General features: G+C 41.6%; 1 non-coding gene across 1 annotated transcript; it reads left to right on the top strand.

Annotated features, from left to right (window-relative positions):
- Window positions 1–99,786: 99,786 nt before the first annotated feature.
- Window positions 99,787–99,859, top strand: Trnak-cuu. Its single transcript has one exon. It is a non-coding gene; the product is annotated as a tRNA-Lys (tRNA).
- Window positions 99,860–144,179: the final 44,320 nt, after the last annotated feature.

Genomic DNA, 144,179 nt, shown 5'->3' with positions numbered 1-144,179 from the left:
CAGTTTTCTTTGTAAAATAACAGTTTTTGGGGCCATTTTTCCTTAATGTTGTGTAGCAATGATGTTGTGTTGGGTAATTTACAAAAATTTTCTAGTAAAGGAGTCGATTTGTTAAATTTTGCTGTACCATCAAGATTTATCTGAAAAGTTTTCTACAGTTCTGTATTGACATTTTGGTACATAGTGCAACTTGTAACAGTTTTTCTGTAAGTTTCTATTTATAGGATATTTTGTTAAAATTTTTCTGTATTTTGGCAATGTATGTGGCAATTTGTTACAATTTTGTTCTAAAACAGCAATTTATGAGACTATATGCTACAGAGTTGGTTAAAAATGTTGATGTGAGGGCCTATTTATTTCAAGTTTGTTGTAACAGGTTCAGTTTTAAAATTTTTTCATATCGTCATGACGTATAGGCACAACTTTTAACACTTTTCCTAGAACATGGTCGTATATAGGGACATTTGTTACCAATCTGATAAAATTTGGTAATATATTCGGTAATTCTTCACAATTTTGCTCCAACATGACGATATGTGGATTAATGTATCGCAGTTTGGCTGTAAAATAGTGGCAACCGTTATAGAGTATGTGAAAATTCGTTACAACTTTGATACAATAGATCGATGTCTATAAGGAATTGTCATTTTTGCTGTAACAGGGGAAATTTCTTAGAAATTTCCTATAACATAGGACAATTGTTACATTAGTGCTGTAACATGGGACATTGTGTTACACTTCTGCTGTAACTCTTGGAAAATAGTTAAAGTCCAACTGCAAATTGGTGTAGTATGGGGCAATTTCTTCCTGTTTTCTAGTAACTTCATAATGCGTGTGGCAGTTTGTTACAATTTTGCTGTAACATGATGATGTATGGAACAATATATATTACAATCTGCGTAATATGGTGATATGTAAGTCAATTTGTGGATTTTTTATTGTTAGTGGAGCCAGTTAGATGTATCTTTACTGTAAGTGTGCTAGCAGAAGATGACAATCATTTATACTGTTAGATAAAGTTAAACCTTGACTGCCAGCGCCGATTTTCACAATGCAAATGCCGCATGACGCACTTTGTACACATGTAAGCTCTTTAAATTAACAGTGCTTTGGGACTACAATGTAAGTTAGTTTATCATTATTGAATTAAAGATGAAACTGTGATTTTGCTCTTATATGTTTATCTTGTATCAAAAAGACAGCTAAAATATCTCATGGTGTTCTGTCTCCTATAGCGCTGGCCCAAGCCATCTGCTAGTCCCTGGAACGCTCCTGTCTCACAATGTTTTTCGTGATGCATGTGATGCATTTCAGCTTCTTCTTCTGTCAGTAAGTTAATCATACTTCGACTGTCCAATTGCACAGCTTGTTGGTAGCAAACACAGTTGTTTCGTCCATTGTCTTCCCATATTTTATGAAGTTCGGTGCTGCTGGAGAGAGAAGAGAGTAGAGAACGCATCACACAGCTTTAGTTTCTTCTAATCCCAACAGCAACTGGTATACTTCAGCTTATAAAGTCTTAACCTGCCTACTTAATGCCTCATGTTTGTGATCGTACGTTTATACTCGCTCTGTTAAAGTAGCAACCGTTCCAACCGCAGTAGCACCATATGTTTCTACCATTTCGCAGATTCTACAATTTCCATTACAGTGATAAATACACCGGAAACACTACAACATTACACACAACAAAAGAATCAGGTTCTGTGCTCATAATTGAGGTTGAGAACAATCCTTTGCTAAATGGTCAGACTGTCTACAGATGTAATGCATAGCTGGTACTGACTTGGTGCATGGCAAATTCTGCAGTGATAAATTGAAAAAAAAAGTTTTCAAGTTCGACTATGCCCGCATCATACTAAACAGAGTACCAAACGAATCACGCTGAATATTCTTGAAGGACTGGATATATACAATCACCGCATATGTAGACAGTCTCACCTATGTTGTACTCGCAGTTTTCTTGAGAGTTTGAGAATAGCAGCGAAACCAAAACACTTCTCGTATGGTATACTAAACATATAGCAGCTGCTCAGAAACTTTCATTAAAAATATGCACCACATTGGTGTTGCATACATTTTCCTGGTACTTCCCTTGATCAGTGGCAATTCTGGAGGTCCCTGCAGTTTAACAGACACAGTTTTTACAGCCCCATTAATATCCCTGTGTTTCGACATTATCACACGCAATAAACACAAATAGGAAAGTCACTAGAAAGATGCTCACTCAGCTGACCGGATTATGCCACCTCCCCAACATAATAAGACAATGGACGCTGTTCACAGTGCAAGTCGGGGAACACAGTGTTCAGTGTGCCTCCTGGATACAGCGACAGCTTCACGGCATGTCAAACACTATCAGTTCAGCTACAAGCTAGCCTCAGGAAGAAAAACCCAAGACTTCACATCAGAAGATGCGAAGCCCAACATACACGGGCCATGGCGCTTACGTCTCAGCACGTGGCACTGCCTGTCTTACGAATACCAGAAGCCGTCTCCAGCGGGAGTGAGTAACTATATCATACGAGTTTAATAAGTCTTGACTGCCTATTTAAATGCGTGCAAGCTCTTGATAACACATGATAAAGTTAAGACCTTTAGTGGGTATCTTTTCAATCACATATTGATTTCCTGTGCGCCCTGTATGGAGCCAAGCGTTCGCGATTTGTGGTGGACAAGCTGAGAAGTGTGACGCCCCAAGTTTCTTACAGGGCCAGTATATTTTCTCTTGAGATGTTGGCGGCTCACAGCGACTAGGTTCGGCAGAACAGGCAGAGAGCAATTACGAAGCTACAAGTCATCAAGCGGTGGTAGGCAGCATGTCGCCGGTTTTGCTGCATTGCTGGCTCACTGTTTCAGAACAGCATGTGGGCTTGGAAGCCTGGATATTTATTGCTGTCCGTCTGAGGCATATATGTAACCTGTTTTTCAGGCTCATAAGCGTTCTTCGCCGTGCCTCGCCTTCACAACAGTGGCTTTTTAAACCTTCAGCTTGGTGCTTTCCCGCCTTGCTAGCAGACTGACAGGTGATCAAGGCTGATCTATTGAAATTGCGTTCTGAAGTGAGAATTACATTATGATCCAACTTCAGTGAGGTCATATTGCTGATTTAATGAATCAGACTTTTCGCTCGACCAAGGTGAAGGATTAAATTCCGGGATATGTCATATTATTTACAGTATCTCCTCTCCCCCTGTTCGGCATTCTAATTGCTGCACGATACGCTGGCCTGGTTTGACTTAGCTTAGCGGTGGCTATAGAAAACTTCAAGAAAATTTTGCGTTTGCCCATGGTATCTTTATGCGTGGTTTCAACACACTTGGTACTTCATATAAGTCTCTGGACACTTTATTTTCCATGTTTTATACAGTTTTATTGACTTCATACTTTGTGGTTGGTAGTAACATCATAGTAGTTAGTGCATAACTGTTTAAAGTTGTTGCGTTTGTTTTTGTGAATTACTGTTGTCATTGTCCTGCAATAGCTGATAAAGGCCCGTTCACGTGGCTTGATGACTGGTGTGGATCATTTATTATTTTGTCCTCCTCCAATAATGGTGTGTCATTACCCTTTTATCTGGCCAACCCTCTTTTATTTTTATTTACTTATCACAGTTCTTTGCTTTTACTCTCTGCACTGAATATTATTTTGTCATTAAATGACTATTTGCAACATTCAGCACCTTCCTGTAACTATTATTGTACGTATGACATAAATTTAAGAACTCTACCTAAGTATCACTCTCTTTCATGAAACAGGTACTCGCCGCCCTTCGCCAGGTGTGAAGTGCCAGTTTCTTGCTTCCGTAAAAGATAACTTGTTTAGATAGCAATAAAGGTTAGTTCAGTACAGATTAGTCAGTAAATATGTGTGCTAGTGTGTTACTAAAGTTTACTATTACATTTTTCACTTTTCTTTACCTGTTATCCCAGAAAACGTAAAAATATCGTGAAATTTCGTTGTAGTCTTAATTTGTTTTTACGTTTTGGTGCAGCGAACTTAAAGAATCTCCCTTAATTATGCTTTTTTTCTTTCCTTCAATTAGCGTGTATTGTATCCTGTCATAATGTCGTTCGTATTTTCGGAAGATACTTTAAATTTTAAATTGTTCTATTTCGAAACATTCCACTAGTAGTTTCCTTAGATACAGTTGTACATAAGTAAAGTTAGTGTAAACGCGTTTCCATGTTTATTGCAAACTCAAACTTACTATTACTAAAGTATTATTTTATCATGAGTGGAAAATGTGTGAGTTTCAGTAAAAGTGGTATGGTACGATGCGTGTGATACCGATTTAAAAATATTGCCTACTTCACTGGGCAGTGTTCAACTAATGCACCGTCGCATTAACGCTAAATTAAATTAGTAGCAAGTTCAATAAATATGCAGATTCCGTTCTGTGGTGAAACAATATTCATTTACCTTTCCAATTAAATGTTTTCAGGAGCTGCAGCGATAACAAACGATATATCCTTTCACGTTTTTCACTATAGATTTTTATTAACCTAGTATTTCCCAATGTGAGAACCTAAATAATTTGACTAGCATCAAGTATTCGCTTAACGTTTCGAAGGTCCACGAAAAATATTCAAAGTACTGCAGAACACTTTTAATTTGAAGTTCTCTGATTGCGCACCAACGATATTTCTAGTTGCAGATCATAATATAAGTTACCTACAGAAGAATTCGTAGAAGCTTAGACTAAGTTCCATAACCGGAAATATTCGGAGTGCTCACTCTGAAAAATATCTTTCAAAGTCTTTGTAATCGCCACATGCAACCAAACATTTCACATGATACAAATTTTTCTAAGTCGACACAAGCTAAAAATGTTTCAGAGTGTCTCGCAAGCGTCTCACAGGAAATTTTCAAATGTCCATGGGAAATACTGAGAAACTGTATCTAATGCACACACGTGGGGACCTCTAGTTGGGCACATGTCCTATCCGTTTGTGAAATCTGCTCCAATAAACTGCCAAAATCAAACACACCGTGCGAAAATGGCAACTGTTACTTATACACTCCTGGAAATGGAAAAAAGAACACTTGGACACCGGTGTGTCAGACCCACCATACTTGCTCCGGACCCTGCGAGAGGGCTGTACAAGCAATGATCACACGCACGGCACAGCGGACACACCAGGAACCGCGGTGTTGGCCGTCGAATGGCGCTAGCTGCGCAGCATTTGTGCACCGCCGCCGTCAGTGTCAGCCAGTTTGCCGTGGCATACGGAGCTCCATCGCAGTCTTTAACACTGGTAGCATGCCGCGACAGTGTGGACGTGAACCGTATGTACAGTTGACGGACTTTGAGCGAGGGCGTATAGTGGGCATGCGGGAGGCCGGGTGGACGTACCGCCGAATTGCTCAACACGTGGGGCGTGAGGTCTCCACAGTACATCGATGTTGTCGCCAGTGGTCGGCGGAAGGGGCACGTGCCCGTCGACCTGGGACCGGACCGCAGCGACGCACGGATGCACGCCAAGACCGTAGGATCCTACGCAGTGCCGTAGGGGACCGCACCGCCACTTCCCAGCAAATTAGGGACACTGTTGCTCCTGGGGTATCGGCGAGGACCATTCGCAACCGTCTCCATGAAGCTGGGCTACGGTCCCGCACACCGTTAGGCCGTCTTCCGCTCACGCCCCAACATCGTGCAGCCCGCCTCCAGTGGTGTCGCGACAGGCGTGAATGGAGGGACGAATGGAGACGTGTCGTCTTCAGCGATGAGAGTCGCTTCTGCCTTGGTGCCAATGATGGTCGTATGCGTGTTTGGCGCCGTGCAGGTGAGCGCCACAATCAGGACTGCATACGACCGAGGCACACAGGGCCAACACCCGGCATCATGGTGTGGGGAGCGATCTCCTACACTGGCCGTACACCACTGGTGATCGTCGAGGGGACACTGAATAGTGCACGGTACATCCAAACCGTCATTGAACCATTCCTAGACCGGCAAGGGAACTTGCTGTTCCAACAGGACAATGCACGTCCGCATGTATCCCGTGCCACCCAACGTGCTCTAGAAGGTGTAAGTCAACTACCCTGGCCAGCAAGATCTCCGGATCTGTCCCCCATTGAGCATGTTTGGGACTGGATGAAGCGTCGTCTCACGCGGTCTGCACGTCCAGCACGAACGCTGGTCCAACTGAGGCGCCAGGTGGAAATGGCATGGCAAGCCGTTCCACAGGACTACATCCAGCATCTCTACGATCGTCTCCATGGGAGAATAGCAGCCTGCATTGCAGCGAAAGGTGGATATACACTGTACTAGTGCCGACAATGTGCATGCTCTGTTGCCTGTGTCTATGTGCCTGTGGTTCTGTCAGTGTGATCATGTGATGTATCTGACCCCAGGAGTGTGTCAATAAAGTTTCCCCTTCCTGGGACAATGAATTCACGGTGTTCTTATTTCAATTTCCAGGAGTGTATCTTCATATTGACGTGATATCATATGGGCGCTATTTTGCGTCGTTATTTCAGTAGTAAGTACTATGCAGTTAAATTAATTACAATGATACATCTCTAATTACCTCTATTTATTAATGATGCACAAACGTTCCCTATTTGATTTTTATTTACTAGAAAGTTCAACTTCTCACGCGCAGAATATACATTTAGCTCTGTACTCTAAAATACTTAATATTCACAGGAAACTTATTACAAAAGTTGGGTGACACTTACTGAGACTTATCCATTGACACCATATTTGTGTGAACCCCTTCAGTCGTTAGTGATTCATGAATTATTAATGATCATTTAATACACGAAAAATTTTACATGTAATAACCTGTAGACTAAACCTCGTAGTGAGGCTGTACCTCCACTCATGTTTTTAACACCATGTGACAGTCTTCTCTGCCATTGGTGTAGAGTTTCCGTTATTTCACATTTCCTTTATTCAGGTTGTTCGGCTACCCTCCCAAGTTCATTGATACTCTCGGGTTTTTCTCACCACACGTCTTATGTCTCTGGCTAGCTGACCTGTAGTCAGGGTTTCTCATACTTCGAGCTCTGCCAGTCATGGTTTATTAAAAGTGTCACCACCTACTGACACAACCACAAGGATCTTCCAGCTCGTCATGGTCCACTCAAGTGTCAAAACACTCTCTCTTGGGCGTCATAACTTTAGTCGATAGGGCAGCTAACGCAAGGCCGGGTCTGTTGTTTAAGTTTCTTGTAGGCATTTCTGGGATATACCGTCTCACGGATACTATACTTTTTTCTGTTTAGGATCTCTTAATGCAGTGAGAATTAAGCAACTGAACTGACGCCTCAGAGGCATTGTACCTTCTGCAGTGGTGATAGGATGCTAGTGAATGGGAGGGGCAAGTATCAGCCCTTCAGGCTGAATTAGGCATGGCTACGAAAGAAGGTTAAGCCGGGAGAAAGGCAAACAGAGGTGGGTTGTAGCAACAAGTAATAGGCTGAATAGGCTTAAACCCTCCTGTGATAGATTTACGGTGAATTTTAGAAATATGTGTGACGTATTGCTTCAGTTACAAAATTATGAGTCTCAGTAAGATCTAGATGTAGATAGCGTTTAAGAAACTTTCGTCAGGAGTAAATTGAAAAGTTAGGATTTATGAAAGGTAGCAAAGAGAAAGAAAGTTGTGATGATGTAAAATTTGTAATGCTAGAAATCTAGGACAATTTTTGTGGGATAAACTGTGACCACTACACCAGGCCCTAAACTTTTGTAAATTTAGTGCTAGCCAAACACAAGTCACAGAGCATTTAGTACCACTTTGTAGAGACTTTTCCAAGAGAGACACCGTGGTTATCGTGGGTGGACTGGGAAAGAGAGCTGGCGTAAATCCTGAGAACAATACGCAGAGTGACTAGTTAAGGATTGCGTCAGCACTGAGACATACCAGTACTGAATTTGAATCTAATATGTCATGACTCATCTGTCAGGAGAGTTAATTTGTTCGAACAGCTGCTTATGTCAGGCGCTGCTCCTCATATTTGCCTGGTTTCTGTCGATTCTGACAGCAGATGGGATTACACTAGGCATGGCCTTCGTTTCAACAGTAAATGAAAGGGTGACCTGACTAAGCTAGTGACAAAATATTTACAGGAGGGGGAGGGGTAAAATACCGATGGCTACAGATGTGGGAGCAACGCCTTCCTGGGATATGAAAAACAGAAGGAAATTAACTTTTAAGGGAGATTATTGAAACAAATTGTCAACTTCAAAAAAAAAAAGTAAAGAACGTAATTCTGCTACATTACAGCATCACAAACAGCCATTGGTTAAAAACTTTCAAAGATCAGCACAAATTTTGTTCCCACCAAATATTAACAGTCAATGTAAAATGCCCCCTATCTTTATTGCATCAAAGTAATTCATGGCTAAGAAATAACATTAACTATTAAATTATCTACGTTGTTGAATTATAATTATTAAACACTGTGGACATATCCACCTTCCTGAAAGCCATGTGACCTCTGGTCTAGATGATTTTAATGTTACAGAATTTAGGTTAGCGTGTCACTCTCATACAGCAGAAGTGGAGAAAGGAGGAGTTGTTACAATCATCAGGAATTGTTACTAGTTTTTGTACCCATTTAAAAATCTTTCCTACAGCAGGATACGAAATCGTGTGTGTGAGAGAAATAGAATTTAATAGTAATTCCTTCATAACAGTAGGCATATTTCGAGCACCTGCAGGAAATTCTGTGCGATTAACATTTAAGATCTAGGGAAACGAAATCATGTGTGACAGAAGTAGAATCTCATAGCAAATCCTTCATAATGATAGGCATAATTGGAGCACATGCAGCTAATTGTAAGCGATAACCCTTGAAGCTGTACTGGAATATTAAACGGTAATAGAGACAGAAATAGTGGTTATTGGTGTTTTAAGGTAGATTTTCCCAAAAACTTTTCCATTAACTGTTTATGACAATCAATGACACTGTCATTCAACTGCTCTCTAATGTAACCTTCCCAAGTACGGAAGCTAATTGCAGACAAACAGCCATTGATGTTATTTTTATAGAAAGGTCTAATTAGCATAATTATACTAATAAACCGATGATCTATGACCGCAGACCATGAAAAGCAGTTTCGTTTGGTAAATGGTGGTAGTGAATTGGATATAAAGTGTACTGTATATGAGTGATAGATGGTAGTTACTAAGTCACAGCGTGATTATATTAGGACATACTTGAAATACATGAACTGAAGTTATGTGTAGCACGCTCAGGGCATGAATTAAAAATACAGGAGTTTCTTTCATAAAGCCATTAACTTATCTGAATAACGTTTTCCCACAAAACTAATTCAGACTAGGCCAAATGAACACTCAAGGAACAAAGTTATCTCATAAAGCAGAAAAGATACATTATCTGTCAGCCAGAAACTGCTCTGATATTGATGCTATAGGTCATTGAAAGACACACTGAAAATATTAAAGATAGTAACTGGGACATCTAAGGAAATGCATTATGAGCAAACGGTAATCACATGAGATAACAAAATATTGACAGTATATTACATAATGAAGAAGGACACTGGTAGACCCAGACGAGGAACGGACCAGATATCGTTAACAATTATACATTGGTAACATATGTGTGAAGTGTTTCAAACGTTTCTAACACGCATTTCATAATGCTTACTGAAAAAACTGGAGTTTTCTGGTTCAATAAATGTGACCATGGAAGTCTCAGACCAGTAGTTAAAAATAACATCAGTAATAAGGAATATCACTCTATTAGATCAGTCAAACTAATGCACACTATAAAATCTCATAAATGAAGAAAATTCATTTTTATAACAGAATATTGTGAAGTATTGTTTGAGCTGTTCACTGTTCAGCATACACTAAGTCCGATCTGTGGTGACCGTCAGGAAGCGGAAACTCCCTAAAATATAACACAAATTTGTGTAACAACCATGTCTCCGAAAAGTAAAGTCTTAATGAAGGAAATATACTGTAATGGGTTGTAGGTAAGATGGCGGTTGAGTGGAGAGTCTCGCTCAGAGAGAGAGAGAGGGAGAACACTTGCGACGTCGCCAATTTGCCCTTTCAGTGATGTACTATCACACGTCATATGAGTAGACTGCTAAGCGGTCGCACTCCTGTTAGTGTTGTTATTCGTAAGTTCTTCACCATTTCAATGGATATGTCATGCACCTAGGAGAGAATATCCTCTACAGTCCCAAGGAAAATTTTCTATTTTTCCAAATATTTTATTATAAGAGGATTGCATATGGGTACCATGAATGAGCACTGTAAAGGTAATTTTTTGTTACTTTTCATCCAGGGAGAGTTTTTCCTATGTCCAGCCAGCTGGACAATGGGACTCAAAGTAAGTATTGGTGATACATGGGCATCCAAGGAAGAAGAAATGATTTATATTATTTATTTATCATTAAGAAACATTACTTACAGAGTGTTACAAAATTACGACACAAGGGAAACAGTTTTACTACAGGTATTTCTGAAATAATGGTAGTACATCATAATTTATTTTATTTCTGAAAGTCAAAGGAACATTTTCTGTCACTAGTTATACACAAATATACTTGGCATTCTGAGTGTATGAACTTGGTTTTAGCTTTGCAGCCCTTGTTTCGGCTTCTCGTCCATTTATTTTGGTCTGTAATTGGGCAAAAGAAGTAAATGTTTTCTCTCACTTTTCCTAACATCTTTGTTTGGAATTTGAACTACACTCCTGGAAATGGAAAAAAGAAACATTAACTCCGGTGTGTCAGACCCACCATACTTGCTCCGGACACTGCGAGAGGGCTGTACAAGCAATGATCACACGCACGGCACAGCGGACACACCAGGAACCGCGGTGTTGGCCGTCGAATGGCGCTAGCTGCGCAGCATTTGTGCACCGCCGCCGTCAGTGTCAGCCAGTTTGCCGTGGCATACGGAGCTCCATCGCAGTCTTTAACACTGGTAGCATGCCGCGACAGCGTGGACGTGAACTGTATGTGCAGTTGACGGACTTTGAGCGAGGGCGTATAGTGGGCATGCGGGAGGCCGGGTGGGCGTACCGCCGAATTGCTCAACACGTGGGGCGTGAGGTCTCCACAGTACATAGATGTTGTCGCCAGTGGTCGGTGGAAGGTGCACGTGCCCGTCGACCTGGGACCGGACCGCAGCGACGCACGGATGCACGCCAAGACCGTAGGATCCTACGCAGGGCCGTAGGGGACCGCACCGCCACTTCCCAGCAAATTACGGACACTGTTGCTCCTGGGGTATCGGCGAGGACCATTCGCAACCGTCTCCATGAAGCTGGGCTACGGACCCGCACACCGTTAGGCCGTCTTCCGCTCACGCCCCAACATCGTGCAGCCCGCCTCCAGTGGTGTCGCGACAGGCGTGAATGGAGGGACGAATGGAGACGTGTCGTCTTCAGCGATGAGAGTCGCTTCTGCCTTGGTGCCAATGATGGTCGTATGCGTGTTTGGCGCCGTGCAGGTGAGCGCCACAATCAGGACTGCATACGACCGAGGCACACAGGGCCAACACCCGGCATCATGGTGTGGGGAGCGATCTCCTACACTGACCGTACACCACTGGTGATCGTCGAGGGGACACTGAATAGTGCACGGTACATCCAAACCGTCATCGAACCCATCGTTCTACCATTCCTAGACCGGCAAGGGAACTTGCTGTTCCAACAGGACAATGCACGTCCGCATGTATCCCGTGCCACCCAACGTGCTCTAGAAGGTGTAAGTCAACTACCCTGGCCAGCAAGATCTCCGGATCTGTCCCCCATTGAGCATGTTTGGGACTGCATGAAGCGTCGTCTCACGCGGTCTGCACGTCCAGCACGAACGCTGGTCCAACTGAGGCGCCAGGTGGAAATGGCATGGCAAGCCGTTCCACGGGACTACATCCAGCATCTCTACGATCGACTCCATGGGAGAATAGCAGCCTGTATTGCTGCGAAAGGTGGATATACACTGTACTAGTGCCGACATTGTGCATGCTCTGTTGCCTGTGTCTATGTGCCTGTGGTTCTGTCAGTGTGATCATGCGATGTATCTGACCCCAGGAATGTGTCAATAAAGTTTCCCCTTCCTGGGACAATGAATTCACGGTGTTCTTATTTCAATTTCCAGGAGTGTATTTTTGCAAGTTTTGTAGGAGCCATTTCACGAAATTCAGATTCAGAGTCTGATGAATAAATGTGCTGTCTCGTAGCAGTTGCAACCGAACTCAGTGATTCACCAATGTAAATCTTGAAATCCAGTAAATACAACACCAACAGTAAATCTTTCCAACACCTAGTGCCTGCTGATCCTTTTTGTACTGAATCCACATGTTCACAATTGCCATGTCAATGAAATGGAAGAAGACTCTTAGAGGCCACTTCTTCGTGTGTGTGGAGATTTGGTAGTAGGAAATCATTGTGTCACAAAGATCCATACCTCCCATTGACTTGTTATACTCACTGATACATTTGGGTCCGCAGCTCGTGGTCGTGCGGTAGCGTTCTCGCTTCCCGCGCCCGGGTTCCCGGGTTCGATTCCCGGCGGGGTCAGGGATTTTCTCTGCCTCGTGATGACTGGGTGTTGTGTGATGTCCTTAGGTTAGTTAGGTTTAAGTAGTTCTAAGTTCTAGGGGATTGATGACCATAGATGTTAAGTCCCATAGTGCTCAGAGCCATTTGAACAATTTGATACATTTGGGTTGAGGTACTTCAGTGAACTCTTTTGCTTTTCTGTCCAATCTTCTCACTACATTAGTAGGAGAAGTAGCAGAGAATGTATATGCTACTGTTACAGAACGATTATCGATCCATTTCAAAACAGAAATTTTTCCATCTCCTCTGACGAACTCTTCGAAGGAACCTCTCCCTCTCTTCATCAATTCCTTGTCTGCAGTGAGTTTCGATATGAGAGCAGATGAGATACGGCTGACTAAAATCGTTCCTACTGCATGTATTTTTCTTTCCATCAGGTGCTATAATAGTGTAATTTGCCCAGAATGCCAAGTGCTTGCTCCTTGCTAAATGAAAAAGTCAAGTACCAGCCCATCAGAAGTTGTCAGAACAAAATTCTTCAGACCGACAGGATTCAGCTTGTTCTTGACATACTGCCTAAGAGATCTTTTGCCATGGAAGGGAGCCATTCATTCATCTATCGAAAAGTGGCCAAAAACTGGCAGTGAGAGACATTTTCTCCTAATACTGTCAAGGACTGTCTGCACTTTCCATAGTTTGTTATTTCTCTTGAGATCGTCTGGAACACTCAGATTATTTACAAAGTGCAAGTAGCTCCTCAATTTCAACATACGATTCCTTGGAACTGCAGTTACTGCAGGGACCCTCAATCTACTGCGATAATACATTCTCAGTCCTGATAGTTTCATACAACCTGTTATTATGTGTGAACCCACGAACTTCTTAATTTCTGTAGCTGCTGCAATTAACAGGACTTGGTTACCCTGAAGCCTCTTTATGATTGTCTGCTCAGCCATTAGACGCCACAAGTCATTTCGAAAATACAGTTCAAAATATCTTAGTGGTGTCCATAGTTCCCAGTCATCCACTCACCACTCCTTCTTGGTAATATTGGCTGAGTGACCAATAATAGATCCATCTTCCAAAAAATTTGTCTAGGTTCTACTTTTGATTTTCCAGCAGCCCCTTTTCTCGCAGTTGAACTGCTTGGGCGTAGATTTCTATTTTCAGTTTCATTCTGAAAGAAAGAACGAAAAATACGGTTTTCCGACAAATAATTGAAAATGTTTTCCCATCTTCAGTACTTTTTGAGAAAGTATCTCAGAATAAAACTATTCTTGAAAATAAAATTAATAATGGAAGGTTTACCGTGTCTGATGAACTGTCACTTTCGGTTTCAGGAACATACAAGTCAGTATTTGTTTCAATATCAAGGTCTTCATCATCTGAGAATTCCCCTACGTCACTCAAATCACTGCCCTCTTCTATTACTCTTAGCAGTTCTCTTTCGAATTCAGCATCTGTGAATTGTTCATTCTCACCTGAAATAGGCGAGAGGCAAAATAGCTGTGGATCTTTAAAGTTAATTAAAAAATAGTAATTATGAAAGAATTATGCTCAGTTAATTTCATGCATCTAAGTAATGAGAATCATAGGCATCTGATAGAGTAGATACTGCACTCAGAGATATTAGTCAATTAACAACTACAGTAAGAGAAAAGCTGGAACCATCTGTCGCTGTCCGACTGCAACGAATATGACTCATGGGGTCTTACAACAAAATGCTCCATAATACAGTGCGTACTAATTTCTTGTTGATAGTCCTCAGCCTGTAATTTTTCTGCGTGTCTTATGCACTCCTCTCATGCAGAAATCGTAACACTCTCGATCACTGTATGCATAATACTCTCAACATTTGCTATTTCAAAGGTATTCTGAAATGTTAAAGATATTTGAGTCGTAGGCTTTCAACTGCACCCGTATCTTCAGGATGTGATTGTAATGGCGGTTGTACGGTGGTAATCTAATTACTTGTTGCCCTTGCTGGTTAGCGATGACATTCATCTCATAAGTACGGTAACATGGCTTATTTGCGTTGACAAGAAGCATCAGCTCCACTCATCGAGACAGATTGTGGAGGATAAAAAAAAAACAATGAGCGTATGGCATTGTTGGCCTGGAGGCCTTATTCAGAGAAGTTCAGCGACTGAGTGCAAGTCTTATTCCAGTCGACGCCATATTAGGAAACTTGCATGCCGTTTATCTGGAAGAAATGATGACGAGGACAACACAACACAAGGTCCACGAGAGGAGAAAATGTCCAATCAGGCCATGAATCAAACCAGGGTCCGCTGCGTGGGAGGCAAGCACATAACCACCCAGCTTAACAGATGGGCAGTAGTGGAACCACCTTCGTATGAGCACATTTTCTTAGTGTGTGTTGCCTACATCAGCGGCAGGTATGCACACAGGGAAAAACGTATTGTTCTCCTTTGATTGACAGATACTTAACCTATTGTTAACAAAGGAGGTGGCTTACAAAACACTCGTTCGACCTATACTTGAGTATTGCTCATCAGTGTGGGATCCGTACCAGATCGGGTTGACGGAGGAGATAGAGAAGATCCAAAGAAGAGCGGCGCGTTTCGTCACAGGGTTGTTTGGTAACCGTGATAGCGTTACGGAGATGTTTAACAAACTCAAGTGGCAGACTCTGCAAGAGAGGCGCTCTGCATTGCGGTGTAGCTTGCTCGCCAGGTTTCGAGAGGGTGCGTTTCTGGATGAGGTATCGAATATATTGCTTCCACCTACTTATACCTCCCGAGGAGATCACGAATGTAAAATTAGAGAGATTTGAGCCCGCACGGAGGCTTTCAGACAGTCGTTCTTCCCGCGAACCATACGCGACTGGAACAGGAAAGGGAGGTAACGACAGTGGCACGTAAAGTGCCCTCCGCCACACACCGTTGGGTGGCTTGCGGAGTATAAATGTAGATGTAGATGTATTGTTCTGTTAAGTGGTTTTCAATGCCACCCCTATTTCTTTTGATTGACAGGCACTTATTCTATTTTCCCCCCAGCCCCTCCTCCTCCCCAAACCCCCTCCCCCTCACTGCAACAGGTACACTTTCTTATCTGAGTTATTTGAATAGCTCCTCTCACTCTTACCAATTTCATTGACTATATTATTAAATTGATCAATTATTTAACCTCTCATCCACTGGTAGACCCCCCCTCATCCCCACCCCCCCACCCCCCCAGAAAATCGAGGTAAGTTCTAATACTATCAGGACAATGCAATACACCACGGCTACCTCTACTAACCTAAGAAAATGGCAGGAAAGAAAGGGCAGTGGGGCTTCCTCCACTAACCTAAGTCATTCGACCCCCACCTCATCCTAGGAAATGGTGGTACGAGGATTCGACCTGTGCTGGACATAAGTCGTTATTTTCAGTCTTCATTTAAACAATTAGAGGTGGTACAAACATCAAGTGTGTTCACCCCAAGATGCAGAGTCCAACTGACCTACTACACAGTACTGCCATCAGAGGGTGCTGTCGTCGTTCCTGTGATGTAAACAAAGATGTCGGTCTGATAGTGGTGGAGATGAAGCATCTCATAGCAATAAATTCTGGGGTATATTGTTTATTTATAAAAAAATCAGTGTGTGAGGTAGTATTTCTCTTGCTCATCATTCTCTGCTGTTTGTAAACATCTAGGTCTTGTAAGAAGCAATTACATGGGGTAAACAAGTTGCATAACCTAATGTTTGGCACTGTACTCTGGATGTCTTAACCTAATGTTTGTCCCTTTGTCAGCACTTAACCTATTGTTCTGTTAAGTAGTTTTCCGTAAAACACCCATTTCCTTAAACTATTGTACCGCCTTTGATACAAAATTAAGTAATTAGTTTTTCCTCCCACCATTTTCTGGTATATTTTTCCAATTTGACATGCTTTTGAACCACATTTGCCGGCCGAAGTGGCCGTGCAGTTAAAGGCGCTGCAGTCTGGAACCGCAAGACCGCTACGGTCGCAGGTTCGAATCCTGCCTCGGGCATGGATGTTTGTGATGTCCTTAGGTTAGTTAGGTTTAACTAGTTCTAAGTTCTAGGGGACTAATAACCTCAGCAGTTGAGTCCCATAGTGCTCAGAGCCATTTAAACCATTTTTGAACCCCATTTCTGGTGCATTCTTCCCTGTCACCTACCCCTTAAACTATTGTACTGCATTTTTCCTAGCAAGCACCAGGGGACAACACGTTCATCACTGAATATACCCATCAAACTGCTGCTGCTGCCGGTGTGGGAGCACTATCTGCCCTTTTTTCTGCGGAAGAGACTTTTAGTGGCAAAAAATATTTTCTACACAGTGCCATATCGCACTGGCAGTTAAACTCCATTAAACTTGTCTACAGATTATCAAATACGTATAAGACTCACAAGAATATTGGGAGCCAGGAACATATCTACCAGTATAACTACAATTAAAATTTACAATTGCTGCTGCAGTCTGACACCGATGGTATAATATTATGGCAAAATTTTTGAAAATACATGTGTTCTTGTAATCCCAGAGTCTTGAGACAGGTGTAAAAAAGCAAGCAAGCAGGAAAGCAGGTCCGGACGAGAAACAGTAACGCATTTGTGCCAAGGGGGAAATGAGGCCGAATTTGTAGAACAGTTCTGAGAGTAACTTCAATCCACTGAGGTTGCTCTGGTCATGCATTGGGGTGGATGCCCCCCCAAACTCACGGGAAATATCTAGTGCCAAGAATATACTTAAGCTGCTGTCTGTCTTTGCGGTATATGTAAGAATGATGTAAAAAGGGTGACTGTGTGGTGAAGGATACGAATTGTATGTTTACATGAGTGACATGGTATGCAGTGATATATTGCTGGGTCAGAGATCGGTTTCAGATTCTAATATTAAAACTCCTGTCCTCGGTGTGAGAGCAGAGTAACTGAGTAAGAGTCTTTCCATAACTTACGATATGTAGGGTAGTTTATAAGGTTTAACTGTTGGTGAAATATGGCGATCTGTGTAAAATAATTTTTTGCCACTCAAAGCCTCGTCTACAGAAAGTAAAAAAATGGCAGAAGGTGCTTCCTCAGCAGTGGCATCAGTAATTTGGCGGGTAAATTCTAAAAGCGCCATTCATTCACAAGACATCCTTCATGCTGGGACGTAGTGGTGAGAATGTATCTTTATGTGGAATGTAGGAAGGGTAACGTGTGATGGGCGGGGTGCCACGTTAGGGCCACGAGGAAGAATGAAATCGCATCTTCCTCGTTCTGTCAGTAGTGATGTTGATTACAGTACACTGACCCCCATCGGTGATGTGTTTCCAAGCATTATGTCTGAAGGTTTGAGAGAATCTTGGCAGGATGTAGCACCTTCCGGAAGCACTGATTCGAAGACTGTTAGATAATATCCTAAGATTGAGGAGAATCGACACATATAGCCGGTGTGATTCTGAGGGCATACCATAATTTTGTCGGGCAATGTACAGATATAAAAGATAACTGCACTGTTAGTGTAAAATGTGCATATATTGCAGTGTAATGTTACTGTGGCTTATGTTGTGGCATGACCGGAGAAAATGAGTGTGTCCTATCGTGAGGGACGTATAGATTCAGCACATCAATAACTGTGAGAGTAAGACAGGAGATTTTTACGTGGAAAATTATGTGTCCTATAGACACTGAGATTCGTCCCAGAACCACAGCCGTCAAGAGGAGACATTACCTGTGCATCGATTGGTGTCAGACTGCAGCAGCAATCGTAATATTTAATTGTAGGTACACTGGTAATTCTGGGAAGCATTGCAGCATCTCTCAGCACTGGGCCTACACCTCAGCTATGCATCATCACACCAGCAACGATGCCTAGGTGAACACGTATTTCCCCCAGGAACCTCTCAGGTGTCAAGTATGAAAGGGATGCCGCCACCTCATGCTTGTGGGTACCAAACTGACACCTGTGCATGGCTTGGCAGCTGACGGCCGCATTGCCACTTTTCGGGGCCCGCCAATGCACCCCGACTCCGGCGTCAGCATTGGGCATCGGGTTGCCGGATGTGTTTTTATTAGCAATCTTTCGTTTAAACTATAATCCATCGATTTCATTGACCTATAGGATTACGTGAATTAAGAAAAACTACCGCATACATGTGAAGAATACTGATTTAATTAATTTGCATAACTTTTTTATATCAACGTGGTGTCAGCAGTACAATAGTTAAGGGGAGTGTATGTGTGAGCGGGTGACACGGAGCAGAACAGCAGGTTAAGTGCAGAACAATACGTTAATTTGCATAATTTTTATGTAAAACACAGTCCAATAGTTTAAGGGGGTGGGTGACAAGGAAGAATGCACCAGAATTGGCGTTCAAAAGCATGTGAAAATCGAAAAGTGTACCAGAAAATGGTGGGAGGAGAAAACTAATTACTTAATTTAGTGTAAAAGGTGGTACAATAGTTTAAGGAAAAGGGGGTTATATGGAAAACTACGTAACAGAACAATAGGTTAAGTGCTGACAAAGGCCCAAACATTAGGTTAAGACATCCAGAGTACAGTGCCAAACATTAGGTTATGCAACATGTTTGCCTCATGTAACTGCTCTTACAAGACCTACATGTTTCCAAAAGAGCAGAGAACGATGAGCAAGAGAAATCCAACTCCTAATACTGATCTTTTAATAAATAAACAATACACCCTTGAATTTCCTGTTACGAGATCCTTCCTCTCCTCCACCACCAGACCGCCATCTTGGATTACGTCACGGAAGCGACAACAGCGCCCTCTGGCTGCAGTACTGTGTATTAGGTCAGTTGGACTCTAGACCTTGGGGTGAACACACTTGAAGGTGGTACCAACTCTAATTGTTTAAATAAAGGCTGAAAATAAAGACAAGTCCAGCACAGGTCGAGTCCTCCTCCTGGCATTTCCTAGGTAGAGATGGCGGTAGTCATGATGTGTTGCATTATCCTGATGGAATTTGAACTTATCGCCATTATCTAGGGGGGGGGGGGGGCGGGGGGTGGAAGGGAAGTGCTTTACCAATGGGTGAGAGGCTAAATACTTGATAAATTTAATTATGTAGTCTATCAAATTGGTAAGAGTGAGCGGAGTTATTCCAATAACTCAGATCTGAATGTGTACATGTAGCAGCGATGGTGTGGGGGGGGGGGGGGGGGGCTTGTTGGAGGTAGAGGGGTGAGGGGGACAATAGGATAAGTACCCTTCAATCAAGAAGAGACGGGGGTGATATGGATAACCCTGTAAGAGAACAATAGGTTAAGTACCCGCCAATCAAAGCAGAACAATAGGTTTGCCTCTGATTGCTACCTGCCCCAGATGTAGGTAACCACCACTAACAAAATGTGCTGGTATGAAGGTAGTCCCAAGACTGCGGACATGTTGGGGACGTTATTACTGGATAACAAAGCCATAATATTTGATTTTCTGATATGGGTAGAAGGTACTTTATTGAGTTTGACTGAGTGGACACTTGCGTTGTCCATCACAGTTACTGAATTTGGTTGGAGCTTTAGCAAGAATTATTTGTAAACTATTGTTTAAATACACTGTACGTCTTCTCGCTATGGTAGTCCTCAGAGCTCTTTAATTTTGAAGCCTTAAATATTAATAACTACTTCTCCCACTGTCCCTTCGTGTATGATAATAAGTCGATTATCAATACCTACAGGAACTTACGCAGTGTGGAACCGCGCGACCGCTACGGTCGCAGGTTCGAATCCTGCCTCTGGCATTGATGTGTGTGATGTCCTTAGGTTAGGTAGGTTTAAGTACTTCTAAGTTCTAGGGGACTGATGACCTCAGATATTAAGTCCCATAGTGCTCAGAGCCATTCAGGAACTTACGGCCACCAAATCCATCACTCAGTTTCCACATTATGTGGTTTTGGTTCACATACATTTGTTAGTATAAAAAGTACAAGATGTCCTACAGACTTGAATCTCCTACATTCGTATTAAAAGTAATGTCCATTCGCCTGCAATATCACTTCTCTCCATAAGGTGTTTTCCTTCGTTCATCCTACCATATCGGAAGCTGTGTTCCAATAATACCATGGTATTGTCCATCGACTGCCGTTAAAATTTAATTTCTCTTTCATTCGGGAAACTAAATTGTCTATAGCTAGGTATTCTCCTGTCTAGTGCATGTCAAATGTAGTCAGACATGAAACGCTCTTTGAGAAATAATCCAGATCGCCTACTTCCCTCTTCGCTTCTCTGGCCTTTTAAAAGGTGCCGACCCACTGGTGGTAACAGACGCATTTGCTTCGCTGTGCAAAAGCTTCACAGTTCACGGGTCCCACACCGCACGCCGCAGATGCTTCCATCAGGCTGTGGGCAATGTTGGCGCGAGCACCACATGACTGAGGGTCGTCTGCTTTAGTTTCTCTTTTGAAGAGGTTGTACACGCCGAATATTACAGTTCTTGCTTCCTTCTGCAGCTCTTGGCGCTTTTCTGATCTGTCAGCCATAACGAACATTTCGCTAACAACACAATCGTCCACAAATGTTTATTGGAGATGAAATCACCACTACACGTTTGAAGCACACAGATGAACGCGCGAAACAGAATGAAGTGGCGGAATGACGCTATTGACCGGCGGGGTGTCACGTGGTACACTATCCCTTGCTACTACACATCGCTGCACTACCATATTGGCTGCATACAGCTATAGGGGTGACCGAATTAAGCAATATAGCATGGGTAGACGCCACACAATAATGCGTTATTCAAGGAGCTCATCTAGTTTTAGTGAAACTAAACTTCTATAAGTTGTAGTTTATAGGTCCCCTAACGGTGACTTCAGAGCATTTCTGTTCAACTTAGAGAGGAATCTTGATTCACTTTATAGGAAGTACCAGAAATTAGTTACATATGGTGACTTCAACACAACCTAAGACCAGCTTACACACAGAAGTGATGACACTTTCTGCAGGATATGACCCTCATTTTGCAGAATAATGTTCAAGCACAAACAGTGCAAGCTGTTACTGATTTGTTTGACTGATGGTGGTGCTAAGTGCTATACCACCTACTGCTCTCCCCTGACTTAAGCCCTCGTGAGTTCAACTCGATTTCTAAACAGAAGGAAACAGTTCACGGCATTCGCTTCAGAACTGCAACAAATTCGTCAGGCAATACACCATGCCGCTCGAACTGACAACTGCTAAGAGTATCCTACGACTTCCACATCGCTGGCAACGGGTAATACACAATGCTGGTGACTACTTTGAAGGTCAGTAAAACTTCTAAACACGTATCTGTTTTGTACGAGTTGTAAATAAATACTTGCCACTATTAAAGTTCCTGCCCTCGTATTTGGGGTAATTCTTTCCATTCTAAACGGATATTTTTGGCTCAGAAACCGGCGGTTCGGGCAATAAGTGGTGTGAGATCACGAACCTCTTGTTAACCCCTGTTCACGAGTCTGGGTATTTTGACATTGGCCTCTCAATATATACATTCCTTACTGTCAGCAGAAATCAAACCTACATATGGATTGGACTTCGTTAACCCTTGTGCAGAAAGTTGTGCAGCATACTGATGCATCCATTTTGAATAAGCTACCACTCGAATTCAAAAATCTTCGCACTAATCCACGCGCTTTCCAAACGAAACTGAAGAGTTTCCTCATAGGTCACTCCTTCTATTCTTTCGAGGAGTTCCTTGAAAAATTAAGCTGATTCTTGTTGTACTGTTGATTGCATTTATTTAAACTTATGGACTGACTTTTTTCGGGTTCATAAACATTTACTTTTATCTGTTATTACTTGTATGTTGTAATTTCATGTACTGACACGTTCCACGACCTTGGAGATTTGCTCCTTAATTTGGTCCTAGGGATCTTGATGAGTAAATAAATAAATAAAATAAATCTAACTACAAAACAGACAACTGATGGCTACTACAATTTACTTTACTACCAGCAAACACACACAAAAAATTACCCATGGAATTAGGAATGTAAATGTTTAACAAACGGACAAAAGGTCTGTAATTGTGAAACTCAGGGCACTTATGATTAAGGTTAACTTTTCGAAACACTGGTCACAATGACGTAAAATTGCAACGGAATAACATTGGAGAAGGCGGAAAACGTATGGCAGAAGAAGAAAAAATAGGGTGAAAACTGATCAATTGATCGAGCAGTATCTGCCAGAATACGTAAATGAAAACACCTGTCATGCGCACATCCCACTGAAGTTGGTACAAGTACGCGGGGTACACTGCTATTCTCTCCTTTCGCGTCTGCGACGTTCGTCATGACTGTCTCAATGTAGGACCCAGCGAGATGGCGCAGTGCTTAACACACTGGAGTCGCACTCAGGAGGACGACAGTTCAAACCCGTCTCCGGCCATCCTGATCTACGTTTTCCGTGATTTCCTTAAATTGTTTCAGGCAAATGCCTGGATGGTTCCTTTGAAAGTGCATGGCCCATTTCCTTCCCCTTCCTTCCCTAATCGGAGCTTGTGCTACGTCTCTAATGACCACGTTGTCGATGGGACGTTAAACACTAATCTCCTCCTACTCCTCAACGCAGGATCGCGCTGTGCTTGTAAAGCTGTGTTACAAGAATGAAGACTCACTCAGTCCACTGAAAGGTTTGAGAAAAAGACGTTGGTCCGATGACAGCCGTGGGTCTGGAGAAAATGATTCGGAAATTCGAAAAGACGGGTTCTTTGGTGTGCAACCTGGTAGAGGGAGGAATCGAATTGATTCGACGTCAGTGGAAGCAGTGACCACAGCAATGCAGGAAAAGACGAGTGGTGGTGTGCAAACGTGTAGTGCACGGAGAATTGCCCGAAAATTCGACATACCCGTGAGCACGGTGCATTAAATTCTACGAAACATCCTTCTTTGCGATCCATTCAAAATTATCCATGTGCACGAGTTGCTTACTGTTGACCTGCCAACAGGAGAGATCTGTGCCTTAGAATTTCTTTCTCGCATGGAAGTGGACAACGATACGCAGTCAAAGATTTTGTGGACAGCCGAAGCCCACTTCCGTCTGACAAGATACGTCAATGCATAGAACAGTCTAATATGGGCAACTGAAAATCCACACGCAAATCAACCAGTACCACTTCATCCTGAAAAGGTCACTGTGTGGTGCGCATTGATGGCATCATTTATGATAGGGCCACATTTTTTCGAAGAGACAGGTGCTTCCCGTCCTCTTAGCTGTACGGTCACTGGTAAGCGCTATGAGTGTCTTTTGCGCAACCACGTCATTCCAGCTCTCCAACAGTGTGGATGTGTGGATGGGATCATTTCTATGCAAGATGGTGCACCTCCGCACTTTGCAAATCCAAGTATGCAGATGCTGAAGCGCCATTTCGAAAATTCTAGAATTATCAGCCGCCATTTCCCTACAGCCTGGCCGTCCCGATCACCTGATATTAATCCGTGTGACTTCTGTCTGTGGGACTATCTGAAAGATGTTGTGTTCAGTGCACCGACTGCAAACTTAGCTGCACTGAAGGCACGTATTGCGCAACACATTCTGATCGTGAACCTGGAAACACTTCGATCACTTGTGGACCATGCTGTTTCTCGATTTCAACTTGTTGGACAGGATACTGAACATGTTTTACACCAGTCACACGGAAATGAATAATCCGATTTGACTTTCACTGGTGCTGTTTATGCGGGTTTTGGCGTCAAAACAATGAAAAACCGATGTGATAGATGCTTTGTATGCGGGTTTTGGCCTCGGCACAATTAAAAATCGATTTTTCCCATGCGATGTGATATGACCTTGCCGTGGTGAATGGGCTTACGTAACTAACAGTATCACAAGTGTACATCTATGCACAGTGAGAAGTACAGTTTGTTTAACATCAAAACTACACCTTAGGCATTGTTGTATGATTCATTTGTCTTTTGTAGTAAACCACTATTAAATTATGATGCTTACAGTGCCATCTACTGCTACACTTTCTAACTATTTATTTTTCTTCTGCTATACGTTTTTACCCTTCTCCGATATTATTCCGTTGCAATTAAACGTAATTTTGAAAGCGGTGTTATTTCTACAGTGGTTTGAAAGTTTAACTTCAATTATAATCACCCTGTATATCCTTGGCACAGGTTGATGGGTACGTGAAACTGAAAATGTATCGAGGATGTGGTGAATGACTGTGACAAGCGTTAGAAGGGTAATCCAGAAAAAAAACTGCAGACACCAGCAGAATGGACAAATTGCATATGGAATCTCCTAACTGGCTGCAAACGTTAAAACTGTGCAATTAAACAGTTATTTATAGTAACTTGTGGATTGTATAGCTGGCTCATCCTTATCGCTACTAAATAGCGCGCATGCTGAAGACGGTGACGGTAACGGCTCTCAGTCCAGCTCAACCTCTGTACTCAGCTTTAACATAGATCCATCCTTCTACACGACAGCTTGGCAGAAAGAAACTACTCCTTAACGCTCTAGTAGAAAGCGTGTACTCATCCATCTCTAGGAAGAAAGTATCCTCTGACTTAACTCTTCATATCCTGTCTGGAACTCCCAGTAGAGGAACCTCGCTGGACAAAAGCAACAGACCTTGGTAGTTCCAACCTATAATAATTTCATAAATAAGTTTAAGTAACTCCTGCTCGCAAGGGTATTTATACACCAATCGTCTGGCGCAGGGGGGAAGCCAAATAATCTCTCCCGCTATGTGACAGGTTTCTAGCCCCACCCAACCAAAAAGCTTGCATATAGACACGTGTGGAAAAATGCACCTTCTCCATAAATAATTAATGTAAGCCATTCAGAGTCTGTGTTACCAGAATTATAAACGAATTTTCTGTTGCGGCTTGGCCACAGAATAGCGGCTTGTCTCACACTGTTCTTTTGTATTGGCTGCACGTGGACGTTAGTTTCTTTCTTTTCTAACAAGAAATGTCCTAGTATCTCATGCAAAGCAGTTTTACGGCGTGTGCCTGCTGTGTGGAAATGGGTCACAGCGATTTCTTCGTCCTCTAGTCTGCTCGGCAGGCTTTCAGCTCTGAAAAGCTTTATCACTCTGTGGTCCTCCTAAGCTACATTTCATATCCAGAGAAAGCTAGGAAGGGTTCCCAATGCTGCAGAAAATACTATATCCCCCTCTCTGTAAACAAAGAGAAGGATCAGAAGAAATCATTGGCAGTGTGATTATAAACTGCTAATAAATCACCCCCTCCGCGTCTTGGAAGCGTTTTCCAATGAAATTGTGATGAGACTAATCTGTTGCACATGTTCACCTAAGCCATGTTTGCTCGACTACGTGTGCTGTTTTTTTTGTTTTTTTTATTTTTATTTTTTTTTACGTGCTTCTAACTTGATGAGTTTCATGCCATGTTAACCAGGTGCCAAGGTGACAACATGTAACATCGTATCGTAAGAACACTGTTTCGCAAACTGCCACTCGACATATATAATATTATAATAAGCACAGCCAAATAGTTATTGTAGATGATCCTTTAACACTGCATAATAACTGCCTACAGTATTCCGTACAGCTCATCCAAGTAACTGATGGTATACCTCGATCGCAGTTAATGAGCTGGCTACCGTAAATGACTTGTCTGTAACCACCTTGTGATGAGAATTGGTTTCTTCTCACATTACATCCAGTGACCATCATATCGAAGTTCACAACGTCCCAGCTTTAATGTCTGACCATTCTTCAGTTAGTTATTCAGCAACAGTAACTTGACGCTGGGGACGGTGTCATGATAGCATTCATTCTCAAAGGCAAGCAACGTAGTCAACTTCAGATTAATGTATGTGAATCACATGGCTCGATGTTGAATAGGGTAATCACACAAGAATTCGTGACATTGACAAATAAATATTGTTTACACATTTAGAATGACCTACTAGGGAGCACAATAGTGAGTACATAATGTAAAGGATAATCGAACAATTTAAAATCAAATATGGTAAAATAGTATCTTTTTTGAGAGACAATTTTACCATCTTTGAAAAACAGCGACTGAATAAATAGAGTATTTTTCAATCTCTGATTTTATGTTGTTTCATTGTCCTTCACATTATGTACTCATGTTAGGCCTCTCCTCTCTTATACTGTACCGACGTCTCGAGCTGTGGTTTAATTTACATTACCTTCATTCTATCATACATGGATTATCACGTCCAGTCCGGGCTCGTCTTTTGACAGTCTTTCTGAGATGTAATACTGATCGTGCATGGTTTGAATCGGATGCCATCCTGCCTTTTCATCCAAAGTTTTACCGAGGAATGACAGGTTTTAATGCACAGTTGCACCTTGGAACTCGTGGCTAATTCTGTGAATACAGAGCTTTACTGACCGCTTTGTTCGGTGGGTTATGTTGATTATTAACGCTTTTACATTTGTAGTTTCATTCTATATGCAGATAGGATCTGAAGATATGCCTCCAGGCTATGAAACCGGTCGTCAACACAGTGAAAAGACAAAAACAGTTATAGTGGATTTGGACTTCCACTCAGTTTAATACAGACTATTTTACCAGCTCTGATTTTAAATTGTTTGATTGAGCTTCACATGATGTAGAAGGTTTTTTAGTCGTGGTTCCCAGACCTGTAAGTTTATTAGTAGTACAATAATAGGTTCATAGACACTTATTGGCGTCTCGCTAAACCTGTCAACGTCTGACGTCTCATGGCGAAACACCGGCGCTCTCGTGCTAATATACAAAAGGCTGAGGCGACAACCAACCCACCGGCGGTGTTTTGCCACGTGGCGTCGGCGCCTGACGGCTTTAGCGACGCGCCAGTAACTATCTACGAACTCACAGACTGTCAGATTCACTTGGAAAAGTGTAGAAACTGTGAACTCCTACCGATTGTAACTCAAGTGTTAGTCTGTTGCAATGTGCTCCGCTGAAGAAGAGCGAAGACTTAAACGTTTGATCTATGAGTCAGACTACTGGAGAAGGAACTCTGGCTGCAGAAGCGTTCCTTGCGTGTTCTCCTCAAACGCAATGGGTATTCCAACGACTTGCATTTGTTTGTGGGCTTATTTACCTGGTTTTTTTTTTGTTTTGATAAATCGTATGGCAAGGACCCCACGTCGAGCAGACCGTTCGCCGAGTGCCGGTATTTCAATATGACGCCACTTCGGCGACCAGCAGTCGATGAGGACGATAAGATGATGCTGAGGATACCACCACCCAGTCCCTGGGCGGAGAAAATTTCCCGACCCAGACGGGAATCGAACCTGGCCCAGAGGATAGACAATCCGTCACACTGACCATTCAGCTACTGGAGGCGGACATTTCCCTGTTAGGATACAGCAACAAAATTGGTTATTTGTTTTTGGCAGTCAACGAAGTCATTTGTGTTGAATTTATTGTGTTCATGAATACAGAGGATGAACAACGTTCTGTGTGTTTCTCGTAGAAATGTTTCAAGTTAGAGATACTTCAGTTGGCGATGAGGATTTCAACGAACTTTCTATAGAACCTTCGGAGGTAGTCCATGTGTTCAGAAAACCTTAACCGTGGCCTCTGCACACACCTCTGGTGGCTAATAATAATATAACTGCTTGGTCTGTTCCATTTCCTCCGAGTTTATTCTCGTGGCTATTAATATGTTTGTAGACAGCCATGCGGAGGCAGCGTTAACGATACACACGTCGACTAGACATAGTGCTTCAATGAATCTTTCGCTGATAGAGATGACATCGCCTACAAGACTTGGCACTGTGGTATTGATCCGAATATCCAAAGTAGACCTAGCTATGTTTATAGTAATATGCCATTTACAATGTATACACGCTCTTGTAGAAAAGTTAGTAATGATGAAATAATACACGTATGGATGAAATGACTTGGTGTACTTGCTGAAAATGTAACTGTCACTGGAGATATTACTTTGTACCATAAATATTAATAAAGTGTGATCTCTGACCTCTATAATCGGGGTGCGCACATCTCGAACAGGGGGCTCAAGGATGCTACAGTTTGAAAAAATTCGAAAGCATAGTGCCTCACTGCCCGTACATGTGGGAGGTCCGCCTACAGCTGCCACTGGACTCAGCTTCTCAGGAAGTGCTTGTGACCAACATGCCTTTTGGGTGTTTTCAATAAAATATGCTGCCATTTGACATCACAAGCAAACATACCTTTTTTCAATCATCTCTTGAACAGATAATCTGTTATGTCCCTGGTACAGAAAATTACCTGGATGATAACCTGGTCTCCGATACATCTCTTGAGGACTTTGCGTGCAACTTGGATGCTCTTTACTCCAACTTTGATAAAGTTCAGTGACAGTGAAATAGGGACATATGTACTCTCTTCGTACGACAAGTGGAGTACTTGGGACATGTGCTTAGTGCTTCTGAAAGTCGTCTTAACCCTCAGTATGCAGAGGCTACTCAAAGACTGCCGGTGCCCAGAGATAAATCTCAACTGAAGTCGGTGCTTGGACAGCACAATTATTACAGGTGATTTATTCCACATGCCGCAGCACTCGCCCAACCCTTACATCAGCTGCTCTGTAAACATTTTCCATGAAACTGGTCACTCCAATGTGACAGAGCGTTTCTGCCCTATGGCAAGCGCTCCTGCAGCCCACCTGCCTGATCACATACGACACGACCAAGACTCTCATCTTGGCAACTGATGCATCAAATTACGGTGTGGGTACAGTCCTTTCACGTATGGTGCATGGCACACAACAGCCAGTTGCTTTTATTTCGAGGAGCTTGAATGCTGCACAGTGCTTCTACAGTCAGCTCGAGAAGTAGACTTTGGCGATCACCTTCAGAATTGAGGAGTCTCATGACTACATCTAAGGCCAAAAGTTCACCCTTATGAATGGCCATAAGCTGCTGATCCCATTGCTCTGGTCCATCATACCAATCCATACCAAACAGCATATCCTTTACGACTCTGGGCTATAGAGCTACATGTATGAGGTCCACTTCCACTCCACAGCACAGAATGCTATTGCAGACTTAGTTTCCAGGTTGCCCATTGTACAGGACCCAGAATTTGACACATATACATAGGTGTGTTTCCATATGGGGTTGGTGACAACAGAGGCAGGCGCCCAGCTTCCACTGGATGTAAGGCATGTCAAACAGCACACAGTTAGCAGTCCCATCCTCTGAGCAGTTTTCCACTACATCAACTAGAGCTGGCCTTCCGACTGTAAGCCACTGGAACACCCCCACCTCCAGGCGTTCTGTGGGCAGCAATTCGAATTCCTTGCAAAGCAAGAAGTCATCATAATCCAGGGCAGCAATGGCTTAATGTGCATTGTTGCCCCGTGTGCCCTCCACAAGTGAGTCCTCAATCTTCTCCACGAGGGCCATGGGGAGGAAGGGTCCTCACCAAGAGGCTGACACAGCACCATGTATACTGGAGTGGCATGGGCATTTCAAAGATCCGCATGGTCCAGAACAAGCAAGTGGTAACTGTTTGATGATACTCCACTGGTCCATTATGACCACACACTGGTCCCACATCCATATCGATTTTGAGGGTCCCTCTCTTGATTCATCGCAGTTTATCATAATTGATGCTGTAAGGGGTATCCATTTGTAATTGAGATGACCTTTACCTCTGGCACACTTACTATCAAAAACCTAACACACATTTTTGCCTTAGAAGTTCTCCCTGTAACCATTCTCAAAGACAATGGACCTCAGTTCACCTGCGCAAAATTGTCTTTCTCTTGTGCCACGAATAGAATCTTTCTCATTCATACGGCACAATTACATCCAGAATCGACTGGCATTTCTGAGGAGTTTGACTGCCCATTGAAGAACCAAATGGCCAAACTGTGTTCATTCCTGTGTAGTCATCACTCCGTGAATGACGCACTTGTTCACTTTTTGGCATCATACAGTGCCACTCCACAGGAGAATACCTCCCAGTAAAACGATTACATGGTTGACCACATCGCTCATCTCTTTCTGTCCTTCTCTCTCTGGAACAGCAGGGCTGCCCACCCCACTGCCGATGGCACCGCTTCTCCTTGCTAGACCCAGTGTGGGCAATGAACTTCGTTGTGGCCAACCCTGCTGTTGATACAGAGTCCCGGTTCCTTGGCTGTGCAATGTTGGAAGTTATATTACAAGATAGATCAAGCTGTCACGAAGATGTTAGTAAGGTCCGACAATGGCATAACTCTGTTACATTGTTTGAACACTCATCTCAGTGTTCTGTTCCACAAACCTAGCATTATAACTGGCTCCCTGGGAATACCGATGTCGATGATTCTCTTCAGTGGGATGGGAGACTCCCAATGTCACAGCCCGACACCCCAATGGAACGTGACCCCACTCCACCTTCACCTCCTTGACTGAGCCAGGAAGACGCCAGCGATGCCAATGGGACTCAGACACCTGTCTTCGCCGCACCTCTGTTACTTAGGGAGGGGGGAAGAGGCGTGGCGCGTCGCAAAAGCAATCAAGCACCGAATCCACTTGGCAACAGATCGCCATGAGGTTCGTTGCTTGCTCAGCCCCTGCGAGTACATAACGTTCCGGCTCCGCCATTTGCAGCGTGACATGCAGAGGGCCATCACGTACACCGCATCAAAGCACAGAGATCGAAAAAATCAACAAGAGAGGACGCTCCTGCCACGAACATTTTGCTGCATCCATCAGTGTCACGTGCAGCCAATCAGGAGGAAATGTACCTCCACCGTGCTATTATTATGGCCACCTCCGCGCTGATCATGACGGTCCCGATGCAGCATCCAAGAGATGAAGTCTGCTCCAGGCCCAGCGCCGCCTCGACCGCACGCCGCCTTCGCTGCCAAGGGACCTCGGAAACATGTTCGCGATCTGTTGGTATTCTGTCAGACATTGGCAAACCTGTAGAAACTGCGAACTCGCGCGGATCTTAACTGAAGTGTTGATCCGTGAGTGTTGATCAGTTACAATGTGCTCTGTTGAAGGGTAGTGAGGACTTAAAGGTCTGGTAGTCAGACTAGTGGAGAACAAACTGTGACTGTAGAAGCATTCCTTGTTTTGTCTCCTCGAACAAGATGGGCAGTCCAACGGCTTGCGTTTAGTTGTGAACTTATTTCTCATTTAGGAAATAGTTACAAAGCTGGTTACTTGTTTGTGACGCGACAGCGAAGACTATTCGTGTTGAATTCATTGTGTTCTTAAATACAGAGGATGAAATACAAGGTCGTGTGTTCCTTGTGAAAGTGTTCTTGGTGCTTACGTTACTTCTCTTTGACAGCGCTCTCACTTAAGTCGACTTGCAGTCTCCCTGATAATTACTGTTGCTGACATGGAGTAGGTGGCCTCTGCAGCAGGCCAATGGACGGTATGACATCAATTGTAAGTCAATCCGTTGCGATGGTGTACTATGGGGAATGGTGTGGTGTTATCTAGATTTAGAACAGGTTCAGTAGAGGCCTCCACTGGCTTGGAGATGACATGGGCTCGCACCAGCAGTATGCGCCTCTTGACACCAGACCCGAAATGGTGTCGAGATGGCTTGGAGTCGCTCGGTAGTGTGTCTCTTCTCTGTTCCGGTCGTCAGCGAGTGAAGGTCGCATTGCTATCCCTGTACTGCTGCCTGCGTGGTTAGGTGTCCGCCAAGCTGTCTCATGTGGGTCGTGTTACTCAAGTCACCTGTATGGCCCTCTAACAAAGTTACTTGCGAATATTAGACATAAAGAGACCATATTGCCATAATAGACTTTACATTCAATATTCTCATTGAATACGAGTACTAATAACACACATGACATTCAAATAATGTAGCTTTCTTACCTGAATGACTTAACATTTAGTGAAATGCTGTTGCCCTTCAGCTTTCAAAAGTTACTGTCCATGAGTTAAGCTCTTTAATTTACAAACGTGCCTCTAGAAAATGAAAATATTAAACTCAGGCTCCTTGTCCTCTTAATAATTGAACAGCAAATTTGATAATTGTTTTGTAATAGGACTTTAAGGTGAGATTGGTGTATCAATTAAATTTCCATAAATCCATATCTTCAGTGGTCACTGGAGAACAAACGACACATTAGTACACAAAACAAGTTAGATATATGTGGGCATGTGATAAATATATGTAGATCGAACGCTACTGCAACACAATGAGGTACCGAGCGAGGTGGCGCAGTGGTTAGACACTGGACTCGCATTCGGGAGGACGACGGTTTAATCCCGCGTCCGGCCATCCTGATTTAGGTTTTCCGTGATTTCCCTAAATCACTCCAGGCAAATGCCGGGATGGTTCCTCTGAAAGGGCACGGCCGACTTCCTTCCCCATCCTTCCCTAATCCGATGAGACCGATGACCACGCTGTCTGGTCTCCTTCCCCAAACCAAACAACCAACCACAAGGAGGTGATAAAAGTCATAAGATAACTCGCAATATCGTGTCAGACCTCCTTTCACGCAGCGAAGTGAAGCAGATTCATGTAATATGTACTGAAAAAGTCTTTGACAGTCCTCTATAGAGATATTGAGCCACGTTGCCTCTTTAGCCGCCCATAATTTCGAAAGTGTAGCCTGTGGAGGATTTTGTGTACGAACTGACATCTAGATTATGTCCCATGCATGTTCGATGGGATTTATGTTGTGAGACCTGGAAGGCAAGGTGATTTGCTTCAATTGTCCAGAACATTCTCCACATCAGTCGAGAACAATTCTGGCCTTGTGACATGGCGCACTGTCATGTGAACATGAAGTCCATGAATGGCTGCAAATGGTCTCCTAGTAGTCATACATAACAACTTCCAGTCAATGATCTGTTCAGTTGGTTCAGTGCAGTCAGTCCAGTCCATGTAAGCAAAGCGCACATCATTATGGTGTCACCACCAACTTGCAGAGACGTTTGTTGACAACAAAGTCTTTGGATTCGTGGGGTCTGTGCCATACTCGAACCCTACCATCAGGTCTTACCGACTGAAATCGGGATTCATCTAACAAGGCCACGGTCTTCCTGTCGTCTAGGGTCCAAACGATATGATCACGAGCAGGCGATGTCGTGCTGTCAGCAAAGGAACTTGCATCGGTCACCTGTCATATTCTGTTAAGGCCAAATGTCGCCGCACTCTCTTAACGGACACGTTCGTCGCACGTCCCACATTGTTTTCTGCGGTTGTTTATGTAACGTAGCTTATCAGTTAGCACTGAATACTCTATGGATACGCTTCTGCTCTAGGGTGTCAGGTGAATACCGTTAGATACTGCGCTGTCCGTGGTGAGAGGTAATGCCTGAAATTTGGTATGCCCTGCAGGCTCTTGACACTGAAGATCTCGGACTAATGATTTCCGAAATGGAATGTCCCATGCGTCCATCTGTAATTACAATTCTAGGTTCAAATTGTTGTAAATTCCCGTCCTGCATTGACAATCACGTTAGGAACTTTCTCACGTGAATCATTTACGTAGGAATAACAACTCCGCCAATATACTGCCCTTTTAAAGGTTGTTTATGGAATATTACCACCATCTGTAGTTCTTCAGATCTCACGACTTCCGCCATCTCATTGTACGATTTGAGATATGCACTGATTCTAAAGTGAACGGAATCCTCAAACTTGTATGATCATGCACCTTTCGTAATGGTGTAGGGTTTTCCTCTCTCTCTGAGATAGTTCCTTCTTTTTACCATCACTCAATTCTGAAAATAACTGGTCAGTCTATATGTCGGATGACTGTTGTGGAACACATAAGACACGTGAGTGTAACATATGGTTGACAACTTTTTTTTTTTTTTTTTTTTTGTCATCAGTGTACTGACGGGTTTGATGCGCCCGCCACAAATTCCTTTCCTGTGCTAACCTCTTCATCTCAGAGTAGCACTTGCAACCTACGTCCTCAATTATTTGCTTGACGTATTCCAATCTCTGTCTTCCTCTACAGTTTTTGCCCTCTACAGCTCCCTCTAGCACCATGGAAGTCATTCCCTCATGTCTTAGCAGATGTCCTATCATCTGGTCCCTTCTTCTTATCAGTGTTTTCCACATATTCCTTTCCTCTCCGATTCTGCGTAGAACCTCCTCATTCCTTACCTTATCAGCCCACCTAATTTTCAACATTCGTCAATAGCACTACATCTCAAATGCTTCGATTCTCTTTTGTTCCTGTTTTCTCACAGTACATGTTTCACTACCATACAATGCTGTACTTCAGACGTACATCCTCAGAAATTTCTTCCTCAAATTAAGGCCGGTATTTGATATTAATAGACTTCTCTTGGCCAGAAATGCCTTTTTTGCAATAGCGAGTCTGCTTTTGATATCCTCCTTGCTCCGTCCGTCATTGGTTATTTTACTGCCTAGGTAGCAGAATTCCTTAACTTCATTGACTTCGTGACCATCAATCCTGATGTTAAGTATCTCGCTGTTCTCATTTCTACTACTTCTCATTACCTTCGTCTTTCTCTGATTTACTATCAAAACCATACTGTGTAATCATTAGACTGTTCATTCCGTTCAGCAGATCATTTAATTCTTCTTCACTTTCACTCAGGAGAGCAATGTCATCAGCGAATCGTATCACTGATATCGTTTCACCTTGTATTTTATTTCCACTGCTGAACCTTTCTTTTATTTCCATCATTGCTTCCTCGATGTACAGATTGAAGAGTAGGGGCAAAAGGCTACAGCCTTGTCTTACACCCTTCTTAATACGAGCACTTCGTTCTTGATCGTCCACTCTTATTATTCCCTCTTGGTTGTTGCAGATATTGTACACTCCTGGAAATTGAAATAAGAACACCGTGAATTCATTGTCCCAGGAAGGGGAAACTTTATTGACACATTCCTGGAGTCAGATACATCACATGATCACACTGACAGAACCACAGGCACATAGACACAGGCAACAGAGCATGCACAATGTCGGCACTAGTACAGTGTATATCCACCTTTCGCAGCAATGCAGGCTGCTATTCTCCCATGGAGACGATCGTAGAGATGCTGGATGTAGTCCTGTGGAACGGCTTACCATGCCATTTCCACCTGGCGCCTCAGTTGGACCAGCGTTCATGCTGGACGTGCAGACCGCGTGAGACGACGCTTCATCCAGTCCCAAACATGCTCAATGGGGGACAGATCCGGAGATCTTACTGGCCAGGGTAGTTGACTTACACCTTCTAGAGCACGTTGGGTGGCATGGGATACATGCGGACGTGCATTGTCCTGTTGGAACAGCAAGTTCCCTTGCCGGTCTAGGAATGGTAGAACGATGGGTTCGATGACGGTTTTGATGTACCGTGCACTATTCAGCGTCCCCTCGACGATCACCAGTGGTGTACGGCCAGTGTAGGAGATCGCTCCCCACACCATGATGCCGGGTGTTGGCCCTGTATGCCTCGGTCGTATGCAGTCCTGATTGTGGCGCTCACCTGCACGGCGCCAAACACGCATACGACCATCATTGGCACCAAGGCAGAAGCGACTCTCATCGCTGAAGACGACACGTCTCCATTCGTCCCTCCATTCACGCCTGTCGCGACACCACTGGAGGCGGGCTGCACGATGTTGGGGCGTGAGCGGAAGACGGCCTAACGGTGTGCGGGACCGTAGCCCAGCTTCATGGAGACGGTTGCGAATGGCCCTCGCCGATACCCCAGGAGCAACAGTGTCCCTAATTTGATGGGAATTGGCGGTGCGGTCCCCTACGGCACTGCGTAGGATTCTGCGGTCTTTGCGTGCATCCGTGCGTCGCTGCGGTCCGGTCCCAGGTCGACGGGCACGTGCACCTTCCGCCGACCACTGGCGACAACATCGATGTACTGTGGAGACCTCACGCCCCACGTGTTGAGCAATTCGGCGGTACGTCCACCCGGCCTCCCGCATGCCCACTATACGCCCTCGCTCAAAGTCCGTCAACTGCACATACGGTTCACGTCCACGCTGTCGCGGCATGCTACCAGTGTTAAAGACTGCGATGGAGCTCCGTATGCCACGGCAAACTGGCTGACACTGACGGCGGCGGTGCACAAATGCTGCGCAGCTAGCGCCATTCGACGGCCAACACCGCGGTTCCTGGTGTGTCCGCTGTGCCGTGTATGTGATCATTGCTTGTACAGCCCTCTCGCAGTGTCCGGAGCAAGTATGGTGGGTCTGACACACCGGTGTCAATGTGTTCTTTTTTCCATTTCCAGGAGTGTATATGACCCGTCTCTCACTATAGCTTACCCTTACTTTTTTCAGAATCTCGAACAGCTTGCACCATTTTATATTGTCGAACGCTTTTTCAAGGTCGACAAATCCTATGAAAGTGTCATGATTTTTCTTTAGCCTTGCTTCCATTATTAGCCGTAACGTCAGAATTGCCTCTCTCGTCCCTTTACTTTTCCTAAAGCCTAACTGATCGTCACCTAACGCATTCTCAATTTTCTTTTCCATTCATCTGTATATTATTCTTGTAAGCAGCTTCGATGCATGAGCTGTTAAGCTGATTGTGCGATAATTCTCGCACTTGTCAGCTCTTGCCGTCTTCGGAATTGTGTGGATGATGCTTATCCGAAAGTCAGATGGTATATCGCCAGACTCATATATTCTACACACCAACGTGAATAGTCGTTTTGTTGCCTCTTCCCCGAATGATTTTAGAAATTCTGATGGAATGTTATCGATCCCTTCTGCCTTATTTGACCGTAAGTCCTCCAAAACTCTTTTAAATTGCGATTCTAATTCTGGATCCCCTATCTCTTCTAAATCGACTCCTGATTCTTCTTTTATCACATCAGACAAATCTTCACCCTCATAGAGGCTTTCAATGTATTCTTTCCACCTATCAGCTGTCTCCTCTGCATTTAACAGTGCAATTCCCGTTGCACTCTTAATGTTACCACCGTTGCTTTTAATGTCACCAAAGGTTGTTTTGAATTTCCTGAATGCTGAATCTGTCCTTCCGACAATCATATCTTTTTCGATGTCCTCACATTTTTCCTGCAGCCATTTCGACTTAGCTTCCCTGCACTTCCTATTTATTTCATTCCTCAGCGACTTGTATTTCTGTACTCCTGATTTTCCCGGAACGTGTTTGTACTTCCTCCTTACATCAATCAACTGAAGTATTTTTTCTGTTACCCATGGTTTCTTCGCAGCTACCTTCTTTGTACCTATATTTTCCTTCCCAACTTCTGTGATGGCCCATTTTAGAGATGTCCATTCCTCTTCAACAGTACTGCCGACTGCGCTATTCCTTATTGCTGTATCTATAGCGTTAGAGAACTTCAAACGTATCTCGACATTTCTTAGTACTTTCACTTCTTTGCATATTGATTCTTCCTGACAAATGTCTTGAACTTCAGCCTACTCTTCATCACTACTATATTGTGATCTGAGTCTATATCTGCTCCTGGGTACGCCTTACAATCCAGTATCTGATTTCGGAATCTCTGTCTGACCATGATGTAATCTAATTGAAATCTTCCTGTATCTTCCGGCCTTTTCCAAGTGTACCTCCTCCTCTTGTGATTCTTGAACAGGGTATTCGCTATTACTAGCTGAAACTTGTTACAGAACTCAATTAGTCTTTCTCCTCTTTCATTCCTTGTCCCAAGCCCATATTCTCCTGTAACCTTTTCTTCTACTCGTTCCCCTACAACTGCATTCCAGTCGCCCAAGACTATTAGATTTTCGTCCCCCTTTCCATACTGCATTACCCTTTCAATATCCTCATACACTTTCTCTATCTGTTCATCTTCAGCTTGCGACGTCGGCATGTGTACCAGAACTATCGTTGTCGGTGTTGGTCTGCTGTCGATTCTGATTAGAACAACCCTGTCACTGAACTGTTGACAGTAACACACCCTCTGCCCTACCTTCCTATTCATAACGAATCCTACACCTGTTATACCATTTTCTGCTGCTGTTGATATTACCCGATACTCATCTGACCAGAAATCCTTGTCTTCCTTCCACTACACTTCACTGACCCCTACAATATCTAGATTTAGCCTTTGCATTTCCCTTTTCAGATTTTCTAGTTTCCCTACGACGTTCAAGCTTCTGACATTCCACGCCCCGACTCGTAGAACGTTATCCTTTCGTTGATTATTCAATCTTTTTCTCATGGTAACCTCCCCCTTGGCAGTCCCCTCCCGGAGATCCGAATGGGGGACTAATCCGGAATCTCTTGCCAATGGAGAGATCATCATGACACTTCTTCACTTACAGGCCACATGTCCTGTGTTTAGACGTTACGTGTCTTTAATTCAGTGGTTTCCATTGCCTTCTGCATCCTCATGTCGTTGATCATTGCTGATTCCTCCGCCTTTAGGGGCAGTTTACCACCCATAGGACAAGAGAATGCCCTGAACCTCTATTCGCTCCTCCACCGACCGAAGATGTTTTGATTATGAATCAAAGGCGCTACCCGTAGACCACGGATCTACACCCAACATAAGAAGACAGAAAAAACTCTATGATGGAAATTATGATAGCTGTAAAATGTGTATTTAACCTGATTTGCTATTTTCGAGTTGGAATACCCCCACTGGCGGTATATGCCTTCCTGTAAGACAGCATTAACTTTGACAATTACTCGGTGAGAGTCGACACTCCGTTAACAGCATTAAAAAATAGACAAATAAATTCTGCATCTTCAGTTGATCATACTCAAGTGCCTGTGTATGATTTGGGGGGGGGGGGGGGGGGTCAGCAATCAGTCTTTCATCGCCCAGTACCTCAGCGCGCTCCATCGAATTTGGCAAAAGATAACAAGCTCGGTGCTTCATCAATATCGGCAGTTACCACCTTGAGCTTCCCGCTACTGGCACCAAATGTCAAAACTACAACACGTAAATCATCGATACTGGGAAAACAAATCCAACGTTTCATCCAATCTTTTCATTATTATCAATTCCCAGTAAAGCCTCAATGATTTAAACTTCAACAGGAAATCGTCCGCACGAGCGAGGTGGCGTAGTGGTTAGCACACCGGACTCGCGTTTCCAAGCACGATTGTTCATACCCGTATGCGGACATCCTGATTTAGGTTTTTCGTGATTTCCCTAAAGTCTGGGAACAGCCACGGCAGTTCCTTTGAGAGACCACTGCCGATTTCCTTCTCCATCCTTTCATAATCCGAGCTTGTGCTGCGTGTCTAATGAACCTGTTGTCGACGGCACGTTAAACAGTAATGTCCTCCCGAAATCCCCTACGAAGTCATCCGCATACTGTTCTTCTACTCTGCCTTGTACAGTTGCCCACGACTGTGAGTCTAGCTGTTATGTCTCTAGCAATGCGTAGTCAATAAATCTCTTAAGGTGCGAGATGTTTCCTTGACCTGTCGATTAACGACTTCTGTGGGTCTCAAGTTCGAAAACTTTATTATGTATAAGTTTCCTCACTCTGCATGGTCAACAATAGACGTAAACACAATTTATGGCTTATAAATATGCTCCCGTGTGATCTCTGTCTCATCTTCTATATGATTTGAGTGCCATCAGCGTGCTCGCTTCTTCTCATAGCGCTTTAAAATTTTCTTTAATACAATGAAAAATTTTTTGGGCTGCACATTTACAGGTGCAATTACCTGTATATCACTAACTCTTAACCTACCCTATCATTCCCTCAATGCCGAAAATACCTTGTGACTACTTAATTCCTAGTATTACATAGCCCGCAGCTTATCTACAAATCTCTATTTACAGTTAGGGCTCAAATTGGCTCAAATGGCTCTGAGCATATGGGACTTAACGTCTGAGGTCATCAGTCCCTTAGAACTTAGAACATCTTAAACCTAACTAACCTAAAGACATCACACACATCCATGCCCGAGGCAGGATTCGAACCTGTGTCCGTAGCGGTCACGCGGTTCCAGACTGAAGCGCCTAGAACCGCTCGCCCACATCAGCCGGCAGTTAGGGCTCCTACATTGAATTCCGTATTAGGCGAATTTAGAGCATCGGATTTTGGCTAACATCACCTCCTGTTTCTCTCTTCACAATTTTCACGACGGTACCTTCGCGGATCTGGGCCAATATTTCTACCGATTGCTGCGCCCTCTATTTTCTTTTCGTCACGTCATTTATAATTTAGCCCCTCGTCTTCCTGATACGATGGTGTCTATGAACTACGAGTGTTTTTCTTATACCATCTCTTGCCATATTTGTGGGGTTGATGTCTCATTAGTTCACGTAAGTAGCTCCATGTTGCGGCATCCCATAGTGCGTTTGTACGAAGTGCACAAGTTCTCTCACACAAAATTCACGATCGTAACCAAGATCGTCAAGAAAATTAAAAAATGGTCTTGCATCATTCATTGCGCAAACGGCTAACGCAATATCTTTTGGAATCTGGTTAGATGCTGATTAATTAATAATTTTATGAATAATAATTACGATGAAAATTTGCTGGCGCTGCACTAGAGGCGCAGCAATTGTGAGTTCGCTTTGGAGCTGTGTCTCAGCTAATCTACGCACAGCGGCGCACACTCCAGAGAGTCTGGCTTTGATTCTTCGAATACCACGAAAAATCTGTGACATATAATATTTGTTTATTAGATGATAATTCTTCAAGCCTTGAAGTTATTTACCTCCTCTTCTTGTTTGAAGACGATGTTAAGGGGCATAGTTTGCTCTGCTTAAATTTCTTGCCAAAATTGATGTATTTCACATTGTTAGTCAACTAAAAAGAAAACCACATCCTCTCTCCGTCATGGACAGGAAAACACTGACAGTAGAAGAGCGCTGAAACATCCGACAGGAGTTTTTACAAACATAAGAAAATTTAAGTTCTTCATCTTTCCCCCGTAGCTGCACAGGCTTGATTCCTCACTGGCTTACTCCATTTTAATCTTTGCCGTAGACTGCTTAGGCGAATAAAAGGATAAAAATAGATAGAAAAAATAAAACAAATACCCATGTATGTGAACCAGCATAAGTTCGAATACAATGTGACAGATCATCATTAGTCCTCACTGCTCAAACACTGCATCCTAGGACTGCATTCTTTTGTACATTTCATTAAAAACTATTGTCAGATTTCGAAATGCCTGTACTACATAAGGCTCTATCAAAAAATGCCTAGTTTGACATGATCCTGCTCCCTTGCGTCCAAAATTTGTACAGGGAAACATGTTTCAACTCTACGTAAGTTCTGTACTTTGGCCCGGTCACTCGCAACATTGGGGCTGCTTCTTCATATAGATACGCCTAAATGAAATTGATTTCATAAGCAGCAGACCATGACCTTTGAATACCGTGCTGGAACTGTTATATCCACATTTTAGTATGCAATCCTTTCGCTCTGTCTGGGAACAATACGTACTTGCGAACATAAACAAAAAGATTTCTATTTTCGTCCTCTTTGGCGTCCTGGTAACCTATTCCTACCAGCACAGCTGACTATATATTCACAGATGGTGGTACAGGATCGCTGCCTGTCTGTTAAATCACATAATTCCTCCTCACTCTTCCGCCGATCTTCTTCATACATAAATGTCTCTCAGTTCCTTGCCTTTATTTTAAGTGGAACAACGCTTTAATTTCGTACCAATATTTTAAGTCTACAGCAACGGCACCATCCCAGCCTGTATCGATGCATAACGAAAATTCCTTTACCTGTTTTCTCACATGAGATACGTCGTCCGTGACTCCATCTCTTTCCTATTTAATGACTTTAACACAATTTTGTAATTCATCTGTTGTTCCCTTTATTTGTTGCGTCCCGAGCCCGATTTATTTTCCCAACTGCGGGCTTGCTCCTCAATTATTTTTTCGTCCTATTTTCTGCTTTGTTAAATTCTACCGTGATCTTTTTGTCCTGTTTCACCATCCTTTCTTCACACCGTTGCACATGACCTGTTAACTGCTGTTCTAAGCTCTTCAAATTATTACTGTGTTCCTAGAATTGCTCTCCAATCATTTTGAAAACCGCATCACTTTTCCCATCCTCCAATTTAGAGTTTTCGTCTATCTTTTTCAAAAATTGTTCCATATGTTTCTAACGCTAATCAGAAATTCCATAATGCTCTTAACACTTTTTGGAGTGTTCTTCTACTATTTTGTGCTGCTTTTTGCTTTCTAATGTCATTTCGATTATCTGACTATAGACAAAAGGTCGTGTTGGAGAAGGAGTACGCGCACGATCGGCAACAGACTGTGTCAAGACGTTGCGTTCAGCAACCACAGCGTTGCCCATTGCCTGTGACATTTCACATTCTCTTCGCATAACATTTCAGCTTCAGTTTGCTCTCTGTTACTCTACAAGCTACTTCATTCACTATCCATCGTTAATGACCATTCTAAATTACTCTCACGACTGTCATGAAACACAGTACTTTGTGAACTAACTTCCTCGAGTTACAGATTAAGTTCGCAGTCTACAGTTATGATGGACTTGCTCTTCTCAATCAATGGTACTAACCTTTTCTAAACTTGCAGTAACCAATAACTGGCGCAAAGCAACCACATCTCCTTCATAATCGAATTCCTAACCTAGACGCACAACACAATAAGTACGTACCATAAACACAAACACGCTTAAAAGATCTCCAAAACTGCAACGTAGAAACACAGAACAACGACATGATTTACTCACCATACTTTCCTGTAAGAGAAAGACAAATTCGTAGACTACAGCGCAAGCAATTTACCATTAGTTTAAATTCTAGAAGTTCTTCCACTATGAAGTCATTCGTCTTTACTTTTCCGACTAAAATGCACTGAAATGGCAAATTATTTAAATATTAGGACATGTTGATCTAAAATTTTCGAAAGTTAATCCAGCAGAGGATTTATCAAATTTATTTGCGAGGTACTGGTTGAGCTGTTTAGAATACCCATAAGATGCTTGAGTAATAAGTCCAGCGCCCGGTGACCTAAGGCTCCCCATGTTCTTTCTCTTTATTCATGAGCCTTCTGACTGATTTTTTGCGGCCCTCCACGAATTTCTCTCCTCTTCCTATCTTTACATCTCAGAGTAGTTATTGGGCCCTAAGTCTCCAGCTATTTCACCGGACATATTCCAATCTGTATATTCCTCTAGTACCATCGAAGTTATTTTCCGATTCTTAACACGTGTAATATCATCTTATTTTTTCTTCTTGTCAGTGTTCTCCGTATATTCCTTTCACCGCCGATTCGGCCAAGAACCTCCTAATTTCATACCCTATCAGTCGAAATAAATTTCAACATTTTCTGCAACACCACATCTCAAACACTTCAATTCTCTTCTGTTCTGATTTTCCCACAGCCAATATTTCACTACCAAAAATGCAGTATCATAAACGTACATTCTCCAAACTAAGGCAGTTTGGTTCAGGCTGGAGGACTTCTCTCGTCCACAAATGTCCCCTTTGCCAGTGATAGCGTCTTCCGTCCTCCTTGCTCCGTCATCATTGCTTATGCTGATGTCTAGGTAACTGATTTCATTAACCTCGTCTACTTCGTCACCCCCAAATACTGATGTTAAGTTTGTCGTTATTCTCAATTTTGCTTCTTCTCAATGCTTCCGTCTTCGTTCGATTTTACTCTCAAACCATATTTTGTATTCATTTAACATTTCATATCATTCAACGCATCCTGTAACCCTTCATCGCTTTCACGGAGGGTAGCAACGTTATCAGCGAATCTTATCATTGAAATTCTTTCACCTTGACGTTGAATCCCACTCTTGACCATTTTTTAAATTTTAATCAATGCTTCTTCGATGTACAGCTTGAACAATAGGGCGAAACACTACGTCTCTCTCTCACACCATTTTTAATCCGAGAATTTCGTTGTTCGTCATTCATATTTTCTTCTTGGTTCTTGTACATATTGTATATTACCTGTCTTCTACTGTAGCTTACCCCTGTATTAGTCAGAAGTTCTAACATATTGCACAATTTTACATTGTCGAACGCTTTTTCTTGGTAGACCAATCTATTGAACCTGTCTTGATTTTTTTTCTGTCTGGCTTTTAATATCAGGGGCAACATGCCTCTCTGTCGCCTTTACCTTTCCTAAGGCTAAACTGACCATCATATAACAGCTCCTCAACTTTCTTTTCCAATCCTCTGCATATTGTTCTTGTCAGTACCTTGAATGCGTGAGCTGTTAAGCTGATCGTGTCATTATTCTTTGACAGTTGGCTCTTGCTATCATCGGAATTGCGTGGATGATAGTTTTCCGAAAGTTATGTGATATCTCGCCAGTCTCGTAGATCCAACACAAAAACGTGAACAATCGCTTTGTTGCCACCTCCCCGAAAGATCTTAGAAATAGTGCTGGAATTTAATCTTCCCTTATGCCTTATTTGATCTCAAGTCTTCCAAAGCGCCCTTAAATTCCGATTCTAATACTGGATCCCTTAGCTCTTCCCTGTCGACTCCTGCTTTCTCTGGCACCAGCTCATCAGACAAATACTCTGCCTCATAGATGCCTTCACTGTACTCTTTCGACCTGCCGGCTGTTATTAGTGGAATTCCCATTGCACTCTTAGTGTCCGCGCACTTGCTTTTAATTCCACCAAAGGTTCTTTCGAGTTTTCTGTGTATGACTTGAGTCCTGGCAACCATTTCTCTTTCGAATTCCTCACATTTTCCATATAACCCTTTCGCCTTACTTACCCTGTGCTTCTTACTTATTTCATTCTTAAGTGACTTGTATTTCAGTGTTCCTGAATTTTTCTGAGAATTTATACGCTGCCTACTGTCCTTGATCAACTGAAGTATTTTTATTCTTTTACCCACAGTTTCTTCACAGCTGCCTACCTTGTACCTATGTCTTTCTGTGGTTGCCCTTTTTAGATACTTCTGTTCCTCTTCAACCCCACTGATCAGCGTGCTGCTCATTATCTTTGTATTTATAGCCACACATGCATGCTTCTTCGTTCCTTAGTAATTTCATATCCCGCTTCTCTGCGCATTGATTCTTCCTGACTGGTCTCTTAAACTTCAGTCTACTCTTCATCATTAAAAAATTGTGGTCAGATTCTATATCTAGTCTTAGGTATGTCTTACAATACAATAACTGATTTCGGACTCTTTGGCTCATCATTTTCAAACTGTAACTACTTTCTTCGTGTATCTTGAAAAACTATTTCGCATTACTAGCTGAAATTTATACCGGTTCCCGTCAGATCACCTACGTGAAGCGCTGTCGGGCTGGGCTAGCACTTAGTTGGCTGACCATCTGGTCTGCCGAGCGCTGTTGGCCATCGGGGTGCACTCAACCCTTGTGAGGCAAACTGAGGAGCTACTTGATTGAGGAATAGTGGCTCCGGTCTCGGAAATCGACATACGGCCGGGTGAGAGGTGTGCTGACCGCATACCCCTCCATATCCACATCCAGTGACGCCTATGGTCTGAGGATGACACGGCGGACGGTCGGTGCCGTTGGGCCTTCATGGCCTGTTCGGAAGGAGTTTAGTTTTAGTTTTACTAGCTGAAATTAACTGCAGAACTCTATGAGCCTTTCTCCCATCTAATTCGTACTACTAAGTTCATATTTTCCTTCCCCCACCCTATACTCGCATTCCAGTTGCCAATGACTCTTAGATTTTTATCCCCCTTTATACACAGAATTACTTGTTCGGTACTCTCATACAGTTTCTCTATTTCTTCAACTTCGGTTAGGGACGCCGGGATCTATACTTGAAGTTCTGTTGTTGGTGTTGATTCCGATGAGGACAACCATACCACCGTGATGTTCACAGTAACTCACTCTATGCCCTAAGATCCTATTCATAACGAATCCTACTCCATTATACCATTTTTGCTTCTGTTGATATTACACTACACTTATCCGACGAGAAATTATTGTCTTCATTAATTTCACTTCTATGAGCCTCGTATATATAGACTGAGCCTCAGCATTTCCTTTTTCGTATATTCTAGTCTACCTACCAGGTTGAGACTTGAGACTTTCCAGGCCCTGATTTGTGGAACCTTATTCTTTCGTCAGTTATTCCATCTTTTCCTCACGGTCACCTCCTCCTTCGTAATCCACTCCCAGAGATCCGAATGGGGAACTAGTCCGAAAGATTTTGACAATGGAGAGATCATCAATGCACTTTTTTACTTGCAGACTACATGTCCTGTGGATACACATTATGTATCTTTAATTTAATGATTTACATTTCTTCTGCATACTCAAATTGTTGATCGTTGCTCATTTTTCCGCCGTTTAGGGTCAGTTTCCCACCCTGAGGACAACACAGTGTCCTGAATCTCTGTCCGCTCCTATGCCCTCTTCGACTGCGCTATTGGCAGAACGAGGATGACTTCTTATGCCGGAAGTCTTTTATCGCCGATGGTGTTGGCTTCATATTGTAACTTTAAACAGTGGCGAAGTTCGAAATAGGGACCGAGGACGTTATCACTGCTTAGTCAAAGACGCTATTCCTAGACCACGGGTGCATAAGGTTATTCAAATTAAAGAAATGTAAGTTAGCAACACCAACGTCTTGCTGAAGGAAAGCTACTAATGGTGTCCCAGTAAGTGGAGGGGCTCATCTAACTACAGAAGAAACTAGTGGCCACTCTAATAGTTTACCTTATTGCCATAAAATATCAACCGTGATATAGGGGTGGCGTCTTTGATTCGTAATCAAAACGTCTTCGGTCCCGTGTTCGATCCCCGCAACTGCCCAAATTTTTATAAATAAGCAGCATTGGCGGCCGAAGACTTCCGGCATAAGAAGTCAGCGTCATTTTGCCGACGGCCTTGTCAAAGATGGCGGAGGAGCGGATTGAGGTTCAGGGCACTCCCTTGCCCTAGGGGTGAGAAACTGCCTCTAAAGGCGGAAGAATCAGCCATGATCAGCGACATGAGGATGCAGAAGGCAATGGAAACCACTGCATTAAAGACATGTAACGCGTATCCACAGGACATGTGGGCTGTAATTGAAGAAGTGTCATGATGATCTCTACATTGGCAAAAGATTCCGGAATAGTCCCCCAATCGGATCTCCAGGAGGGGACTGCCACGGGGGAGGTTACCATGAGAAAACAACTGAATAATCAACGAAAGGATAACGTTCTACGAGTCGGGGCGTGGAATGTCAGAAGCTTGGACGAGGTAGGGAAACTAGAAAATCTGAAAAGGGAAATGCTAAGGCTCAATCTAGATACAGTAGGGGTCAGTGAAGTGGAAGGAAGACAAGGATTTCTGGTCGGATGAGTATCGAGTAATATCAACAGCAGCAGAAAATGGTATAACAGGTGTAGGATTCGTTATGAATAGGAAGGTAGGGCAGAGGGTGTGTTACTGTCAACAGTTCAGTGACAGGGTTGTTCTAATCAGAATCGACAGCAGACCAACACCGACAACGATAGTTCTGGTACACATGCCGACGTCGCAAGCTGAAGATGAACAGATAGAGAAAGTGTATGAGGATATTGAAAGGGTAATGCAGTATGGAAAGGGGGACGAAAATCTAATAGTCTTGGGCGACTGGAATGCAGTTGTAGGGGAAGGAGTAGAAGAAAAGGTTACAGGAGAATATGGGCTTGGGACAAGGAATGAAAGAGGAGAAAGACTAATTGAGTTCTGTAACAAGTTTCAGCTAGTAACAGCGAATACCCTGTTCAAGAATCACAAGAGGAGGAGGTATACTTGGAAAAGGCCGGGAGATAAGGGAAGATATCAATTAGATTACATCATGGTCAGACAGAAATTCCGAAATCAGGTACTGGATTGTAAGGCGTACGCAGGAGCAGATATAGACACAGATCACAATATAATAGTGATGAAGAGTAGGCTGAAGTTCAAGACATTAGTCAGGAAGAATCAATACGCAAAGAAGTGGGATACGGAAGTACTAAGGAATGACGAGGTACGTTTGAAGTTCTCTAACGCTATAGATACAGCAATAAGGAATAGCGCAGTAGGCAGTACAGTTGAAGAGGAATGGACATCTCTAAAATGGGCCATCACAGAAGTTGGGAAGGAAAACACAGGTACAAAGAAGGTAGCTGCGAAGAAACCATGGGTAACAGAAGAAATACTTCAGTTGATTGATGAGAGGAGAAAGTACAAACATGTTCCGGGAAAATCAGGAATACAGAAATACAAGTCGCTGAGGAATGAAATAAATAGGAAGTGCAGGAAAGCTAAGACGAAATGGCTGCAGGAAAAACGTGAAGACATCGAAAAAGATATGATTGTCGGAAGGACAGTCTCAGCATTCAGGAAAGTCAAAATAACCTTTCGTGACATTAAAAGCAACGGCGGTAACATTAAGAGTGCAACGGGAATTCCACTGTTAAATGCAGAGGAGAGAGCAGATAGGGGGAATGAATACAATGAAAGCCTCTATGAGGGTGAAGATTTGTCTAATATGATAAAAGAAGAAACAGGAGTCGATTTAGAAGAGATAGGGGATCCAGAATTAGAATCGCAATTTAAAAGAGCTTTGGAGGACTTACGGTCAAATAAGGCAGAAGGGATCGATAACATTCCATCAGAATTTCTAAAATCATTGGGGGAAGTGGCAACAAAACGACTATTCACGTTGGTGTGTAGAATATATGAGTCTGGCGATATACCATCTGACTTTCGGATAAGCATCATCCACACAATTCCGAAGACGGCAAGAGCTGACAAGTGCGAGAATTATCGCACAATCAGCTTAACAGCTCATGCATCGAAGCTGCTTACAAGAATAACATACAGAAGAATGGAAAAGAAAATTGAGAATGCGCTAGGTGACGATCAGTTTGGCTTTAGGAAAAGTAAAGGGACGAGAGAGGCAATTCTGACGTTACGGCTAATAATGGAAGCAAGGCTAAAGAAAAATCATGACACTTTCATAGGATTTGTCGACCTTGAAAAAGCGTTCGACAATATTAAATGGTGCAAGCTGTTCGAGATTCTGAAAAAAGTAGGGGTAAGCTATAGGGAGAGGCGGGTCATATACAATATGTACAACAACCAAGGGGGAATAATAAGAGTGGACGATCAAGAACGAAGTTCTCGCATTAAGAAAGGTGTAAGACAAGGCAGTAGGCTTTCGCCCCTACTCTTCAATCCGTACATCGAGGAAGCAATGATGGAAATAAAAGAAAGGTTCATTAGTGGAATTATATTACAATGTGAAAGGATATGAATGATACGATTCGCTGATGACATTACTATTCTGAGTGAAAGTGAAGAAGAATTAAATGATCTGCTGAACGGAATGAACAGTCTAATGACTACACAGTATGGTTTCAGAGTAAATCGGAGATAGACGAAGGTAATGAGAAGTAGTAGAAATGAGAACAGCGAGAAACTTAACATCAGGATTGATGTTCACGAAGTCAATGAAGTTAAGGAATTCTGCTACCTAGGCAGTAAAATATCCAATGACGGACGGAGCAAGGAGGACTTCAAAAGCAGACTCGCTATGCCAAAAATTGCATTTCTGGCCAAGGGAAGTCAACTAATATCAAATACCGGCCTTAATTTGAGGAAGAAATTTCTGAGGTTGTACGTCTGGAGTACAGCATTGTATGGTAGTGAAACATGGACTGTGGGAAAACCGGAACAGAAGAGAATCGAAGCATTTGAGATGTGGTGCTATAGACGAATGTTGAAAATTTGGTGGACTGATAAGATAAGGAATGAGGAGGATCTACGGAGAATCGAGAGGAAAGGTATATGTGGAAAACACTGATAAGGAGAAGGGACAGGATGATAGGACATCTGCTAAGACATTAGGGAATGACTTCCATGGTACTAGAGGGAGCTGTAGAGGGCAAAAACTGTAGAGGATGACAGAGATTGTAATAAGTCAAGCAAATAATTCTGGACGTAGGTTGCAAGTGCTACTCTGAGATGAAGAGGTTAGCACAGGAAAGGAATTTGTGGCGGGTCGCATCAAACCAGTTAGTAGACAGATGACCAAAAAAAGAAATCAAAGAAAATAGATTATTCATTTAATTAAGAATATAAACATACAATAAGTCGACAAAAGTTTTGTAATTATGAAATATAAGCTTGGTACAGTTGGGTGGAAGAGGGAAACCATAATGTGAAACTGTATCATGGATACATTCAATGACTGTGAAAATGACTGGTAGTTAAAGAAAGAGGGCAGAAGAATGAATCCGGAAAAATAAGTGCGAACAGCAACAGGAATACCAAAGAATCTGAAAGCAGTTTTACGGCAGGCAGGACGCCCTCGAGGCGCTTGCTATGTGGAAACGGAGCGTAGCTAATTCATTTTCTTCCAGCTGCTCAGGAGAGCTGTTTTTAGCTCCAAAAAAAATTATGAATCTCTGGCTCTTTTAAGTTAATTTTCATACCCATAGTCAGCTAGAAAGCGCTACCAATCACGAAGAAAATAACTGTCCTACTTCAAACAGCCCAACTTAACATAATAAAAGGAATGGAGCAGAACAAGTAATTAGCTGTACAGTTACTGGTAGTAGAGAATAATTTCATCTGCAGATGTGATGCAGCGTTAAATTACCGACTACTGCATGGGGGCTTATTTAAATTTATGTGATTGAAAATACTTTTGTAACTGTCTGTCCGATTACGTAAGTCTCGTAATCGGTTGGCCCTGACTAGTATTATTACGCAATCTGACTGCAAAGAACAATGTAAGAAAATTTTCGTAAACACAGTTAATTAATTAAGACCCCAGCAACTATAAAAATCTACGAAACCAATGAGCACAAGAGTAACTGTTCTGTATGTGGGAGTGTGACTCAACGTCCACATCTGGCACGGTTCTTTTCCAACAAGACAAGAATTTTGATACCAATTATACTGACGTGACAAAAGAAATTTAGAAAAACTATAATTACGCAAAAAAATCACAATTACACTCTAATCCAAGAACACAAGCCAGATGCTTTGTTGACTGAACCTGTAGTGACACATTATTTCAGATACACAACTAATAAAGGAACATTATAAATTTTACCTTCATATATTGACGAAATGCACTCATTACAATAACATCTGCTATCTCTCCCATCAAATCACTGCATAAGACAAGGAACAACACTCTTTACTACAACATCTTACTCCGACTTCACGACAAGCACGAGCTCTTAACACACACTGTCCTCTCCGATCTCCCTGGTAGCACTGACTGCCACGAACTCTCAACAACCACTCACCTCTACAATCTCATAACAAGCACTGTGGAGGCGGCTTAATAGTACTCTTTGGCGCACTCTCTGGCGCAGTGGCACAGTGTAGCCACCTTTCATATGCCCCTCCTCCACAGGCCAGAATTTGATGGTATTTTTGCCAGCATTGGTGGTGAAAATACCACCAAATTCGTCCAGAAAAATACAGACAAAAATAAAAGATAATATTAATACCTAAATATCACATAATTAGTTAAAAATTTTGGCTTTGCACTGACCTTTTACTAACCTAATATATGAAATACAGTAAGCAATACAACTTCTTTTCATACATGTGACTTTACATAATAGTTTACACAATATACAAAAAATCAGTTTATACAAATGTTCACATAAAATGCTTTCAATGATTAGTTTATACAAAAAAGACACTAACAGGTGACATCTTTTCAGTAGAAGCAGTCCATCAGTTGCACCCAGTAAAGTTTAGCAGGTACACCCAGCAACAAGTAACATTAGTTCAGTAGAAGCAGTTCATCAGAAGCACCCAGCAATGTTGAGTAGGTGCAGACAGCAACAAGTGACTTCATTTCAGTAGAAACAGTTCATCAGTTGCACCCAGCAATGTTGAGTAGGTGCAGACACCAACAAGTGGCATCATTTCAGCAGAAGCAGTTCCATCTGTGGCACCCAGTAAAGTTGCAGAGGTACACACAGCAACAAGTCACATTAGTTCAGTAGAAGCAGTTCATCAGAGGCACCCAGCAATATTGAGTTGGTGCAGACAGCAACAAGTGACTTCATTTCAGTAAAAACAGTTCATCAGTTGCACCCAGCAATGTTGAGTAGGTGCAGACAGCAACGAGTGACTTCATTTCAGTAAAAACAGTTCATCAGTTGCACCCAGCAATGTTGAGAGCAGGTGCAGACACCAACAAGTGACGTCATTCAGTAGAAGCAGTTCCATCTGTGGCACCCAGTAATATTGAGTAGGTGCAGACAGCAACAAGTGACTTCATTTCAGTAAAAACAGTTCATCAGTTGCACCCAGCAATGTTGAGCAGGTGCAGACAGCAACAAGTGACTTCATTTCAGTAAAAACAGTTCATCAGTTGCACCCAGCAATGTTGAGTAGGTGCAGACAGCAACGAGTGACATTATTTCAGTAGAAGCAGTCCATTAGTGGCATCAGCAATGTTGATCAGATGCAGACAGCAACCAGTGACACCATTTCAGTAGGAGTAGTCCATCAGTTGCACCCAGCAATGTTGAGCAGGTGCCGACAGCAACAAGTGACATTATTTTAGTAGAAGCAGTCCATCATTAGCACCCAGCAATGTTGAGTAGGTGCAGATAGCAAAAAGTCACATCTCTCAGCAGAAGCAATTCCATCAAATTCACTAGCACTGATCACTCTGTTCATCAGCAGAAATTAAACACGACCAAATGTCACACATCATGTTGAAAAGTGCAGGTAACAGTTCAGAATATTCATCTTCACTAATCAGACAGTTCAGGCATGAACAATAGTTTGAATGCACATACAAATGCTTTTACAGTAAGATACAAATCATAACAAACACACAAATGATGTCAGATAATTGTCCTATTAACTATTACAATACACAAATACCAGTAAACCTATAATATTTATGGGTGTCAGTGCAAGCCACTACAAACAAATAAAATAATATTTAGGAGATAGGTGGTTAGGATTAGTAAAGGAAAACACACAGAACACACTCACTCATCTCTCATCCACCTTAAGTACTACTGTGTAATTGAATAGTGTTAACTGTGTAAATGTAATTCTGTCAAAATCTGATGTTCATCATGTGTATCAAGTAGTAGTGGCAGCAATGTATAACAGTCAATAATAGTTAGGTCAACGTCATAGTCATCATGTCAAGACGAATGTTTGCCAAGCCAGATCAAAATGTACTGTTGTTGAACAACTGTCAGTGAGCCACGATATGCAATTACTTCCTCTCTTCAAAAAAAAGTATATACTGCTTAGTGATATAACAAAGTGTGTGTATAGACTATCTTCCTTCTATTTTAGTTTTAGTCTGCTCTCTTCATCCTCTTGTTCCATAAGACCAACAAAAAAAATATGCTCCTCACTTACTTTACCTCTTATCCACCAAAACTCCAATAATTATCAGCATCACATAATCTCAATAATACCTCAATAATACCTCTTCAATACGTCTTATCATCAATATCATTTACCTTACCTCTTGTCCACAAAAACTCCAAATATCATCTACTTCACATAATCTCTATACCTCAATAATACGTCGCTACATATAAACCTCAGCACCAATATCATGTCACTTCCATAACAACTCTTTCCTCTAGTCAGTCTCCTCGAACAAGTACAGATAAAATCCTAATGCAACTTCAATTCAGCATCCCATACAATCCGAAGACACAGTGTCCACACACAACCTCTGTGTAATCCATCTGACCCAAATTTTCTACTCATTATAAATTATAAGATACATTTTGGTTCCTTGTCCATCATTAAATAAAAGAAATGCATACCTGACCTCTAACAGACTTAGTTTGAATAACTCTCAGTAATTACGTACGATTACGGAGTGTGAATGATCATAATATTTCACAGTGTGTACACCACTTCAAGAATTATGGCAAACAGAAGCAAACATGTGGAGTATTTTTTGTGTCAAGTGTCACTTCCTATTTCAATTGCTCACGAAAATGCAGTGTAATAACTGTTAATGGTCTAAACCTAGTTTTGGTCTGTCATGTCGTTAGCCTCCTTCCTATTAGCATAAATTTATACAGCTTCCATAAAACCTCCAGCTCATGTGACTTCTATGACTTTCTTGTACTAATGTCGTTCGTCGAATTATAGCAGTTAATTTTCTTATCTTAAAAATATATGGCACTGAGCGTAAGCAAAACTTGCAATAGCGAGTAAATATACCAGTGGAGAACAGAATGTCAACAAGTGGATGCAGCACAATTCCTACAACGAGGCTCTGCCAAGCGAACAATCTATAATTAATACAGTAGTGTGACCTAAACTCTATGTTTGTACACAGTATATCAGCATTTCTACACACCAAATTAAAGAGCAGTTATGGCAACAAAACAGAAATGTGTAAATATGCAATCCATACAAAAAGCAGCAAACATGTCATTAGCATCAAATCAGCATAAGCAAATAAATGTTCATATGTCATCTTAATAAGTAAACATGAAGGCGCAAGCAGATAAATCACAAAGTATAACTTACATACATAATCACAGTCAGCACAATTAATTAGATGACAATTCTAATTTAAATAAATAAGCACAGCAGGCACATAATAGAAAAATATGACATCAGTGAAAAAGCAGTGCAGCCAAGCGATGCATAATATACGCAAGTTACAACCCAGTTCATTAATAATCATTGTCAAATTCAGTTAACGTACGCAAGCGCGTCGCTTCACACGTAAATTCATAGAACATGAAATTAGCACAAAGTATGAATCACGTAATCGCGAGCAGCAAATTACGTCTAAAGTACGTACCTAAGTGGAAATATGTTACCTGAAAATAACTCAATTAATAGTTACCTTTTTTAATTAATTAGTTTCTTCTTCGAAATTACATTCTTCCTGAAATTTTCTCGATAGCAGGTCGTCTTAACGTCGGACACGCACAGAATTTACCTGAAGTTCTTAAATACTTTATACGCCGTATCCTGCAAAATACTGAATGTTAATAACAGAATTCATCAAGTCACTATAGCTTTATACTGAATTTAGTCGGAGAAATTAAACTGTGTATTTGTTTATGTCTGTCAGTGCATTCGCACTGAGCGCTCGATCAGCTGTAGGCGCGTGACGTAGGAAGCAATTGTTTGCGGTCAACGACTGCCTTGTGCGGCGCGCAGACTTCACTGTTGCTTTGAGTATGCGCCGCCGCCAAAACACAGCGCGGTATCCTTGTACTCTCCGCGTGTTTACATGTAGCTGTTAGTTTCTCACAAGTATGTCATTCCACAAAAATTTTAACGTTTGATATATGATGTATTCCTTTAGAGCGTCGAGATTTAAGAGTTTCTACTTCAACAGTGTTATCATGTATAATTTTGCGAATTCTGTATGGACCGTTATAAAGCAGAAAAAATTTGCGACATAAGCCTTTTCCTTTATGAGACAAACGGTGGGACTTAATTTATACCTTTTGACCAACTGAAAAAGTTTTTAAACGACCAGGACGTTTCGCTGATTTCTCTCTTCTCGCAGCCGCAGATGCAATATTTTGTAGAGCCAGGTTAACAACTTCAGAATGCCGTAGTTTCCGTGAAGGCGGAAAAGGAACGATTTCAGAAATGCGATTTGTTGGTACTTTATTTTTTAATATTAATAGAGGCGGTAAAGAAGTTGAGTCATTAGGAAGTTCATTCAGAATGTTTTGAAAAATATGAAGATACTGATCCCAAGTTCTGTGATTCTGATGACAATAAAGACGGCACAATTTATTAATTTCCTTCATCCATCTCTCTGAAGCGTTAGATTGAGGGTGAAAAAGTGAAATGAAGATTGGTTTAATTTTACGACGGTGTAGAGTACGAAGCCAAATTTTAGAACGAAACTGTGATCCATTATCTGATATAACCTTATCAACATGACCAACTTCTTTAAGAAAATGTTTGATGAAAGCGTTGGATACTGAACGAGCTGTTGCTTTGCGTAAAGGTGTAAAACACACATATTTTGACGTCAGTTCCACTGCTACGAAAATGTACGCAAAACCATTAGTAGAACGAACCACTGGACCAAACAAATCGACTGCAGCCATCTCCTTTAATTTCGCTGGAATGATGGGAAACAACGGTGCTCTGTGAGAAATCGTTGGAGGCTTAGCCATTTGACATAATTTGCATTTGGCAAGAACAGATCGAATACGTTTTTCCATATTACTGAAGTAACAATTTTCTCGTAATTTATGAAAGCATTTTCGGGGACCAAAGTGCGCATAACTGAAATGCGTATACCAAATCAATTTATTGACCCACTCATCAGGAATACAAACTAACCAAACGGAGTTGTCGATCGATTTTCGTTTAAAAAGAATGTCATTGCGAACTAAATAATGCTGTCTAATCGCCACGCTTTCCTTTCTCCTCCACTTCTCCTTAATGTCCTTCCAGATTGGATCCTTATTTTGCTCCTTAGCGATATCCTGGAGCGAAGACGAAATAAAGTTCTCAAACGCAACACCTTGAATATACATCAAACAATAATTGTTTTCTTTGCAGTCCTCTTCAGCACTTTGTTTCAAACCCATAGGTGCACGTGATAAAGCATCAGCAACAATATTTGAAGAACCCTGTATGTAAACAATACTAAAGTCAAATTCCTGTAGGTACAACGCCCATCGTGACAATCTGCCGTGAGTTAATTTTGTTGACATAAGAAATTCCAGAGCTCGATGATCGGTGTAAACCTTAGTATGTCTGCCAAACAAAAATGTGCGAAATTTTGTAAAAGCCCAAACAACAGCCAAAGCTTCAAGTTCCGTAATCGAATAATTCTTTTCGGATTTAGAGAGAACACGACTTCCAAATGCAATAGTTTTCTGGACTACAACGCCGTTTTCTTCTATCTCTTGAAATAAATGTGCTCCTAGGCCTTTGTATGATGAGTCCGTCGCCAAACAAAATTCTTTCGATAAATCCGGATGTGAAAGAAGTGGAGCAGCAACTAAAGCATCACGAAGCTGTTCAAATTCTGACTGAGCTTCCTCATCCCAACACCAATTAGATTTCTTTCCGGATAGTTCACATAAACGAGGTGTGGCCAAATCGTCCAATTTAACAAAGCGTCGAAGAAAATTACAGACACCAAGGAAACTACGAACGTCACGTTTTGTAGTAGGAACAGCATAATTACGAATAGCATCTAATTTTTCTGGATCAGGAAGAATACCTTCTGTAGAAATAATGTGGCCGAGAAATTTCACCTGAGAACGACCAAATTCAGATTTTTTCAAGTTTACTGTAATGCCAACTTTTGCAAAGATACGTAATAATGAGTCCAAAATTTTGTTGTGCTCACTCCAAGAACGTTTAGCAATAAGAATGTCGTCAACATAAGAAGTAATATTGTCACGAAGATAAACAGGTAAAATTTCATTTAAGCTACGAATGAATGCTGCTGAAGATACAGTAAGTCCAAACGGTAATTTTCGAAATTGGTAACAGTTACCAAAAGCTAAAAAGGCGGTATATTTTCTACAATCAGGGTGGAGTTCTATTTGACAAAAACTTGCGCGCATATCAATCGTGGATAAAACTTTAATTCCATGAAAATGTTGAAGAAGTTCATCTAAATTTTGTGGGCGGTCAGTTTCAGGAATAATGATGTTATTTATCTGTCTGGAATCCAGAACCAAACGAATTGACCCATCCTTTTTTTAGAACAACGTGTAATGGGCTAGTATAAGGACTGACTGCAGGCTCAATAATGCCCTGATCTAACATGTACTGAAGTTCATTCTTAACCTTGTCTCTGTAGGCCAAAGGAATAGCGTACGTTTTCCCGCGAAATGGTGTGTCTTCTTTTACTTTAAATAAATATTGTAAGCCGTGTATAGTTCCTGTGTGATGACTAAACACTGTAGCATGTGAAGTTAAAATGTGGTGCAGCTCTTCTCTTGCAACGTCATCTGGCACTTCAGCTTTCTTAACCTTTTCATTAATTAATTCTTCGCTATTAATTATATCATCCATCGCGTCTCTGTATCTATTGTCATTATCATGAATAAACACATTGTCGTCATAATGCTCAACGAAAACATCAGAAGTAAGAAACCTTAAACATTTTGTATCTGACTCAGATCTTGTTAAACACTCGAAGAATTTTAGACATTTCGGCATTCCAGCAACAGTCAAATTTACACTTCCTTCTTTAAAGTTCAAAATTGCCTTATGTGCGTTAAGAAACTCCATACCTAATATAATTTGTGTACTGAGTAATGGAACAATAATAAAATTAGCAGAAAATTCGTATCCTTGACAAACGAAATTTAAATTGGTCTGTTGTCTGACCTCCACACTTTTTCCAGAAATCGCACCTCGAATTGTAGTTTTAGAAATAGGTAACACAGGACAAGCAATAGTTCTTACACATATACGAAAAACTGATTCACTAATGACATTCAATGGGCTCCCAGAATCTAATACTGCAGTGAACTTATTCTTACCCACACATACTTCAATAACAGGATGTAAAAATGCGTCTACATTATTTTCCTTTTCATCTAATAAAATGTCTCTCATGTCTTCCAGGCGTACGTAGTGTAAAGTCGTAGTGTCATTACTTTCTGAACCGTCTATATTGCTGCCAGAAGCCGAAGCTGCAAGTCATTGTCGATTGTTTGCGTCACGTCTTTGAGTATTCGCGTCATTTCGCGGATCAATTTCTACGATTTGCACTTGTCTCTCTGAAGTTCTGTCACGTGGAGGATGCCAATTAGGTCCCTCCTGTCTGCTAGATGCAAATTCTGGGTTGTGTCTGTTATTAAAATTTCTATTTTCCTGTCTGTCTGCATAACTACTCCTTGTGTAATTTCGACTGTCACTTCTGAAATTATTGTTGTATCTACTACCCTGATTGTTTCTGTAGTAAGAATTTCTATTACTGTTTGAATAATTTCTGTCTTGATAATACCGATTACTGTTTCCGTATGATTGATCATTCCGATACAAATTACCGTTACTATAATTGTCTGTGTAATTTCTGTTAGAACGTCTGTTATTGTCATAGGGCTGGTATCTATTGTCCTGTCTGTTACGTCTGTCATTCTCAAAATTACCGCTATAACGTCCATTCCGACCACTATCACTTTTCTCTGAAAGTCTATTGTAATTACTGTTACTGAAAAAGTTACAAGAGGTCCCGTCGTCGTTGTCATACTCCAGTTCTTGCAACAAAGTCTTAAAAGTCTCGATGTCGTCTTTACATCTTCCGGCCAAAGCAATTTGTCTTATGGATTGTGGCAGCTTAGTTAAACAAATCCGAATTAATTCAGTCGGGCTATACGGGTTGGACAGGAACTGATTCTTTCGAATCATATCTTCAAAGTACTCTGCCGGCGTGCGGAACTCAGACTGTTTAAAATTACGCTGCATAATCAGACTATGTTTGACTCTGTCTTGTGTGTTTTCGGACCAATATGCCGATAGAAATGCATGATAAAAATCATTTAAATTATTGCAATCCCTAATGAGTGCGCGCATCCGCGTCGCCGGTTCGTTTTCTAAATATCCACACATGAATTCTAGTTTGTGACTTAGTGGCCAATTTGGTGGAAGTGCGTACATAAATTGATCTAGCCATGCACATGGATGTATGTCATTCTTAGAATTGCGGAAGATCTTAAATTTCCGGACAGTCAAAAAGTGTTTATAATCAAAGTTTTCGCCTCGTGGCGACAAAGACCTACCGCGTCTGTCCCAGTCCGAATGTCGATTATTGAAAAGTTCGCGCGCCTGGCGCTCTCTTGTTGCATCCCGTAAATGAAACAAATTATTTTCTTCAAACCCCTCTGCTATCTGTGATTCTAAGTTCCTTCTACTGTCCTTTCCTACTATTTCGCCTTCTATTTGTTTGACGTGCTTTTTTAAAGCCTCAAATTCCTTTTTCACGCGTTCATTAAATTTTCCCTGATTCTCAACATGCTTATTTATGTTCTGATACTCTTCGGTTTCTGCAAATGGTAATGGGGCTGTATCATCCGAATCTCTGTCCCCATGTAAACTAATATTTGTCAATTTATCTGAAATCTCCTCAACTCTTTCCGATAAGTCACCTATTTGTTCTTTCTGTTTGTTTACGTCTTCCGTAAGTGTCGCGACTCGGGTTTCAGTATTGACACATTTGGTAGCTAGCTGTTCATATTGTTGTGTTAGGTTGTTTAATCTGTCATTTGGTACGGATTCCTCGATTCTTTCAAATATTTCTTTCTTATCGTTTGCACGTTGTAAATCTAACTCTGAAAATTTTTGTACTATCACGCGATCTCTTTCTTCCTGTTCTCTATCTTGTTCCCTTTGTCTGATTTCTACTGCAATTAATCTATTATTGTGAGAATTCAGAATCGGTTGTACTTCTTCCCTGATTTCTTTCTTTAATTCATCTTTCATATTTTTGAAACATGTCCCTATTCTTGAATCTAACCGTGTTTCCATTGTTCCCATTTGTGATCCCAGTGAGTCTAATCGTTTTTCCATTGTTCCCATTTGTGATCCCAGTGAGTCTAATCGTTTTTCCATTGTTCCCATTTGTGAGTCTAACCGTGTTTTTAATTCTGATCCCAAATTTAATATTACACCCATCAGCTGCTCCATGTTAAATGGTTCAGAATTCTTTTCGCCCCTAACATTTCCCACAAAACTAACTTCCTTCTGCATAGCCAAAAGGCTATCTGTGTTCGATACTATTCCAGAATCTTCTGTCGTTAATCTCGGATTCTGTGGATTATCTGATTGCGAAAAATTTTGAAATGGTTCCGGACTATTTTCCCGACTTATTACATTGTTTTCAAATCCATTATCCACCATACTGTTTTCCTCTGTTGGCGAGTTCGCCATGTCAACAATTTCGTTATTCTCACTATTCATCATTTTTGCCTTTTTCATTGATCGCGTAATCATTTACAAAACATAAAAAAAATTCGTCACTGTTCGAAAATTACACACAATGCCTCCTTATCTCCAACAATACTATTCACACGAGATGTTTCCCTCAAACACGATTAATCGAACAATTGAAATAATTGCACTAAATTGTCAAACCCGTTGACAAGACAACAAATTTAATTCTGAGAAAAAAATACCATTAGAAGAATGACAATTACCAAATCTACACATGCAAAATAGACTACAATTACTAACTACAAATTACTACAACAATACTACAGTCTACAATTTCACAATCAGAACAATTCCAAGGGACGATCCGAAGCAGCGGTCGCCACGTGCATTGGGGCTTATTTAAATTTATGTGATTGAAAATACTTTTGTAACTGTTTGTCCGATTACGTAAGTCTCGTAATCGGTTGGCCCTGACTAGTATTATTACGCAATCTGACTGCAAAGAACAATGTAAGAAAATTTTCGTAAACACAGTTAATTAATTAAGACCCCAGCAACTATAAAAATCTACGAAACCAATGAGCACAAGAGTAACTGTTCTGTATGTGGGAGTGTGACTCAACGTCCACATCTGGCACGGTTCTTTTCCAACAAGACAAGAATTTTGATACCAATTATACTGACGTGACAAAAGAAATTTAGAAAAACTATAATTACGCAAAAAAATCACAATTACACTCTAATCCAAGAACACAAGCCAGATGCTTTGTTGACTGAACCTGTAGTGACACATTATTTCAGATACACAACTAATAAAGGAACGTTATAAATTTTACCTTCATATATTGACGAAATGCACTCATTACAATAACATCTGCTATCTCTCCCATCAAATCACTGCATAAGACAAGGAACAACACTCTTTACTACAACATCTTACTCCGACTTCACGACAAGCACGAGCTCTTAACACACACTGTCCTCTCCGATCTCCCTGGTAGCACTGACTGCCACGAACTCTCAACAACCACTCACCTCTACAATCTCATAACAAGCACTGTGGAGGCGGCTTAATAGTACTCTTTGCCGCACTCTCTGGCGCAGTGGCACAGTGTAGCCACCTTTCACTACATAGACTATTAAAATGTGCATATTACAATATAATGTACGTTGCATGACAGTAGGGCATAAACTGCCATGTAGCAACATTAACGAAGTTAGTCAAACAGCTTTATTCTGAATTTGGTAAAATTAACCCCGCGATGATACGGTAAGAAAAGCGTACATCAAGGATGTGGAGGCTCATGATGGCTCTATATCTGCTTCAAAGTGTTAGCTATTTATTGTTATTTCTTAACAAATGATGATAGGTAAACTTGCAAATTAGTTATTAAATAAACAATTTAAAAAACACCAGTACGCGAAGACATGATTAATTATTGCAATAATACATGAACTCAAAAAATATCATCTTTAGCATTACTTAAGTTACATATTAGTGCCAGCGTACACACATTATGGTAGCACTTATATGGATGACTTGATAATGGACGAATGTTTGAAACTACTTGTTTAGTTTCCTAGGGCATAGGTTTCTTTGCAGTTCAACGAACATTTCAAGTATATGACGTATTGGTGGCAAGTTGAACATAAGTTTTCTTTCTTACTGTGTGGATTTATCGTCAAAACGAAGACAGCTCTAAACAAAATGATAGCGCTGCCGTACTATTGTCGACTGAAATATTTCAGCGCCTGCACTGTCTGAAGCCCAGAGGTCAGCAGTGTTGTGCCTCCCAGATCGGTAAAATCCAGCGATTTACAACAAGCCAGTATAAGCCTTTAGTTGGATCGTGCTCTTTTCGTTCATAAATTAGTGATTCGCAACCGTTTCACAAGCTGCTTCCCTTTCTATAACTTGTGAGTTTGTGTATGTCAAGAGAATAATAAACACATCTTCATTGCAAAGCAGACTCCAGCGTTCAAGATCTGACACTGCCGATCTTGCTATTAAGCTGACTTCAGATACCCAAATGCCTGGGGCTGAACTTGTTGCTGAGAAGGATTTTTGCACCAATTACTTCTGTCAATGCTCTAGGTATCTGACTTTCTGGTCGCTCGTCTATTTCTGGCAACATCTGGTACTGGGTGGTATTTTGCAACTAATATGTTCGCACAACATCTTCACTGTCAATGCCATCAATCGGAACATGCGCAGTGTCACTACTATGATAGCACTCGCACTACAATGGCTCATAATCTTGTCTTCAGTGTCTGTTATCTCCACCTCCCAAGACATATTATAATCTGAACCTCCAATCCTTCGTTGTCCTTTTTGTTCAAATATACTCAAAATACAACGAAAACTCATTAAAAGTAATAAATCTGAAAGTGAGACGAAAGTATTACATCGCAGTTGTGGAAGGGCTACGACTAACCTCTCGGTGTTCGCTCACTGCTACTTCCTTGTGCCTGCAGCATCTATCCTCTTAGCGTTCGCGGACTTCTGTTTCCTTGCGCGGGGTCAGTCTTCTGACAGATGGCACGAAAACGTAGCTCCAGCTTCTGCCAACTTCAATCAAGTAGAAATGTGGACAAAAAAACTCTACACAAAAGAAAGTGAGCATGGTCAAATTTACCCAAGATATGCTCACCGGGTTATGTTACCTCTACAATAAGTCATTTAACAGTGGAACGTTTCCGGAATGGTAGATATATGCTGCAGTGTAGGCGTTGTTAAAGAAAGGAGACGAAGAAACGCCATCAGATGTCCTTCCAGTTTTTATTTTGCAGCAGTTCTCGAAAATTTTACGAAACGTAATAAATAGGCGGCTTCTTAAACACGTGACATCGAGTAATGCCTTGTCAAAGTCACAGTTCGGATTTCTAAAGGGTTCCGCTATTGAGACGGCTATCTACACGTACAATGCTATTGTACTTGTACTTAATTCTTTATAAAATAAATCACGTACAACTGGTCTATTTTGTGACCTATAAACTGCATTTGATTGAGTAAATCATAATATTATTTCAAATAAATCACAATACACTTATTCCTAATAAGATTTGTGAATAAATAAATATCTGTTTTTCAGATTAACAGTTCTAGTCATAGAATCAATACTACAAATAAGAACCAGTTTACAGAGATGTAAAGTAGCTATGTTACTTTAGTCCTGAAAGGTACTCATTATAACATTGTTAGTAGCTTGTCAGCAGCCAAAGAGTGTAAACTAATAATTAAGCTCAATATAAGAACAGCCTAATGGACATATTGGTGGTCAACTACATCTGCTCCATTGATGAATGTGCACTCAGGTGACAAAAATAGTGGGATAGCTCCTAATATCGTGTAGGACCTACTTCTGCTCGGCGAAAAGCAGCAAAACAACGTGACATGGCATCAACAAATTCTCGGAACTCCCCTCAAAAAGGTATTTAGCTATACTGTCTTTATAGCCGTCCAGACTACGGAAGCGTTGCGGTGCAGGATTTTGTGCAGGAACTGACCTCACGTTTATGCATCATAATTATTGGATGGGATTCCTGTCGGGCCTTCTGGCAGGCAAAATCAATCGCTGCAACTGTTCACAACATTCTTCAAGCTAATGGCCGACAGTTGTGCTCCGGTGACATGGCACATCGTCATCCATAAAAATTCCAACTTTGTTTGGGAACAATGATGTCCATGAATGGTTGCAAATGGTGTCGCAAGTAGCCGAACATAATCATTTGAAGTAGTTGATCGGCTCAGTTGGACCAGACGACCCAGTCCATTCCATGTAAACACAGCCCACAGCATTGTGGAGCCACCACCAACTTGCAAAGTGCCTTGTTAAAAATGTGGGTCGATGGCTTCGTTGGGTCTGCATCACACTCTAAGCCATCTATCTAATCTTACCAACTGAAATCTGGGGTCATCTGACCAGGCCACGGTTTTCGAGTCGTCTATGGTCCAACTTGAATGGTCAAGAGCCAACGGGAATCCTTTTAGGCGATGTCGTGCCGTTACTAAAGGCACTCTCGTTGGTCGTCTGCTGCCATAGCCATATATCGCCACATTTCATAGCACTGTTCTATAGGTTATGTTCGTCGCACGTCCAACTTTGATTCTTGCTCTTATTTCACATGGTGTTGATTGCTCTTATTTCACATGGTGTTGGTTGTCTGTTAGCACTAACTACTCAAGGGCAAACGCCGTTGCTCTTCGTCGTTGAGTGAAGGCCATTGGCCACTACGTTGTCTGTGGTCAGAGGTAATGCCTGAAATATTGTAATCTCGGCACACTTTTGACGCTTGATCTCGGAAAATTGAATTCCATAACGATTTCCAAATTAGAATGTCTCATGTGTCCAGCTCCAACTACCATTCTAAATTCGAAATCTGTTAATTCGCGTCATGCTACCATAATTACGTCGGAAACCTTTTCACATGACTGACCTGAGTAGGAATGACAGCCCCGTCAATGCACTGCCCTTTTATACGTTGCGTACCGCCATTTGTCGATGTGCATATCGCTAGCCCTCGACTTGTGTCGCCTCAGAGTGTTAGTAGACCAACAGATGTTCATATGTTACTGATAATATCAAATAACGCAAGTACTATCCGACCTCTTTATTCATTCAGAGCAGTAATGTAATCATTGTGAATTTGTGTGTTGTCAAATAATTTTTGTGTCTGATGATGCATGGCTATAGTAAACTAGGCGTTACACGTTTCTTTGTGTACTCATAGTTTACATGTATCGTGACAACATGTGTGTTACTTTCTGAATGAGAGTGTGTTAAGAATTTTTGAGTTATTCCACATGCACAAGGATCACATAAGTTGGTACCCGTGTAACACATATTTGGATTTATTTTCTTTGTAATCATTTATTGTGTAGTCCAGGTTTCTCATTTGTTTTACATGCCGGATTATCTCCCCACTTGGATCTATTCGAATGAAAAGTACACTTAACCTAATCTTAGGCTCTGGGAAGACAAGACACATTGTCTTGTCAGGCATAGATCCAAATATGGGTCCTTTTGGAAATATTTGTTCAAAATTCATTTTCCGTCGTTTTGAGAAATTTGGTTTCTCTATATTCTTCATCTCAGCTTTGGTTTGGTAATTCTCTTTAATAACCTTGCACTCTGGTTTTTGATTTATGTCCTTTATATGACCGCAGTTAATGAATTTTTTCCACACTCACGATTACTGCTATTATTTGGCAGGAAGGATCTAATAGCCGAAGACATTTTGTAGCTGCATCACATTCTCCCGTGTCTAATTTGTATCACTACTGACCAACAAGTACATGCAAAAACCCTGAAGATGTTTAAGTTTGTGTCTTTCCACAAAATTATGTTGACTTTTGTACCTCAGACTTTCTGTAGATGCCAATCCCTATAAAATTAATATTTGATATTTCAAAGCGGTTATCCTCATTTACTGTACTAAGACCATTCCTGATTTCAACTATGGTTGCTCACTTGTATAAATACGTGACCTTCCGTAGTTTCAAGTAGTGCTACAATGAAATTCTGTCCTTTCACTAAACGAAAACAGTACATGTTTAACATCTATGTCTTTATACTATCTCTGAATGTCACAAACTACTATGCAGTTCAGAGGCTGGAGCTCAACTTCAAATTAATGTTCTTTATTTTATTCTGATCGTATTTTTCATGAAGCATTGTTAAGTATATTTAATCTCATATGTTATTTTTATCTTGACCTCTTTGTCTTTAGGACATGTAGTGTGTGTATCATTTGATATGTTAGAATAAATTTTGTAAGTGATTATTTCAGATTTTTTTAATTACCGCTGATACTTTTTTTTTAAGTAGAACCTGTTCTCTTCATTTATCCTAAAGAAAGACCCACTTCTCCTTCCTATGTTAGCAAGTATTTGACCATGCTTCATTCTTTCATAAATCAGTAAATCAGCTATACCAGTCTCCCCTTCCTAGTCCTGCTTAGGTGTAGGAAAAGCCTAGGGAAGCTGCAGCTGTTTGTAGCCCTATCTATCACAGACCAAAATGAACGAAGTCGGCTGCCACAAGTGCCGTATCCAACTGTAACGCCGGAAATGCATATCCTCCTATTTCCGTCTATTGTACTATTATTTTTTTCCTTGTTTTGTTACCTCAAGATATGACATTTCTGTCTCTTTATATATTGTAATTGTTTTACTGTTTGTATATATATAGTTATGCACTTATGTCGATGTATAATTGGTTTGTTTCGTAAATATTATTTGTATTTTTACGCTGGGTCTTGCCTAGGGAAAACTGCTATCGAACGATTACGTCGATAGGTCGTGTGAAGAATCAAAGTGTGTAGGATCTTTGATAGTGTGAACTCTGCCGCGTGGAGCGCGGGCGGGGCAGAGAGAGTCTGGCGGGAGTAGCGAGTGGAGCAGGTGTTGTGTGACGCTCCCGCGAGTTGCCGCGCTTTCGGGGTTTGGCAGCATGTAATTGCGCTCGACTCGCGATGATAGTTTCTGACATGGTGTCGCGGACGGGAAGCATTAGCTGGCGCACATCAAGAGCCCGTTTCGCCTGGTGACCGTGTCGAGAAGAAGGCGCGCCAACATCCAGCTTCTGCAACAGCGACGGCCGACAATGAGTGATTGTCGCCACCTCGTCGATCGACGGCTTCAAACCTTCAATCAACCAACAAGGAAGACTAAAAGCACGTAAAGTTTCAGAACTGTATGGCAGACCTCAGCTTTTCAAATTGTTCCATTTGCCTCGCAAAATTACAGCAACTTAGCATGAACCTTTGTTGCTCATTGTCCCAATTGCATTGCCAAGCAGGGTCCCTTCCTTTTCCGAAATGAACCCGAGTGTCGTTGAAATTCAAACGCCAGCATTAAAATAATATAATTAGATTTCACTGCTTTAATTTCAAAGTTCAGTAGCTGGGTACAATATTTAGGTTACACGAGCACAAATTTAGAGTGCGAGTTTTGTTAGCATATTTTAGCTTACCTGTGACTGCAGCTCAGCTTGGTACGTACTAAATTTTACTATTGTTAATAGTTCAGAATCATTTAATTCAAGTTCAAAGTAAAATCTCTTGTTTCTAAATTGCGTAGAGTCAAGTTGCTTTTGAAATGATTGTTGAGGTAGTCCAAGACTAACCGTATTTTACTGGATTTCGATGTGCTTCAGAAAGAAGGCTCACTATTAACTTCAGTCACTAAATTAACTTTCGATTTTCCGGTTTTATTAATTCTTTTGCTAAATTAAGTCAGGGTGTAGCGAAATCTATTAGTTCTGACAAACTTTCAGTTTTCACATTACACGTGTCAACCTTCAGTTGCCACGCTTCTAGTGCTAATTATATGTGTAATAACCTTTCTTTTTCAGTTACTATAGTAATTGTCCTTAGGACTGGCGACCGTGATTTCCCCAAATCTCAAATACCTAATTACCGCTAGTTAATTGTTAATGTAACGGCTGCACATTTACTTTCTTTATTAACTTTACCCCTTTTCAAAATTAATTTCCACCAGTTTCATTAGCACATTTCCTTTCATTTAGATGTAACCCTTTCCTCCCTCTTTACCGACAGGTTAACTTCGGTGACGATTGCTTTTCCAAAACTCCCATTAGGTACACGCGGTTTCATTTTTCACTGTCATTAAGGTCGGTAAGTGAGGGGGAGGTTACACGTGGCGACCGTGACAGGACAATCTTCGGATATGAGGTTGTTCTGGACACGAATTTTGTATGTTGCAAATCTCGTAACATAGTACTGGTTACGTACAGGCCGTTACGTCAGCGAGAATAAGTAGTGGGAGTAATCCTAATTAATTTTGAGATTTGGCATTTATATTGAAAAATATTAAAATGAGTGAAGGCAACAATTGCCAAAATTTGGTAGACTTGGATACGGAACAATCGGTCGAACAGTGGGAAACGCGCACCACGGTACCCATTGTTCAGGGGCAGGTGGCTAGCATGAAAGACGCGACCGCCGAAACGCAACAAAGAGCAGAAATGGAATTCCAAACTTTAGAAAATGTTTCGGAATCGGAAGCGAAAATCAAATCTGTACCCCTTGATGATGAATACGGGGGAACATGTATAGAGGAACCAGCTACGGAAGTAAAACCGGTAGTCTCCGGGAATTTAACTGATTTATTGAATGTTTTTATTAATGAAATCAAGAGTCAATCGGCAGAAATTATAGCTCTGTCTGCCAAGCAAGAAGCTCAGTCTGAAAAGATTGAACGAAAGCTAGACAATCAGAACAAAGCTATTAATGTTGTTAACAACAATGTTGGAGTTGTTAATACAAAAGTTGATAAAATCAAAGAAGATATTGTTGTAATTAATACCGAAATCGGTAATCTTAAACAGGAAATGATAGGCGTTCAGGCGGAAATTGCGAGCATAAATACTCGTTTTGATTCCGAAATTAGCAGAATCGAGAAAAGTGTAGGAGAAGCAGTTGCTCCGATCATCGAGAATAAGGTGACGGAACAAATTCAATTAGTGAAAAAAGAGGATCAACAGAAGGTGGAAACTTTAAAGGCTTTAGTGTCCGAAGTAGACACTAAAGTGAGGGAGCAGGCTAATACCTGCGAAGAGAAAATGAGGGAAGTAGAAACGCTTGCGACAACCACTTGCCAAGTAATTACGAGAGTGTCGGAATTAGAAAAGAAACTTGACGAAAAACAGAGCTATGTGCCAATCTATGCACATAGTTCGGAATTGTTGACGAAAGAGGAGCGGTTCGACCCCTTGAAAAAAGGCGGTATACACCCGACGGATTTCATTAAAAATTGTGAAAGAGTTTTACCCAGATCATGGACTAATGAGAGAAAAATTAATGCGGTTATTGATGTGTTGGCTGGTGATGCCAAGCGTTGGGGTTTAAACCTCAACATTACGAACATGACTTTTGACGAGTTTAAAAATTTGTTTCTAGCTGAATACTGGTCAGAGCAAAAACAGCAAAGTGTCTGGCGCGAATTTGTCGTATCGAGGCCTTTCGATGCGAATTCGCGCGGTTCGATGAGGGAGTTTTGTGAGGGCTGGATCCGCAAGTTGGAATATTTGCGTGATCGCCGCACGGAATCCGAAATAGTCTGGGAACTCTACAAGAAGCTTCCAGATGATACAAAACGCTACGTAGGAAGCAATTACAGGACAATCAATGATTTCCTGGAAAGAGTTGAGGACGAGGACAATTGGCGCAATAATCGCGACAGTGGTAGAGGCCGTGGTAACAACAACGGGTACCACCCCAACCATAACAACGATAACCATGGGAATAATGCATACCGCAGCAATGACAATAATGGTTCGGACCGTAATAACATACGGTACAATGCAAATAATAACCGGAATGACGGAAACCAGTATCATACTAGCGTGATACGGGCTGCGCAGAATAGTAATAACGCCAGAGGATGTGACCAGCCGCCTCAGCAGTATCCGGGGAGCGTATCTGCTGGGACGAGACAGGGAAACCATTAGCCGCGCCGGTGAGGGGCCGACCGGGCGTGGAGAAATTTTGGCGGCCCAATAACAGGAGAAAACCCAGGTGTCGTCGTTATGAAAATTCCGTATGGAATAATCAACGGCGGGAGAGTGTGCCAGTGTTAGGAGAAAGGAGTGCGCCCACAAGTAGTAAATCAGCTGTATACATGGCAGCAGAAAATACATTCACTGTCAGTGAGAACAATTTAAGTAGTGTTCCGGAAATCGATTATAAAGTGGCAGCTGTAATACCCACAGCGGAACTGGAGATTGAGTTTAAGAATGATTCGCAATTGTTGAGAGAAGATCAGATGTCGGATAAAACGTCCGTCATCGAGCGAGGGGATGCAGAGAGGGATGAGGTCTGGTTAAGGCAGTTCGGTCGCTTATACGACGAACTAAGAGATTATAGGGGCCTGTACGGGAGGAGTGTTTATAGGGAGCGCGGGCAGGATTTGCCGCGTCTCGTCCCACAGGAAGATAGGATTTGTGAAGTGATGGAAAGTTCTGGCCCTAACCGGCAGACTTTACCAGAAATAGTTGATGTTAATGGGGAGCACGAGCAAGATTCGTCGTGTTTCGTCCCGCAGGAGTTAGATGTTGAAGTAGTAACGGAAAGTTCTGGCCCTAACCGGCAGACTTTACCGAAAGTTATAGTGGTAGAAGTAGCCGACCCATCCGACGCAAACCTCCAGTTTAAACATTGCGAGAGTATTAAGGAGAAAGATTACGAAAATTTTAGTGATAGCCGGACACGATTGGTAGAAAAGCACATAGATTACAGCGTGTATGAGGTTAGAGCTGACATTATACAGTCAGACGATAGCAGTGTGGGTTGCGCAGATCCAGAGGAAGTAATTGCAGAGACTACTGGGCACATTTCTCCAGGTAGATTGGCAGATGAGATCAATCTGACCAAAGTGGAATCAACGAAGGTGACAATTAGTGAATTGATAGCAAAGCAACACTCACTAGTTGACGAGTTACAGGAAAAGGTTTCGGTATTGGAGGCGAAGCTAGAGACTAAGCCTCAGGACAAACGTGTTGAAATTAAAACTGTATGTGAACAGAGACTGAAAAAGCCGCCAGATAAACCGGATTTAGGATCAAAGCCGGATGGTTTTTTCTGGGATGACCTGGATATAGACGAGGATTTACTGTGGGAAAATAAAGAAACAGTCGAGGACAAGTGTAGACAGATAGTAGTGTCGGTTAATATGCACGACCTACAACTAAACGTGTTGATTGACACCGGTGCAGAATTGAGTGCTGTATCTGGGAAAATATTTGAGTTACTGAAAGACAGACCTGGCATCGTAGTTATGCCAGTAGCAGGAGTGAAAATTATCGGTGCTACTGGGAAGGCCAGTAAACCGGTCACAAAACAGATTTTTGTCCACTTCGAGATATGTGGGGCACGATTTGAACAAGAGTTTGTCGTCGTGCCAGACTTGACTACGGGAGTAATTATCGGGTTAGATTGGCTATTAAAGTACCGTGCAGTGATTAATTGCGAAAGCAAAACTTTGACATGTATGTCACAAGATAAAACAATAGTAGTTAGTTTTGACGAGGCAGGAGACTGTGTGCATAGGCAATACCAGCCTATACACATTGTTAACTGGCCGGATGACATTGATGTAGGAATGAATTTGAACTGCCGTGACGTGAGGAATTTCGGCATTGACAGAAGTAAAAGTTTAGTGGAAGAGATAATCAAATTCCCTCCACGGATTGACATTAGTATTGGTGTGAAAAAAGATCGTTTGCCAGAAATAATGAAGCTAAGAACTGATGCTCGCATACGTCGTCATGACGCTAAAGCGCGTTTTGCTAAGTTTGCAATCGGAGACTTAGTACTTGTAAAAGCTCATGAGAAATCGAGCGAGATAGACAATGAAATCTCTAAATTTAAGTTTGTTTATAATGGACCATATAATGGACCTCACACAAATGCTTACGGAATATTGTAGACTTGAAATTGTACCAACCAAGGATTGATTAGTACCACAGATAGGGTAATTTGCACAGTATGTAGATATAGAGTGTAAGATTTAAGAATGTGCCATGTGGCGATGCTTTTGCCTGACCTAGAGGTCATTAAAGAAGTTGTAATTAATAAGTAATATATGTTGATTAAATGATTTAAGAGTTACTGAATATTAATCAATTTAAAAATCCAAGCTGCTAGTTTAAGTTTTCAGCTGAGTCACAGTAGATTAAGCAATGTAAATATGATTTTGTAACTAGCTGTAAGATTCCATAAATATGTGATTTACTAGTCATTGCCGATGTACTTAGACGCTGTTTTAAGTTTCAGGCTAGTACATGCGTGTGATGATGGACAGTGTTGAGTTATCCACTGTGATAGTGTTTATGGACTCCTTGAGATTACTCGGGAGTGAGTTTTTCCGAAAGAATTCAGTGGAACGGACGTTCTGGAAACGCCGTCACAAGGGCGAGTGAGATCAAGCGTGCCGCACACGCGGGCGCAACAATACTGGCGAGGCGAGCCGCTGTCGGCTCTTGTGCCGCTGTTGGCTCTTGGGCCGCTGTCGGCATTCTTTGTACTTGCGAGTACGGAAGGCGGAATTGTTTTTCTTCCTGGACAGCTGAAAGAATTCTACTGTCAATATTTATGTTTTTTTCGATCTGATGTGTATTATTTTCTTATTTAGCGTTAAGTAGATTCTCGTGACGAGAATATTAATTATGAAAAGGTTATATAAAATATGTAGTCTATTTGCTTATTTATTTGCGTATTTTGATCTACCTGGTTTTATGACCATGCAATCTAATTAATTTTGCAAATAGTATTCCATTCCTCATAGTGTTACGAATTTTAATGATTTTGGAATAGCTAAACCATTTTCTATATTTTCTATGAATTTTAATATGTTGTCAACCTGTTTTATTTTGATCAAGATGACAGAGTGGAATAAGATTAGGAGTGTCTCCACTCAATTATTATGGTCTAAAAAATTGATTTATGGTTAATTAGACGAATGCTAAATTTTGTTGATGTTTTGAGCATATGCATTTCCGCTGTTTCTTTTTTGGGACATTTTCTGAGTCTGTTTACGTTACACGAACATCCTCAGACAATGTGGGGCACGTGTAACGCCGGAAATGCATATCCTCCTATTTCCGTCTATTGTACTATTATTTTTTTCCTTGTTTTGTTACCTCAAGATATGACATTTCTGTCTCTTTATATATTGTAATTGTTTTACTGTTTGTATATATATAGTTATGCACTTATGTCGATGTATAATTGGTTTGTTTCGTAAATATTATTTGTATTTTTACGCTGGGTCTTGCCTAGGGAAAACTGCTATCGAACGATTACGTCGATAGGTCGTGTGAAGAATCAAAGTGTGTAGGATCTTTGATAGTGTGAACTCTGCCGCGTGGAGCGCGGGCGGGGCAGAGAGAGTCTGGCGGGAGTAGCGAGTGGAGCAGGTGTTGTGTGACGCTCCCGCGAGTTGCCGCGCTTTCGGGGTTTGGCAGCATGTAATTGCGCTCGACTCGCGATGATAGTTTCTGACATGGTGTCGCGGACGGGAAGCATTAGCTGGCGCACATCAAGAGCCCGTTTCGCCTGGTGACCGTGTCGAGAAGAAGGCGCGCCAACATCCAGCTTCTGCAACAGCGACGGCCGACAATGAGTGATTGTCGCCACCTCGTCGATCGACGGCTTCAAACCTTCAATCAACCAACAAGGAAGACTAAAAGCACGTAAAGTTTCAGAACTGTATGGCAGACCTCAGCTTTTCAAATTGTTCCATTTGCCTCGCAAAATTACAGCAACTTAGCATGAACCTTTGTTGCTCATTGTCCCAATTGCATTGCCAAGCAGGGTCCCTTCCTTTTCCGAAATGAACCCGAGTGTCGTTGAAATTCAAACGCCAGCATTAAAATAATATAATTAGATTTCACTGCTTTAATTTCAAAGTTCAGTAGCTGGGTACAATATTTAGGTTACACGAGCACAAATTTAGAGTGCGAGTTTTGTTAGCATATTTTAGCTTACCTGTGACTGCAGCTCAGCTTGGTACGTACTAAATTTTACTATTGTTAATAGTTCAGAATCATTTAATTCAAGTTCAAAGTAAAATCTCTTGTTTCTAAATTGCGTAGAGTCAAGTTGCTTTTGAAATGATTGTTGAGGTAGTCCAAGACTAACCGTATTTTACTGGATTTCGATGTGCTTCAGAAAGAAGGCTAACTATTAACTTCAGTCACTAAATTAACTTTCGATTTTCCGGTTTTATTAATTCTTTTGCTAAATTAAGTCAGGGTGTAGCGAAATCTATTAGTTCTGACAAACTTTCAGTTTTCACATTACACGTGTCAACCTTCAGTTGCCACGCTTCTAGTGCTAATTATATGTGTAATAACCTTTCTTTTTCAGTTACTATAGTAATTGTCCTTAGGACTGGCGACCGTGATTTCCCCAAATCTCAAATACCTAATTACCGCTAGTTAATTGTTAATGTAACGGCTGCACATTTACTTTCTTTATTAACTTTACCCCTTTTCAAAATTAATTTCCACCAGTTTCATTAGCACATTTCCTTTCATTTAGATGTAACCCTTTCCTCCCTCTTTACCGACAGGTTAACTTCGGTGACGATTGCTTTTCCAAAACTCCCATTAGGTACACGCGGTTTCATTTTTCACTGTCATTAAGGTCGGTAAGTGAGGGGGAGGTTACACAACCCCACATTAATTCACGACACAGTTCCATGAAAACTAGCGTACTATGACGCCGGAACGGCTCAACAAAGTATGCGTTAGTGCCACTTGTCAAGGAAGATTTCTTGTCCAGGTCGTCACCAATGTCATACGTCCATCTCTGGCGAAACTCCTTACCGTCTGACGCCACTACCACTACATGGTCCTCATACGAAAAATCCTAACATGAAGCCCCTTAGGTCTCAATCACTTGTCCTAATAGGCTGGTAGCCTGGTACGCTGCCCCTAAGCGTTCCTACGTGGCTGCTTCCTAGCTGTAGCTCTTTCGCCTTCCTAACATTTTGTAAATTGGTAAACTTACTGGCTCTGAGCACTATGCGACTTAACTTCTGAGGTCATCAGTCGCCCAGAAATTAGAACTAATTAAACCTAACCAACCCAAGGACATCATACACATCCATAAGCTTACTGATCTCGGTTGAAGCGTGTAGCGGACTTCCTGCTTGTAGTCCTACCTGATACTCTTCCCTGCTTATTTCAGGCGGTGGTATATCGATGATTTTGATGTTGATAACAAATCTGTTAGACGACGTTTTCATTCTAGCTGTCTTCCAGGCAATTACCAGTTCACAGCCACCTGCCTTACTTCTGTCTACCTTGATGTCCGTCAGCTCCTTACTTGCTTCCTTCAAAAGCAAGTTACCATACGATGCTAAATATCATCAGTGAACTGCGCTATTTTGTTTTTCGTCCTCTAGCGGCGTACGACGGTACTGTGGCAAGGGTATTACAGTTTGTAGCAGGATTACAAACATATACCTACACAGAAACAAAACATTAACAGCGTACCGTAATTTTTCTAAATTACAATTAAAATTTTATAGCTTAAACCTCACCCACAGGTCCAGGTGGACCCATTGGTACTGACCTACAGCCGTATCATCCCCAGCCAATGGCCTCATTTGATGAGGTGTGGAGTGGCGTGGCGTGAACATGACGCTCTCTCGATCCTTGTTAGTTTCCTTGACCTTAAGCCACTACTACACGGTCAAGTAGCTCCTACATTATCACCAGAACACGTCGTACACATCTTCCAGTCTTCCCACCACGAGAAAACGGCTGGAAGTACAGGAAACCGAACCCAGGTCCTCTGCAGTACACCCAGTCCCGCTGCCACTGCACTCAGAAGCCTAAACAGACAAAAATTTACAGCTACCCTTCCACACGTTTTTAAAACACGCGCATTCCAATTTTCATCACATTTAGCGTAGTATAATTTACGTCAGTTGGACAAAAATATGGAAACACCGCGAGATATGCATTCTTGAACATAAATGCTGACTGAGCAGGATGTGCCGCTGCATTTGACTATAACGGCACCTGTTCTATGTCCTCAACACCTCGCAAGTTACAGTCATAGCAGATAATTCTTCTGTACATTTTGACGGGGCAGATAAAAGAACGGAAAACGTGGTCTGTGGATAGCGTCTTTGATTAGGGATAAGAATGTTCTCTGTCCCTGGTTCGAACCCCGCCAATACTTAGATTTTCATAAAAATCACTAACAATGTCGGCTGAAGACTTTGGGAATAATACGTCACTCTAGTCGCCTACATCAAGTACACACACCATTGTCACAAGCAGAAGACAGAGAGATGACGAATATGAGGATACTGAACAGGTAACTCAGTACGTAAGGTGAGATGAAAACATAATAGCCGTGCCAGACGTGAATGCGGTTGTTGGGTCAAGGGTAGAAGAAAGGGCTAAGGGAGAATAACAGCTTGATATTGGGTGTGAGAGAGAAGAAAGGCTAATTGAGTCCTGCAATAAATATCAGCTAGTAATAGCAAATAGTTTCAGAATCACAAGAGGAGGAGGTATACCAGGGAAAGGCTGGGAGATTCGGGACGATTTCAGTTAGATTACGTCATGGCAAGGCAGAGATCCCCAGCTCGAAGAGTGGATTGTATGGCGTATCCAAGAGCAGATAGGGACTGAGATCACAATAATGATGAAGAGTAGACAGAAGTTCAAGAGACTACTCAGATAGATTGACTGCGCAAAGAAATGGGATACGGAAGCACAAATGAATGAAGAGATACGCTTTAAAGTCTCTGAGGCTATAGACACTGTGATAGTGAATTGCTCAACAGGAAGTTCAGTTGAACAGAAATCGGCATCTCTAAAAACCGAAATCACAGAAATTGCAAAGGAAAACCGAGGTAGTAGGAACGAACCATGGAGAACAGAAAAGTTACTTCAGTTGGTCGACGAAAGTAGACACTACAGAAATGTTCAGGGAATTCAGGAATACAAGTCACTTAGCAATGAAGGAAACAGGAAGTGCTGAGAGGCATAAACAACTGTCGGGAGCGTTGACTCAGCGTATAAAAATGCCAAAATAACTTCTGTGAAATTAAAAGCCATGGCAATGAGGGGGGAAAATTTTTCACACGACGAGATACTCTGAAGGGCCAAAGAAACTGGTACACCTAACTAATATTATGTAGGACCCCGCGAGCACGCAAAAATGCCGCAACACGACGTGGCATGGACTCGACTAAAGTCTGACTAAGTGCTGGAGTGAACAGACGCCATGAATCCTGCAGGAATGTCTTAAATCCGTAAGGGTACGAGGGGATAGAGATCTCTTCTAAACAACACGTTGCAAGGCATCCCAGATATGCTCAGTAATGTTCATGTCTGGAGAGTTTGGTGGCAAGAGGCAGTCTTTTAACTCAGAAGAGTGTTCCTTGAGCCCCTCTGAAGCAATTCTGAACGTGTGGGGTGTCCGGTTGTCCAGCTCAAATTGCCGAAATCCTTCGAAATACACAATGGACATGAATGGGCGCAGGACTCTTACGTACGTGTCACCTGTCAGGGTCGTTTCTAGCCGTATCAGGGGTTCCATATCACTCCACCTGCACGCAGGGTCCTCGGATTCATGAGGTTGTCTCCATTCCTGTACACGTCCATCTATCGATACGATCTGAAACGAGACTGGCCCTACCAGGCAACATGTTTCCAGTCAACAACAGTCCACCGTCGGTGTTGACGAGCCAAAGTGAGGCGTAAAGCCTTGTGTCCTGCAGTTACTAAGGGTACACGAGTGGCCCTTCGGCTCCGAAAGCCCATATCGATGATGTTCATTTCAATGGTACGCTGAGACTTGTTGATGGCCCAGCCTTGAAATCTGCAGCAAATTGCAGAAGGGTTGCACATCTATCACCTTGAACGATTCTCTTCAGTCGTCATTGGTCCCCTTCTTGCTGGATCTTTTTTTCCGGCGTCAGCGATGTCGAAGAGTTGGTGTTTCACCGGATTCCTGACTTTCACTGTACATTCGTGAACTGGTCGTACGGGAAAATCCCCACTTCATCGATAGCTTTGATGCCGTGTCCCATCGCTCATGGGCCAACTTTACCACCACGTTCAAACTGACTTAAATTTTGATAACCTGCCATTGTAGCAGCAGTAACTGATCTAAAAACTGCACCAGACACTTGTCGTCTTATATAGGCGTTGTCGACCGCAGCACCGTGGTCTGCGTGTTTACGTATCTCTGTATTTGAATACGCTTGCCTATGGCAGTTTCGATACAGAACAGATAGTAAATCCAGTATTATAATGTGAATGAAAAGAGCTTTGGAAGACTAAAAGTCGAATCAGGCAAGAGGGATAGATAACATTCCATCATAATATCTGAAATCCGAGATGCAAGTGCCAACAAAACGGCTATTCATGTTGGTGTGTAGCATGTATGAGTCTGGTGACGTCCCATCTGACTTTCGGAAAGACATCATTTTCACAATTCCGAAGACTGAAAGAGCCGACGAGGACCAGGAATATCGCACAATCAGCTTATCAGCTCATACACCCAAGTTGCTGACAAGAATAACATACAGAAGAATAGAAATGAAAACTGAGCATATAGCAGATGACCATCAATTTGACGTTAGGGAACGTGATGGTACCACATAGAGAAATCTGACCTAGGGTTGATAATGCAAGCCAGATTAAAGAAAAATCAGGACACGCTGATAGGATTTGTCGACTTGGAAAAACTGTTCGACAATGTCAAATGGTGCTAGATGTTCGAAATCCTGAGAAAAATGGGGTAAGCTATAGGGAAAGATGGGCGACATAGAATATATACACTGCTGGCCACCGTAAATGCAACACCCTGAAGGAAGCATCCGAATCAAGTGAAATTTACACAATGGGTTTGCAGCGATGAGATATGCAACTGATTAGAATTTCAGAGCAGACGCACATCACGCGCGCGTGTGCCGCCACCTCATAGCGCCATTTAAGGCTTGGCGATTTCGACGACTGTACGTTCGGCACGTGTGTTTACCTTGTGGTTGTTTCACAAGACGATCAGTTATGCCTCGTAGACAACAGCAAACATCGTTTGATCATGTATCCGAGTTCGACAGAGGAAGGATAGTGGCTTACCGAGATTGTGGATTATCATACAGAGAAATCGCTAGTCGTGTTGGACGAAACCAAACAACTGTAATGCGGATATGTGACCGTTGGATGCAGGAGGGTACGACGGACCGACGTGGTCGATCGCATTCACCTCGGTGCACCACTGCACGTGCTGATAGGCACATTGTGCGCATGGCAGTGACGGATCGCTCAGTGACATCCCGAACCATAGCACAGCACATCCAGTGTCTGCGCGTACCATTCGACGCCATTTACAGCAGAGTGGTCTGTCCGCAAGACGTCCATTGCTTCGTCTACCATTGACGCAGAACCACAGACGTCTCCGTCGCCAATGGTGTGATGACAGACGGATGTGGATGGCAGAATGGAATGACGTTGTCTTTACTGACGAGGCACGCTTCTGTCTGCAGCACCACGATTGTCGGATTCGAGTGTGGAGACACCGTGGAGAGAGGATGCTGGACAGCTGCATTATGCACCGCCACACTGGTCTTGCACCGGGTATTATGGTATTGGGCGGTATTGGATATTACTCTCGCACGCCTCTAGTACGCATTGCAGGCACTTTAAATAGCCGGCGCTACATATCCGAGGTGCTGGAGCCAGTTGTCCTTCCTTACCTTCAGGGCTCGGCCACAGCCATATTTCAACAGGATAATGCGCGACCACACGTGGCACGCATTGTCCAAAGGTTCTTCGTCAATAACCAGGTTGAAGTGCTTCCCTGGCCGGCTCGCTCTCCGGATCTTTCGCCGATAGAAAACATGTGGTCCATGGTTGCTCAACGAGTGATCCAGATTACATCCCCAGCTGCCACACCAGATGATCTTTGGCTACGTGTGGAAGCTGCTTGGGCTGCTGTACCCCAGGAACACATCCAACGTCTCTTTGACTCAATGCCGAGACGTGTGGCTGCGGTGATCTCCAACAATGGCGGCTACTCTGGCTACTGATTCTGGCAGGAACCACATGTCACAGACGTCTGTAAACGTAATCATTTGATACTTGGTCAACATGTTACCTACAAAATAAATTTTGTTGTGCTACCTCTTGTCTTTCTTGGTGTTCCATTTACGGTGGCCAGCAGTGTACAAGAAACAAGAGGAAACAGTAAGATTGGAAGAACAAGATCGAATAGATCGGATGAAAAAGTGTGTAGGATAGAAATGCAGTCTTTCCCCACTACCGTTCAGTCTATACAGCGCAGAAGCAGTTGCGGAAATAAAAGATAGGTTCACGTGTGGGATTAAAATTCAACGTGAAAGAATATCAGTGGCAAGATTTGCAGATGAAATTGTTATCCTCAGTGAGAGTGGGGAAGTGTTACATGTTCTACAGAATGAAGTGAGCAGTCTAATGAGTAAAGAATACGGAATGAGGGTAAGTCGAAGAAAGACAGAAGTAGCAGAAATGAGCATAGCGGGAAACTTAACAACAAAATTGGCGATTGCAAAGTAGATGAAGTTATGAAATTTTGCTGCTTTGGCATTTAAATAACCAATGAAGTACGGAGCAAGGGGGGGGGGGGGCATAAAAAGCAGGCTAACACCATCCACAGAAGCACTACTGGCCAAGAGAAGTTTCCTAATGTGAAAAATTAGCCTCAATTTGTGGAAGTAATGTCTGAGAACGTAAGTTTGGTATTCAACATTGTATGGTAGTAAAACATGGACTGTGGAAAACCAGAATGGAAGAGAATCGAAGCATTTGAAATCTGGTGCTATAGAAAATTGTGGAAAATTGGCTGGACTGAGAAGGTAACGAACGAGGAGGTTCTCCGCAAAATAGGCGACCAAACGATTATGTGGGAAAGACTGACAAAGAAGAAGATGAAGGATGATAGGACATGTGTTAAGACGTCAGGGTAAGCCTCCATGGTACTAGAGGGCGCTGTAGAGAGCAAAAACTGTAGAGGAAGGCAGAGATTAGAATACACCAAGCAAATAATTGAGGACGTACATTGCTGTAGATTGCAAGTGCTACTGTAAGATGAAAACCTCGGCACAGGAGTGGAATTCGTGGTGGGCCGCTTCATAGATTCAGAAGACTGATGACTCAAAAAGGAAAAAAAAAGGTTATTTCTGACGTGAGAAAATTCTTGGTTTCATTTGGTGACTACTTCCGTCAAGATAGTCAAAGAGTTCAGTGATTCAAAGCGCACCGTATCGATTTAGACTGCTAACAGGAAAATCGGTGAAAAACGTTATCCGCCAAGACACAACTTGGACGAATGTGTGTGTTGAATAGCCGTGCTAGATGATCATTGAAACGATTGTGACAAAAATTTAGAGGACAACAGCAGCAAAAATCATTACGCAGTGGATGTCGCGCTCGCGAACATGTCAGCAGCAAATCACCACAAAGGGAGATGGCTAAGAAGGGAACTGCAGGGCGAACAGAAACTTTAGAACAACCCATCAGTGATGGAAATGTCCGTAGCAAGAGAATTTGGTGCCGAAAACATGAAACCGTACTGGGGAGCAATGGAAGAGCGTTATAACGATATAGCAGTGCCTGTGTTATTCTGATGACGATGCACTATGGCGACCGCAGCCCTCACTAAACACATCAGATGAATTCACATCTGCGAATAATGACTACCGTCAGCTGTTGAATGGAATGACGACACTGAAAATTTGTGCCAGACAGGAACTCGAACCCAAATTTCCCGCTTATCGGGACTTTCAGGCACAACGTCTGGACTATACGGGAACACACATAATGGATGTTCGCGTACAGATCATAGACGTCTGCTTGACGAGATATGGAAGTTTGGGTATGGCCACGAGTCGTGCACGGATAACCAAATTGGTAAAGCGACCACCCGTGATAAGCTAGAAATCCGTGTTTGAGTCCCGGTCCAGCAGTAATTTTCGTTGTCGTCAGTTCTTTCTACAACTGATGGTAGTCATTATTCGCAGTTGCAAATTCATCTGAAGAGCTATAACGGGTGTGTTTTGTTTTCCACGGTTTCCAGTTTACGCCCCAAGAGTGAAAAAATGTGTTGGTCTGGTGGTGATTTGCTCAGTAATGTCATCTTATTCCATGGGACCCGTGGTTATTCTGCAGGGTCGCATTACAACTTTGATCAGGCCGACCACGTGGTAAATTACTTGTTCCCCAATGGTGACTGCTGTTTTCCAAGACGACATGGCCTGTGTTCACGAAGCTGGACTGGCTTCGTGAGCATGAGGATGAATTGTCTAATACCTCCCATGGGCAACATTGGCAAGATCTCAAAGTGATTCAGGTTATGTGGTCTACTTTGGAGAGACGGATGCGCTATCTCTATCTGCTTCCGTCATAGTTACCCGAACTAGACTCTATTTTGCTGCAAGAATCGCCTATGATTCCCTTGAAAACCATACTGGACCAGCAATTAGCCATTCTCGGACGACTGGAAGTTGTTTTGAATGCCAACGGTTTTGATACACTATATTGGGCATGTTAACGTGTTGTGTCCTTAGTGGTTCCTAATTTTTGTCCACACCCGGTACCTAGAGTAAATGATGTGGCACTCAAGACAGAGTATTAATGTATCTCGTGTTTAGTCTTCTAATGCGCATGGTGATTTATCATGCAAAGAGGCGGCAGAAACGATCACAAGCCATCCTTCTAACAAAGCGCTGTTTGCGGAGCGGTTTCGTGGCACACTGGCTGGCGAATATCACACAATGAGACAGGGAGCTGCGGGTGGGCCCTTTGAGGCTTTGGTCCAGCGGAGGCAGTTCCACTGGCAAGAGTCGTCGCTTTGATGCGGCGGCTGGAGTTCCGCGGTAGCAAGACAACTAGCTAGCAGCAAAAAGCGTTTCGGTATCGAAATCTGTGAATACCTTACCCTGATGTAGATTCTACGTGTATGTCAGTGTACCACTCATTGTGTTTACTTCATAACTACGAACTCTGCTGTCAATGAAACATATATTTTAACTACCTAAGTATCGTTGTCACATACAGTATGAACGGGACAGATTACATATATTGTCTAACGTGCAGGGATGTAAAGAGGTGACGTCTTGCGGCGGCGGCGCCGGGGCTACTTTTCGTCCGTTCCCTGCACCTACCTGTGAACTCGTTGCAGCAGATCGCTGGTAGGAAAGCCGAGCAGAAGTCTGCCACACAGCAATTCGCACGAGGCTGCATACAACTTAACTAATCTAAGAATCGGGAAAAGGTCTTAATTTTGAATGAATGGCAGAAATACTGGCAAAACTTCGGTATGTTGTGAACCTTGATATGTACACGTTCACATCCACACCCGTGCTAATCTTAACATATTCACGCTCAGACCCTTTCATTCTCGCTATGGTAACGTATTTCTCGAAATCTGAACAGCTACTAAGCGCGGATTGTTCTAAAACGAAAATGCTTGCCATACTACTAAGTTTAGCGGTGTCTAATGCACTCACGTTTTTAGTCATCGATCTGCTCAGTATGCCACCAGGAGCTACTGTCTGTCCTCGTACACAAAAATACTTTAAAAATCCGTAATTTCTAAAAAGAAAAAAGAAAAAAGAAACACCGGAATAACTATGCGCTCACTTTAAAACACTTTTGAACCATATAGCACAAACAAAACCGGCTAACTATAACTTCTGTCGGATTTCATACTACACACTACCGTATCATAGAAAGGCCGGGCTCCGACTCCATTAGACCGCTGTAAACATTCTACATCTCCAAGAGAAAAGACACACGAAGAATACTCCGTCCTGATTGGTTAGTTCTCTTTAAGGCCAATAGAGAAACATTAGTCTCCCTCGTTAGTCAACGCTTTTAATGACTAACCAATCAACAAATAACTCACTTTCGAACTGTACATTTTCCTGAAATAAATATTTAGAATTCCCATATTTTGTTTATACTTTAAGTTGTTAACATTTTAATTTGCACTCGAATTAGCTTTCCTTTTACCACAAACTTGCGTAACATATTATTATACAAAATTCCACATCGTCAGCACTCACACTGTCGTAAAACTTTCTCACGCTAGTTCGTAAAACGTCCATCAGTAGAACAATGACCTACATATGTACTTTAGACTACATTCACACATCATTCACACTACTGAAAACATGTACAGTACAAACATAAATATACTCGAGTGGTCTAAGGCGCTGCAGTCATGGACCGTGCGGCTGACCCCGGCGGAGGTTCGAGTCCTCCCTCGGGCATGGGTGTGTGTGTTTGGCCTTAGGATAATTTAGGTTAAGTAGTGTGTAAGCTTAGGGACTGATGAACTTAGCAGTTAAGTCCCATAAGATTTCACACACATTTGAACATCTTTTTAACGTTAATATACAAAAGGCCTTCAAGAAATAAACAGAACAATTCACAAAATCATTCTCATGACCTGTTTCTTGAATGTCTTTGTGCACTACTGGACTCTTGTTGTCCAAATGCTTAACTACAATATAGTTCTTTCTGTTAAGTCCTGTCCGCTACTGTCCTGTAGCAGGTAAAAATTGGAACTACGTACTCGACTGAACCCGCTTCACACCATCTGTCACAGTGCACGAGTAGGTCATTCTCCCGATACACAGGGGCTAGACAGGGGCTAGACTGACAAGCGTAAAGTCTTTTACTACTTTACATTGCGGCGAAGATTTTGACCAAGCCTCAAAAGAGAAGTGAAGGACCTGCTAGTCTAAGACCGATGTATATCGAAATAATACAGTAAAAAGAGAAGATCTGTCATGGAACAATTTTTAACTTCTTACATGATATTTTGCCAACTTAAAACGTAGCCAATCACCAGTTTCCGTGATTAGTCACATCCATTGAAAATGGCTGCCAAATCTAGACGCCATCTGCATCCTGCCAATCCACACGTCATCATCAACTACCTGATCACCAGGAACGAGTTGGGCGGTCTATTTTATTACGTAAGTGAGTGGACGAAGTCCCTCAAACCTCCAGTTAGGATGAACACACAAACACCGAATTTAATGGCTGACACTACAAAGTCACCAGACAATTTGGGTATTAGTTGATACTTTTGGTTGTTTTCGTGGTTATTTCATTTCCCGTGTTAGATGCTCCGTTCTGTCTGCGGTCTGCCAATATTCATTTTTCCTTGTCGGCGTGAAAATTTTTCTGAAATGTGTTGATAGTCTTCCTTGATTCTATAACTGAATCTACTTTCTTCTACTGCAACTTGTACGCATCATGTCTGAAGTTGTTTCCTAAGGTACTCCCGTTTATTATTCTAAAGGTATGTACTAATGGAAGCGTGAATAATTTAGCAGCGCTTTAGAACTATGAAGTTAGAATATAAATTTCTTTGTCTGTGTGTTCGTGCGTGCGTGTGTCTGTGCTCACATTTAAGGCCTGTGGGTGACTCACTACGCTGTGTAGTAGCGATCAGTGGAAGCAGAGGAGGGGCATACACAAGCGTTGCACCTGCAGTCGGACCGCAGAAGTGTTCACTTTCTTTTTATCACACTGTAAACGACTAGGACGGATGCACATTCGCGTACATGTTGTCTGCTCGAATATGTAGAGCTAATGGAAAGGAGGTGTATTATTAATTTTTTAATCGAGAGACGTTCATCGCTCGTAGAGGCTAGCTGCAGCGGCAGACACTCCTGGGCGCTTTGGTGAGGGGGGGAGGGGGTGTTGGACAGTGTGGTGAGGGGGATGGGAGAGGGGTGAGATGTCCGGTGGGTGGAGGATGGATGGGGAAGGGGTACATAAAGAGTACAGAGAACCCTTGCTGCAGGCAGTGACCTGGCCCTGGGTCCGGTGGTGAAGCAGTAGACCGTTATTGGACCATTCAGCTGTGAGACAGAAGCTATAAGGACGTCATCGTTGCAGTACTATGAGGTGTATATGGAAATACTACACGGTGGTCTTTGTTTTATATAGACATGACAATTATTCGTCAAACATCGCAGCACTTTGGGTCCTTAAAATGCAGACCAAAGGTGGCGGCGGTTGCGAGCTGGAAGTGATATCTGTATGCTAGGTACATGTGAACATGAGTGCAGAAGCGTGTTAGGAGGCCTGATAATTACATCGGACACTAAAACGTGTGCGGGGTAAGTTCGTTTTAGCGAAATTGATTCCTGTTGCGAATATTTCTGTTAAATAAAAAATTTTTAATGCTGCATATGCGTGTAATTTGTTACATTACGGGCGGCTGCGGTGGCCGAGCGCTTCTAGACGCTTCAGTCCGGAACCGCGCGACTGCTACGTCGCAGGTTCCAATCATGCCTCTGGCATGGTTGTGTGTGATGTCCTTAGGTTAGTTAGGTTTAAGTAGTTCTGAGTTCTAGGGGACTGAGGACCTCAGATGTTAAGTCCCATAGTGCTCAGAGCCATTTGTTAAATTACGTCGATGTGGTAATTGTTAGACCGATATTTTTACGTGTCTTCCTCAAGAAAGTATCCAATTTTGGAAAACTAGAAAAAAAATAGAACATTTAAGACCACATGTTATTGTGTGTGTTTCCCAAAAATCGATAAAATAGCAGGAAAACACATACATATGTACATAGTCTGAAAAAACGGTAAAATTAGTCACAAAACCTGTATTTAAATGCATCTTCCTAAAACGAGGGGGAGGGGGAGGGGGGGGGGAAAGCAGTGAAACCCCAACATCTTAAAAAGTATGGGAAATAGCAATTAAGTGTGCATCTGCTTAAAATATTGGTAAAACTTAGAAACGAAACTGCAAATAGTGTCTGTCGTTTGTAGTAGAAAACAGTGTGGGTTCTGAATGTTCGTCAGAACAATGGGAATACCAGTGGGTGCTATGCGAAGTTAGAAATTAGGTATGTCACCTATATTCACTGGTCGTGGTGCTGGTGTTGCTGCTTCTCCAGCGACATCCACATGAGGAATGCCTATCTCGGTATGATTCTAAGGCGCGGTAGCAGCGGTGGTGGGGGAAGACTATTGGCAGGACAATGGAAGCGGGAAGACGTCGTGTTCTTGGGTTATAAGCTACCATGATTAAAAATGACCGTTATCACGTCAAGCTAAAGGCATTGAACGCCTTGGTAAACATAAAGCAAGGTCTCCATTTTGTCTATAAATTGTGTGAATTATCATGACAGATAACCAATATTTACCCTTATCATGACGGTTATTGTCCATTAATTATGGCCTAAACACACAAGACATGCATCCAAGTGAATAATTTGTTCACTTAAGGCTCATAAATGACGCTAGCGCATGTGACTGGTTTGTTTCCTTAAGGAGAACAATATCCTCATTGTCGCAGTACACCCAAACTTAGACTGCTCCTGTATGTACATGATAAAACGGTTGCTATCTGCACCCACGCATTGACGTTTATTACAACTAGCGGAACTAAAGTAAGAATAATTTTTGACTATAATCCACATGAAAAATCAGTCAATTACTTAGTGAAAGTGTGAATTCATGGCCATACGATCATGAAGAACTGCAACTGTAGTGGAACAGCTGATTAATAACTGTATTATAAAGTTAAGTATTATCAGTGTTTCCGTTACAATTTAATAACCCTCCTTATCTGATACGTACAGATCATCCATTTTATTTTTGTGAGTGACTGTAATAATCGTCGAAATGTGAGCACAGCTGTATGAAGATCAATTTGCGGAACGTAAACACTTGTGATCCGCTATAGATCGAATCTGAAACATGTATATATATATATATATATATATATATATATATATATATATATATATATATCATAAATCTGTAATTTAGGGCAGCCTAGGGATAAGTATTCACAAAAGTGTTCACAAAATGTGGGTCGTGCTTTTAAAGTTTCTAGCAACTCTCGGTACTTCTCGTAAAGTACGAAACACGGAAATTACGTTTGGCGTCCTTCAGCCTACAGCCTCCCGGCATGAGTAAGAGGCTCAGAATTGGACACGTAGTTTCGAAAAATTCTCACGTCGATATATGGCGCTTTGCCTACACATTTTCCTTCTCATGTTACTGCACGACACGGGCGCGAGATTTTAAAGGTTTTTTTCATGTATGAAACCGTCTACATCGCATAATACTTGTCTTCATTTATAATTACGTTTCAGCTTTTGCCATCAATAGGTCAAAACTTCGAACATTTAAAAAAATTATTCAGTGTCAGTATCAATGACACCTGTGCGTATATCGAATATCAACTGTCAGTTACTGGAGCTAATTCTAGAAGTACACATATCTGTTAATATAGTGACAAATTACTTGTAGTATGTGTCCAGGATTTGACAGCTGATGCCGTACATAGGTGTAGGTTTCATTGATACTAGCAATGAAAGTTGCTTTAAAAGTTCTAAGCACAGAATATCCACAATGTTCGTGAACTCATTCAGGAAATTTTATATACTTTAATAATAGCCGGCCGCTGTGGTTGAGCGGTTCTAGGCGCGTCAGTCCGGAACCACGCGGCTGCCTCCTGCCTCGCGCATGGATGTGTGTGATGACCTTAGGTTAGGTCCCATAGTGCTTAGAGCCATTTTTAGTAATCTATATCTACGTCTACATGGATACTTTGTAAATCACATTTAAGTGCCTGACACAGGGTTCATCGAATCACCATCACAATTCTCTATTATTCCAATCTCGTATAGCGCGTGAGAGGAATGAACACTTATATCTTTCCATACGAGCTCTTATTTCCCTTATTTTATCGTGGTGATCGTTCCACCCTATGTGGGTCGGTGTCAACAAAATATTTTCGCATTTGGAGGAGAAAGTAGGTGATTGGAATTTCGTGAGAAGATTCCGTCGCAACGAAAAACGCCTTTCTTTTAATGATGTCCAGCCCAAATCCTCTCCCATATTTCGCGATAATACAAAAAGTGCCGCCTTTCTTTGAACTTTTTCGATGCACACCGTCAGTACTATCTGGTGGGGATCCCACACCGTGCAGCAGTATTCTAAAAGAGGACGGACAAGCGTTGTGCAGGCAGTCTCCTTAGTACGTCTGTTACATTTTCTATGTGTCCTGCCAATAAAATTCAGTCTCTCGTTAACCTTCCCCACAACATTTTCTATGTGTTCCTTCCAATTTACGTTGTTCGTAATTGTAATACCTAGGTATTTAGTTGAATTTAAGGCTTTTATATTAGATCAATTTATCGTGTAACCGAAGTTTAACGAGTTCGTTTTAGCAGTCATGTGGATGACCTCACAACTTTCGTTATTTAGGCTCAACTGCCTGTTATCGCACCATTCAGATATCTTTTCTAAATCGTTTTGCAGTTTGTTATGATCTTCTGTTTTTATGACTTTATTAGTCAATAAACGACAGCGTCATCTGCAAACAACCGAAGACGGCTGTTCAGATTGCCTACCAAATCGCTTATAATGATAAGGAACAACAAAGGGCCGATAACACTACCTCGGAGAACGCCAGAAATCACTTCTGTTTTACTCGATGACTTTCCCTCAGTTACTACGAAGTGTGACCTCTCTGACAGGAAATCAGAAATCCAGGCACATAACTGAGATGATATTTCATAATCACAGAATTCCACTACGAGCCGCTTGTGTGGTACAGCGTCAAAAGCCTTCGGGAAATCCAGAAATACGGATACGATCTGAAAAAAAATGGTTCATATGGCTCTGAGCACTATTGGACTTAACATCTGTGGTCATCAGTCCCCTAGAACTTAGAACTACTTAAACCTAACTAACCTAAGGACATCACACACATCAATGCCCGAGGCAGGATTCGAACCTGCGACCGAAGCGGTCACACGGTTCCGAACTGAAGCGCCTAGAACCGCACGACCACACCGGCCGGCGAACGATCTGAAATCCCTTATCAATAGCACTCAACACTTCATGTGAATAAAGAGCTAGTTGCGTTTCACAAGAACGATGTTTTCTAAACCCATCTTGCCTGTGTGTCAATAGATCGTTTCCTTCGAGGTAATTCATAATGTACGAACACAATATATGTTCCAAAATCCTACGGCATATCGCATTTAACGATATGGGCCTATAATTTAGTGGGTTACTCCTACTACCTTTCTTGATTATTGGTGTGACTTGTGTAACTTTCCAGTCTTTGGGTACGGATCTTTCTTCGAGCGAACGGTTGTATATGATTTTTAAGTATGGAGCTAATGCATCAGCATACTCTGAAAGGAACCTAATTGCTAAACAGTGTGGACCAGAAGACTTGCTTTTATTGAGCGTTTTACGTTGCTTCACTGCTCCCAGGATATTTACTTCAACGTTGGTCATGTTGGCAGCTGTTGGCAGCTCGATTCGAATTCTGGAATATTTACTTCGTCTTCTTTAGTGGCGGCATTTCGCGAGGCTGTGTTTGGTAATTCTTCTTTGGCAGTACTGTCTTCGGTAGTATCTCCATTCCTATCGCGGAGAGAAGACATTGATTTTTTCTTGCTGCTAACATACTTCTCATACGACCAGAATCTCTTTGGATTTTCTGCCAGGTTTCGATACAGTTTCGTTGTGGAAAATGTTATAAGCATCTCGCACTGTAATCCGCGCCAAATTTCGACCTTCTGTGAAAGATCGTCAATCTTAGGGATTTTGCATCTGATTAAATTTTGAATGTTAGTGTCGCTGTTTCTGCAACAGTGTTCTAACTCGTTCTGTGTACCAAGCAGGATCAGCTCCGTTTTTGGTTAATTTATTTGGCATAAATCTCTCAGTTGCTGCCGATACTATTTCTAATGAAATTCGAAGAAACTAGTTACGCTTGTTTTTACAATAAAAAAGTTCTTCTTTATTTCATCGATGGAGAACGTTTCAGTTCAGTTGAGCCAACATCAGTGGATGTTTATATTAGTGATATATCTGGAGCATTTGATTCGTAAAAGAGTTAATCACTTTCGTAGATGGAACGTGACACGATTCTGGTGCGTGTCACTTTCGAAATACACATAAAACATTCGTAAACTGAGTGACAGATACTGGACATAAGCTTTGTCCAGGTGCTTAGATAGGCCCTTGCTACTTATGATGGAGTATCTATGTTCATACCAGAATCACATCCGTTACCGAGTCTGACAGTTTCACTCACTCACTTGATCCAGAACTCGTCTTGAAATGTGCTTTTGCTAAGTGCTTAGTTCTATTAACTATATAGTAGGATACCTGCACTTTCGAGCGAAACAAAATTTGTTTCATTACGAAGCGACCTCAGGAGCGAGCACATGCTGACACAAGGTACACAGTCATGGTATCTGAATTTAATGTTGGGTAGAGAGCGCTCCTGTTGGCAACAGAATGATTGATCGTGTTACTGCACTGGATGCTATCACTCGTTCTGGTCTTTGGAGTGACAATCAGAGTGTGCAGTACGTTGAATTCCACCTTATTTCATAACAGCCACAACATATACTTTTGACACACTGAACACAGCCTTTAGTCGTTATGAGGTATCGCTTTTCATTTTTGATTTGGGAGATTGACCTCAAATGTATTTTTCTTTCTTCTCGCATGATTTACAGTCTCCTTTGCTGACGTATTCTTCACACAACAAGAAAAGAAAACATGATTGCATACACACACACACACACACACACACACACACACACACACATAAAAAAACAGTTTTTCATCACCTCGGTTCCGAGAGTTCCGTAACCTGTACAGAAAACTGGAATAAATATCAACATAAACATCATTTCCGCCCTTTTTTATTGCTCATGTAAACCACACATTGCATGTTGTACCACCATACAGCGAGACCTTTAGAAGTGGTGGTTCAGATTACTGTACTCACCGGTACCTCTAATACCCAGTAGCACGTCCTCTTGCATTGATGCATGGCTGTATTCGTTGTGGCATACTATCCACATGTTCATCAAGGCAATGTTGGTCCACATTGTCCCACTTCTCAACGGCGATTCGGCGTAGATCCCTCAGAGTAGTTGGTGGGGACACGTTGTCCACAAACAGTCCTTTATCCCAGGCATGGTCGATAGGATTCATGTCTGGAGGACATGCTGGCCACTCTAGTCGAGCTATGTCGTTATCCTGAAGGAAGTCATTCACTAGATGTGCAAGATGGGGTCGCAAATTGTCGTCCACGAAGACGAATGCCTCGCCAACATGCTGCCGATATGGTTGCACTATCGGTCGGAGGATGGCGTTCACTTATCATACAGCGGTTACGGCTCCATCCATGACCACCAGCGGCGTACGTCGCACCCACATAATGCCAACCCAAAAGGGCAGGGAACTTCCACTTTGAGGCCCTCGCTCGACAGTGTGTCTAAGGCGTTGAGCCTGACCGGGTTGAAGGCATATGTGACACTCATCGGTAATGGGAACGTGATGCCAATCTGGGGTGGTTCGTTCGGCATGTTTGGCCCATCTTTACAGCGCTGCATGATGTCGTGGGCGTCTGGAGTGAAGTTGCGCATCCTGCAGCCTATTGCGCACAGTTTGAGGCGTAGCCCGACGTCCTGTGCCTGCACGGAAGGCATTGTTCAACATGGTGGCAATGCTGTCAGGGTTCTTCCGAGCCATAATCCGTAGGTAGCGGTGATCCACTGCAGTAGTAGCTCTTGGGCGGCCTGAGCGAGGCATGTCATCGACAGTTCCTGTCTCCCTGTATGTCCTCCATGTCCGAACAACATCGCTTTGGTTCACTCCGAGACGCCCGGACACTTCGCTTGACGAGAGCCCTTCCTGGCACAGAGTAACAACTCGGACGCGATCGGACCGCGGTATTGACCGTCTAGGCATGGTTGAACTACATACAACAAGAGCTGTGTACCTCCTCCCTGGCTGTCAGATCCTTCCGTCTAATAGACGCTGCTAATGCATGGTTGTTTACATCTTTGGGCGGTTTTAGTTATATCTCTGAACACTCAAGGGGAATGTGCCTATGATGTAATATCCACAGTAAACGTCTATCTTCAGGGGTTATGAGAACCGGGGTAATGCATTTTGATGTATGTATTTCATTTGTTTACTTTTAAATTAAATGTCGAGATCGGTGCACTCAACCCAGCCTGAGTTGTTTAATAAAATGGAGTACGTAGGTCCACGTCAATGCCTCTTAGGAACTCAAACTGGTAGTGATACAACATACATCAGATTATGATACTGATGTGAAGATGCCGTGTGAGATTGCACCTATAAAGCAGCATGCATGGTGGCCCAATTTCACTGGTGGAGTTAGACAGAAACGTTTCTTCACTTTTACATTAAAAAAAATCCATGAAACTAACTATGTATGCCTAAACACAACTCTTACTCTCCCTCTCTCTCTCTCTCTCTCTCTCTCTCTCTCTCTCTCTCTCTCTCCCTCTCTCCCTCCCTCTCTCTCTCCTTCAGATCTAATCGCCAAATCGCTAATGAATTGCATTGTAAACTATTAAACTTTTCTGAAGATACTGACAAAGATACTGAGTGTTTCCGCATAATTACTTATTCTGCTACTGTTAAATAAAATGCTATGTTCCGAATATCGTCACTGATTTTATGTAATTTGATGGTGAAAATTTTCTGTAACTTAATTTAGTCTTTAGTTCAAGTGGTTCAAATGGCTCTGAGCACTATGGGACTTAACATCTGAGGTCATCAGTCCCCTAGAACTTAGAACTACTTAAACCTAACTAACTAAGGACAGCACACACATCCATGCCCGAGGCAGGATTCGAACCTGCGACCGTAGCGTTCGCACGGTTCCAGACTGAAGCGCCTAGAACCGCTCGGCCACAGCGGCTGGCTAGTCTTTAGTACTGTGGTGCTTAACGTCATACAGATTGTAAGGGCGGCGAATAATTTGCGTGGATTAGAAATTTCATTCATCTTGCTTATACCGTATTTTTATATCAAAAGGAGCTATGGTCGTTAATAAGTTGTGCCATATGTGACTGGATCATAAAGATTAGTAGACGATCCGTCAGACATAGGTCACACTACATATCAATCATGCTGGAGATATATACGTTTAGGTTACTGTCATATCTGCCTCGTTGAGAAATTTTTTTTTTTTTTCACATGATCTGAAATGAATATAAGAAGTGTTGGATCCTGTCCACTCGTCTCTTAGAGGTGCCCAGGAAGCTGTTTTCTCGGATAGCTAGACAACATACCAGCAAATCATATTAATGTAGTTTATAACAGTAATTGAACTGACAATACTTAACTTGCGTATGTACAAGGTAGTGACAAGCACTTTGTGACATGCAAATAACCAGTGTCGTTCGAACTACACAATTTCCATACAAGTAATTGATACTGGCCGCAAGCGACGGCTCTTCTAGTGCGGCTCCTCTAGTGCGGCCGAGGCTACGCGGCGCGTCGCTTTCATTCTCTTCTTATAGGGGTTGCCCCTGTCGTTACGTCCTAGTCAGGGTGCTATTGGCTGACGTCGTCTCTCAGCTCTCTTTGTTGTATCGTTTGATCTTCGTGCCGGTGCTTGTCGTTAGCCGGAACGAGAAGATTGTAGTTTATAGTTGAGCCGCGTCGCCGTCGATCTTGCTGCAGTGGTTATCTCGGTGCGGGATCTTGCGCTACATTGAATCTCTGATTCCTAGTTGAACTCTGGTGCGGCTAGTCCTAAAGGTGCCGCGCACGGTGACGCTGAGGAGAGTGGAGGGCGGAGAGCGAGCACTTATTGCGGGGAAGGAAGGTGGCGCCACCGTGAACTAGCCGTATGAGGTGAGATGGGTGTTCTGCCCTATGTGGACAGACGATCGTATGTGCCGGTGTTGGGTTCTGCCAGGCTGAACGAAGTATGTGACATGTCAGTATCAGCACTCGGCTCGTGTTAGCTTGCCTTAGTTACAAGTGTGGATCGCTTCTTCAGTAAATGCAGTTGCTCTTTGTTTCTTACTGAAGGCACCTTTCCCGATATAGCTTGTAGGTCAACTTGTTGCTGATAGTGTATGCGACGCCGTCAGATTTTGATATGACTCTAAATGTGACTAATATACATGGGAATTGAATTACTGTGGCTAATGTATATGGGAATTGAATTACAGCACTAACGATGAAAGACGCAGTGAGAGTGTTATTAATGGTTAGCTTTACCCTGCTTTAAATATACTTGTTAAATTCGCCATTCTGGTTACCAGGCATAGATTTACTTACAGTGTTCACGTAGTAATGCGACGGAAGGATCTTCTCGCGTCCGTCGGCCATCGTAATTTAATATATATATTATTATTGTTATTATTATTTTTTGATTGTTGCCGACTTACGTGGTGGGCCTTAATGAAAATGATATTTAAGTTGAACAATGTAATAAACTTTTCATATTAATTTCCTCGGCTAGTCAGTTCACTTTAAAGCAAAAGATCTTTAGTTATTAATTACAATTGCGGCCCACACACGCGCGAGAGTATTTTTCTTACCTCCGTTAACCATTGTATTGTAGTCAGAGTCCTGGCTCTGGGTCTCGGCTATGGTACTGAAAATAGGAATCTTAAAGCTAAGTATTTCTGCAACTTCGTGCGGCTGTGGAGAAAAATTAATATTATGCTAATAGCGGGCGAGTTTTCCGCTTCCGCTAATTTTTCATAAGTTCATATCGCCACGTAATGGCGTCGTTGGCTGCATCGGCCGCTGCGATTGTTGAACTGTAAATTACTTGAATGCAGGTTAATTCAAGGAAGGCGGACATGAAATCGGGATCACCTCTTACAAATTAAAAGTGCACAATAATATTAAATAGGTATATTATATGCTTAACTCATACAAATATGCTTACATTTGTCAGCACACGCAAGATGTCCCTCTAGACACATTCAAGACAAAATAAGAAGTGAAGTCGACTAAAACATTAACAAAAGAGCGTATCTTGTCGTCTCTTTAGATCATTCTGTCATAAATTATTTCTTTGCAGTCTAAACCTACACCGAGAAATTATTATTTTACGGCTACATGATAAAAAATTTGGCACTGGGGACGCTATATTGCCCCCTGAAATGTTTATGTCATAAAAAATTTTCGTGTTTTTTGACATAAATATTTCCACTTTCATGTCCACAGTGTCCACACCCAGATTTTTCTTTCACAGTCTATATATGTCACATCGTATATTTAAATCTTTAAATTACTGAGGTGTGTTGCGCACAAAGTGTAATACAGAAGAAGTTATCTACATAACAATATAATATGCAATTGGTTACGTATACAGTCATGTACAAAAGGACATAGAATACAACTAGTTTTATTTTGGCTGCTTCTTCTTAGGGCTGCAACTTTTGCAGTATTCAAAGGTATACAATCACGAGTTAGTCCATAAACTAGAGGTCCAAGGGTTGTCAACTGTTCGCTCCCCATTTGGCGCGGCCGTAGAGAAACCTGGGGAAAACCTCGGCGGAGCGACAGACTAACTGCTTTGGTCACTTTCACTTAATTGTTTCTGGAATGTCATTGGAGTACAGGATGTGCATACAAATATTTTTGTTGCACTATGCAAAAAATGAGGTCATTATAACAATTGATTGCGGTGTCGTTGATGATCTACGCCGCGACGTTTGGCTCGCGACGGCGTCGGTTGGTGTGTTCGGTGCTCGGCGTTCGCGGCGGCTGCGGTGAAGTCAACGCCCGCTCGACGCCAGCGTGTCTCTCGCCGTCGCGGAACGTCAGAATCAGCTGATCGGCTGCACCGTTGGCGATGCGCTTCTGTCTCACCCGGGCGTGGCGGAGTGGGATGATATTCGCCCCCCGCTCTTGTTGGCAGGAGTCAGCTCTGCTACGCATCTCCGACGTAGTACATGAAACATACACACAACCAACGTAATATTTGTTTCCCGCTGCAGATGGTTACGCTAGTGGGAAATAAGAATTTATTAGTGCGGCAGTTGTTGTTAAGTTATCGCCAGTTTCCGAGTGTCAAGCTAGCATTGTCTTGCATGACATGGACCTTCTCCCGTGAATGAAGTTTTGATGCGCCACTGTTTCCATTACACGTCAGTTTTTGTCTTGATAAAATTATTTATGTTTTCGCCGCACTCGCAGGCACTGGCGAGTGTCCCAATACGAGCTTAGCACAAACATTCGCCGTTTCTGCGGTCGCTGTTTTGCAACAGTCCACGCATCGCATTCCAATCTCGCATTGTTGTACCCACTGAAATTACAGTCTGTCCCAAAAATATTTACTGTGGGTTCACTTCACGTTAACAGTTCACATTTATAAGCAAATTCACAGTTTTTCGTGCGTAATATTGGCGTTTGGCGTCTTTACCGCTGTTGAACGTTCAATACTAGCACTTCACTGTCCATATCACAGTTTCACCTTCACAGTTTTTCACACTGTTTAAAGTAACTGTTTCGATTAGTTCACAAACACTAATGTATTTCATTCAGTCTGAACTGGATTTTGGCTCGTGCTGGATTTTGCCAGTCTCTCGCACTAATTGTCTCTTTTCATTTTCCACTTAGAGTCGTACTTGCCTTCAGATTTTTTGACTATACAATTGTATTTCCGTCTCATCTGAGGTAAGTCCCCATGTCATGTCTGCCCATTCATTGCGTACTTGCCCTCCAGAGCCAGGTTCGACTTTACAAAACTTTGCCTCTCGCATTATTGTAGACATTTTATAATCTAGGCCTAGCGTGCAAGTTCCTAGATTAATGTTAGATTTGTGACTTTTGTTTACACTACAAATTCGTGCAAATCTCTGCCTTAGCTGATGGCAATATATTTTAACAGTGCTTAGCGGTAGTCGCGTTTACTGATTTGCTTTGTACCTTGTCCACAACACATGAGGTACCTTGGGTGATGTACACCCTGCACTGATATTGTTAAGTAAATTATGATTGAGCATATTTCAAGATCTGTATAGACATAAATACATGAAACGACATATACACTATAATATTGAATTTCATAAGTTGCATTACTACTACATTTCAAAAGTATTCATGACATCTAATAAAAAATTCTTTCATCATTACATGCTGGTGAATTTTTTTTTTAATATTTTTTAAAGCATTTTTCAACATGAAATTTTTAACATATTCTTAAACCTACGTTCATTTTTTTTTCTTCGAAATGCAATGGTTTAAAAATTCTATTATTCCTTAACATCTACAAAATTGAATCGCACTAATCTTGTGTGCCTCATTGTCTTTAAATGTTACACTAAAATCTTAACATTTACACAGAGAAAAAAAATACCCTATAAACTTAACCTACCACACATATGTAAACGTTGCTCTACTGAGCGAACTTCTTTAAGTCTTTGTAAGTTTTTTCTCTTATTTCCTTCGTAACTGCCTCCTTCTTTGACCACGGGATGGTGTAGTTTGCGTGACAGAAAGTAACGTGAGGTACCATTTCGATGTTATAGGTGTAGCCCTCGATAACACCGGGTTTTTCTGAAAACACATTCTCATAATCTGTAAGTAGCTGAGTCAATTCGTTTTGTTGTGCTTCAGTCAAATGTTCTGACTCCCTAACTTTCATGGCTATCAGTTTCCTTTTTTCCTCTTTATCTTCAGTAATAAATTCTTTATATCATGCTTGTCTTGTACTTAAGTCAGAATATAAATTCATTACCAGTATTCCTTCGAATCTCGACTGAAAGTTTCGGCAATATTTACCGTGCACTTCCCGTGTCCTCAACAATGGCAAAACTACACGTGTACTCTCATTCATAAGGCTTACTTCCCCGCACAAGAGGTCGATTTTTGCGTCCCTCTGGCGTAAAAATTCCACTCGACTTGCACCTGGTGCTTTATGATATGAGATTGTGCACCTATTGCACCTGTAACATGACAATTCTTCACTGGCAATACTGGTATTCTATTATTTTGACACATGTACTTGTAAAAATTTGTGCTCATGACATTGGTTGACGCACCGGTATCGACTGTTATGTGTATTGGTGCTCCATACTTATCTGCTTGCAATATAGCCTGCACAGCACTTTTGTCGGTTCGGTTACACTTCTGCGGTACGTCTACAAGTTCCTTTTCTATTTTTGTTCCTTCATTGTATCTCAGCATACAAAGTTTATGGCTGTCATCCTGAATGTGCCCTCACTACACCATCCTGCAGCCAACAACGGAGAGCGTATTGTGGCTGTCTTTAGTTTAACGGATGAGCATTAGTGGGTTGACAGTTGTCTGTCACTTCCACTAACCTCACATTGTGGCTCTGGTTGTTGTTGTTGCTACTGTTGGGTTGGCCGCCCTGCCTCCCCGATGGTGTATTTTGATATTCTGTATGGCCCGGCTAGCTTAGTCGGTAGAGCATGAGACTCTTAATCTCAGGGTTGTGGGTTCGAGCCCCACGTTGGGCGCCAATCTCGCGTCCGTCGGCCGTCGTAATTTAATATATATATTATTATTGTTATTATTATTTTTTGATTGTTGCCGACTTCCGTGGTGGGCCTTAATGAAAATGATATTTAAGTTGAACAATGTAATAAACTTTTCATATTAATTTCCTCGGCTAGTCAGTTCACTTTAAAGCAAAAGATCTTTAGTTATTAATTACAATTGCGGCCCACACACGCGCGAGAGTATTTTTCTTACCTCCGTTAACCATTGTATTGTAGTCAGAGTCCTGGCTCTGGGTCTCGGCTATGGTACTGAAAATAAGAATCTTAAAGCTAAGTATTTCTGCAACTTCGTGCGGCTGTGGAGAAAAATTAACATTACGCTAATAGCGGGCGAGTTTTCCGCTTCCGCTAATTTTTCATAAGTTCATATCGCTACGTATGGCGTCGTTGGCTGCATCGGCCGCTGCGATTGTTGAACTGTAAATTACTTGAATGCAGGTTAATTCAAGGAAGGCGGACATGAAATCGGGATCACCTCTTACAAATTAAAAGTGCACAATAATATTAAATCGGTATATTATATGCTTAACTCATACAAATATGCTTACATTTGTCAGCACACGCAAGATGTCCCTCTAGACACATTCAAGACAAAAGAAGAAGTGAAGTCGACTAAAAAATTAACAAAAGAGCGTATCTTGTCGTCTCTTTAGATCATTCTGTCGTAAATTATTTCTTTGCAGTCTAAACCTACACCGAGAAATTATTATTTTACGGCTACATGATAAAAAATTTGGCACTGGGGACGCTATAATCTTTCCTTAAGTGTAAGGAGTTCGGGACACCAAGTGATTAATGTTCGCTTTAGTTCCTTCTCTTATTGAGTTATAAACATTCTAGGTCGCTTAAATTCCTTCGGTGTAATCTTGTAACTTCGCCAGGACCTATTGGTCCCAAGGCAAAAAGTTTTATTCAGGCTGCCTGATTATTGTAAGAGCTTAAAATTTGTTGCATTACGGGAGCTATTACTATGTGCTAAAGCTGTCTTACTAAAATTGATATAACGTCATAGATGTACTAGGTGTATGTGATATGAGCCGAGCACCCACTCTACAGTAAATGCCTCCATGCAACAGGCGTTCCTTTTGCAAACCAAGCGCGTGATGTACGCGGAATGCTTTTTTAATGATTTAAATTTTTTGGTAAACTTACGACGTCTTGGATTTTTTAATGTGTTGCAAAGTTTTAGATAAAGAATTTTAAAACTTTGGAGCCTTTGATAGTTGAGAGATTTGAATGTTCTCTGTCCTTTTTTATCGTAGAATTTACTTAAAAATTTTGGGTATTTGTTTTATTGCAAGACTTACTTACATTCTGATTTAAACTGGGTGCCGAACTGCACAATAACCCTGGGTTCAGTGTGGTGCGGCGGTGGGGTGAGTGGACTGCTTTAGGGTGTGGTGGCGTTGTGAACCACTGAGGGCTACGGCGGGGAGGAAGCCTCTCCGTCTAGGTCCAGAGTTCCATACAATACAGTACAATATTCATTGGAGTGTGAAATTTTCTGGCAGACGTTTTTCACAGGTATTCTTTGTTGCTGTAACTACAAGTATTTCAAAGAAACGCACGTGCCTAGTACTCACTTCGCGTTCATGCAATATGAAGCGGGGTGCACGTGACGTTAGCAGAAGCCGACAAAGCTAGAGCTATGCCGACGACACACGCCATTGTGTTCCGCCGACTGACAGCCCACGGCTGGCTTTGTTGCCTCTCGTGGAACTAATCCTCATCCGACAGAGGGGAGGCCGCCACATTCTGTTTGCGCAGCGAAGACAGCAGCTCCCGTACCATCAAAGTCACTCCCGCTGCAATGCCGAATCCTCTCTAATCATCACCCTGCTAGTATTTCTTCTCTGGATCTTTAACATTTGTTTTCGATTACGCTCTCCCTGCTGCTGTTAAGCTTTACACCCGCATTCTCTACGAGGTTCCCTATTTAGCCGATCGTTTCATCGTAACCAGTAATTAACATGTTTTGCCACACGCTGGACCTTCCTAAACGTCATCAAGTGCTGAATATTACATCATTCACAGGGAAGAAAAATTTTGACACGAACTATTTTCAGTACAAATATTCACTGGAGCACTAATGCACTTTTTGAATTCGTTAATGTATGTTAAGGAAATATGGACGAATTACAATTAAATAGAAAAACGCGATAGCACACTTTCAGTTATTTGTGGTGTATTATTTTCTACCGTTTTAATTATTAATTGATCACACTGAATTCAATGCATTGCGAATCCCCCCCTCTCCCCCCAACTATTAAACAGCGCAAGAAATAATGCTACTTATTTATCTCTCTAGAGTTCTCCCCCACTAAACCATACTAACCTCTCGGATGTGGATTAGTGCCACGAGAGACAACAAAGCCGTGGGCTGTCAGTCGGCGGAAGACGGTGGCGTGTGTCGTCAGCAGAGCTCTGGCCTTGTGGGTTTCGGCTAATGATAATTTTCGCCGCAGAATTGGGTGAATTGATGTTGATAATCACATAGTGTCCTTTCTTATGCAAAGTAATGACTAGCTAAAGGACATTCAAAATCACGAAAATTCCAGAATTTATTAGCATAAGCCGATTCAGTTAAAACATAGCCGTGTAGTACAGTAGAAGTGACTCCAGATCAAAGGACAATAACAAAAAGCACAAAACAAGACAAAACTGAAGTGATTTGCGGTTGGCAAAATTCTGGAAGGGAGGCACTTTATGGTAAGTTCGGCTCTAATACAGTAACTTTCAATTAATTCAAGTCCGTGATGAGACAATAGTGACTGCATTCGTGCGTGGCACATAAGTGAAGCTCTTGTGCAACTCTGCCAGCCCCAGGGCCAGGTAAAACTGTGACATAATTCAGTTATATCAAATTCGTCGTGGCCTGTACCGCCGGTGGTGTCCCTAAATCTCTCCGTAGTTGGAGTGTGAATGCGCCGGCTGCGGGAAGCGCCGATGGCTCGCTAAGCGCGGCTATGTGAGTTTCGCTGCTGCATTCTTCTCGGACGAGGTCTGATCCAGAAGTCTACTGAACGAGCACCGCCTGCAGAATCCTGGCCGTCGATTGTCGCAGCTATGTTCGGGACCCGAATTGTCTCTATCGAGTTTATAACACGAGGTGACCATGCTGCAAGCAGAGATGAATTGTCCTCTCTGCAGTCAGAGTCTATAGTCATAGGACTCAGAGAAGAATCCGAAGTTAAAAGCACAGGGCGCGTCAGTTCTGCTGACGTTACCCGTCTTCCAAGCGCCAACTGCCAATTAGAAAGGAACATTTTGGTTCCACCGATGAAAAAAATTGGGCATACACCGCTGTACTTCCAACACCGTATGAAAAATGCGGTTCTTTCAATAAAGTGTACTAAAACCTCTCTTCCAGAAACTTACATCTAAAAATTTAATGTTACATTACTCCAACCAATTCGGATGTCTTATTTGTGGCGTCCTTTGCACCATGTTTTCTGGCGTGGAAAGATAAAATCAGAAAAATAAGAAAAAGGTGAAATTCTTCGGTATAAGTCAAACAAAAAGCGTGTGACCTTCATTCCCAGGTATTGCTTGGATATTTACGAATCTGTCGACATTCGTATCGCTCCTTACTTTTTTCATCCATTATACTTTCATAGACTGCCTTTTAGAAGTACAGAATGAGAGTGCATCAGGCTGACAAAGTCTCTCCAGAAAACCGATAGAGCACAAAGAATGGCTGTCTCCAACATCTGTCCTCCACTGACCTGAGCCCGGCACCAGAGAGCGACGAATTCTCTGTCTTCAAAAGCAGCTGGTGTCCGAACAGCTGAAGTGCCTTGTTGCTCTGCGACTTGTACAGTGCCCGGAAATCGTCTTAAGCCATACCCCGATAATCCAATGGAATATTTACAAGTGTCTTTATGGACGAACAGAAAGAAGTCAGGTACGCAGTAGTTGTCTTCACAATTTCGACTGGATTCAATATGAAACTGGTTTGCAGATCAGACTGATTGTAACCCATACAAATTTTATATATATATATATATATATATATATATATATATATATATATATATATAAGCTCATAAACCAAGGGGCCGATATTAACCAAACTTATCATTTACTAGCTGCTCGAAATAATCAGTGTGGCGGAATGGACTACCCACCTATCATAGGGTTGTGGCTTGGGGTGAGGTGGGGGGGCGGGCGGAGAGGGAGGGGAATGAAAATGCAATGTGGCACCTGACGTCCGAATATTGTTATTCATTCAATATTAGAGAACGATAGCACTAAGAGTTTTGCAACTAACTTGACACATAATTTCAAACCCTCATGAAACATTTTCCCACTGGTGACCCCTACAAAATGACGAATGAAAACAAGTTTATCCTTTATTACAATTTCTCGGTTCATACAGTAAAATTACTTCGTTGCTAATAACTGTATTCGTGACACATTTCACAGACAATATTCGCATGTACCAGAAAAATTTCGTCATTGCACGACATTTATAACACGAGATATGATGCAATAGCTGCTGAATCCATGTAAATATGCTGCATCATACAAGACGATTAAATCTATTACTGCGTTGATGCGGACTCTATTCTCAACACTTCCCGCAGACAACCCACGTTTGCCACTGAACGTACCTAAAAAAATATGCAATAGATGCGAGAAGAAACTGTCACATCGTGCATGACATTTCTGTTTATTACTTCTTCACTTCTAACCCCATTCACAATGCGTTTCACAGACCTTAGTGACATGTACTACCGGATGTACCTGCAAAATTAAGTCATTGCATTGCTTATACCTCACGAGATACATTGAGCTGCGTGTGAATGAAACACCAGGCTGACATTCTACAGCCATTTAGGTGGTATACGTGTCAAAGCTGGCTGGAAATTTTTAATGTATATGCGAAATATATGCGAGTCGAGGAGACAGAAACACAGCTAGGAAGAAGGGGGACATGGGCAGAGGTAGGGAATGGGGAAATGAGCAGAGAGAGAGGGAGAGATGGATAGGGAAAAGGAGGAGGAGGAGACGACAGAGACGGGGGAAGAAGAGACAGGCAGAGAGATAGCGGAGGAGAAGATGAACGAAGGGGGAGGAGGAAATGGACAGAGAAGGGAAAGAGGAGGAGATGGACAGTGATGAGAAGATTAAAAAGAAAGGAGAGCAGATGAGCAGGAGGAAAATGTGATGGACAGAGAAAGGGCGAGGAACGGACAGAATGAGGGAGAAGGAGATTGACAAAGAGAGGGCCATGATGAGATGGATTTAGAGAGGAGAGGATGAGATAGACACAGTCATAAGGAGCAGTTACAGAGAGGAGTTGGGGGAGGGGTAGCAGAGCAGCAGGTTGATGGCAGTGAAGAGGAGTCGGACGCTGAGAGGGGCTAAAGGAGATGGGCATTGTCTGGAGTGTGGTGCTGGTGAACAGGGAGAATGAGTGTTGGAAAGGGACAGAGAGAGGAGCAAGCAGGAGATGGACAAACAGAACATTGGAGTAAATACGTACCTGGGCAGGTTTGCACATATACGTATTATACACTCCTGGAAATGGAAAAAAGAACACATTGACACCGGTGTGTCAGACCCACCATACTTGCTCCGGACACTGCGAGAGGGCTGTACAAGCAATGATCACACGCACGGCACAGCGGACACACCAGGAACCGCGGTGTTGGCCGTCGAATGGCGCTAGCTGCGCAGCATTTGTGCACCGCCGCCGTCAGTGTCAGCCAGTTTGCCGTGGCATACGGAGCTCCATCGCAGTCTTTAACACTGGTAGCATGCCGCAACAGCGTGGACGTGAACCGTATGTGCAGTTGACGGACTTTGAGCGAGGGCGTATAGTGGGCATGCGGGAGGCCGGGTGGACGTACCGCCGAATTGCTCAACACGTGGGGCGTGAGGTCTCCACAGTACATCGATGTTGTCGCCAGTGGTCGGCGGAAGGTGCACGTGCCCGTCGACCTGGGACCGGACCGCAGCGACGCACGGATGCACGCCAAGACCGTAGGATCCTACGCAGTGCCGTAGGGGACCGCACCGCCACTTCCCAGCAAATTAGGGACACTGTTGCTCCTGGAGTATCGGCGAGGACCATTCGCAACCGTCTCCATGAAGCTGGGCTACGGTCCCGCACACCGTTAGGCCGTCTTCCGCTCACGCCCCAACATCGCGCAGCCCGCCTCCAGTGGTGTCGCGACAGGCGTGAATGGAGAGACGAATGGAGACGTGTCGTCTTCAGCGATGAGAGTCGCTTCTGTCTTGGTGCCAATGATGGTCGTATGCGTGTTTGGCGCCGTGCAGGTGAGCGCCACAATCAGGACTGCATACGACCGAGGCACACAGGGCCAACACCCGGCATCATGGTGTGGGGAGCGATCTGCTACACTGGCCGTACACCACTGGTGATCGTCGAGGGGACACTGAACAGTGCACGGTACATCCAAACCGTCATCGAACCCATCGTTCTACCATTCCTAGACCGGTAAGGGAACTTGCTATTCCAACAGGACAATGCACGTCCGCATGTATCCCGTGCCACCCAACGTGCTCTAGAAGGTGTAAGTCTGTACTAGTGCCGACATTGTGCATGCTCTGTTGCCTGTGTCTATGTGCCTGTGGTTCTGTCAGTGTGATCATGTGATGTATCTGACCCCAGGAATGTGTCAATAAAGTTTCCCCTTCCTGGGACAATGAATTCACGGTGTTCTTATTTCAATTTCCAGGAGTGTAGAATGAAAAGTAATAATCCCTGCTGCTTTGACACTTCAGGTAGTTGTTAGCAGTTCCTAGGAAATACTTAAATTACATATGTGTAAGACACGTCGTAAATTGTGGTGTCAAATACGTGAAAGTGAAAATGTTTGCATATATTTTTATTTTACCTATTTTGTTGGTTGGGTATCTAAGGATTGAGCTAAGCCTGCATGGTGATATTGTGGATATAGTCAGTTTTTATCGTCTGCTATATGTTCTTCACAAATGCATTGTGGCTAGCACAGGTTCATCTGACCTTTTGTCACATGTTCATTTATTCATCATGCAAAATTTCAAATGTCACTGCAGCTGCGCTGAAGATGCCTAGGTTTTTCACGTCTCCTGATTGTATGCGCACTTCCTACACGTCTCTGTTGACCTTCGTTTAAATCAGCATTGGCCGTATTTTGTTGTTTTATTGTCAGCAAATTCCATTTTCGGTCACTTAGTGGCCATCCTCAGTGCTGTAATATACAATTAAAATTGGTAGGCACTGGTATCAAGCTATAACCACAAGCTTAGAGCTGTAAGAGGAACGGCCGTTGAGAGCCCCCATGGTAGAGTCATTCTTGGGATAGCGGCTGAACTGAGAGGACGGAATCGAGGGCGATCTCCGTCTTTGCCACCTTTTTCACTATGGGATGAGGTATTATGTGTTACACTGTTACTAATCCGCTCTTTTTTTAGGACTGAATTAGTAAGCACGTCGTTACGGCCATTCATTCATTTTTTGATAACTTTTGCCTGTACAATTAAAGTTTTCAGTTAGGGTTACTTTTCCAGAGGTGTGCATGGGGGCTCGCGTTATCCAATTATAGTGCTGCAATCAGTTGGTGCCTTCAGCACACGAGAGCAGCAATAGCTCTAAAAAAATCATGTAGTTTCGCTTTTAGAAGCAGCGTTTTGCAATGTTAAAGTAATCTGGGGCCTCACCCAGCCTAGTTAAAGCGTAGTGGTAACGGCTGATGAATAATTTAGATGACGATTCCGTGTGAAACCTGGTGTGATTCGTGGTAGTTGCTTAAGATTCTAAGCGTGTGACGTAAATTTTTAGGCCATCTCATAAATTTTGTTCACGGACCCTTTTAACCCCCATTTGCAAGCAGCACTTCCTAACGCCTTTGATAAAGAATAGGTTGAGCGTGTGAATAACTGTATAGAATGGAAAGCAAGAACGAACGGAGGGGTGAGTACAAGGAAATTATTTGTTGGTATCGGTCACCAACGTGGAGTCGAATTGCACTGCCAGCGAGATACCTGTTCGTTCCTGGAAATTAGTTAAGGTGGGGATGCTTGCGTGTGCTGTTAAGTGTTTATTTGCTTGTGCCACATTTCACAGGATGTTTTATTTTTTTAAGAATTTGCTTTCTTTTGTGTATATGGGAGACGTTTCTGTCTGCTTTGTCCCCCGTTTTTCCGCAAAAAGAATTTATGTTATTCGGTCCAAGTAATAAACTTGTGTGAGGATTTAGATCACTGTCCCAGCAGACGGACCACAAGGGCAGCAATGTAGTTCCATCCTCTTTCCCGGTGCTTATGTAGCAACGAGATGCCTGTTAGTTTAAGCACCTTCAGTGCCAGACAAAACTAGAAGTTATTTGACTTGACATTGTTTGCTGCAATTATTGAGTTTGTAAAATTCCTGGGAATATAGATAATTAATGTCTTATAAACTCTATGTCATGGATTTAGCATTGTTTAGAAACCCAAGTCATATGTAGAGAGCAATGTTATCAACAAAGTGGAGTCCTTTTTTTTTTCGTCATCAGTCTACAGACTGGTTTGATGCGGACCGCCACGAATTCCTTTCCTGTGCTAACCTCTTCATCTCAGAGTAGCACTTGCAACCTACGTTCGCAATTATTTGCTTGACGTATTACAATCTCTGTCTTCCTCTACAGATTTTGCCCTCTACAGATCCCTCTAGTACCATGGAAGCCATTCCCACATGTCTTAGCTGATGTCGTCTCATCCTGTCCCTTCTCCTTATCAGTGTTTTCCACATATTCCTTTCCTCTCCGATTCTGCGTAGAACCTCCTCATTCCTTACCTTATCAGTCCAACTAATTTTCAACATTCGTCTATGGCACCACATCTCAAATGCTACGACTCTCTTCTGTTCCGGTTTTCCCACAGTCCATGTTTCACTGCCATACAATGCTGTACTCCAGACGTACATCCTCAGAAATTTCTTCCTCAAATTAAGGCCGGCATTTGATATTAGTAGACTTCTCTTAGCCAGAAATGCCATTTTTGCCATAGTGAGTCTGCTTTTGATGTCCTCCTTGCTCCGTCATTGGTTATTTTACTGCCTAGGTAGCGGAATTCCTTAACTTCATTGACTTCGTGACCATCAATCCTGATGTTAAGTTTCTCGCTGTTCTCGTTTCTACTACTTCTTATTACCTTCGTCTTTCTTCGATTTACTCTCAAACCATACTGTGTACTCATTAGACTGTTCAATCCGTTCAGAAGATCATTTAATTCTTCTTCACTTTCACTCAGGATAGCAATGTCATCAGTGAATCGTATCATTGATATCGTTTCACCTTGTATTTTAATTGAACTCCTGAACCTTTCTTTTATATCCATCATTGCTTCCTCGATGTACAGATTGAAGAGTACGGGCGAAAGGCTACAGCCTTGTCTTACACCCTTCTTAATACGAGAACTTCGTTCTTGATCGTCCACTCTTATTATTCCCTCTTGGTTGTTGTACATATTCTATATGACCAGTTTCTCCCTATAGCTTACCCCCACTTTTTTCAGAATCTCGAACAGCTTGCACTATTTTATATTGTCGAACGCTTTTTGCAGGTTGACAAATCCTATGATAGTGTCTTGATTTTTCTTTAGCCTTGCTTCCATTATTAGCCGTAACGTCAGAATTGCCTCTCTCGTCCCTTTACTTTTCCTAAAGCCAAACTGATCGTCACCTAGCTCAGTCTCAATTTACTTTTCCATTCTTCCGTATATTATTCTTGTAAGCAGCTTCGATGCATGAGCTGTTAAGCTAATTGTGCTATAATTCTCGCACTTGTCAGCTCTTGCCGTCTTCGGAATTGTGTGGATGATGCTTTTCCGAAAGTCAGATGGTATATCGTCAGACTCATATATTCTACACACTGAAACACGTATGTAACGCAGCAGCGATGGCGAGGCATTGTAGCATCTGTGACCAGAGAGTATGCGCTTGACCGCGCGAGTGTTGCGAGCGGTTCTCAGTCTGTCAGTCAGTCGTTGCGAGTCTGTAGCTCTGTCTAGTTGAGAGCAGTACTCTGTCAGTAGTCGTCGCGTGCAGTACGCTAGTAGTCGTCATGCAGAGCGGTCGGTCAGTGGTAGCAGTCCAGTGGGATTGCGTGATGTGGTCTGGCGACAACACTGGTCAAGCTACTGAATGAGGTATACTGTTAATTAATATAATCATTAGATAATGTAAAAATTTGTTTATTGTAATTAATTTCCAACAAATGCCCCAATAATAATTTTGATTTCAAAAGCATTTTTTTCAAAAAATTTTATTTTTTATTGAACTAAAGATTTCGTTGCACTTCCCATTTCACTCCATTTTTTTTAAAGAAAACTTTCAGTAAAATCACCAAAAAAAAAGAAATATTATTATTTGCAATGCAGTTCCTCCAAGCCGTGCGCACAAAAAAGAGCAGAAATGTGACATCCATTTATTCTGAGGTAAGACTTTAATTCTGATTGTTTTGCACAGGGCCAAAGACCGATGTTTCGGTTTAATTGAATTTCCTTATCACTGAATGGACTTTAATTTTTTTTTATGAAAAACTTATACTTGAGTCAGATTGCGATTCTCACTTTTATTGTCATTAAATTTAATTGATAGGGAGGTTACGTTTGGCACCCATTTCTATTAAGTATTGCCATGTCCTGTCTTTTCCTTTTAAATTACGGTGGGGAGGTTACACTTGGCGACACCCAGTCCAGGATCGTATTTCGTTGAGAATCTTTTGAACAACAGTCAGATATCTGCTCTTATTTGCTTAGATATAATTAGGATTTGGCGCAACGCTTTTATTAACTTGTGACTTTCTTTCTACAGGTCAACGGCAATTCGTTGCTCTGTTGTATTTGTTTGTTGCCTTTTTGCATTTGTGCTTATTGTTTTGTGAATATTTGTGACTATGGTAAAAATGCCGCGAAAGACTGTGAATAGTGTATCGCGAGGTATTTTGCATGAAATTACCGACTTAAACAGCGTGACCGATAGTAATTGTGACACGCAGTGTAATGATGTCAATCCTGCGTTCACCAACAATCAGTGCATTACAACCACTAATGATGACTTTTACCTTAATGATGAACAAACGAACCTAATTGTCTCGTCTGTTAATTTAACGACAATTGATGACGCAGAACGCTCTATTGTAATGCGCGCTACCCAGCTTAACATACCCGATTTGGAAAATTCAGATAACGTACAGACAAATTTGTCTAATGAAAATGAACAGGATACTCAAAGTACGACGGATTTATTTAATTCCGAAATAGTGACTGACAGTGTACGTCCGACCGATAAACCTTTCTGTAAATTACAGAATGACCAAATGGTCACGCAAAACGAGAAAATTCCAGATCCACCACTAAACAGCACAGAGAATATAAACGCTAGTTTTGACTTGGTACGAATTATGAGAAGTTTGCTACAATAGCAAAGTGAGAAAATAGATAACAGTAGTAAAGATCTCAAACAACAACTTAGTGAACAGGCAAAACAACAGAGTGAAGATCTTAGACAACTTAGTGAACAGGTCAGACAACAGAGTGAAGATTTTAAACAACTTAGGGAACAGAACAAACAAGATAATGAAAATCTCAAACAACACTTAAATGAAAAATTAGACGACAATTCCAGACAGTTAAATGAAAAATTAGACGACAATTCCAGACAGTTAAATGATAAATTAGACGACAATTCCAGACAGCTTAGTGAACAAATTAGAGCCGTTGCCGCGCAGTGTCATGACACTAAGGAACAGTTGCGCACGGAAATTGAGGCTTGTTCACAAAAAAATAGCGAAGAAATTAAGTCTGTTGCGCAAGAATTAAGGGAAATGCAAACAGCCGCAACAGAAACACTCAGAGACGAAATTAGCGGAGTCGCTAAACAATGCTCTGAAAAAGCTACACAATTACGGGACGAATTTAAAGCAATGACGGTAGAACTTTCGCGCAGAATGGATGCAAAGATAGACGCGAAATTCGAACAGCAGAACACTCAGATTAACGAGCGCTTTAATCAGCACATACAGAACAGTGATACGCGTTTCCGCAAATTTATTCAGGATCAAAATAAAGTCAAACGTCAAGTCATGGAAACAATCACTGCACAAAGACAAGAGGACAAACGTAAAATATTCGCGAAAGCGAAGACGTATGTAGACAATAATATTACTACAGTGTCCGACAAAATTAATATCATAGAACAATTGAACACAGAATTACGTGACGAAATTTCGAATCTTAAGTCGAATACAGACACATACACAACCGATTTTCAAACAGTGACCGACAGACTAGAACAATTAGAACTAGCACAGGATTCCGATGTCGTCAAATCTGACGTTAAAAAACTGAATGAAACTACGCGTAAATTGCAAAAACAGATTAATGCTACTGACACTAAAACTGACGATCAGGCAAAAATACTGGCTGAAAAATATGATGAATTAGCCAGTCGTATTGATGTTATCGAAAATACTAATGACAGTAAATCAGACGATACTGCACCGGTTTCATTTATCCAAACACCTGAATTTCAAAATTTACAGCAGACAATTAATGAGATCGATTCATCTAACAACACGTTACGTAGGAAGTTATCAAATTTACAACAAGAAGTAACAGAGATGAAAAACATTTCAGTTAATAACATACCACAGCAGACGCCACTTCGCGAACATCCGTCAGACTCGCGCAACACGTATAATGTGAGCAATTTACAGAGACTACGAGACGTAAAATGCGAAAAGCCACGCAACTTAAAATATGAAAAGCTACGCAACTTGAAGTACGAAACGACACAGACGAACAGATTCACACACAAACCTGAACGTGTTATCAAATTCAATGACGAGAAGGTTGATTATAAGCAATTTGCATTTGTAAGAAAATGTAAGGAATTTAATAATGGCAGAACACAGATACACGATTTGCACTGTATACGACAATTTATCTTTGTACATTCACCGCTATTACCTGTAATGCAGAAACTAGCTCTGAACCTGATGCAACAATTTGCTATTGTATTTTCATCAGCATTACGTATTATGCAGAAACTGGAGTTAGCAAGAATACAGCGATTTACTTTTGGAATTTTACCGCTATTGCTTGCAACGCAAAAGTTAAAAATTATTTGCAGTGCGTAATAGACCTCAGGGGATTCATTACGCTTTAATGAATATGTGCCGTAGCGAGCATAGGGCCCCGAGCTGTAGTAGTGCTGTTTCATCTTTAGTTTTCTGCACTGCTGCCTTTTCTTCTACTATCCTTTATATCTATCAAAATTGCTCTTTAACTATTGCTCTACCTAGAATTAAGAAAAATGACAAAGAAAACCGGATATGACAAATATTTTACCGAATGTGACAATTTTCAGTAGGCACTCCCGTAATGACAACTACCGCCGTAATTTTAATTACAGATAAAATCGTAATCATCAGTATGTGTAAAATTATCAGCAATAGCAAACCACATTTTGGTAACAATAGACCTTTTCACCACAACAGCATGAAAGTAAGCCGCTTAGCATACCTAACCAACAATGCAGTCTACAAGGTCAACCAAACTTTAATGTTTCGCCGCGTGCACGTATAGTCCCAGCTCCAACAAATAGTAACGCATGGCAGCAAAGAAATAACTAAGTACAGATAACACACTATTTCAACTCGTATCGCAATGCACCGTATAGGAATGACTATCACGACAGACGTAAAAATAATGAGCACAATTTTCAGCGTACATTTAATAACAATCGATCTTATGAGCAGCAACAACATCAGCAACAACAAATAATCATGAATGAAACAGACAATAGGTGTCATCCATAGCGTAACATGTCAGTAAGAAATAACAGAACAGTTCATATAGTGGGTATGCCACAGCATCCTCCCGTAAATAACAGCACGTACGATAGAATTTGACCAGATACAGCACAGGTTGCATGTTCCAGTAACGTAAGCAATAATTTTGACCCTCAGAATCTTGTTCACGAAAATGTTATTAGTTTTGACGCCATCCGACACACGTTTGCATGAAATATATTATCACAACGTACGTAGACGACATTGTTATTGCAGAAGCTAACTGGTCTGAACACAATCTGATTCTTGAACAACTGTTACAAACTTTTCATGCACAAGGACTTACAGTTAATCTTAGTAAATCGCACTTTGGCAAAACTTCTATAAAATTTCTTGGACACGTAATTTCAGCAGAAGGCATTGCACCTGATACGGAAAAACTTCAAGCTCTACGTGACATTACTGTTCCTACGACAAAAAAGCAATTACGCAGTTTTTTGGGTTTAATTAACTTTTTTCGTAAATTTATTCATCACTCTGCTTTAGACACACCCAGATTATGCCAATTAACAGGTAAAAACAGTATTTGGTCTTGGGATAAGCAAGCACATTCTGAATTCATGAACCTGAAACATGCTTTGTTGAATGCTCCACTTTTATCGCACCCAGATCTTACCAGAAATTCTTCCATTGCCACTGACAGTTCCAACACCGCTTTAGGCGTACACATTTTTCAGGAAATAGAAGAAGATGGTTCAATAGTAATCAAAAACATCGCATTTGCAAGCCGCATTCTGTCACCTGCTGAGCGAAATTACTCCGTTACAGAACTTGAAACAATATGTGTTGTATGGGTTTTTACGAGATTTCGGCACTTTCTTTATGGCAGACATACCACCGTTTACACAGACCATAGAGCTATACAATTTTTACTTTCAGCCAAATTCACGCATGATAGATTAAGTAGATGGAAACTATATTTACAAGAATTTAATTTTACAATAGTTCACATTCCCGGTACACAAAATGTTATAGCAGACGCACTATCGCGTTCTCTCGGCAACAATCAGCAAGACGTAGCAACCAACTTCTGCAAAACAAATTTCAGTGTCATGTACATTCAGCAAGTAGCATTTGAAAATTTTATTTCGTCGTCATTACAGGACATAGCACAAGAACAAAATAAAGACAACGTGTGGAAAGAAATTAAACACCTTTGGCAAGATAAGAATAATGTTACGATTAGGAACCACTACACTGTACGCAATGACATTTTGTTTCGCCGCTCTCATCCTGACAGCAACAATTGGTTATTATGCATACCTGACGAACTGGTCAACAAATTAATTTGGTACACTCATTTAAGTTACGCACATTACGGAGCACGAAAATGTTTTCTTATACTGAGACAGAACTTTTATTTTACCAACATGGAGAAACGTATACGACGAGTTTTAGCGTCTTGTAAAATTTGCCAGAAAGCTAAATCAGACACCACCTCACATATTCCTCCATTATATCCCATTGTACCTGTTAAATTAAGACATATGGCCGCTGTAGATATTTTTGGTCCGATTCCCAGAACTAACAGACGTTTTTGCTACATATTTGTCGCTGTTGAGCTCACTTCAAAATTTGTTACTTTCACTCCATTACGCAAAGCTACTGCTAAAACTGTTTCGAAAGCATTTGTAAAACATTTTCTATCTCATGTAGGGCATGTAATGAAAGTAATTTCTGACAATGGATCTCAATTTCGTAGTAGCGTATGGACACGCATGTTACGAGCCAGAAACATTTCTCCGATCTATATATCCAAGTACCACGCTTCTTCGAACCCCTGTGAACGATTAATGAAAGAAATTGGTAAGCTGTGCCGAATATACTGCCACAAAAGACATATTGATTGGGACACACACATATTCTCATTCCAAGATGTAATTAATTCCATTCCAAATGAATCAACTATGCTATCTCCATCTGTTATACTGAAAAATGCTGAACCACCTAACAAAATTAAAGAATTAATAACATTTCCTACATCTCGTCGATTACGACACCACGAAATAATTGACATTGCGCTGAACAACATCAAACGTGCCGCAGAGCGCCGGAGAAGACAGCAAAAACAGGTTTGTACACGCCGCGACTTTCACGTTGGACAGAAAATATTGATACGTACACACTATTTATCCAGTAAATTAAAAGGTAAGTGCAGTAAATTTGAACTTCTATACGCAGGTCCATATCGGATTCGCAGCATCCCTCACCCCAATGTTGTCAACGTCGAAACTTTGAGAACTAGAAAATCCAAAGGCAATCACCATATCTCAAACATTAAACCGTTTATTGAGTGAAACCACTGTATGATTCAACACACTATGATGCCATTTACTAATGCAATTATTTTACCTGACTAATTACTGATGATTATCGTATTTTTTTTGGCAAGTGCCCGGCAAGGTAAGGTTAGCAGGTCGCTTTTCTTGTCGTTACACATCAGACCGTGCATATTTTTTCAGACACACTTACGTATTTTATGACTAATTATGCAATCTTAGCTAATGACATGTTAATTTCATTACATTTTTTCCATTAAAGGCTTTAATTCTCGCCTCTATTAACTACACTCTATACAAGCTGAACACAACGAACGTCACATTTGTCTTTTTATGTACGATTGTATTCCAGTTTTGTTTGTATGCACTGTGAAATAGTTAAGATATAACACACACCTGTTGATTTTGACATTCTTTTTGCCCAATGACATCTCAAGATCGTGACTGTTTTACATTTTTGCTGCGGCATCGTATTATTCTGTGTACATTTTTTCGCATCCGAACACTGTCAATGTCTTGGACATATTACGTTTTCTGTCATGTTATGCTGTATGCTTAATTGTGTCACCATAAACCAGTCATTATTTAGTGGGTATATGATTTAAATGCAGGACATTAATCTTTGTTCATCAATTTCAGAAAGGAATGATGATTCTAAGAAATAAATTTAACATAAATGGGAATTTCACCTACGGAATAAACGAAAGGAGATGCAATAACTTTATGAGGAAAAGTAAATGGATCAGGATTAACAAACATTAACAAGAATATACTATACTCATCACAGAATAGCAGTCTTAACTAATTTTTTCTTTCAGAATACAAGGTGATTGATGCAGGCTGTCAGACTGAACTACACATCTTAGTTTTAGTGATGAAATATGCTAGTGATAAGGAATAGTTATATAATGAGTAATGAAGTGATTTTTTTTTGCAGATGATAATGAATACTGATGAATAATGATGAAGGAAATGGTATTATGAATAATGAAGTTTTTCTTTACAGGTGATGATGATAATGAAGTTATGATGGTATTGATAATGAAGTTTTTTTCTTTACAGATGAGGATAATGTTGAAGTTATGTATTTATGCTACATAGTTATTTAAGTATTTGTTGCAGTTTGTTTTGACAGCAGGTGTTACATTGCATAGTAGGATGACGGAAAGTTTTGGAAAGGACAGCTATGGAACACATTTTTATACACATTTCACTACCTGTTAATTCGAGGTTCACTACTTTTGAGCATACTAATGCGTTTCTTCTTTCAGGTCAATAATCCATTTTGTATTTTTTCAAGAGAAGCTTTTCATGATACTTGCTAAACCTGTTAGTTATTATACCTGTTCTAGTACTTGCATTTTAATTTTTTACCCATTTGTGTTTATCATTTATGAATGTGATCACATATACTGCCTTGTTGCATAACCTTGCTACAGCTGACTCATGACGAATGACGTTACCTATCCTCATTTGCAGCAATAGGTCAAAAGCAAATAGTGTTATGCCTCAGCAATTAATTATCGATCTCAACGCAATGCATTGCTAACAAAAAAATGTATTACCAGTCCCAAATAGTGATACCAGTTTGAGAAAATTCTGAATAATACTGATTAGCTCTGAATAGTATGTCACTTGAATAATGACTTCTTAATGAGACAAAAAAAAGTATATATTTAAAATAATGCTTTGTCACTAGTTAATAACTGCCACTGTTTATTGTAATGAGACTACTTATAATGCCTATGATTACTAATGCTATGACTAATTAACTGATTTTAATAATGACTTTGTAATGATCTGAATACTACTGAAGGAGAAACACTGTTTATTGTAATGAGACTACTTATAATGCCTGTGATTATTAATGCTATGACTGTAATTAACTGATTTTTAATAATGACTTCGTAATAATCTGAATAATACTGAATGATGATTCTATTCAATACTTGCTGGCCACTGAGTGCCAATAATTAATGTCACTTGAAGAATTGTTATTAATTATGCCATTAATTAGCCCTTTTTTTCCCATGTTGAGTTTTCATGTTTTGGTTAATGGCCAATGAGTGCCAATAATTTGTATCACTCAATGTATTATGTTAATGCTAGGCCAATAATTGACTCTTCTTTTCAACTAAGACTTCTGATGAACATTATTCTGTCATACTAAATATACTTTGTAACTGGCCAAGGACCGCCACTGTTTATTGTAATACGATTACCCATGATCCCAGCTAGTGATTCTTAATAGATTGGAATGACACATAATTAATTAACTATGGTACTGTTTAATAATGCTTTGTAATTAGGAGAAGACTAATAATTCTTACTATTGGAATGACAAATGATTAATTAACGACAAATGATTAATTAACTGTAATTAGACAAATGATTAATTAACGACAAATGATTAATTAACTGTAATTAGGAAAAGGCTAATGATTATTATTGGAATGACAAATGATTAATTAACTGTAATTAGGAGAAGGTTAATGATTCTTAATTACACTCGGTAACTGAAAAGAATGCGAATATTTAATAATGCTTTGTAACCAGGAAAAGAAGGCTACTGATTCCATGTAAAACAATTAATGAACATTTTTCTGTAATACTACATACTTGGTACAGAAATGTTCAATAACTGGGCTATGAATGCCACAAACTAATTAAGTCTGTAATTGTCACTATTATGTGACTTGATGTCCTTCACCTCATAAGCTGACTACCCTGAATTACTGCAATGTCCATTTGTCCTGTTTATCCTAGTGATCATGGAGCACTATATTTGGTTTTGCACTAATTCTACGTTGGTGTGCCTTGTAAGAGCGTGGTGTTGACACGACATGCTGTCCACTACCGTGAGCGATGAAGACGTTATTATGGTCCCACTGTTTGGTGTACCTAATGTACTGCCAAAATGAAAACATGAAACATTACTACGACAGTTCAGTGTCTTGGCTACACTGATAGATTCTGATGGGAAAAGAGCTTCAAATTGTGTCACTTGGTGTTGTACTTCTGTGGAAAGATATGGACTTTCAGAACAGCTGTGTGCAATCTAAAGTGCTACAACCATGATGCAATCCTTCCCTTTCCTATCCTAATTCTTGTCACATAATGAAAATCATTTTTTGGTAACATCATTTATGTTCATAGGTTATACATTTTTCGATTTGTTGAATTCCAGTGCGAGTACACTTGTGGCACTGGTCGACATGATTTTTTTTGCCATTATGTTTATTTGTTGTGAAAATGCTAAAGACATTTCTCCAGTGCGTGTGCACTTTGGACATGATTTTTTGTCATTTATTGCGAAAATGCTAAAGACATTTTTCGATTTGTTCTGAAGTACAGTATATGTACACTCCTGTCTTTTATATTGTATATACATTTTTATTTTAATGATATGTTCTGAACTACAGTGCATGTGCACTTATGTTAGGCGTTAATATGTTTTCTATTGAACTTCAGTGCCTGTGCACTTTTCTCATTTTTCAATATGATTTGTACTATTCTGTATATTCAATACTTCAATGCGTATGCACTTATGTCATTTGTTATTAATTGTATATACATTTCATCATTTACTGATATGTTCTCAACTGCAGTGCATGTGCACTCATGCCACTTGTCAACATAATATTTTTTGCCAGTCTGTTTATTTGTTCTGAATATGCTAAAGAATTTTTTCAGTGCCTGTGCACTTTGTTATCTGTCAAATAATTTGTATATACATTTTTCTGATTTGCTACTATGTTTTGTACTCACATTTTGTCTTTGTCTGATATATCTCGTACTTAGTGCGTATGCACAACATTTACTTTATGTACTACACCTAATTATTCTGTAAATTGTAGAAGTTTATTAATTAATTAAAAAATTTTGCCGCGATTGGCAAGTCCAAATGACTCACCATCGCTGCCAAATTTCCCCCCCCCCCCCAGTGGAGGGTTATGAAACACGTATGTAACGCAGCAGCGATGGCGAGGCATTGTAGCATCTGTGACCAGAGAGTATGCGCTTGACCGCGCGAGTGTTGCGAGCGGTTCTCAGTCTGTCAGTCAGTCGTTGCGAGTCTGTAGCTCTGTCTAGTTGAGAGCAGTACTCTGTCAGTAGTCGTCGCGTGCAGTACGCTAGTAGTCGTCATGCAGAGCGGTCGGTCAGTGGTAGCAGTCCAGTGGGATTGCGTGATGTGGTCTGGCGACAACACTGGTCAAGCTACTGAATGAGGTATACTGTTAATTAATATAATCATTAGATAATGTAAAAATTTGTTTATTGTAATTAATTTCCAACAAATGCCCCAATAATAATTTTGATTTCAAAAGCATTTTTTTCAAAAAATTTTATTTTTTATTGAACTAAAGATTTCGTTGCACTTCCCATTTCACTCCATTTTTTTTTAAAGAAAAATTTCAGTAAAATCACCAAAAAAAAGAAATATTATTATTTGCAATGCAGTTCCTCCAAGCCGTGCGCACAAAAAAGAGCAGAAATGTGACATCCATTTATTCCGAGGTAAGACTTTAATTCTGATTGTTTTGCACAGGGCCAAAGACCGATGTTTCGGTTTAATTGAATTTCCTTATCACTGAATGGACTTTAATTTTTTTTGAAGGATTTACATTCGAGTCAGATTGCGTATTTCACATTTTTGTTGCCATTGTCAGTACATTTCATTGTGGGCAGGTTACGCTTAGAGCAATGTCCATTAGCATTCATAATTAAATATTGTCATGTTTCTTTCTTTCAAATTTTTGTGGGGAGGTTACACTCGGCTCCCATTTGTATTAAGTATTGTCTTTTCCTTTTAAATTACGGTGGGGAGGTTACAACACCAACGTGAATAGTCGTTTTGTTGCCACTTCCCCCAATGATTTTAGAAATTCTGATGGAATGTTATCTATCCCTTCTGCCTTATTTGACCGTAAGTCCTCCAAAGCTCTTTTAAATTCCGATTCTAATACTGGATCCCCAATCTCTTCTAAATCGACTCCTGTTTCTTCTTCTATCACATCAGACAAATCTCCACCCTCATAGAGGCTTTCAATGTATTCTTTCCACCTATCTGTTCTCTCCTCTGCATTTAACAGTGGAATTCCCGTTGCACTCTTAATGTTACCACCGTTGATTTTAATGTCACCAAGGGTTGTTTTGACTTTCGTGTGTGCTGAGTCTGTCCTTCCGACAATCATATCTTTTTCGATATCTTCACATTTTTCCTGCAGCCATTTCGTCTTGGCTTCCCTGCACTACATATTTATTTCATTCCTCAGCGACTTGTATTTCTGTATTCCTGATTTTCCCGGAACATGTTTGTACTTTCTACTTTCATCAATCAACTGAAGTATTTCTTCTGTTATCCATGGTTTCTTCACAGCTACCTTATTTGTACCTATGTTTTCCTTCCCAACTTCCGTGATTTTTAGAGATGTCCATTCCTCTTCAACTGTACTGCCTACTGCGTTATTCCTTATTGCTGTACCTATAGCGCTAGAGAACTTCAAACGTATCTCGTCATTCCTTAGTACTTCCGTATCCCACTTCTTGCGCATTGATTCTTCCTGACTAATGTCTTCATCACTGAGTGATCTGAGTCTATATCTGCTCCTGGGTACTCCTTACAATTCAGTATCTGATTTCGGAATCTCTGTCTGACCATGATGTAATCTAATTGAAATCTTCCCGTATCTCCCGGCCTTTTCCAAGTATACCTCCTCCTCTTGTGATTCTTGAACAGGGTATTCACTATTACCAGCTGAAACTTGTTACAGAACTCAATTAGTCTTTCTCCTCTTTCATTCCTTGTCCCGAGCCCATATTCTCTTGTAACCTTTTCTTCTACTCCTTCTCCTACAACTGCATTCCAGTCGCCAATGACTATTAGATTTTCGTCCCTTTTTACATACTGCATTACCCTTTCAATATCCTCATACACTTTCTCTGTTTGTTGATCTTCAGCTTGCGACGACGGCATGTATGCCTGAACTATCGTTGTCGATGTTGGTCTGCTGTCGATTCAGATTAGAACAACCCGGTCACTGAACTGTTCACAGTAACACACCCTCTGCCCTACCTTCCTATTCATAACGAACCCTACACCTGTTATACCATTTTCTGCTGCTGTTGATATTACCCTATACTCATGTGACCAGAAATCCTTGTCTTCCTTCCACTTCACTTCACTGACCCCTATTATATCTAGATTGAGCCTTTGAATTTCCCTTTTCAGATTTTCTAGTTACCCTACCACGTTCAAGCTTCTGACATTCCACGCCCCGACTCGTAGAACGTTATCCTTTCGTTGATTATTCAATCTTTTTCTCATGGTAAACTCCCCCTTGGCAGTCCCCTCCCAGAGATCCGAATGGGGGACTACTCCGGACTCTCTGCATCCTCATGTCGTTGGTCATTGCTGATTCTTCTGCCTTTAGTGGCAATTTCCCACCCCTAGGACAAGAGAGTGCCATGAACCTCTATCCGCTCCTCCGGCCTCTTTGACAATGCCGTTGGCAGAATGGGGCTGACTTTTTACGCCGGAAGTCTTCGGCCGCCAATGTTGATTATTTATCAAAATTTAGGCAGTGGCGGGGATCGAATCCCGGACCGAAGACGTTTCGATCATGCATCAAAGACGCTATCCCTAGACCACAGGTCATTATTTGTCATAGTAGAGCGTGGCATGTACTTACTTGCCCACTTGGTTGCCAGAGCCCTGCTCTGTGGTATCCATTGCGCACTTTTAACATAATAACTAGACATCGGGCCGGCCCCCTTCAATTCAATCCTTCCAAGCATTGAAGCAAGCGGGTAAGCACGTGTAAATGAGGCGCCTTGGCCACACGCAAGTCGGGCACACTCTAGCATAGATAGAAGGAAAGAGAGGAAGAGAGATACAAAGGTAACGATACATAACCAGACGGAAAACTTTCAAAGTAGCGGGAAAGTTGATACGAAAATTTGTGGTCCTGATATAGAGGAAGTTAAATAATTCTGCAATCTTGGAGGAAAAGTAACCAAAGATGGACGAATGAAAGAGGACCTAAAAAGTATACTAGCAAAAGCGAAGAGGGCATTTCTGGCCAAGAGAATTACACTAGTAGTAAACATAGGCCTTAATTTGAGGTAGTAGTTACTGTGAACATTCGTTTGGAGCACAGCATTATGCGGCAGTGAATCCTGGACAGTGGGAAAACTGGAACAGAAGAGAGTCTAAGAATTTGGGTTGTTGTGCTACAGAAGAATGTTGAACATCATTTGGATTAATAAGACAAGGAATGAGAATTTCTCTGGTAAATTGGTGAAGAAACGAACATATGTAAAATACTGTCAAGGAGAAGGGACAGGGTGACAGGAGTAGTGTTAAGGGATTGGGAATAACTTCATGAAAACAGAGGGAACATGTAGGGGAAAACAGATATTGCAATATGTCCAGGAAGTAACTGTCGAAGAGTGACATAAATGAATCTCTGAAATTAAGAGCATGGAGGAGAAGAAAATTTCACGCTAGGCAGCATCAGAAGACTGATGAGTAAAAAAAAGGAGAGAAGATGAAGTAGAAAGAGGAGAAGAAGCATTACAACTGGCAGCCGGTGGCACTCTCCAACGCTATGAGCTCTTGTGTTGAGGTTTTGTCCTTACTGCAGGTGACAATATGCACAAAATAATATAGTCCAGTAAACACGAACTGTGAAGTACATACAACAAGAGCCACAACCACTTGCTCAAATTCGCTAGTTATATGACGACAGAATTTTGCACCTTCTTATGCTTTAGGAGTACACTATGACACGGAATTAAATTGGGTTGATCAGGGTCTTTTTATTTTCATTGCAGAAAATTATTGACATAGATAAATACACCTTGACACTACTAATTGAATCTCTCAGGCATGTCGGCTGGAAAGCTTGGCTGGGCGCAGGACTAGAGCACCTCGGCCGGAGTGCAGCCAGAATCGGGCGAAAAGGAAAGACAGTGTGGAGTCAGTTGACAACTGGAAGTACAAATACCATTTAAACGGCGGCACACCACAAAAGGGTACTCTAGGGGTGCAACAGTGGGACACCTATTGTAATCGAGTGGTCGCCGATCTCATACACGTCGAAGGGTCCAGCTTCTAAGAGGATGCGGCCGGAATGAAATGTGAGTGCAGGCAGCGTAAATTGACGGCCGGCAAATTTGTTCATACAACACAAAAGCCACCTGGAATGTGTCAGGCTGTGGTACGGTGCCAGCAGCCCTAGCACGGAGTCACTTCCGCCAGTCTGTTTCCCGCAATTTTTAAAGTGAACGTTTCTCATTGGTATAATTGTAAGAAGCGAGGGGAGGCAGAGCCTTTTCAGACTCAATAGCTTTGGAGTACGAACTCAGCATAGAAAACTATAATTCCATCATTCCTACTTAGGGGAGAGGTAATCGGAGTTTAGTTGGAGAGCCAAAGGGAAATCCGTCTCAGTCTCTGAGCTGGGCAGACTGGGGTCAGAGCCCTTTTCTTGGATTGTGTTGTGACTGACAATTCGCAATTTTTCACAAACACAACTTTTTCTTTTATTGATGTAAGTTTAGAAGGTTGATGACTGAACATACAAACGAAGGTAACAATAACGATTCCATTAAAAGTCTCCTAATTCAGGCAAACAAAAGTTCACTTCTAACTTTCACAAAGGTTCGTGGTTACACACTCACACACTAGTAACAGTCCAAATCAGAGACAAAGATGTAATCTTCAACGGTCGCAGTACACGAGGTCGGTATCCAGTGTGAACTGAACTTTGGGACTGGCTCTACCCCCTAAATAGCTGTCTCCAGCCAATCAGGTTTTGGCATAGTGATATTTTCTGCAGGTCATGGCTCGAGCTCCTCCTGCAGGAAGTAGTGCTCGGCATATGTGTTTCCTTTATCTTGTATGTAAATAGCCGGTGTTTACTATGGTGCTTTTTGTACGCTTTGGGCATAGACAACCTCGTCCTCAGTGGTGTAATATAGGTTGCCGGCCCTCAGGGGCTACCTTGGCTCCGGTATAACAGATAGAACCTCTGTTACAGGTGGTAGCCCACGTAGAGAAACATGCTTTCGTTTAAGACGATTCCGATCTTCGCCTCCTTTGTGGGAGTTTTCGCCTTGCGTCAGGCATACAATTTTCTGGAGAGCTCTTTCTCTGTTATAAATTTATGGTTAAGTCTTTCTGAGTTTCACCTCTTTGCTGTGAGTTCACGTCTTAAACTGGTTGTTGTCAGTGAACTTACTTTGACGGACTTACTGGGTTTTTTGCAGTTTTCTGCTGTCTGGGTATTTCGGTTTAAGCATTGAAAACATTGCGACACCGCAGCCTTGCTCGCAGCTCACGATACTTCCAAAATTGTCATTGCATGCCCCCAGCATGCTGTCTGAGGTAGTGAAATAGACACCCGCTCTTTCATTCGAGGCACATAATTTAAATCGCTGGGATTACTTGTAAAAGTTTATTCACTGAGGTTTCACGTCACATGATTGGAGTTGATTCTTCTAGGCTTTCAGCATCGAAACAAATTCAGTCACTCTATGTAGAGGATATTCGCAACTCTGTAGAATTAAGCTGAAGATAATCAACATTAGTTTATTGCAGTCACATCATGTTTTCATGTGTCCGCTGGACGTTCTGTACCTTACTTGTTGTTCACGTTTATTATTGGGTTATATTCCAAATAAATTCTATGTCAAACTAGAATAGAACCGTTCAGTAGAAGCATAGTTAACACTCCATCATTTAATTTGTTCACATGTAAAGGATTTACTAACCATCAATGAGAGGAAGTATGTGATCGTCGTCAACAGGGCTCGAGACTGAATAGTTGATCAGCCTCACACTGATCTGCACAATACACTGGAAAAGTTCATGTTGCCGGGTATTCATATTGGGCTAATGTTATCTATAATTCGTCATATAATCATCTCCTTCGTGGGGTATTTATGATTTACAGAGCTACCTTTTAAAGTGACGTTTCAAAAACTGAAGTGTGCAACTAATACATTGATAGGTACTCTTAGTTCAGATGTCTTTAAGCTGCACAACAAAGAAATATAAAATCAATATACACTGCTAACTAAGTAGTTATGTGGGGGAGTGTTAGACAGTGAACTACATTTCTTCTTGCCAACAGCTATTCATAGCTCTTGAGGTACGCGTTTTAGATCCTGTGTTTACTGGGCGTCTTTTTTCGTTTTCGTCTACATTGGCTCGCCCCAGAATACGCAAAGCAAAGAGCTCGCCAATGTGTTTCATTGTATCGAAGCTGGACTTGGCTCACAACTCTTAAGATATACAATTTAGGTCCGATTTTTAGAAAACAATTTTTTTCTTATTTTGGTCTAAACTACCACCTCTGGAAGTTTGCCGGTGAAGTTCTGGCTCAACCAATATGTCGGAATGTAGAGCCAACACAGTCGTCTAAAGATACTTTATGTTTAAGATTTTAATACTGAAATTTAGAATCCTACTAATAATGAAATGCTTCAAAATATGAATGACTTTTCAACAGTAAATGGGGATAAAAATTTTGAAAATTTCCGAGGTTTCAAACCACGTTATGACTACTATCAGACGACTCTAGGTAGGATTCTGGTAGGGTAAGCCACATCCGAGATGCTACTTCAGGCGAGTGTAAAATGAATGTTCGCAGCGGAAAATACTTAATGCGAAAATGAAAATTTGGCCCTGTCTGACTACCCCCTAAAGCAGATATTAGGATCTCTTAATGGTCATATTATCTCCTTCTTGCTCTTTAACATATAAATTACAATATTAACATAAATTAATGATTAAGGGAACTAGCAACTACAAAATGATAAATGCTGCTTCTGCTTATACATTTATTGTAGATTAAAACCCGTTTATATATATTAGAAATAATTATATATCAATGTCCAATGGACATAAAAAGATACAAATGAATTTTCTAACTAATATGAATGATCATTTGCCCAAATCTGCCCCTTTTAGTGGCTACGTGATCTAATATTAATAACACGAGATGACTGACATCATATATGTACCAAAAACTAGAAGACACTACTTTCAAAGTTGATCTATAGTGGTGTGCAACCTCAGTGGAAATAAAATTTACGTATTCACAGCTGTTTAGCTTTGTAGTCCTAATAAGCGGAAGCAATTAACAATATCACCGTATGTACTGCTTCCGATGCATCAGAGTGATGGTTCTCGTACACGTCTGCGACGACGGAAGAACACCAGCAACCAAATATAAAACAAAAAACTCATAAAAACTCTAGGATGGTAGAAGACGGTCCTCTGAATAGTATAATCTATACTTTCTGTGTTCTACAGACGAGAAACGCGAACTCCCAGCCACAAGGACGGAGTTCAAAGAACGTCTCTACGTGAGTATAGGCAGAAGAAATGCTCTCAATCACTGAACGCTGTGTACACAAGGACGACTCCCTACCCAGAGGTGAAGTCTAGAATCGTATAAGGTCGCAAAAGTACGGTGCCTAACTGTTCTAACTATAAAATCTCGTTAGAGTGGAGACAGCAAATCTGCCTGTAGCAACAAAGCTGATACTGAGCGACCGTCAGACCTGGTCGCTCGAAACGGAAGACCTCTTTCTCTCCACCTCTAGCTTCCCAGCAAAGCTCGACTCCCCTCGCTCGTAACTGCAGAAGGCGAATCATATTCTCGAAATCACGGAATATTCTCCCTGTCTACAGATTCTTCAGAAGGCCGACCAACCATATTTTAGACTTTTGTCGTCCAGCGTGGAAAGTTTGCGAAGAAATGCCTATATCAGTTAATTAGGAATTCATACCACGGTACCCTTCTCAGAGTAAAAATCATCGGGAATAACCCAGCCTGGGTGATTTCCAAGGTAACGCTTCCTCGTTCCACTCTGTGGTGTCCAAGATTTACAGAGTTTCCGAAGTATTATCTGGTTATCCTTCCGGCCCCTCTACAAAACCAGCTGGCCGCTCCTGTATTGTGATCAGCGCTCAGGTGCCCCAACCGTCCGGCTAGGGCTACTTCCTGTGTTAAGCAGACCGACACTCCTGTGCGGGCTCTTCCACCCAGAGCCTGAGTAACTCCTGCCGTTTCATTCCCACAGGCGTTCCAACCTCTACTAGTATAGGCAATCATTCATCTTGCCATTTTGATAATAAAGAGCCATAAAAACTATTTACAAGGTGTACGTGACAATGTCAGTCTTCTTTAAATATTCATATATACAATGTAAAACCTATGAAAAGATACCTAATTCCGGTTGTAAGTCATGGCAAAGTATGAGTGCTTGTAAGGTGCGGAATAATAGCCACCTTACACAGACTTTGTAACATCCTAGCATCTCTTCGTCCAGGCAGATCTCATAGTGTTTCTGAATAACCTCTTTTTATATATCCTGCTGCTGTCAAATTATTCCTAGGACATTACATTCGTATCTAATTGCAGTTTTGAACGGTAGTGAGTACCTGTATCTCAGTAGTTCTATCTGGATGCCAGGCTTCCTTGTGGCAGGGCAAGTTTTGCTACCTTCGTTATTTGTTTTGGCATGTGTGCTCTGAAACGTTCAAGTTATAACAAGGCTATCTTTCTTCAACCATCGTCATCCATATCTGAAACTTTCATCTCTTGTTCCGGATGTTGACAACCAGTTATCGAAGAATGTCTTCTTTCAGTAGTAATGGAAATTAGTACTGTAGGCATAACAAAACTTAACAAGTACATAACGACTAGTTCTCTGTTGAAGTTTTCATTCCGTTTTATTAACATTTATGTTCCGTGAATAGAAGCTTCCCCCATAGAGACCTTCCTCCGAGGTAAATGGACTGATTCTATTCAACAAAAAGTTGTCCGATGATGTACTATCATTAGACCGCTTGAATAGAAAAGAACCTCACTAAAATAGCTAATGACATGAAGATGGACGTGCACACTGACACTGACCCTCCAATAACTACATGTGCAGCCAAGACAGTAAACATAATGTGACTAGTAGTACAAATTTTTCAACGAGGGCAAGTAATCTCTCAAATTATAAGAATTAAATTTAAACTGATAATTTGTATCCTTTGATCGAGTCTATAACTACGTTCGCCACATGCAACTAGTCAGTTCTTTTATTTGCACTACTGAAACAAGTTTATCCCTGCGCACGATTAAATAAAAAAATGGTTCAAATGGCTCTGAGCACTATGGGACTTAACATCTGAGGTCATCAGTCCCCTAGAACTTAGAACTACTTAAACCTAACTAACCTAAGGACATCACGCACATCCATGCCCGAGGCAGGAGTCGAACCTGCGACCGTAGCAGTCTCGCGGTTCCGGACTGAAGCGCCTAGAACCGCACGCCACCTCGGCCGGCCACGATTAACAGCCAGTATTTTTCTATGTGGCTGCTGATAATTTTCGTCAGTATTACGCACTCTTCTCTGGTAAATGAATTTCACCTGTTTCGTGGGACTGTTTTCTTCTATAAGCAATTTGAAAAATATGTTAAAAGCTATTTTCGTCTTTTACTCTTTCCTGAAGCATTTACACTAAAGCACCGCTACTCCTGGCGCTCTGCCTTTCTTCATACCTGGACTGGCTTTATAAATCTCGTTACATGAATTATTGTTGTTTTCTCTTTAGCCGCTGTTATGTAATCTCGTTGTCTCTGTAGTGCTGTACCATGGGAAGCAAGGAGAGGATACTGGTTGGCCAGTATCCTCGTACTATAGTACAAACTGCAGACAATTAATAAATGGGTTCTTTTTTCGTAAAGAAAGGGCTACTTAGCATTAAGTTTCCTTGTGCTGTGGTGCAAGCTCTCTCCTGTAAAGTCCACGCAGCCTCAATACTGTTGAAGCAGAAGTTCGCTATCTTCACTATGAGATTACTAGGTGCTGCTGCCTGTGCTAGACGCTAAGTCTGCGCTCTGTCTCGGTCACGCGCTGGAACTCCACGGCGTACGGACTCGAAGTAACTGACGTAACAAGATCGAACTAACTGACTGAATAACTCTGGCCCTCCGGCCTGCGGCAGCGATCCCAAACACTGGTAGCTGAGAGGGCGTTGGAAGCCCGTTCCCAGCGAGTCTTGTCGTTGGTCTCTATCGATAAACCTCATAACCTCTACGCCGCATGGTGTGTTGGTGCCAATGTATGCTAGCGCAATTATTAACTGCCTGTCTATGTGATTCTTCTCTTAAGCTGTAGAAATACAGAAAGAGGTCTTGAAAATCTAGAATAATGTTGGCTGTGTTATTCTTTGCTGCAGCATCTCCCAACTCAACTGACTAAATGTGATATTTACCTAAGATAATTTTGCTCTTTTGTTTTCTTCATACGTTTTAATGTTGTTAATGGTTCGCGTTACGAGTTGATCTTTCTTTCGTCTCACATCCTCTCGAAGGCGTAAAGTAACAGTTTTGTTCAATTTTACGTATTCCAGAATGTTTATACTAGCTTAATAAGTGGTTTCATTATTCATAATCAAAGAGCTACGTAAAATTAAGTTTCCATGTGCTGTGGTACAAGCTCTCTTCTGTGTAGTCCACGTAGCGTCAATGCTGTAGAGGTTGTAATGGTGCTATGTGCTGTCTCTGTCCTAGACGCAAAGTCTGCACTCAGTCTCGGTGACACCCAGGAACTCCATGGCGTATGGACTCGAACTAACAGACGTAAAAAACTCGAACTAACTGCCTGGCTAACTCTGGCCCTCTGGTCCATGGCGACGATCCTAAATACTTGCGCGTCAGAGGGCGTTGGCAACGCGTTTCCAGCGAGTCTTGTTGTTGGGCTCCTTCAGTACCCTTGTAACTTCCATGCCGCATGGTGTGCTGGCGCCAGTGCTCGGCACCTGATTCCTACCTTCCGAAATGCTGCTCTGTTGTCGTGTAGTGAGGCTGCCAACGACAGTGGGGAGGGAGGCAGGACGCTGGACGTCGTGATCGGCTGGGAGCCATTACTGTGGAGGACAGCATACTCCTGGCTGTACCCCGCCATCATGCTTGCGGAGCAACAGAAACATCCTGCGGAAAACTACTGGCTACTGGCAGGGGCGACATCCAGGCCTGAGGGCGTGTGCTGCGGCGTTGACGGCGATGGCGAAGGCGGAGGCGAGTCCAGGTCCATGGGACCGTCAGAGCGAGGGCACATCGTCCATACCCTCCGCTTGGTGTGCCCTGGTGTTACAAGCAGGCAGCTGCGAAAGCATCGTGGTACAGTGAAGCAGTGAACCTGGGGGACAAAAAGCAGCGGAATGACAGGGCAAATGACATGCGCGAATTTGGTTCTGGTGGCAGCGCTGCAAACCCCCGGGAACCTGAAATTAAGTACTGTAACCTCCCCACAAATAAAATAATTTATTGACAATGACAATTAAATGAGAACTAGCAATCTGAGCCATGTGTAAGCTCCCCACAAAAATGAAAGTCAATTCAATAAAAATGAAATCTCAGTGACAATGAAAACGCAAATAGACCGAAATATCGATCTTAGGCCCTGATTAAACTCAAATTCTTACCTCAGTAAAATTGCATCTGCTCTTATTTTTCGCCATAGCTTGAAGGAAATGCATCGCAAAAATTCTTTGAATTTAAGTAAATTTTTTTTAAGGAAATGCATGGGAAATTTTCTTTCAATAAAATGTTTGTTTTGTTAAAATGCTTGGTTTGCAAACAAAATTATTATTGGGGCGATTCTTGAACAAATTAATTACACTTAAGATGCATTGCATTATCAGATGAGCGCAATGCTGCTTCATTACCTTATTTAAAATACACTCCTGGAAATGGAAATAAGAACACCGTGAATTCATTGTCCCAGGAAGGGGAAACTTTATTGACACATTCCTGGGGTCAGATACATCACATGATCACACTGACAGAACCACAGGCACATAGACACAGGCAACAGAGCATGCACAATGTCGGCACTAGTACAGTGTATATCCACCTTTCGCAGCAATGCAGGCTGCTATTCTCCCATGGAGACGATCGTAGAGATGCTGGATGTAGTCCTGTGGAACGGCTTGCCATGCCATTTCCACCTGGCGCCTCAGTTGGACCAGCGTTCGTGCTGGACGTGCAGACAGCGTGAGACGACGCTTCATCCAGTCCCAAACATGCTCAATGGGGGACAGATCCGGAGATCTTGTTGGCCAGGGTAGTTGACTTACACCTTCTAGAGCACGTTGGGTGGCACGGGATACATGCGGACGTGCATTGTCCTGTTGGAACAGCAAGTTCCCTTACCGGTCTAGGAATGGTAGAACGATGGGTTCGATGACGGTTTGGATGTACCGTGCACTATTCAGTGTCCCCTCGACGATCACCAGTGGTGTACGGCCAGTGTAGCAGATCGCTCCCCACACCATGATGCCGTGTGTTGGCCCTGTGTGCCTCGGTCGTATGCAGTCCTGATTGTGTCGCTCACCTGCACGGCGCCAAACACGCATACGACCATCATTGGCACCAAGGCAGAAGCGACTCTCATCGCTGAAGACGACACGTCTCCATTCGTCCCTCCATTCACGCCTATCGCGACACCACTGGAGGCGGGCTGCACGATGTTGGGGCGTGAGCGGAAGACGGCCTAACGGTGTGCGGGACCGTAGCCCAGCTTCATGGAGACGGTTGCGAATGGTCCTCGCCGATACCCCAGGAGCAACAGTGTCCCTAATTTGCTGGGAAGTGGCGGTGCGGTCCCTTACGGCACTGCGTAGGATCCTACGGTCTTGGCGTGCATCCGTGCGTCGCTGCGGTCCGGTCCCAGGTCGACGGGCACGTGCACCTTCCGCCGACCACTGGCGACAACATCGATGTACTGTGGAGACCTCACGCCCCACGTGTTGAGCAATTCGGCGGTACGTCCACCCGGCCTCCCGCATGCCCACCATACGCCCTCGCTCAAGGTCCGTCAACTGCACATACGGTTCACGTCCACGCTGTCGCGGCATGATACCAGTGTTAAAGACTGCGATGGAGCTCCGTATGCCACGGCAAACTGGCTGACACTGACGGCGGCGGTGCACAAATGCTGCGCAGCTAGCGCCATTCGACGGCCAACACCGCGGTTCCTGGTGTGTCCGCTGTGCCGTGCGTGTGATCATTACTTGTACAGCCCTCTCGCAGTGTGCGGAGCAAGTATGGTGGGTCTGACACACCGGTGTCAATGTGTTCTTTTTCCCACTTCCAGGAGTGTATATACCTCGTCCTGAATCTTGATCAGAGGCCCATGTCGACGCCCGCCGACTCCTCACACACAACTGCGACTGTCTCTCGCGCGCTACTACATGCTCTCGCGACTCGCTACGTACAACTGAACTCTCTCGCAACTCGACCGCGACTGCAACTGCCGACTCCCTACATGCAACAGGACTCTCGCGCGGTCAAGCGCAGACTAGCAACGATAAATAACTCTCTGGTCAGAGATTCTGTCATGCCTCGCCATCGCTGCTACAGAACATACGTTACCCTCCACTGGGGTGGGGGGGGGGGGCAAAAATTCGGCAGCGATGGTGAGTCATTTGGACTTGACATGAGCAACAAATTTTTTCTCAACTAATTAACTTTACAATTACAGCATATATACAGATATAGAACATGAAGGAAACATGGTGGACATGCATCAAGTACAAAACATATTAGACATAGACAAAATGTGAGTATAAAACATATTAGCAAATCAGAAAAATGTATATACAAATTATTTGATAGATAACAAAAGTGCACATGCACTGAAAAACTCTTTAGCATTTTCAGAACAAATAAACAGATTGGCAAAAAATCATGTTGACAAGTGACGTGAGTGCACATGCACTGCAGTTCACAACATATCAGCAAATGAGGAAATGTATATACAATGATTAACAAATGACATAAGTGCATACGCACTGAAGTATTGAACATATCAGGAAATCACAAAATGTATACAGAATGAGTACAAATCATATTGAAAAATGAGAAAAGTGCACAGGCACTGAAGTTCAGTCGAAAACATATTAACACATGACATAAGTGCACATGTACTGTATTTTTTTACTATGTTACAAGATTTAGGATAGGAAAGGGAAGGATTGCATCATGGTTGTAGCACTTTAGGTTGCGCACAGCTGCACTGAAAGTCCATATCTTTCCACAGAAATACAACACCAAGTGAGACAATTTGCAGTTCTTTTCCCAGAAGTATTTATCAGCGTATCCAAGACACTGAAATGTCGTAGTAATATTCCCTGTTATCATTTTGGCAGTACACCAGGTACGCCAAACAGTGGGACCATAATAACGTCTTCATCGCTCATGGTGGTGGACAGCATGTCGTGTCAACACCACGCTCTTACAAGGCACACCAACGTAGAATTAGTGCAAAAACCAAATATAGTGCTCCATGATCATGAGGATGGACAGGACAAATGGATATTGCAGTACTTCAGGGTAGTTAGCTCAGAAGGTGAAGCACATTAAGTCACATAGTAGTCTTCATTGAGAATTACATTAGTAGTTTGCGGCATTCATAGCCCAGTTATTGAACATTTCTGTACCATGTATTTAGTATTACAGAATAATGTTCATAAAATTAACTGATTATAGCAATTATTGGCTTCATGGGTAATCGTATTACAATAAACAGTGGCAGTCCTTGGCCAGTTACAAAGCATATTTAGTATGACAGAATAATGTTCATAAAATTAACTGATTATAGTATTAACATAATTCATTTAGTTACACTAATTATTGGCTCTCTGTGGCCAGTTACAAAACATCAAAAGTCATCATTGAAAACAGGAGCTAATGAATGGTATAGCATTAACATAATTCATTTAATTACACTAATTATTGGCACTCAGTGGCCAGCAAGTATTGAATAGTACAAAACATTGTTCATCATTCAGTATTATTCAGAGCTCTCTTAAATGGGTAGCATTATTTGGAACTGGTGATTAGCAATGCATTGCTTTGGGTAATTGTAAGGGAAAGCAAGAAGAGAAAAAGAAAAAAAAATTGCTACTGGGTTGTTCCTGTAAATGAAAAATGTGTAACGTCATTCGTCATGAGTCAGCTGTAGCAAGGTTATGAAACAAGGAAGTATATGTGATCACATTTATAAATGATAGACACAACTGGGTAAAAAAAATGCAAGTACTAGTACAGGTTTAAAAAGCAACAGGTTTAGAAAGTATCATGGAAAGCTTCTCCTGAAAAAAATACCAAATGGATTATTGAGCTGAAAGAAGAAACGCATACTATGCTGAAAAGTAGTGAACTTCGAATTAACAGGTAGTGAAATGTGTATAAAAAATGTGTTCCATAGCTGTCCTTTCCAAAACCTTCAGTCATCATACGATACGATATAAAACATACTGTCAAAACAAAATGCAACAAATACTTAAATAACTACATAGCATAAATACATAAACTTCAACATCATCCTCATTTGTAAAGAAAAAACTTCATTAGCCATATTATTATCATCACCTTGTAATCTCCCCACGTAAAATTACCCTCTACCACGCAATAATTAATAATTATCAATCAAATCATCCACATTTATTCACTTTTGGAAATTATCTGACCGGATTTTCTAGTAATATATGCGCCGACAGCTCGTCGACGCCAAGGTATTTTTCTAGTACGTTTATTCTTTGGAAGAACAGAGATACACATATGTATTCTCCATGGTTATTATGGACGGGTAAGAAGGACAGCTTCGGCAATATCTGTTGGAAGATTGACGGGCTTCTGAAAGAGACATATTTGCTTTTCTTCTCGCTATAGCGAGCTATTAACGTTTGTGCCACTAGCGGGTTATTTGAAGAGAGAGAAAGACTGTAAACGCAAATTAAGTAAGACTTGAAATCAACAGAAAACGGAACAAGTAATGGAGATGGATTGAATATACAATTTTCCTCAGAAATAAGGTTTGTGACCCTTTTATTCTAGAGTGAATGACGAATGAGTTCTTTGTCTGAATCACTGACGATCGCCTTGGCCCTGTAATTAGTGGGAAAGTTTCAGCTGTGACGAAGAGAGCCTGCAGTCACCGAGTTTTTATAAAATCGTCCAAAAAGGCTTCGTCCACATCTGAAATTCTAAATCTGTCGTAAAATGAACGAATTGTTCAAACGATCGATTTTCCCAACTGAATGCAGCGCTTAACAATAACAACAAATGTAAAGATCTTTTCCAGCAAGCCAGCCGCTGAATATTAAGACGAAGGGCTCCACCAGAGATTCTATTGGGCTGATTTCACGTAAATGAAATATTATATTTAAAACTGTACGTAGATAAAGGACAGAGAGAGAGAGAGAGAGCGAATGAAATTCGAGAAAATACTCAGAATCCTCCATTAGAATAATTGTTTGCCTGTCTTATCACGGATCAGCCTAAAGATAAAACAGGAGGCCCAAACTTTATTGTACCGATTTATGTGTGAGAGTGAAGGGGTAATAAAGGCGACAGATACACCTCTGTACAGACAAAACATTACACCAAGTTAGCGGCAAGCTGCATTCACATATATTCATCAGTCAGTAATATAGATATAAAGATATTCTCCCAATAACATTATATAATTCATTATAATGGCATCCGTGATAGGACATGTTTTTGGACGTTGTTAAAATAATTTTGTTCTCTGTCTCATGTGAACTACGACGAGCCAACTTAACTGACGCTTGGTAAAGAGAGGAATTACTCGCAGTCAAATTAAGTGGATCTACAAATAAGAACATAAGACAACACGCTGGGCGCAGAGAAAAAGGTCAGATCTATAATTTTATTATAAAAGCTTGCTAGTATAGATGAAGTATACGCTTTTCTTTTTAGTATTATTGGATATTTGAACATTGATTAATTGTGTACATGCTAGATGTAGTTTGATTGACCTGCCCCAGTTGCATTTATCTGTATAAGTACAGTAAGAACGTAGGCACAGAAGTACTCTTGTGCGAAGGGAGATATATATATATAGTGACAGTAGAACATTTATATGGTTTTATCTAGGGCAATGTTTAAGATGAGTCAAGCAGAGCAGAGCAGCACGCAACAGCCTTCAGCTGTTAGCACCGATAATAATGATGTAGTAAGAGTGTTGTAGAACCGATCGCTACAGATAGCGCAATAGAACGCCCGGTAGACACGGCTGGAGATGTAACAGCAAGTACGCAACATGGATTAGATCCATTGGTAATTATCATGAGACAGATGCAGATGATAACCGAGAGCATGAATAATCTGAAAACTGACATTAATGCGAAATTCGCCTCAGTTACTGAGGGGCAAAATGATTTGAATACGAAATTAGTCTCAGTTACTGAAGGGCAGGAAAATTTGAAAATCGACATTAACGCGAAGTTAGCCTCAGTTACGGAAGGGCAGGAAAATCTGAAAGCTGAGATTAAGCAGCAGTTACAAGACAGTTTTTCCGAATTAGATCAGCGGATAGAGACGAAGACCAAGGAACTCAAAGATCAGGCCGAAGAGACGGAACGAAAGTTAACTGCACAAATAGAACTGGTGAAAGCTCAATGTGGGGAATCTACTCACCGCGTACGTGTAGAAATGAAGGAGTATGTGGCTATTAAGATAGATACCGTACGGGAACAGGTGGAAATGGTTCCGCAATTAGTACAAAAGCAAGATGCCATGTCATGTGCAATTGCGCAACTTCCTGAATTGGCACGTACGCAGACTAACCTAAAGGAAAGTGTTGAACATCTGACAGAACGTCAAGACGTTATAGACCACCAAATTAATGTATTAACGGGTAAATTATCCGAAATCACATTAGGAAACAAAAGGCGAATGTGTGAAAACGTTCAGCAAAATGTTAAAGCAGCATTCCAGAGTTTATCTGGCAAACTGGAAGAGAGTTTGTTGGCGAAAGGACTTGAGGAAGTGCGACAGCAGTTAGGTGCTGATTTAGAGCATTGGAAACAAACGATAGAAGAGTCGATGCGCGTTTCACAACAAGGCTCAGAACAAATGAATACAGGCCAGCAGCAGAAGTTGGCAGCGACTATAGAGCCAGTTACTGCACATTCGCATACGATACCGACTCGTGTAAGTAACTCAAACATTAAATTGCCACGAGCTAGTTGTTCGCGTGAAGTCTAATCTAACGGAGATTGCGAAAGCCTTTGCTATGCCGAAGAAAAAATGATAAAGCATCGGCAATTCCAGATTTTTAACACTGACAAAAGGGGGGTCCATCCCAATTGTTTTTATTCGAAGTTTCAGAGGAGTGCTACCCAGAAATTGGTCGGAGTGGCAGAAGATCAGTTTCGTTACAGGATATATACAAGGTTCGGGGGCGATCTGGGCCTCGGACATGACTTCTGTTTGCTCGACATGTGACGATTTTGAGAAGGCGTTTTTAGCAAAGTTCTGGTCAGAAGGGGTACAGGAACGCCTAAGGCAGGAGGTGCTCTACGCAGAGCCTTTCTCCTTTTCAAAAGGAAGCCTTAGGAAGTATTTTGAAAAATATATAAATAAAACTAGATACTGGGACAGACCTATGCCCTTTCCAGACATAATAAACATACTTAAGGCAAGACTACCAACTAGCATCCGGAATCAATTAATTTACGGCAACGATAAAGACTTGGAGTCGTTCCTCACGACGTTAGACCATATAGATATTATCGAAGAGAACAACCAGAAAGCCAGTAATAACAGATTCCAATATAGGGAGATAGAACCTCCGCCAGATGGTAGGCAAGGGAATGCACAGAGATCGTTAAATAGTGGAGAAACCCCTCAAAATCTCAATAGTAATACCGGCAATAGTCTTGCGAGGGGCTATCCAAGGAACAACAGGAATAGGAAAAGATACAATCCCGTGTGGGGGAACGGAAGGAATTTCAGACCTCAAGCCTGGAACAATAACAGTAATAGAAAGTGGAATCAACCGGGGGGAATGAACTCAAATAACCAACATCAGTGGGGACGGACAACTGCGAATCAACCGGTAATTACCGAAGTGACGGACGATGTCAACCACCAGGCGAATCAAAATTCAACAAACTTGTAAGGACCCACTCGTGCCCCGGAGGAGCGGTGAACAATTGGTTGAGGGGCAACAGGATATGTGTACCCATGCTAACGTATAATGATGGACGATTACTGGCAGATGAATTGACCGAGGACTTAGAACCCCAAGATGAGGATAAGGAACAGGTGGCAGTAGCCGAAGTGCAAGTCATTTTGGAGACTGTACTTATAGTGGCGGTTTTAGACACAGCTGCAACCACAAATGTTATTTCGGAGGCTCTATTCAACAAGATCAGAAATATAAGACGAGTACCAATTTTTCCAGTTCAAAATTGCAGAATAATAGGCGCCGTTGGGGCTAGATCGGCTAATGTAAAAGTGCTGTGACTACTTAGTGTAGAAGTCGGAAATGTAGCAATATTAAGCACATTCCTTGTTGTGAAAAATTTGGTGGTAGACTGCATTATCGGAGTCGACAGCCTACGTCAATACGGATGCAGAATAGATTTTAAAACAGGAAAAATTTGGTTAAATGTAAATAAACAAGAAATTGAGTTAGACTTGTTGAAAAAAGAAAGCCTTACCAGAAAATATAATAGTGGGATCAGTGTGCAAGTAATCAGGACGGCACAAAATTCTAAACAGCACGTAATTAATGAGTTCCAAGTCAAAGGAGATTTCTGTCAATTAGTGTATGAGAAGTTAAATGAATCCGACTGCATTATTGAAGATCAGAAGAAGCAGCTCAAAGAATTATTATTAGCGTATGAAAACGTGTTTGATGAAAGGCCAGGAGTTATTAAGGGATACATATGCCATCTCTACGTTAAGCCGCACGAAGCGTATTGTAGAACTTTCTATTCTGTTCCCTGGAGGTTAAAGGCTCAAGTTCAAAAAGAAATAGATCGCATGTAGAAATGGGGTTTGATCGAACCCTCTTCAAGCCCATACTGCTCCCCATTGTTGGTCGTGCCAAAAGAAAATGGGACTGTGAGACTCGTACTCGACGCCAGAGAAATAAATAAAATCATAATTCCAGTGAGAACACATCCGGAAAACATAGACGAACTTATACAACGGTTCCAGGATGTCCAATATTTGACGAGCATTGATTTGCGGAGTTCTTATTGGCAAGTCAAGCTGGATGAGTTATCAAGGAAATATACGGCTTTCATTTATTCCGGAAGAAGTTACCAATTTACTGTAGTTCCTTTCGGACTCAACATTAGTGCTGGAATCTTTATAGCAGCTCTAGATTATGCACTAGGCCCAGAACTAAGAAGCAGGATAACAGTGTTTGTTGATGATTTGCTTATAGCATCGAAGACTTGGGAGGAGCATATTACCTTACTGAGTCGGGTGTTGGACGTGTTCAAAACCATGGGAATAACTGCTAACCTACAGAAATCCCATTTTGCACTAAACAGAATCAAGTTCCTGGGGCATATAATTGACGCAAAGGGAATTTTACCAACCAGGGAGAAGCTAATTGCGATTAGTAAGTTTCCAACACCCAGAAATAGGAGGCAATTAGAAGGGTTTATGGGTCTTACCTCATTTTTAGAAGATTTATAACAAATCAGGCCATGAACGCAGCAGCTCTAAATAGTTTGCTGAAGAAGGATGTGCCCTGGCTCTGGACATTAGAGTGTCAAGAAGCATTCGAAGAGATAAAGAAGCAATTAGTAAATGCACCGCTTTTGTACCATCCAGACATGCAAGAAGAGTTTTACTTGTCAACAGATTCGTCGAATGTGGGTCTTGGAGCGTGCCTTTTCCAAGTACGCAAGATAAATGGACAACTTACCTTCTGTCCGATTGCGTTTGCTAGTCGTGTTTTGTCCAACTGTGAACGAACTTACACGACGACAGAATTAGAGGCTCTTGCGGTCGTCTGGGGATTTAAAAAATTTCATTATTATCTATATGGGTCAAAGACTATCGTATATTGCGATCATCAATCATTAACGTTTTTACAAACGTGTAAACTGTTACACCCCAGACTGGCTAGATGGACTCTCGCTCTGCAACAATACCAATTTAAGATCGTACATGTCTCAGGGCAGCAAAACATTATTGCTGACGCTCTATCAAGGTCACCGCAGGGTTTAACCAAAGAGATTGAAGTAAATAATAACTCAGAATTCCCTGTATTGCTGCTGCAAGAATATCCATTTAAGACGTACTACGTCAATTTGTGTGCGCATATGGCCCAGTTACAGAAAAGAGATGCTCAATGGGGAAGTGTCATTCAAAGGTTACAACAGCAACCTTCGGATCAGATGCCAAATTATTACAAGCTGGTAAATGGCGTATTATTTTTCCGCTGTGGAAGGCCAAACAAAGTCCGTTGGTGTGTTTGTATACCTGAGGCGCAAATAGAGAAACTTGTATGGTTCACTCATTTATCCTGGGGACATTTCGGTGTGACAAAATGTGCAGACAAGATACGTGGGTACTGTTATTTTCCCAACATAAAGCGCAGAGTGCATGAGGTCTTAAAGAGATGCATAATCTGTCAAAAAACAAAGCCGGATTCAAAAGGGACTAGGCACCCATTATGCTCTATATTAGTCCACGAACCAAAAGAATTAATTTCGTGCCATCTGTGTTGACCGTTACCTACTTCAAGAGGTGGTGTTAAATATGTGTTGGCATTTCTCGATGTGTGTACGAAATACGTAAAGCTATACCCGATAAAGGCGGCTACCGCCAACGTAATTGTATTAAGATTGATAAGGGATTATCTTCCACATGTTGGTACACCTAAGGCTAAAATATTTACGGGACTCCGATGGAAACAGACTTTGTCTCAAGTCGGTGTGAAACACATACTAACATCATTTTACCACCCACAAGGCAATTTGGTTGAGAGTATTTTTAGAGAATTCAATCGATTTATGAGGACGTATTGCCATAATAAGCAGACTGCGTGGGCAAATTGTGTGGAAGAGATTGAGCAGATATACAATAACATGCCCCGCTCCTCAACTGGATATACACCTCGTGAATTGATGTTCGAAGCAAAAGAGGAAAACTTCTGGACTGACCATATGCCCAAAACTCAGGAAACTGAGATGCCTTGGGAAGAAAAAATAAGACAAGCCATCATAAATATGACAAAAAGGCTGTTCAGAGAAAACAACAATATGACAAATTAATCAAGAGGGTACAGACATACCATGTCAGAGAGAAGGTACTATCAAAAGACATACCAAATCATCCTTCATAAAGAAAAGTATAAAGAAATGGGAGTTACTATATACTGGCCCATACATTATCCTACAAATTCCGAATCCTGGGGCTTATCTGTTAGCATACCCGGGATCGAACATAATAAAAGGGTTATTTTCCCATAACGACTTGAAATAATTTAATGAAGATTAAGATAGGGAGGAATGGTGTTGCGAGTGACAGAGATGAACGCTCGTAAAAAAAAAAAAAAAAAAAAAAAAAAAAAAAAAAAAAAAAAACAATAAACTGTGTGTGTAATGTTAGAAAACTTTAAATTGAAATAGTTAATCAGTGACATAGATTATAGAAATAGTGACTAACTATTACTATCGAGTGTTGGAAAGAAGATAGTGGAGATAGGCTTCACCTGTGGTTTGGGTGAACATGGAACTTTAGCATTGCTAATGTCATCAAGATTTATAAAGGATCTAACTGACCTTCAAGAAGAATGAAATGTTCCCCGCAAATGACGCTGAATAATCAAAAGAGGTTCCGAGTGAATGTTCATATATAATCTCAAGTGCACGCTTAGATGTGTAAACGTGTGAAGGGATGTGTTGAGGCAGTGAATCGTGAGTGACGGTTAACGCCGCAAAGATAATTTCCCGCGCAAAACAGTTGACGTCGGCGCGAGAATTAAAATCGATATAGACGACACAGATATGCTTTGTAAGAGACTCGCATCAAACGCGAGGGTAAACTGATTCATGTTGAACTTTAAAAAGAAAAGGTGTTATAATTAGAAGTTAAGAGTTTTTAATTTATTAATGAATGATTTAAGAAAGTAATATTCATAGAATTAGTAGTTATTTAATGGTTCGTGTTCGTTTGGGAATTTTGTTTGAAAAATCCATTTCCATATATGTGCATGTATGAACGCCATATGAATCAGAGAATAAATGAAAGAAGTGAATCCGCATTCCTCAATGCTAATAACTTTTACATTACAGCAATCAAGCGGAGAAATATATGTATTTAGAATAAAAAGTTTTGAGTATAGATAAATTATATGACTTTTCAAGGAAATGATGGATTATGTCTTTGTATAAAATGAACTACACTTTCCATTATTCGATGATTTGAATCCAAAATCTATTGTAAGTTGCATGAATCCTTTAAATTACCAAGAACAAGACTGTAAAACGAAAATTCACGTTATTTATTCTAAAATGTTTTTTTTTTTTTTGCTAGAGGCACAAATCACTCTTCTCCAAATCGTGATATAAATTGATCCCTGTCTTTCCTTTAGAGATCTATTTCAAAATTTTTATTTTTTTCTTCTATAGGCTTTCCTATCTTATATGTACCGTAGGCTGGGGGTCTCGGCTTAAGAGGTTTTCCAAGGTTTCCCTGCTTAAGAAAGTTCCCGAATGGGTAGACCCTGATAACAGTTTCATGAAAGATCATCTTCCTTGGTTGTGCAGAGAAAACATAACACCTAGATGCACGTAAAAGCAATACAGCCGCGGTACCTGTCTCTTCATTTCTTCTGTTTTCAACATTTCTTTTCTTCGTCTGTCTTAAACATAATATTCTTTTTCAGTCGGAGGACTGACAATCATCACTTCCGGGTTATCCACACTAATAGATAGCTCGCGAAGTGTGTTCGGTAAATCAAAATTGAGCTCACAAACTTCGCTCGCTGCGAGGGGTATTGTAAACTCCCCACGGAAAATTACCCTCTACCACGCAATAATTAACAATTATCAATCAAATCATCCACATTTATTCACTTTTGGAAAGTATCTGACCGGATTTTCTAGTAATATATGCGCCGACAGCTCGTCGACGCCAAGGTATTTTTCTAGTACGTTTATTCTTTGGAAGAACAGAGATACATATGTGTGTTCTCCATGGTTATTATGGACGGGTAAGAAGGACAGCTTCGGAAATATCTGTTGGAAGATTGACAGGCTTCTAAAAGAGACATATTTGCTTTTCTTCTCGCTAAAGC

This window comes from Schistocerca piceifrons, chromosome 3 (genome assembly GCF_021461385.2).
Source record: "Schistocerca piceifrons isolate TAMUIC-IGC-003096 chromosome 3, iqSchPice1.1, whole genome shotgun sequence".
NCBI lineage: Eukaryota > Metazoa > Arthropoda > Insecta > Orthoptera > Acrididae > Schistocerca > Schistocerca piceifrons.
Note: the sequence above shows the minus strand (reverse complement) of the source record. Positions and strands in the feature narration are given on the sequence as shown.